This window comes from Dendrobium catenatum, unplaced genomic scaffold, assembly GCF_001605985.2.
Source record: "Dendrobium catenatum unplaced genomic scaffold, ASM160598v2 fragScaff_scaffold_133, whole genome shotgun sequence".
Taxonomy (NCBI): domain Eukaryota; kingdom Viridiplantae; phylum Streptophyta; class Magnoliopsida; order Asparagales; family Orchidaceae; genus Dendrobium; species Dendrobium catenatum.
In genome coordinates, this window is record NW_021318595.1 from 5,484,241 (window position 1) to 5,624,695 (window position 140,455).

At 34.4% G+C, this 140,455-nt stretch overlaps 4 protein-coding genes across 4 annotated transcripts; 2 read left to right on the forward strand and 2 right to left on the reverse strand.

Moving 5' to 3' along the window:
* The first annotated feature begins 54,970 nt into the window (after positions 1-54,970).
* Positions 54,971-56,820, forward strand: LOC110107165. Its single transcript, XM_020837348.2, has 2 exons — positions 54,971-55,786; positions 55,875-56,820. The coding sequence occupies exons 1-2, from the start codon at positions 55,158-55,160 to the stop codon at positions 56,605-56,607; spliced, it is 1,362 nt and encodes a 453-aa protein (XP_020693007.2). The 5' UTR covers positions 54,971-55,157; the 3' UTR covers positions 56,608-56,820.
* Positions 56,821-74,884: 18,064 nt separating this feature from the next.
* Positions 74,885-76,761, forward strand: LOC110107158 (cysteine desulfurase, mitochondrial). Its single transcript, XM_020837337.2, has one exon. It carries the CDS (start codon positions 74,995-74,997, stop codon positions 76,396-76,398), a length of 1,404 nt encoding a protein of 467 aa, XP_020692996.1. The 5' UTR covers positions 74,885-74,994; the 3' UTR covers positions 76,399-76,761.
* A 22,029-nt stretch (positions 76,762-98,790) lies between these two features.
* On the reverse strand, positions 98,791-99,202 carry LOC110107251 (EPIDERMAL PATTERNING FACTOR-like protein 2). Its single transcript, XM_028699109.1, has 2 exons — positions 99,134-99,202; positions 98,791-99,030 (listed from the first exon to the last, which is right to left on the reverse strand). The coding sequence occupies exons 1-2, from the start codon at positions 99,200-99,202 to the stop codon at positions 98,791-98,793; spliced, it is 309 nt and encodes a 102-aa protein (XP_028554942.1).
* Positions 99,203-103,947: 4,745 nt separating this feature from the next.
* Positions 103,948-119,117, reverse strand: LOC110107145 (homeobox protein knotted-1-like 2). Its single transcript, XM_028699021.1, has 6 exons — positions 118,839-119,117; positions 118,598-118,726; positions 118,102-118,240; positions 115,303-115,311; positions 104,482-104,738; positions 103,948-104,388 (listed from the first exon to the last, which is right to left on the reverse strand). Exons 1-6 carry the CDS (start codon positions 119,115-119,117, stop codon positions 104,182-104,184), a joined length of 1,020 nt encoding a protein of 339 aa, XP_028554854.1. The 3' UTR covers positions 103,948-104,181.
* Between the last annotated feature and the right edge of the window lie 21,338 nt (positions 119,118-140,455).

A 140,455-nucleotide genomic window follows, 5' to 3' on the forward strand; every position in this document is an offset into this window, starting at 1 on the left:
ATCTTACTATTGAGGAAGATTCAGATTGGAGAGTTCCCTTTATTGAGTATTTAAAGCATGGTAGGCTTCCAAATGATCAATTTCTTACTGCTCAAATAAAAAAGAGAGTATTATCATTTATTTATATAAATAGCACCTTATATAGATGATCTTTTAACCAAATATGGTTGCATTACCTCAACAACAAAGAGGCTCATAAGCTCATGGGTGAGATACACGAAGGGCTTTGTGGTGCCCATCAGTCTAGACTAAAGATGAAAGGCAAAATTAAATGCCTTTGTTACTATTGGCTGACCAAGAACCATGATTATATAGAACACACTAGAAAGTGCAACCAATGTCAGATTCATGGCACAGTGATTCACCAACCTCCTAATCTGCTGCACCCTACTATATCATCTTAGCCATTTGAATGTTGGGGCACAAATGTAGTGGGTCTTATTAACCCTTCTCCCTCTAAGGGTCTTAGGTTTATTTTAACTTCTACAGATTAGTTCTCTAAGTGGGTAGAAGCTATCCCACTTAAGGAAGTTAAATTAGATGATATGATGCGCTTCTTTTGTAATCACATTATTTATCACTTTGATGTTCCGCACCGTATAATTTTTGATAACGGCTCATTATTTAGAAGCACAAAGATTACTAAATTTTCCCACTGCCATAACATCAACTGATGAAAGTCTTTTATTTACTACCCTAAAGCTAATGGCTTGATAAAACTCTCGTGTAACAAATAAGAAAAAGTATTATGGCAAATAAGCGAGAATGGCATGATAAGTTACCTGAAGCATTATGGGCTTATAGGGACTACATATTATACTTCTACTCAATCTACCCTATATACTTTAGCCTTCATGTTTAAATCTATACTTCCTTTTGAGGTCGATATCTCCTCATTGTGTAAGGCAGGTAGCCACAATCTTTCACATGAGGATAATGCCCAACTACAATTAGAAGAGCTCAACAGTTTAGAAGAGCTTCACTTACAAACTCATCAGAACCTCAAGCTATACCAGGACCATATGACTTGGTCACATGATCGCCTTATTTAACCCCATGCTTTTCGGGTTGGTAACTTAGTTCTTGTCATGTATAGGTCTATCATTTCATGCCATCACTAAAGTGGTAAGTTTGAGCCTATTTGGGAAGGCCCCTGCACCATAGAACAAGTCTACGAAGGTGGCGCTTACCTATTTGTTGATGTAAATGATATTCACCCTATGCATGTCATTAACGGACAGTACTTAAAAAAATACTATGCTTGAATTTTGCATGTCATAAAGGAAGCTTCCCTACTACCTGTAAATATCTCTCTATACATGTACCACCTGAAGGGATTCCTCTTAGTTTTTGGCCGTCTGTTTGTCCGTGATGATTTGTCCTCTACCACACAATGTTTGTTAAGAAGAGTATAAGGCTATACTAGCTTGAAAGGTGATTCGCTAATACGCCATAGGGATTTTTGTGCTTGTGCCTGTTTACACCAATCATATTGGTGCTAACGTATATAACCATCAATTTATCTCCACCTTTGCTAGAATTTGTTCCTCCTAATTTCACATGTCACCCAAAGTGTGGTCTGGGTTATCAAGACTGATACGTATTATTTTCTTAGATTTCTGTAATTCCTATAGTGTAAACTATATGATTCATGTATATTTAAGCCTTACGGTTAGCCTAGCTCGATATAGACTTATGGAATTCATACGCCTTTGAATCTACCATAGGTTTTAGCTCCTTAGTTTCACTTGTTACCCCCAAGCGTGAATAGGGATATCAAAACACTAGTTCAAACCTTTTTGTGGAACGTGATACTGCGTCTATACCTAACCTATGTTAGTCAGGTGTGGTGAGGTTGACACACTATCTCTATGTTGATTTCTTACTCCTATCAATTTTATTATGATAATTATGCTCCCCAGTTCAGTCGTATGAGTTGAATATGGTCTTGGGTATCAAAACCATTAACTTAGATCCCTTAAGTGATGTGATACTAGGCCATACCAACATATGTTTATCAAGAATGGTAATGTTGATCTACTATCCTAATATAGATTTTACTCATACATTAACTTTATTATAATTGTGCTCCTTAGTTCATTTATATGAGTGGAAAGTGGCCTGGTTATCAAAGCCTATGCTTCACTTCTTTACAAGATCCTATATAATCTCTCTCTCCCTAGTTTTATTCATGTGGAAAATATAACATGGGTTATCAAAGCCAATCATATCTTCCTCTCTTTATATTCGAGTCATTAGAGGAATATTTTATATTAAGAGTAACTCATAAATATTGTAAACATTCCATTTAATATGTGTTATCTTTGACAGTATGGTATATACCCAATCTATGATTATAAATGTATATATATATATATATGATAATAAAGAAAGAGAAGCTCTCAATTGAGCAAAATCGGTTACCTTCATCACAGGAGGAACTCGACTTTACTCTTCAAGAGCTCAAGTCCCCCCCTCCCAGACTTCTCTCCATTTCCCCTTCCTTTGAAGCATCTCGATAATTGCTTCAGGGATGACCCTACACTTATTTTGTTATGATTCTTTGTGATCATCATTGTCTTCATTGGCGATGGGGTACAACATGTCTTAGATTTTACCGTCACTTCTTCATGGGCTTGAATTTTCTTAAGGAAAGGTTAGCCCCCTTTTCGTTCTCTCTTGGTAACCTACTTTCCCATTCATACCCTACTCTTAGCTACTAGAGTAGTTTTATGGATGCATTGGTGTTGCTTTCACTCCGCACAGGGTCTCACCATTTTGTGTGGGTGTTACTGCTATGAGCTCTTGATGATTATTAATCCTACTCATAGTTATTATCCTTGGTGGCAAGTGTATCCCCTCACTACTTCAAGTTGTTTCCCCAGTTATGATATAGTACATTATATCTCAGATGTTAGCATCACTTGTTTGAGAGCTTTGATTTTATAGCAGAAGATTAGCTCCCTAGCTTCTCTTGGCAAACTACTCTCCCATTCAAACTCTACCCTTAGCTGCCAAAGTAACTCTATAGATACGTTAGTGTTTCTTTCATCTCTCATAGGGTCCCACCAATTTGTGTGGGTGTTACCACTATAATCCTTTTAATGATATTGATATTATTTAAAGTTATTATCCTTAGTAGTGAAGATGTCCCCTCGCTACCTTAATTTTCTCTCCATTTGTGATGTAGTGCATCATGTCTTAAGTACCAGCATCACTTCTTTGTGAGCTTTGATTTTCTAGTGGAAGATCAATTCCTTTACTTCTTTACCAACATACTTCGCCATAGGGACCTAACTCTTGGCTACCAGAGAGGTTCCTCGGATGTGTTGATGTTTTTTCCACTTCTAACAGGGTCCCCATCAATTAGTATGGGTGCATCACTATAATTCCTTAATGATTATTTCTCCTCAATATAGTTTTGTTCTTTGTAGAGAGTGTGTCCCCTCTATACTTTAGTTGTTGCTCACTTAGAATAATATCATCCCTCTCACACTCTATTGATGGCGTATCTCTTTTTATTGCCCCACGAGGCATCAGTCTGATGCTTCTACTTCGTATGATCTTAGTGTTACCTAAGAAATTCTACCGGCATTTGGATACTAATGGCCACGACAATTTATCCTCTACCACATGGTTACTAGAATGCTAGCTCGAGAGTTTTTAGATAATTATTTCCCTGAAATTCTCCCATATACCTTTTCCTTTTCCTTTTCCCTCATATCCCTACATAGATGTGTGTTAGGTTATTGTTAAGGTGACTTTTCTCTTTTGTTCTGCTATTTTGATATGGTTAGACAGACATCAGATTTCATGACTTCTTTATTTACTATTTTGATATGGTCATGCAAGTATTGAGTCACCCCCATTCACTATTTTGATATGATTAATTGAATGTGGGATCCTTCCACCCTCTATTATGCTGTTTCGATATAGTCATGCAAATAGTCAGTTTACTTTATTATTTTGACTCCTTACTCACTATTTCAATATGGTCATGTGAGTATTGAGCCATTCATATTTGTTGTTTTGATATGGTCAGGAAAAAGTTGAACCTTTCCTAATTGAGTGCTCGATAAAGTCCCTGGGAGGCATACCTCATCACCCCTTCACTCCTTGTTTCACTATTTCGATATAGTCAGGTGAACGTCAAGCATCTACATTCACTATTTTGATATAGTCAAGTAAATGCCAAACTTTTTTCCTAATTTTCTTCCTGTTTTAATATGGTCAGGTGGACGTCAGATTTTGTGTCTTCTTTATTTGCTATTTGATATGGTAAGGCATGTTTTTAGTAACCCCTCATTCACTATTTCGATATGGTCAGGTGAATACATGATCCTTTCACCTTCTATGATGCTATTTCAATATGGTTAGGAAGGTAGTGGGTTTACTTTCTCCTTTTATGTTTTATTCACTCTTTTGATATGGTCAAGTGAATATTGAGTCACCCCATTCACTGTTTCGATATGGTCAGGTGAATGCGGGATCCTTCCACCTTTAATTATGTGATTTTGATATAGTTAGGCAAGCAGTTGGTTTACTTTACCCTTTTGCTCTTTGTTTCAGTATTTTGATATGGTCAGGTGAACATCAAGTTGTCCACATTCACTATTTCGATATGGTCTGGTGGATATGAGATACTTTACCTTTGCTTTCTTCTCTATTCCACCCTTACTACCAAGTAAGGCAGATAGATGATCTACCTTACTTCCTTTCTTTGATGATCCTTCTTGTGTTCCTTATCTTACTTCTCTTGCTACATTTGGTCAATGCCAACACGTACAGTTCACTAGTTGTTTGCCGCTCTATTGGGAGTCTATTTGTAGACCCAAATTTTCACCTAAACTCTAGGTCAAAGGGGGTTGACTTGGTCAAATTGACTAAGCCAGGCCCCTCCCCTCCCATTGCCTAGACCCATGTCTTGCCATGTCAACCTGATTGACCATGTCAACCTAGGCTAACCTAACTTGCCCAGATTGCCATTAGTTGAATTCCAATCAATTTCAAATCAACATTGGATCAATCCCTCACCCATTTGGGTTTGTCTAACCATGTTGATTAGGTCAACACATGGCTTGGTCAAACCTAGCTTTATTTGGTCAAATTTGACCTATTAAGGTCAAATTTCCCTCCATTCAAGTCATTTAAAACCTTCTTAACCTCCCCTTGGTCCAAACCATGGCCAAAGATCCTTAATTACCTCCTAATTAGCCCTAGGAGGAATCCTAACCATCCATCATAAACCTAGGGCTATAAATAAGAGTATTAGGGTTACTTTGAGGGGACTTTTGCAAGTTCTCTCTCACCAATCTCCCTAAACCCGAGCACTCTTATGTGTGAGCTCTTCCAACCTTCCTCCATCTTTCCCAAGCTAAACGCACCATCAAGACCCCATCGGCGATGAGATCTCTGGTGATTCAAGGCTTAAACTCTTCCAAGCCAATTTCCCATCGATCCTTTGCATTTCAAAATACAAATTTATCTACAAAATGAGTGTGGATAATGTTGCGAATATGAGATTATGGATTAGACTTTTGATGATAGTAAACATTCATATTTTTCTACGGTTGCCTTGCCTACTAAGTTTTCAGGTCCACATGATCAAATGCAACTCAAGCCAACTCAACATTGGGTAGATTTAGGTTAAGTCAAGTATGCAACTTTTTCTTTCTTGAGTCAATTATAAAAGTGGTTCATGATGCTAAGTAACCTTGCACACACACACTTGAGGGATTTATTGTGTTTTACTATTTTCAATACATCAGCCTGGACATTGTTCATATCGGTTAGGACGATCCGACTAAAAATAGAAACCCTAATTAGGGCATCCTGGTTAAGGCAGCCATCATTAAGTACATCATCCTGGATGATCCTTGTATCGGCCAGGACGATAGGCTCAAATCAGAAAGAATCAGCCACCAGATCAATTTAGGTAAGATTTATTTTTGGATATGCCGATCCATTACATCGACCTGGAAAATTTTACATAAGTATGCCTAAATTAATCTAGCAATTATGAAAAGCAATTAAGGCTGATTGATATGATCACATCGGCCTGGCCAATCGCAGGATCGGCCGATATGATGTCCTAGATGATTGACATCGGTCAGACTCTATTAAGGGCGATATTCAGGATGATTTTACTCGGATTTGAACTAATCGACCAGAACGATATTGCATTGGCCTGGACGATGTAACCAATTTTCTTCTGATCATCCCAAATCATCCCGGCTGATTGAGCTTAATTTGTACTGATCGAACAGGGCGATAGAAATATCATCCTGAATGATAATGTCGGTTCTTGAAATTCTATTTAAAGGACCCAAATTTTCTCATGCAAAAAGACTTTTAGCTACTGTCTTGACCTGAGAGAGCCAAGAGGAGAGGGAAAGAGAGGGAGAGAGAGGTAGGAACTTGTGAGGAGGAGTTTGTGAGAGGGATTCACAAAGGTTGCTCTAAGCAAGGTTCCAAGGCATCTTCTCCAGTCTTCGTCCGTCATCCTTGGGGGTTTAAGGGAGGTAAGCTTCAACAATTGGTCGAGGTTCTCTACCTGCTTCAGGAGGAAGCAAAAGGAGTTGGATTCTCTGCCTGCTTCAGAAGGAAGAAAAAGGAGTTGGGTTCTCTGCCTCGTCGAGGGTTGGCGGAAAGGAGTTTTTGTGAGGGCTTCTCCACCTTGCTGTGGGAGCAACAGGATAGTCACTTTTGTAGTGCAATACTCGGATGGCGCCTCCGGAGAGTGGACGTAGGTCGAGTTGACCGAACCACTATAAATTTCTATGTTCTTGTTTCTTGCTTCCGCACTTTAATTTCCGCACTTATTTTTCTCGTGGTGTATTTTTGGTTTATGTGATTTTACTTCTTTGTGAAAAGAATTTTTAAAATACCAATTCAGCCCCCCTCCTAATTAGCTTGGGCCAGTTCTATAGGGCTTAACATCCCCAACAAACTTTTAAGTGGTATCAGAGCTTCTTTCATAAAATAAGTTTTTAAAAGCTTTTGAATATGATCCATGGATAACTTTGGGAATCGAAATACTACTGAAGGTTATTCAATTACACGACCTCTATTGTTTGATAACTTACCTTTTGATTTCTAGAAAACCTGCATGTCAACATTTTTACAATCTACTGATTATTGCATGTGGATGCTTATCAAAGAAGGTCATTCTCCACCTTCTCGTGAAATTAATGGTGTTAAAACTGAAATTACTTTTACTGAATGGACTTTTGATGAAAGAGGTTTAGCCCAATTAAATACAAAATATTTGAACTATTTTTTCTGTGCTTTAAAATTTGAGGATTACTTGCATGTTTATACTTGTTCAACTGGTAAAGAGATTTGGGATAGGTTATGTATCACTTATGAAGGAACCAATGAAGTGAAATAATCTCGTTTGAATATTCTCTTGCATGACTACGAACGTTTTTGTATGAAACCATCTGAATCTGTTTCTGACATATATACTAGGTTTACTCATATAGTTACTTCACTACATGCATTAGGAAGAGAACTTTCAAACTTTGAAAAAGTAAACAAGATTTTACGATGCTTGCCTTCCTCTTTTGATGCAAAAATTACTGCTATAACTGAATCTAAGGATTTGAACACGTATTCAATTGACAACTTACTTGGCTCACTCATTGCTTACAAGCAAGGAGTGAATCAAAGAAATCTTAATACAGGTGAGAAAAAGAAAGAGAAAATGGTGGCACTAAAGGCACACAAATCTGACTCCGATTCTTCCGGATATGAGAGCGATTAAGTTGCCTTCATCTCAAGGCAATTCATAAACTTTCTAAGGAAGAAGAAAAAGTATCATTGGAGAAAAGGTAAGGATAACAAATATTCTAAAGGATCTTCTGATGTTGTTTGTTTTGAATGCAGGAAGACTGGACATGTGAAAGCCGATTGTCCTACACTTCAAGATCACTCGAGCAAAGAAAAGGAAAATGGTGAGGAGAAACCTAAGTTTCGGAAGGACAAGAAGAGAGTCCAAAAGGCGTTCTGGGTAGAATCTGGTACTGATTCCTCTGAGTCTGAACCATAGAAAGAGACAACAAACCTGTGCTTAATGGGGGAAGATCATCTTGAGCAAAGTGAGGAGGAAGAGGTATGTAAACCAACCTATGATGAATTGTTTGAGATTTGTGAGAAAATCCATTCATCATACAAAAAACATAAGAAGACTCATGCTAACTTAAAATTAGAACTTATAAATTTACAAAATGAGTTTGAAGTTATTCTTAAAGATCATTCAACGATTGATTCTAATCACATGGTTCTTCTTGATGAATTTGATAATTTGAAATAAAAGCACTCAGAATTAATTGATGAGAATGAAGCATTAAATGTTTCACACACCTCTCTTCAATCTGATTTCAAGAAATCTAAAGAGAAAGAGAAAAACGTGAGGGTTGAGAATGATGTTCTAAAAAATACAAACTTGAGGATTAAAACTGAATTAGATACACTTAAGAAAACTTGAATGATTCCTACTCTTGATCAAAAGCTAAGACCTAGGAAGAGGCATTATAACTCAAACCATTTAAGAAATCTTTTTCCTGGAATTAGATATTTTTCATGTGGCATGCTAGGACACATCTCACACACTTGCACTGTTCACCAAAGTACACATTGGGTGTGGAGACCTAAGGTACATAATTCACAGCATACCACACCTGCATTGTATTATACTTTTTCTAAGAAGGGATCCAAACCAGTTTGGGTTCCTAAATCTGACTGTTGTTGAGTTTTGCAGGTGTGCTCTCACCAAAGACCTCATGGGAGCATAGGATAATTGGACATATGGAGGCTCGTAGCTCATAATTGCTTAAAATTGCTGCTTCATAATTTCTTGAAATATTTTTTAATTTGTTTTGTGTTATTTTTTTTTTTTGCTGTAGTTTTTTGTTATTTTAGATTATTTTGTTTTCGTTTTACTTTTATGATTGGTGTTCTATATGATTATTTTTTTAAGCCTATAGATTTTAGAGATTTAAAGCCAGTGATTATCATATCTAAATCGGTCAAAGGGAGAAACACCGTTGATGCTTTCCCTCCCTCTAACCTCTTTTATGGATAAAATTTTCTTTTCTAGACAAAAGTATATCTCATATTGACAACTGGTTTTTGAAACTAAGATTATTTTTATCTTGCTATAATAATCTATCTTGTGCGTAATATCCAAAGTTCTTATATATCTTTCAAGTTAAATGAATTCTTGTCATTGCATTTATCACATGATTATGATTTTGTTTTGTGACTTGTTCTTCCCTATGTTAGAGAGAGAGCTCCTAGTATCATAAGCTTCCTGGACGATCTGATCGAACTCTGTCGCAATCATGTTGATAGTCTTGGATGTAACATATTTCATCCTGGCTGATGCATTTTATGGTCATCATCCTGGCCGATACACTAGATCGTCCTGGACGATCCACTTGTCAGCACATTTAAATCCTTAAAATCAGCCCTGGACTATCCATTATTGGACAATCATCCTGGCCGATCCACTGTTTGTCATGGATGATACACGTGGCACAGATTTAAAATATTTTAACTTCGGCCGGTACGATCAATTATTGAGCATCTTCCTGGACGATACACCTAATCGGCCTGGACGATATGCTTTTTCAACGGTCGTCCAGCTTGACTCCTCGGGACGATCGCCTGTGTCTAATCGTCCTGGCCTATATCTGATCAGCCCGACCGATCAGAACACCTTTTTGTCCAATCGTCCTGTAGACAATTATTGTACCATATCATCCTGGACGATTCTGCGATCGGCCTGGACGATATGGCTGTTTCTTTAAATTCAGGCCATTCTAGCCATGTTTTTCACCTCACACCTCTTCTTCTCTTGTGGTTTCTTGCTAATTCCTTACTATGGATGGTGGGAAATGAGTTCGACAGACTTCTGGAAGTTTCTCGAGGGCCACTTTAGACCCTCGATTTAGGGAGGCAGAGGATCAGGCAGCTTACCGGTGCTACAAAGAATGTGGCATTACCCTTTCCAGAACAATCAATCCTGCCCACCTTTCATATATGGTAATGGATCTCTTTGCTCACACTTCTCTTTATTTCATTCTCACTCTCGCTGTCCCTTTTTTTCAGAACTTCTGCTAAAATTTTATGCAAATATTCACTTAAATTATACTTTTACAGCCCTGGCCTTTTATATGAATGGGCGCGCGGTCGAGATCACATATCAGGACTGTGCTGAACATTTACAGCTATCCACCACCGGGGATAAGCTGCACATAATCGTTTCAGATCCTGATTTTGACTGGTCCACGGCAAACCATTTTCTTTGCCAAACCAACACACCCTTTCATGTTGGAGAGACTAGTTCTTTAGTCAAAGATGCTAGGACAATTCAGCATGTCCTTCGCACCTCCATTATTCCAAAAGCCAGGGACCGAATCCACATCACTCCTCTTCTTTCTTAGACTACCTTTTTCATCATGGCCCAAAGAGAATTTAATGCCACTGATCTACTCTTTCGATACATTGATCATTTAACAACTATTCGCGATCCAGGCCAAGAAGGAAACCCAATCTTGCTTTAGGACATCTCATAAACTATGTCCTAGAAACCAAATACAATCTTCAATATCCTGGTCATCAAGACCTTCAGGCACCTCACTACTCTAACAGTTCTTTCCAAATTCTTCATAGCAATCATCTCCACCCAGGAGATGGGGAAGGTCTGGGGGCCGAGGAGGAGGAGGCTCCCGCTCCCGCTCCCGTTCCTGATCCTGTTCCTCTTCCTTCACTCACTGGTTGATCAATTAATAGAGAGGTTTGATTGATGGGAAACCCGCTTTGATGCTTATATTGCTGCACAGGAGCAGCAACATTCTAAGGACATTTCCCTCTACGAGCAGCACCGCATAGAGGACTTAGCCCATTTTGACAACTATATTACTCACCAGCAGCAGCAATATGACCAGGACATCGCCTGGTTCAATGCTCAATTTACTATGCTAGCTAGCTACTTTCAGCAGCCACCTCCATCACCTCCATCTGATGATCAGGGTCCCTCATTTTTCAAGTTTTTATTTTCTATTTTCTATTTTATATAGTTTTATCTTGTAGTTTGTTTTTGTTATGTTTTTTCCATTTTATTTTTGTGTGTCTAGGACCCTATTTTTGTGATGACAAAAGGGGGAATAGGATGTGGTAGGAAAAGTTGATGCTTGTAACTTTGAAATTTTAATGAACTGTTATTTTTACTGAGATTTTCCTACTTGTGTTTGCCATCATCAAAAAGGGGGAGATTGTTGCAAATCTATTTTCATGACTTGTGTTTTGATAATTGACAAACACCATTGATTCTCTTTGACTTCCTGTTACTTCTAACTTTTCAAGAATCGAAGATCAGACGAACAAATGAAGCCAGTTCAAGATTGCATAGGTTAGGGTTAAGTCAGTCTGTACTTTGCTTTTTCTCTTCTTGAGTCAATTTGTAATGTTTAAAGAGACTGATGCTAAGTAACCCTACACACACACACACACTTGAGAGACTTAGAATTTTTGTTTTTACACAAATCGGCCAGGACGACATTTACATCGTCCAGGACGATCGGGCTTAAAACAGAAAATCTAATCAGGAGTTCTTAATTAAGGCAGCCGTCATTAGCCAATCAGCCTGGACAATACGTGTATCGGTCAGGATGATAGGATCAAAACAGAAAGAAATTGCCGTCATAAATAATTAAGGTATTTTGTATTTTTGGCCGATCTTGGATCGGCCTGGACGATATTCACAATTATGCCTTAATTAATCAGACAAATCAAGGAAGTAATTAAGGATGATTGATACGATCACAACGTCCTGGACAATCACAGGATCGGCCAGGACGATCTATTGAAAAAACCTTAGTTACTTCTGGATGATAAATATCGGCCAGCATAAATTCAGGGCGATGTGCTGGACGATCGGGATCAGACAGCTTAAATTCAGGGCGATGCTCTGGACAATTTTCCCCTGATTTGAACTGATCGGCCTGGACGATCTCGTGGACGATCAAGCCAATTTTTAATCGTCCAGTATGCATTCAGGGAGATGCTCTGGCCGATCTCATGGAAATTATACTGATCAGCCAGGATGATTTATATATCATCCTGGACGATATTGTTGGCAACTTGAAATTAATGAGCTCCTTTGAAGATCTTCTATTTAAGAGCTCTTGTTCAATATTTTTGAACATCTTTTGCTGCATCCTTGAGCTGAGAAGACCTTGAGGAGAGAAAGAGAGAGGGAGAGAGAGAGGATCTTGTGAAGGGGAGCTTGTGAGGGGATTCACAAGGGTGCCTCCGGGGAGTGGATGTAGGTCCAGTTGACCGAACCACTATAAATTTATGTGTTCTTGTTTCCTGCTTCTGCACTTTAATTTTCACACTTATTTTTCTCGTGGTGTGTTTTTGGTTTATGTGATTTTACTTCTTTGTGAAAAGAATTTTTAAAATACCAATTCACCCCCCCTCTTGGTTAGCTTGGGCCAGTTCTATAGGGCTTAACATTCCCAATGAACTTTCATAACCAAGAGGGGGGGGGGGGGAATTGGTATTTAAAAATTTCTTTAAGCAAAAAGAACAATTATCACAAACCAAATAACCACAAAAACAAGTGCGGAAGAAAATAAATGCGGAAGCAGTAAAAATAAGAACATAAGGGTTTATAGTGGTTCGGTCAACTCGACCTACGTCCACTCTATGGAGGCGCCCTCCGATTATTTCACTACCAACGTGACTCTCCTTTAGCCCCCACAACTAGGCGGAGAAACCCTCACAAAAACACATCCTTTTTGCCACACCCAACAAGGCAGAGAACCCAACTCCTTTTGCTTCCTCCTGAAGCAGGCAGAGAATCACGATCACTTACTAAAACTTACCTCTCCCAACCCTTCCAAGGACAAGAGACTCTAGGGAAGAAGAAGTGGAACAATGCTTGAAGCAAACCTTGTGAATCCCCTCATAAGATCCTCTCTCTCTCTCTCTCTCCCTCTCTCTCTCTCTCTCTCCTTTAGGTTTTCTCAGGTCAAGACAGCAGCCAAAGGATATTCAAAAATGTTGAACTAAAGCTCTTAAATAAAAGAGCTTCAAAGGAGCTCATTAATTGCAAGTTGCCGAATTTATCGTCTAGGACGATATGGACATCGTCCTGGCTGATCAGTATAAATATCGAAAGGTCAGCCAGAGTATCACCCTGAAGATGATCTAGACAATTGAAAAATGGCTTGATCATCTAGTACGATATCACGATCGTCCCGGCTGATCAGTTCAAATCAGAGGAGAATCGTCCTGAGCATCGCCCTGAAGTCAAGTTGGCCGATATTCATCGTCCAAGAGTAACTAAGGGTTTTTGAATATATCGGCCTGGTCGATCCGGAGATCATCCAGGATGATATGATCGTATCAATCATCCTTAATGACTTCCTTGATTCCTGGATTAATTTAGGCATAATTGTATGATATCGTCCAGGCCAATCTTACGATCGTCCTGGCCGATTTCCAAAAATACAGAATATCTAAATTGATTATGTCGGCAAATTCTTTATGTATTAAGCCTATCGTCCAGGCCGATTAGCTAATGACGGCTGCCTTAATTAAGAACCCTTTGTTAGATTTTCTGTTTTAAGCCAGATTGTCCAAGACGATGTAAATATCGTCCTGGCCGATATGAGAAAAAAATAGAAATTCTAAGTCTCTCAAGTGTGTGTATGTGTGTGTGTGTGTAGGGTTACTTTGTATCAGTCACGCCAAAGATTACAATTGACTCAAGAAGGGAAAAATAAAATTACAGACTAACTCAACCCTAATCTACCCACTCTTGAGCTGGCTCTGTTTTTCCGTATGTTCTTTGATTCCTGAAAAGTCAGTAGTAAAAGGCAGTCCAAGATAAGTAAGAGTGTTTGCCAATCATCAAAACATAGCTCATGGACCTGAATTTGCAATAGAACTGACATCATATAGAATGATCAATTAAAAATTGAATATATTTGTTTAATACGATTCAATACGAACCGATTTCGTACTCTGGATAATGTATTATATGAAACCAATAATATACAGTATGATATGTTTTAATCAAACCATATTTTGTTTAGTACAAAAATGGATGATTCCACTTTATACTCAAGAAGTCATCTATACAATCCAAGGATTATATAGTATGAATAGTTCAAAAAATTTACTTATTCGTATGGATGAAAAGAAACACAACCATTTTGTACTCTAGACATCATCTGTATGAACCTAAGATCGTTCAATACGAATGGTTTAGAAAAATTAGGAGTTCATCAGGATGAACATGCACGTATCTATTTTTGTACTTTGGATGTCATTTATATAAATATAACTTCGTACAGTACGAACAAGAATTAGAAAAATTTTCCTAGAATGGTTTGATTAAATGCTTTATGGAGGAATGCTCAGTTCAAATCGCCCTGTACGATCTAAAATCATACATTATGATTAGTTTTTAAAAAATTACAAATTTTTACACTTCCCCAGTGTATGTGTATGTACGGTTACCCAATTACAATCAAACTCTCTAAGACTCAAGAAAAGTATAAAAAGTATAGACTTCAAAAATAATGCACCCTAATCTATTCTGACTTGAAGTCTTCAGTAGCCTAAAGTATGATTTTCTTAAAATGTTAGTAGACACAAACAACAAAAATAATATTTCCAATATATGTTAGGAGAAATAATAGACAATACAATAATATTTTGGAATCATAAAAAACACACATGATATGAAAATATAGTTATGAAAACTAAGTTACAATAATCTCCCTCTTTTTTATGATAGAAAAATAATTATTGTTTGAGTTAACATTTAAAATAATTTTCTCCTTAGCTCTCCCTAAATGAATGACCAACTAAAAAATAAGGGGTTCCATGAAGTTAAAAAATAACAAACCTAAAAATAAAAAAGAAACAACAAACAATAACTACTCAAATCAAAAATAACTTGAACAAAAATGGGTACTCAAATCAAGAAACAACTCGAATAAAAATGCAAACTTGAACGAACATTCAAATATTCAAAACATACACACATTAACATGAAAAAAGATACACATTCATAATACACGCACAATACACATATACATACACACATAATACATGTATATATATATATATATACATTACACACATACATCAAACATCAAATAATATTCTGACTCCCCTTTTTAATAATAATAAAAAGGAAAATACATCTAGAAATGAAAGGTTTATGTAGATAAACCAAAAGAGTTGAAGTAGAAAAGGATTTTAAAATAATTGCAAATACAATATTAATTTCGTAATACTAAAAAGAAAAATTTCGAAAATTTTAAATCAAAGAGTAACTAAGATATGAAAAGTCGACTAGGTTCATTGTTCATTCTAAACAAATTGAATAAAAATGATTATTGCAAGAATAACAAAATAAAGATTAGTTAACTTCAAATGCAATATTGAATATGGTTGTTGATTATATGGATTTGGATTAGAGATTGAATGATAAAATAAAAAATATAATAAAAGCTTTCAATTAGTGACATTGCACATCTTTTCAAATATTTATAGCACATTTGGTGCATCCTTTCTATTTGGGCTAATTTTGTGCCTCTTTTCACTTTGTGAACCATTGCAAATCTTTTTTATTCTTGCATGCTTTATGCATTTCCCCCTTTTTTTTTACTTTTTTATTCTTTCTAATATGAGTAATCTAAATTCAAATTTCACTAATAACAAAAATAAACATATTGAAAATAAAATAAAAAATAATAAGACATCAATCTTGCAACAATTATAGCTTAAATATGTTTATCTGTAAGAACGTGAAATTGATCTCCCTATCTAAATCTAGTTATAATTTTAATTTAAATTTTTGAAACATTAAATTTTGTAAGGAAATTAATTTGTAAAGAAAAATAATTGATAACCCATTTCAACGATCAGCTACAAAAGGTTTTTTTATTAAATACTCAAACATTTCAAGAATTAAGAATAAATACATGTCAATAAGACATAACACATTTCATTGATTTTTCAAGCACATATAAAAGCAAGATCAACACAAGATAACACTAACATATGAAAATACATAAATCAAAAGAAATATAACACAACAACAAACATAACTACTTAGAAGCAAAATAACATAGAAGTATAACTAGAAATCTGAGGGGCCCTGATCTGGAGGAGATTGCTAGTTGAACATTGAAAAGTAACTATTTATCATAGCTACATTCGTGTTAACAGTGTCAAATTGACCATGGATCCAGTCTTCCTGATATCTTGCATCCTACTGATTTAAATGATTCTCAATTTGATTAAAATGAGTCTCTATTTCTATCAAAGTGCTGTACCATTTCCTGGTATAAATTCTAGTCAGGTGCTAGAGCAGGAGCACCCCTTCTTCCTCTAAATCATCACTCTTAGAACTCTGATCCTGCCCAAAAATTATCCGAAAGAAGGCATCAGTGAAGTAAATAGGAAGTTCTATGGGAGGATCAGGATGTATCATATTATACTTCTTTTCTAGGATGTAGGCAACTAGATGTCCTAAACCCATGTTTTTCTTTCTTTATGACATGGAAGTCCTGTTGCGAATCTAGTTTCAGGGAATATAATTTTGATGATAGCAAACACTTTTTTTTCTCTATAATTGTCTTGCCTACTAACATTTCAAGTCCACAAGATCAAATTGTAAATTAAATCAGCTCAAGATTATTATGACTGAGTCAGTTTGTAATATATCACATGTCTTTTACAATTTCTTGAGTGTTTTGTAACAATGTGGGTCCTGATGCTAAGTAATCTTGCACACACACACACTTGGGGGAAATTTTCTAACTGTTTTAAAGTTTTTTTATTTTTGTTCACATTATCCGGGATAATAAAAAAATCATCCTAGATGATCAGTTAAAAATAGAAACCCTAATTAGGGCATCCTGGTTAAGGCAGCCGCAATTAAGCATATGATCTTGGATGATATTAGTATCAGTTGGGATGATATGTTTAAATAAAAAAGAATATGTCGCAGATCTATTTAGGCATCTTTTATTTTTAACATAATCTAGGACACTGTCTTGGAAGATAAAGTATAATTATGCCTAAATTAATCTGGTAATTAAGAAAAGTAATTAAAGTTTGATTACTAGATTATATCATCATGGATGATTGAAGGATAGGCTGGGATGATCAGTTCACATACCTTAATTCTTCCTGGATGATCAAACATCAGCATGATTCCATTCAGGGCGATGCTCTGGACAATATGTGTTGCGAATCTGTTTTCAAGAAATCTAATTTTGATGAAAACAAACACTTCTATTTCTCTACGACTACCTTGCCTACTTATGTTTAAGGTCCATAAGATCAAACTTTAAATCGAACCAGCTCAAGATTGGATAGATTAGGACTAAGTTAGTTTGTAATATCCAACATGTCTTTTACTTTTTCTTGAGTCCTTTATAATAATGTGGGTCCTAATGCTAAGTAACCTTGCACACACACACTTGAGGGAAATTTTTTGATGTTTTTATTGTTTTCTATTTTTGATCACATCGTCCAAGACTATCCAAAAATTTGTCTAGATGATCAATTAAAAATAGAAATCCTAATTAGGGTATCCTGGTTAAGGAAGCCACAATTAAGTGCATCATACTGGGTGATATTAGTATCGGCCAGGATGATAGGCTCAAATAAGAAAGAATCTGCAGCTAGATCTATTTAGATATCTTTTATTTTTGGACATTGTATCGGACATCATCTTGGATGATGCAGTGCAATTATGTATAAATTAATTTGGTAATTAAGGAAATCAATTAAGGTTTGATTGCTCCATTATATCATCATGGATGATCATAGGATCTACTGAGATGATCAGTTCACAAACCTTAGTTCATCCTGGATGATTAAATATCAGCTAGTTACATTCAGAGCGATGCTCTAGATGATTTGTACTAAATTGAACTAATTGGATGGGACGATCGTGAGATCATCCTAGATGATCAAGTTATTTTTCCATCATCCAAACATCCTTTCAGGGTGATGTTCTGAATGATAATCGACATTTTGTACTAATCGGCCCGGACAATCATGAGATCATCTTGGACGATCTAGTTATTTTTCAGTCATCTAGACATCCATCCAGGGCAATGGCCTGGTCGATATTCATTGAGTTGAGCAAATCGTATATGATGATTTTTTATGATTACTTGCTAATTAGGGCTATTTTGGAGCCCTTATTTATAAGCTTTGTTATTCTTCTTAAGAGAGATATTTTGCTGCTGTCCTGACCTGAGAGGGCGAAGAGGAGAGGAATAGCAAGAGAGAGAGAGAGAGAGAGAGAGAGAGAGAGAGAGAGAGAGAGAGAGAGAATTTTGTGAGGGGGAGTTTGTGAGGGGTTTCACAAAGGTTACCCTAAGCAAGAATCCATCATCGTCTTCTTTGTTCATCATCCCTGGTTTCTTGGGGGTTCTAAAGAGGTCTACTTTAGCAGCTGATTGAAGTTTTTTGCCTACTTTAGGATGAAACAAAAGGAGTAGGGTTGCCTGCTTCTCGAGGAAGAAAAAGGAGTTGGGTTCTCTTCCTCACCGGGTTGGTGGAAAGGTGTTTTTGTACGGGCTTCTTCACCTTACTATGGGGTAAAAGGAGAGACACTGTATTTAGTGTAATACTCGGAGGAGAGAGAGAGGATCTTATGAGGGGGAGTTTGTAAGGGGTTTCATAAAGGTCGCTCCAAGCAAGGATCTATCATCGTCTTCTCCTATCATCATCCTTGGTTCCTTGGGGGTTCTAGAGAGGTCTACTTCAACAAATGATTGAGGTTCTCTGCCTGCTTCAGGAGGAAACAAAAGGAGTTAGGTTCTCTGCCTGCATCTGGTGGAAGCAAAAGGAGTTGGGTTCTCTGCATCACCCAGGTTGGTGGAAAGGTATTTTTGTACGGGCTTCTCTGCCTTACTGTAGGGGAAAAAGGAGAGACACTGTGATTAGTTCAATACTAGGAGGAGAGGCTCCAGGGAGTGGACGTAGGTCAGGTTGATCGAACCACTATAAAATCTGGTGTGTTCTTTTTTATTGTACTTCCATATTTAAGTCCTACACTTTAATTTCTGTGGTGAATCTTGGTTTTGTTGTGATTGTGCTTTTGTTTTAAAAAAAAAATTAAATACCAATTCACCCCCTCTTGGTTAACCTTAGGACTAGTTTATTAGGGCTTAACATCCCTGTCAAACCTTCAAGTGGTATCAGAGCGGGCTTCATAAAATTAATTTGTTAAAAATTTTAAATTTTGAACATTGCCTAACTTTGGTAATCATAATACTATGGAAGGTTATTCTATTATACGACCAACTTTGTTTGATAATATTCCTTTTAATTTTTGGAAAACTTGCATGTCTATATTTTTACAATCGATTGACTATCGCATGTGGATGCTTGTTAAGGATGATTATACACCTCAATCTCGTAAAACTAATGGCATTAATATTGTACTTCCTTTTACTGAATGGACTCTTGATGATATGAATTTAGCTTAATTGAACGCAAAATGCTTGAACTTTTTTTTTGTGCTTTGAAATCGGAAGATTATATACGAGTTTTAACTTGTGCTAATGGTAAAGAAATTTAGGATAAATTATGTATTACTTATGAAGGAACCAATGAAGTTAAAAAATCTAGGTTGAATATTTTGTTTCATAACTCCAAACTTTTTTTGTATGAAACCTACTGAATCAATTTCTGACATGTATACTAGGTTTACTCAAATTGTTACCTCATTGTATGCTTTAGGAAGAGAGCTAACTAATTATGAAAGAGTGAACAAAATTTTGAGATGTTTTCCTTCTTCCTTTGATGCTAAGATCACTACAATTACTGAATCTAAGGATTTGAATACTTTTTCTACTAATAACATGCTTGGATCACTCATTGCTTATGAGCAAGGAGTGAACCAAAGATAACTTGATGTAGGTGAGTTAAAGAAGGAGAAAACTATGGCGCTGAAGGCCAACAATATGAACACTGATTCTTCTGGGTCTGAAAGTGATGATGTTACCTTAATCACGAGGCAATTTAAAAGTTTTTAAAGGAAGAATAATAAGCATCATCAGAAATGGAACAAAGGTAAGAATAGCAAAAATTATAACAGTTCTTCTGATATTGTTTGTTTTGAATGCAGGAAGCTTAGACATGTCAAAGCTAATTGTCCTACACTTGAGGATCACCCAAGCAAGGAGAAGGGTGAGGAGAAACCCAAGTACAGGAAGGATAAGAAGCGATTCCAAAAGGTGTTCTGGATGGATTTTGCATCTGACTCATCTGAGACTGAAGCTGAAGGAAAGATAACAAACTTGAACTTGATGAGTGATCATCTTGGTCAGTCTGACCAAGAAGAGGTATGTGAACCAACCTATGATCAATTACTTGAAGTTTTTGAGAATATTCAAACATCATATAGGAAACTAAGAAAACTCATACTAGTCTGAAATTGGAATTTTCAAATTTACAAAAAGAGTATGAAATTTTAAGTAAAGATCACACTCAAATTGATACCAATCACATATTATTACTTGATGAGTTTGATGAATTGAATAAAAAGAATTCTGAGTTGATTATTGAGCATGATTCATTAAAAGCATCCTACACCTCGCTTGAAATTGATTTTAAAACTTATATTAAAGAATTTGAGCATAGGGAGCACTATTTGAATGTTGATAATGTTATTTTAGAAAGTGCTAACTTGATGTTTAAATCCAAATTAAATGCTCTTGAGAGAAATAGGAATACACACTTGATCTAAAACCAAAACCTTGGAAGAGGTATTATAACCCAAATAGATTAGTAATTCCTTTTTCTGGAGTTAGTTATTTTTCTTGTGGCATGCTAGGACATATTTCACACACTTGCACTATTCACTATAGTACACATTGGGTGCGTAGAACCAAATTGCATGATTCACAACATAACACACAAATATTTCATTCTTATTTTCATAAGAAGGGACCCAAGCCTATTTGGGTTCCGAAATCTGACAGTTGATGATTTTGTAGGTGTGCTATCTCCAAAGACCTTGTGAGAGCATGTGACACCTGGATAGAGGATACTCACGACACATGACTTGAGATGCTGATCAATTTGTTATGCTGGAGGCCAAGGCTGGAGGAAAGATTACTCTTGGAGACAACACCACCAAGAAAGTGGTGGGTGTAGGTATAATCATAAACTCTAAGAACCTTTTGATTGAAAATGTTTTTCTTATAGATGGACTGAAACATAGCTTACTAAGCATTAGTCAACTATGTGATAAGGGTTCATCATAAAGTTTTTGGCAAATACATGCATTATTAGCCTGAATAACAACACTATTTTGTAGGGAAAGCAGATTAACAATGTTTACATGCTTGATTTAAATAATATTGAATGTGCTGCTTCATTTTGCTTAAAAACTATTGCTGATAATTCTTAGTTGTGGCACATGAGGTTATGTCATGCCAGTATGAAAATCCTTTGGAGAGTAACCCAGAAAGACTTATTTAGAGGTGTCCCCAAGCTTAAGATTTCCAAAGACCACCTTTGTGATGCCTACCAACTAGGGAAGTAAGTCCTTTCCTCTTTTCATTCCATTAAGGACATTAGCACTTCTAGACCTTTAGAAATCATTCACATGGATTTTTTTGGACCCATTAGTACTATCATATTAGGGGGAAAAGTCTTTGGATTTGTGATTATCGATGACTACTCGAGGTTCACTTGTATTAAATTTTTGTCACATAAGAGTGAATCTTTTGATGAGTTTAGATCATACTCCACTTGAATTCAGAAAAAGTTAGGTTGTGAGATCTTGATCGTCCTTAGTGACCTTGGGGGAGAGTTTAAAAATGAGAGATTTGGAGACTTTTGGAAGGATAAAGGGATTAGTCACAACTTCTCAGCTCCTAGGACCCCTCAGTAGAACAGGGTAGCTGAAAAGAAGAACAAGACCTTAGTTGAGGCTGCTAGAGCCATGCTTGCTGAGTATTCACCCCCAAAATACTTTTGAGCTGAAGCCATAAACATAGCTTGTTATGTGTTGAATAGGATGAATGCTAGATCCAAACTTGATAAGACACCTTATGAGATCCTTAAGGGTAGGACACCCAACCTTTCCCACCATTATGTCTTTGGTTGTAAGGTTTTTATTCTTAATAATGGGAAGTCATACATAGGAAAATTTGACCCAAAATTTGATGAAAGAGTGTTCTTAGGATATTCAAGTGTGAGGAAATCCTTTAGGGTGTTTAATAAGAAGACTTTGGTGGTGGAGGAGACTAATCAGGTAGTGTTTGATAAATATGATCTTAAGGATTTTAGAGTTGAGGAGTTAGATGGTGTTAGATAGATTACCCAAGGAGTTAAAAATTTGGAGAAGAGTGTAGAGCCACAAAACATAGAAGGTGTAGGTGAGATTACCCAAGGAGTAGAAAATACAAATCTGGAGAAAAGGGTAGAACCTACACACACCTTGCCTAGAGATTGGAGATATTATTAAGTCATCCTAAAGAAGTGATCTTAGGAGACCCTTTTGAAGGAGTTAGGACTAGGCATGGACTTAGGAAGTAAACCACTCTGCCTTTATCTCAATGACTGAACCCACCAACATTAATCAAGCCTTGTATGATGAGTTTTGGATCTTAGCCATAAAAGAGGAATCAAACTAATTTATTAGGAATGATGTTTGGGAGCTTGTAGAAAGACCAAAGGGATAAAGTGTAGTTGGAACCAAATGGGTATTTAAGAATAAGATGAATGATTCTAATGTGGTGGTTAGGAATAAGGCGAGATTGATAGCTAAGGGGTACAACCAAATAGAAAGGATTGATTTTGAGGAGACCTTTGGCTCGGTAGCTAAATTGGAAGCCGTTAGAGTGCTACTAGCCTTTGCCAGTTATAAGGGATTTAAGCTTTACTAAAAGGACATAAATAGTACCCTTTTAAATAGGGAAATAAAAGAGGATGTGTTTGTAGAGAAACCCCCAGGTTTTGAAAGTTCCTAATTTCTAAATCATATTTTCAAATTAAAAAAGGATGTATATGGATTAAAACAGGCACCGAGAGCATGGTATGAGAGGCTTAGCACATTTTTACTAAAGAAGGGTTTTGTTAAGGGAAGTGTAAACACCACCCCTTTTCTGAGGAAAGTAAGAGATGAGTTACTCATTGTTCAGAATTATGTTGATGATATACTTTTTAGATCTTCTGATAAAAAGATATAAGATGATTTTTTTAAAATAATGAGTAAGGAGTTTGAGATGAGTATGATGAGAGAGTTGTCCTACTTTTTGGGGTTTAGCATAAGATAATTGGATGATAGAACCTTTATAAATCAGGTAAAGTACATTAAGGACATCTTGAAAAAATATGAAATGGATAAAGCAAAACCAATAAATACTTCCATAATTTCTGATATTAAGATTGATAATGACTCAAATGAAAAATTTGTTGATCAAAAGAAGTATAGAGGGATGATTGAATCTGTACTCTACCTGAATGTTAGTCGACCTGATATAATGTTTTGTGTTTATCTCTGTGTTAGATTTTAAGCTGATCCGAAAGAATCCCACCTGACTGCAGTTAAGAGAATTCTTAGATTTCTTTTGAGGACCAAAAACTTATGAAACTGGTATTCTAGGCACATCACTTCTTTTGAGATTATTGGATATTCTGATTCTAATTTTGTAGGATGTAGGGTGGATAAAAGGAGCACTTCTAGAACTTACCAATTCGTAGGAAAATCTTTAGTTTCCTGGTCTAGTAGAAAACAAAATTTTATTACACTTTTTACTACTGAAGCTAAGTACATTTCCTTAGGAAGTTGTGTGGCCCAACTCCTTTGGTTAAAGCAATACATTCTAGATTTAGGATTACCTATAGGCATAATTTTAATCCTTTGTGACAACACTAATGCCATCTGCATCTCTAAGAATCCTATCCAACATTCAAGGACCAAACACATTGACAAAATGCATTACTTTATTAGAGACTATGTGATTAAAGGAGGCATTGAGTTACACAATGTGAAAATTCAGAATCAATTGGCTGACATCTTTACTAAACCACTAGCTTTTGACACTTTCAGCATCTTAAGGACCAAATTGGGTTTGATTGACATAAATGCATGAACTTAATGTTTACTGAATTCTGAATTTTCTGTTTTGTTTCTTTTTTGTTTTGTTTCACTTTGTTTATTTTACTTTTTTACTAGTTTTTGTTTCTCTTCTTTATTTTATTTCTGTTATTTTAGTTTTTCATTTTTTATTATGTGATCACTACTGAAATGATATTTTATGTCATATTTTTATTTTTTGAAAATTTGTAGTCAATATTTTACATCTCTTAATCTATTAAAGGGAGAAAACACCGTTGATTGTTTCTCTTCCTCTAACCTCCTTTAGTGGTAAAATTTCCTTTTCTAAATAAATGTCTATCTCAAATTAACAACTAAACTTTGTGATTGATATCTTTTCTATCTTGCTACAGTAATCTATCTTATATTTATAATGTTCAAAGTCTTTATATTACTTTTAGTTTTTTCATAATTTGGTCGTTGCATTTATCATATGATTTTGATTATGTTTTGTGATTTATTCCTCCTTATATTAGAGAGTGAGTTTTTTTTCTCTAATATCTAGAAGATATACTCATAACTGATAGTTTTTAAGAGTTTTAAAAAGGGATATAGCTTACAAAAAAAAGGTCAATGACGCCAAATCAAAAGATACACAATAACGCCAAATTGAGAAATATACATAAAGTGTATTAAAAATTAAAAGATGCGTAAAGTGTGTCATTCAATTGACAAGAGGCAAAAAATGAGCCCACCAAAAGCAAGCTCTCTTCTCTTTCAAACTTTTAAAACTTAGAAGAATTCATATGCCACTTGATATTTTCAAAGGCTTGATTTTTTATTTCGTGATTGTGAAAAATTACTTTGGTATGTTATTCTATAAGATATTTTTCCTGAAACCAAGTTTTGAATGGATCTCTTTTTCTTATCCAATTGATTTTTCTGAGTTTGGTCTTTTATTTCAAAAAGATGATTTTGCCTTGAGAGAAGTCCGAGCTAGAGTTAAAATGATTAGATATTCTACTATTTTTATATTTTGATGATGTTAACTCATTGGTCTTACAAATCTTTAAAATCAATCACTTAGAGACTTTATCATATTTAGGCTTTGATTTAAAAAAAAAAACTTTGCATTTGTTCTTTCTGCTTTTTCTTTCCTGGTTTTTTCCTCGTCCTTTTTGAGATGTCAAAAGAGGGAGTAGTATTTGAGTTGTTTCATCCTAATATTTTCACTTATATTCATTTTTTATTTAGTTTTGATTATTTGCCATCATCAAAAAGGGGGAGATTATTGAGAATCTATTTTTAGGGAATATAATTTTGATGATAGTAAACACTTATGTTTCTCTACAACTGCCTTGCCTACTATGGTTTTAGGTTCATAAGATCAAACTACAAATCAAACCAGCTCAAGATTGGATAAATTAGAATTGAGTCAGTTTGTAATATACGACATGCGTCTTTTACCTTTTCTTGAGTCCTTTGTAACAATGTGGGTCTTGATGCTAAGTAACCTTGCACACACAAGCTTGAGGGAAATTTTCTGACTATTTTAGAGTTTTTTTATTTTTGATCACATCATCCAGGATGATCAATTAAAAACATAAACCATAATTAGGACATCATGGTTAAGACAGCCGTAATTAAGTGCATCATCCTAGACGATATTAATATCAACTAGGACGATAGGCTCAAATTAGAAAGAATCTGCCTCCAAATCTATTTAGGCATCTTTTATTTTTGGACATCATCTAAGACATCATCCAGGACATCGTCCTAGATGATGCAGTACAATTATGCCTAAATTAATCTGGTAATTAAGGAAAGAAATTAAGGTTTGATTGCTCGATCATATTTTCTTGGACAATCATAGGATTGGCTGGGACGATCAGCTCACAAACCTTAGTTCTTCCTTGACGATTAAACATCGGCCTGGTTTTATTTAGGGTGGTGCTCTAGATGAATTGTATTGAATTGAACTAATCGGCCGAGACGATCATGAGATCATCCTGGATGATCAAGTTTTTTTTTTTCATCATCTAGACATCCTTTCAGAGTGATGTTCTGGATGATAATCAACATTTTGTACTAATCGGCCCGGAAAATCATGAGATCATCCTGAACGATCTAATTATTTTTCAGTCGTCAAGACATACATCCAGAGAGATGGTCTTGCCAATATTCGTTGAGTTGAACTAATCATACAGGATGATCAGTCGATCTTCTTGGATGATCTTTGACGATTAGGTGATAATTAGGGCTATTTTGGAGCCCTTATTTATAAGCTCTCTTGTTCTTCTCAAGAGAGATCTTTTACTACTGTCCTGACTTGATAGAGCCAAGAGGAGAGAGAGATCAGGGGAGAGAAGAGAGGATCTTATGAGGGAGAGTTTGTAAGGGGTTTCACAAAGGTTTCTCCAAGCAAGCATCATCTTATTCTCTGGTCATCATCCCTAGTTCCTTGGGGGTTTTAGAGAGGTCTACTTTAGTAACTGATCGAGGTTCTCTACAAGCTTCAGGAGGAAGCAAAAGGAGTTGGATTCTCTATCTCATCGGAGTTAGTGGAAAGGAGTCTTTGTACGGGCTTCTCCACCTTGTTGTGGGGGCAAAAGGAGAGACACTGTGTTGAGTACAATACTAATAGGAGAGGCTCCGAGGAGTGGACGTAGGTCAGGTTGACCAAACAACTATAAAATCTATTGTGTTCTTTCTTATTGTACTTCCACATTTAATTTTTGCACTTTTATTTCTAATATGAATCTTTGTTTGGTTGTGATTATGTTTTTTTCTTAAAGAATTTTTTTAATACCAATTCACCCCCCCCCCCTCTTGGTTAGTCCAATTTCAGAAAGATTATAAATGTAGTCCATGATGAGTTGAGCTTCATTAAAGGGTTTTTCAGTCATAATCAGATAGGTGACTATGGACAAAAGTGGAGTCATATTTATGTGATCACCAGCTTTAGGAATAATTGACATTCTCAAAACATGTTGGATGACTTGTGTATTTTATTTAGAGTGTAGGCCCTAGAAAAATGACTCACTTGGGAGACACCTCTAAGATTTTGATTAATTTCAATCCAATCAAAAATGACTTTTGAGGTCAAAATGTGGGCTTGAATCCCTTAGGTTCTCAGACAAAGAAAGTTACCTAAATCTTCCTTGGTAATTTCTACTTTGTGTTTCTAAACATAGGAAGTAATCCTAGAGTGGTCCTCATTAAATATCATGTTGGCCAAGAAGAATTGGAAAGCCTCTTTGTGGTAAGAAAATATGATAGTAAGAATGAAAGAAAGTTGAGTCGAAGCAAATAAGGGCATGAATGAAATGTGAGGATCACCCAGAATGAGAAGTCAAGAAGGGGTGATTTTTGTAGTAGAATTCCTAAAGTAGGCATCGTCATTCTCCTTAGATAGGAAGAATCCTTAGAAAGATGTGGACTTTTGTTAGAACTTCCAATTCCTAATATGAGAGCTCTAGAGGGGTTGAAATGGATATGAAAGTGAATGAAAATGATTTTAAAGACCCTTCTATTTAAAGGAAAATGATCTATCATGCAACCCAAAACTTGAATCATACATATGATTTTAAAATCATACGGGACGAAACTATTTTGGTACGTACGAATGGAAACGACCAAAAATGAAATGACTTTTAGTAAAATGCCATTTTTGAGGCATCTTTTCATATAAGCTTTTAAACCAAACGATTGAATTGATGAATAGGTGTTCATCTGAGATGATCAGAATATTAAAGATCATTTTAAATAAGGTTAGGTTCATCCCCCATAAAAACTGACAGTTGGATCATACAGATGAAGTATAATTTTGTACGTACGATCATCAATTAATAACTAACCATAACTGGTAAACCGTTCTGACATATACAAATGAAACTGTACATATCCTATAGTATAATGACATCATAATACAATATAAACTCTATGAAAAACTATGTTTCACGTGCTCAACTCCAAAACCTATCATTTATAAGCTACAAAATTCGTACTGGATGAAAGAAATTTATACGGTATGAAAAGAACACTTAGAAAATAATACATGGAAATAAAAAAATCTTCTCAAAACCAATCATTTTTCATCAAGTGACATGCTTCACACTGTAAAAACAAAAACAAAGACTAAAAACACAAAACTAAATATAGAAAAATTAATAAAATAAATAAACAGAAATAAACTAAATAAACATATATTTACAACATATCAAGTTTGCAGAATTTTCAATTTAAGCATTAAGATCAATTACACCTAACCTAATTCTTAAGGTACTAAAAGTTTCAAAGGACAGTGGTTTTGTAAAAATATATGTAAGTTGATTTTTCGTAGTAACATGATATAATTCAATCTCTCCCTTAGCTACACGATCTCTAATTAAGTGATGCCTTATGTCTATATGTTTGGTTCTAGAATATTGAATAGGATTATTTGAAATGCATATGGTTTAGCTACACTAGTATTACTACGAAAAATTAGAATTATGCCAATAGAAAATCCTAAATCAATCACTTATTATTTCAACCAAAGAACTTATACTGTATAACTACCTAAGGCAATATATTATGCTTCAGTAGTAGATAAGACTAGTGAATTTTGTTTCCTATTGGACCAAGAAACTAAAGAATTTCCTATGAATTGGCAAGTTCCTGATGTACTTTTTTGATCAACCCTATATCATACAAAATCTGAATAAAAATATGCAATAATTTTAAAAGTAGAGTTGTGCTTAGGATACCAAATCCCTAAGTTTTGATTTCTCAAAAGATATCTCAAAATTCTTTTTTCTATTGTCAAATGTGATTCTCTTAGATCATATTAAAATCTAGCATACCAATAAACACTGAATATCATATCTGGTCTACTAGCAGTCAAGTAAACCAATGATCTAATTATACCTCTAAACTTCTTTTGCTCAATAAATTTTCCCTTTGGGTCCTTATCTAATTGAACTAAGAAACTCATTGGTGTAGTCACTGGTTTAGCATTATCCATTTTATATTTCTCAAGGATGTCCTTAATATACTTTGACTGATTAAGAAAATTTTATTCCATCAAACTCATTTCAAATTCACTACTTATTACTTTTGAAAAATCATCATAAAGATTTTTATTTATAAATCCAAATAAGATGTCATCAACATATATTTGAATAATGAGTATATTAGCTCTTGTTTTCTTCAAAAAGAGAGTGGTGTCAACACTTCTTTTCAAAAAAGATATCTTTAATAGGAAAGTGCTTAACCTCTCAAACCAAGCACTAGGTGTCTGTTTCACTCAATATATTGCCTTTTTTTAATTTGAATAAATGATTAGAAAATCTAGAATTTTTAAAACTTGTTAGTTGCTCAATATAAACATCCTCTTCTATTACCCTATTCAAAAAGGCACTCTTGACATCTATTTGATAAAATTTAAAACCTTTAAAATAGATAAAGGCTAATAAAACCTTAATTGCTTTAAGTCTATCTATAGGGGCAAAAGCCTCTTAAAAATCAAACCCTTCTATTTGATTATACCCCTTGCCACCAATCTTGCCTTATTTCTAATCATAACTTCTAAATCATTCATTTTATTTTTGAACACCAACTTAGTTCCAACAACACTTTGTTTTATAGGCCTTTCAGTTAATTCTTAAACATCATTTCTTACAAATTAATTCAACTCTTTTTGAATGGATAAAATCCAAAATTCATTCGAAAGTGCTTAATTTATATTTATTAGTTTAATTATCGATATAAAGGAAGAATGGTTCACCTCTTTTCTAAGTCCATGCAAAGTCCTAACACCCTCACTAGGTTCACCCAAAATCAATTCCTTAGGATGATTCTTAGATAATTTATATTTTCTAGTCAAAGGGTTTTCATTTTTTATATTTTCTTCTAAATTTATCTTTTCAATTTCTTGAGAAATATTTTCAACATAACCCTCTTCCAATTTTGGCTCTTCCAAAATGCCAGATTCATTAAACACAACATGTGTGCTCTCCTCAACTATCAAACTCCTCTTGTTAGAAACTTTATAAGATTTTCCAATACTAAAGTATCTATAAAATTTTTTTTTATCAAACTTTGGATTAAATTTTCCTAAAAGAGTTTTTTCATTATTATAAATGAATATATTACATCCAAAAACATGCAAATGTGACAAATTTAGTGTTCTCCCTTTAAGAAGTTCATAGGGTATCTTATTTATTTTAGATATAATGTTCATCCTATTAAGAATATAACAAGTTGTACTAACCACTTCAGCTCAAAAATATTTTAAAAGTGAATATTCTATCAATATGGCTCTAGCGGCTTTAATTAATATTTTGTTCTTTATTTCTACTATCCCATTCTACTGAGTGGTCCTAGGTGCAAAAAAATTATGATCAATTCCTTTATCTTTACAAAAATCTTCAAATTTCTCATTTTCAAATTCTCCTCCATAATCACTTTGAATTGATAAAATCTCACACCCTAGTTTTTTCTAAATCCAAGTAAAAATTTTTCTAAATTCCTCAAATGATTAACTCTTATAAAATAAAAATTTAACCCAAATAAATCTAAAAAACTTATCAACAATCACAAATCCAAACACTTTACCTCCTAGACTTACAGTGCTAATCGACCCAAAAAGATCCATGTGAATGATTTCCAACAATTTGTTAGTTCTAAGATCCTTAATGTAATGAAAAGAGGACTTCATCTATTTTCTTAATTGACATGTATCATATAGATTTTCCTTAGTAAAATCTAGTTTTAGTATTCCTCTAACAAATTCTTTTTGGGTAATTTTCCTAAGATTTTTTATCCTAGCATAATAAAGTCTCCTATGTCATAACCATAATTCATCACTAATTATTTGAGACAAAAAGTATTAAGAGATTTAATACAATTCAAATCAAGCATGTACACATTATTTACCCTAATTCCATTCAAAATATCATTTCCATTTTGGCTTATTATGCAGCTAGTGGAAAAACGATTTACACTATAACCATTATTACATAGTTGACTAATAGTCAATAGATTATGATTTAATTCTTCTGCAAGTAAAATATTCTCAATGAAAAAAAAATTCAAGTTTCCATTCATATCTGTGTCAACCACTTTTCTAGTGGTATTGTCTCTTAGTGTAACTTTGCCTCCATTCCTATCTTCCGACGATATGAATTGTGTAGTGTCTCCAGTCATATACTTCAAACATCTACTGTCCAGGTACCAAATACTCTCACGAGATCTTATATGAGAGCATTTCTAAAAAATAATCAAACATTAGTCTTGGAAAACCAAACAAGTTTAGGTTTTCCTCTTTGCAAAATTAATCTAGAGGCATATTTGATATGCTTTATTTTATACATCTTTGGTCTACACACTAGATATGATTTACTATGAATAGTGCAAGTGTGTGATATATGGCCAATCATTTCATAAAAAAATATATGACTCCAAGAAAAGGATTTATCAATCTCATGAATAAAACTGTCTTTTCCTAGGTTTTAAAATTTTTGGCCTCTTATCAGAATAAAAAATTATTTAGGTGTGGGTGGAATCCTGTTTTCCTCAAGTGCTTTTAATTCAGTTTTAAAATGAGTTTGCAGTTTCTAACACAGTATTATCAACTTTTAAATAATGCTCTCTACTATCAGATTTATCCATAAATATTTTAAAATCTTTTTTATATTCAGTATGGTATAATTTTAATAGCTCATGCTATTTGTTTAATTCATCAAACTCATCCAATAGTTGCATGTGATTACTATTAGTCAATACGTAATCTTTCCTAAGAATTTCATGCTCTTTTTGTAATTCTAAAAAATCTAAGCTCAACCTAGTATGCATCTTTTTGAGTTTTATATATGCAATATATATTTTCTTAGAAACATCAAATAGCTCTTTATAAGTTAAGTTATATACCTCTTCTTGATTTGACTGATCAAGCTTGTCAGCCATTAAACACAGGTTGGTGACTTCCTCCTCTACTTTTATTTCTAAGGAATTCGAAACTGAGCCTGCCTAAAATGCTCTCTGTAATCTTCTCTTGCCCTTCCTCACATTTGTTTTCTCCTCTACCTTCTCCTTATTAGAATTGGCTTTAAGATTCGGGCATTCAAATTTGATGTATCCAGGCTTCCTCTATTCATTGCAAATACTATCGTCAGAAGCCTTAGCATTTTTATGGAACTTATCTTTATTCCAATGCTGACATCTCCTTTGCTTTCTTATTAAAATACATTCTTCTCTTTTCACTTCTCACCTATATCAATCTTTCTTTGAGTCACTCCTTGCTCATAAGCAATTAGTGATCCAAGAAGATTATCAATAGAATAAACAATTAAATCTTTCAATTTTGTTATAGCAGTGATCTTTGCATCATAAATAGTAATCAAACAATGAAGTATCTTATTCACTTTCTTAGCATTCATTAGTTCTCTATCTAAAGCATGTAATGAGGTGACTATTTGTGTGAAATGTGTACATATGTCAATGATTGATTCATTTGGTTTCATGCAAAATAGTTCTTAATCATGTAGCAAAATGTTCAATCTATACTGTTTCACTTTATTAGTCCCTTCATATGTGATATATGTGATACAAAGTCTATCATAAATTTCTTTTCCACTTTTAAAGATAGAGACACACATATAGTCTTCAGATTTAAGTGCATAGAAAAAACTGTTCAAACATTTAGCATTTAACTGAGCTAAGTCTTTTTCTTCTACAGCTAGCCAACAAATAGTGTTTCAGTTCTAATACCATTTACAAGTCTAATTGGCCTACTGTATCCTTCTTATACTAAAATCCACATGCGATAGTCAAGCGATTGAAGCAAAATATACATACATAATTTCCAAAAATCAAAAGGGATGTTATCACACAATGGAAGTCTAGTGATCAAATACCCTTCAGGTGTGTTACGGTTAACAAAAGTAGCCATGATCATTTTGAAAAAGTTGCCTGAAGCTTAATTTTTAAAAGTAAGATTTGATACCACTTGAAAGTATGTATAGGCTGTTAGACCTAAACCAATTATCCCAATGCTAATCAAGAGGAGGGTGAATTGGTAATTTAAAAAACCTCTTGGAAATTTTATAGAAAACCATTTTATAATTTTTACACAATTAGAATTTTTATCAAAAAAACTTTTCAACTATAAAAATTTAAATGTGTAAATAAATAAAAATGCAAAAAAATAAGAACAAAAAAAATTATAGTAGTTCAGTCCAATTAGACCTACGATCAATCCCTGAAGACTCTCTCTTCAGGTATTGTACTATTATCAAAGTGACTCTCTTTATACTCCCACAGTAAGGCGGAAAAGTCTTTACAAATCACCTCTCTTCCACTAATCTCTGGTACAACAGAGTTTACTTTCAAACTCACTAAGTGTCGATAGAGAAATGTCATCCTTTCACACTCTTTAAGTGCCAGCAAAGAACAGTTATCCTTTAATACTCTCCAAGTGTTGATAGAGAACCGACGTCCTTTCACACTCTTCAAGTGTCTGTAGAGAACCATGATCCTTTTACACACTCCAAGTATCGACATAGAACCATCATCTTTTCACACCCTCTTGGTATCAGCAAAGAGATTCTTACCTTTGGGCAACCTTTTGAACCCTTCATAAATTCCATTTGCAAGATCTCTTTTCACACTCTCAAACACTCTCCCAAAGCTCTCTCACACTTTCTCTCAAAGAAAAAATGAAGAAGGACTAGTCCACAGTCAGTTTTTAGGACCTTATATATAAAAGACATGAAAAATCATGTAGGAAATTGAAAATTTCAATTTTAACTATCTATGATCGTACAATATGATCGAAGATAGTACGTACAAACAATTTAAAATTTACTCATAGGATCTAGTATGAATCATTTTCATACTTTGATTGACCTGTGTACCAACTGACATTATATATTATGATTAGTTCAAAATTGAACAGATTTGTTTGGTATGATTCAGTACGAATCGATTTCATTCTCTAGATAATGTACTATATGAAACCAATATTATACATTACGATATGTTATATTCAAACCATGTTTTGTTTGGTATAAAAATTTATCTATTCATATGGACGAAAATATATGCAATCATTATGTACTCATGATGTTGTCTGTAAAACTTAAGATCATAAAGTACTAACAGTTCAAAAAAAAAAAAACTAGGAGTTCATCAGGATGAACTTGTATTTATTTATTTCATACTCTGGATGTCGTCTATATGAATGTAACTTCGTACAGTATGAATAAGACTTAAAAAAAATTTCCTAATATGGTTCGATTAACTACTTTTTGGAGGAACGCTTAGTTCAAATCATCCTGTATGATCTAAAATTGTATAATATGATTAGTTTTAAAAAATTACAAATTTTTGCACTCCCTCTATTATGTGTGTGCATGGTTAGCTAAGTACAATCACACTCTCTCAGACATAAGAAAAGTATAAAAAGTATAGACTTTGAAAATAATACACCCTAATCTAATCTGAGTTGAAGTCTTCAATAGTCTGGAGTATGATTTTCTTGAAATGTTAGTACACACAAATAATAAAAACAATAATTCCAATATATGTTAGGAGAAATAATAGTCAATACAATAATATTTTGGAATCATAAAAAACACTCATGATGTGAAAACATAGTTATGAAAACTAAGTTGCAATAATATTAATATTTAAACTTTAATTAAAATTCCCTCTTTGACCTTGAACAAATTGGATCACAAATAACTTGAACTAATCACCCAACATAAGACATATCCGATACAACACAGCTTACTTCACATACGTAGAATTATTTGTTAGGACACGACCTCTAGCTCTAGGTTAGACTGGTGTTTTCCTTTTTTTATGTGATCTAATGCTCTAAATGTGGCACGTATGTGTGTTGTTATTATTTTCTATGATGATTATTTTGATAATGGGCTTTGTTAATATATTTTCTTTATAATGTGTTGTGTGGTAGATTACCCATAGGTTAGGGCCTATCGTAATACTAACGATGTTTTTTTAAGGTTGCCATGCTCATATAATATTAATAAATGGGGCTAAAATAATAAATAAATCATGCATGTATAATTGTTATAGGTGTTTCAACCACTTAGCCCCCAAATAAATAAGAGCATGGTCAAGCATAGCTGGCATAAGTACTTTTATTTTCATATATAACTACTTCGGATATTTTATTTTAACTGCTTAGGATAACCATGCAAGAGAGTCTAAATTTTTATTTTTTATGATATAATTATATTTGACGTATTGGGTTGTGAAAGTATTTAAAAATAAGACATTTCAAATATAAGGGATCCAAAGGGAAAAGAAAACCCTAACGGGGAATTTCGTTTTGTTTGCATATCCTTCTGAAGGATGAACCATAACAAGACCGAATGAAGATGATCCAGAATGGGAAAAAATGTTCAAAGAATTTGACAAGACTGGGAGATAATGATTTTATGTGTAGTAAGATTGTAACATTTATATCCTTTGCAACTGGGAGTATACCTAAAGAAAACACTTTGAGATGATTTTGGAGCAAACTTGTGCTTGGAAATAGTAGGTAACCATGGATAACATAAACAAACAAAAACTTTAAGATGAGAGTAAGTAGGAGGTTGGTCATGCAGCAATTGGTAAGGTGAATATTTAGTGATCGTTAATGATGGAAGACGGCTGATTAAATACACAGCCATTAATAAGGTATGTACCCAAACATGCAATATAAGTTGAGCATCAAACATTAAGGTCCATAGCATTTCAACAATGAGTCGATGTTTGCATTCAAAAATACCATGTTGTTCTAGGGTATAAGGACAACTGAGTTGATCAACAATATCAGAATTTGAATTGACATATTCCCGAGCACCATCATAAGAATTTTGATGGATTTATGAAACAGACATTCGACTAATGATTTAAAATGTAAAAACACTGAAGTAATTTCAGATTTATTGGGCAAAGGATAAACCCAACAATAATAAGAAAAGTCATCTACAAAAAGTAAATAATATTTATATCCTTGTAATGACAAAATTAGAGAAGCTTCTCATACATCAGTGAGAACCAAGTCAAATGGTTCTTTACTACAAGTAATAAAACTAGAGATATATAATTTGTGACTCTTCGCAAAAGCACAAGCATCACAATGAAAGGTTTTGAGAGAGGTAAAAGTAATGGCGGAATAGACAGTTTAAACTTAGAAGAGGTCAAAACTGACAGATGTCCCAAATGGCAATGCCATAACTTGGAATATGTGGAAGTGGCGAGGAAAGTTGATGGAGAAACTTAAGTAGGTTGAAGAGAGTTAATGTGGTATTGTCTTGATAGGATGGACCTTGAAGAAGTATGTGATTGGTCATCAATTCCTTTATAGAGAATCTGGAATGATAAAAAATAATATAACAAGAATTATTGGAAACTAATTTATTCATAGAGAGAAGATTCTTTGAAAGATAAGAAACATGAAAGAGTGGATTTAACATGACCTTACGATGTGGCATGGGGCACAAACTTTGTTTGGCATTAGCAATAGGAGGCATGTCTCCATTACCATCTTGAACTTGCTCATTTCCAAGATATGATTGAGAATTCTAAAGTTGAGTCATATTTAAAGTGAGTGAAAAGTTGCACCAGAATTATGGATCCGATCAGTAGTGGATGGAGAGTTACCAGCAAGCATGGCTTGTGGGCACTGTTTAAAATTGTGCAATCAGAGGTGCGCCTTAGCGCAATTCGTTCCTGCAGCACATCGATGCGGACGCACGAAACCGTTTTCGTGAGGTGTATGCCTCAAATCTGCGAGGTGTTTAAGCATCGAAATAACTAGAAATAAAGTTGTTTAAAACCTAAACCTAATGTCGAACGGCGTATATACTCATTTTCTTCCCGTTCAACTTCGCCTTTGTTCACCTCTTCTTTGCCTGCTTCGACGATATTATGTGATAGAGCGGAAGTCAGCCTTCTTCGACGACGTTCCATGCCGAGCGGAAAGCAGACTTCTTCGACGGCATTCTGTGCTCGAGCGGAAGTCAGCCTTCTTCGACAACATTCGCTGTTGGATTGTAATTCAGAAACATTCAATGATGTTCTTTCTGTTGGATCAGAAGTAACGATGCTACCTTTTCTTTTTGTTTACACTTTTATTTAAGATGAACATTATCTTATCTTTTTATGTTTAATTTATATTTATTCCTGTTTTACACTTAAAATGCCTTCAAAATGAGTTTATGCGTACATGCAACCCATTTGAAAGATAGGGAAGTACTAGTATAAACATGATTTAAGTCAGGATTTCAACAACAATTTTCTAAAGACTTGCCGTACCATCTGGAATTTCAGATTGTGTGAACTCTTTTATTTAGTTAATAATCATTAATTTGATTCTCATGAGTCACTGGTTTATTTGGTAAACTAGTTAAAAATATAATAAAAATTTATAAGTTATTTAGTTTGAAAGAGATCATCTTCTCTAAAATTATTTCAGGATTTATTTTGTGAAATAAAAATAGAAATTACATTATAGTAAATGTTGTTGAGCGCAGGAGCAAATGAAAAAGGGACAAATGGTTATTTTTAATCCCTTATTTTTTTAATATGCTAAACTTAAATGATTGTTTGCTCAAGAAAAATGGCATGTAGGCATGAATCCCACTTTGCAGATGTAGAATTCTGTTTTCCTTTAGGCAGATTGTAGTTAAATAGATTTTTTCTTAGGGTAGTATCAAAGTTTAATTAGATATGAATCCTTACTTCCTGTGAGCACAAGCCCTCATAGTTAATTACCCACTTACTGCGTAAGAGAGACATCACGATTAAGGATGAATAATTTTAGATGTCTTAGTCTCGTTTACTGGGAGATAAAGATAAACCCAATCAAGATCTCATGGCTACATCATCTTGAGAACACCATAGATTTCAGTCTATCAACACTAGCAATCGTTGATTGTAATGTCTAGAGAATTTAATTAGCAGTCATGAGTTGCCTCCTCTCAAGAATCCTGAGTAAACTAAGGTGGTTGGATGTGAATTATAGTTTTATAATGATTTGGGGTTTGCATCTATTTATATACCCAATAGTTAATTTAGTTTAGAAGTTACCCAGTTGTTTGAATTGATTCAGGACTTATGGCTTTCATTGGAAGTAGTCTTGTTGTCTAAAAAGTGGGTCTTATTGCTTCTGGTAGAAGTAGCCCAAGATTTAAAAAGCGGGTTACTGCTTTCATTTATATACTTTATGTCCTCCGTATTATTTTCCCACATGATTTACAAATGCAGCTTGGAAATTCCTTTGTAATTTCAATGAGAATTACATCCTTCAATTCATTCAAACTGAAGTGTTTTTCATTTTCAAAATGAAGCTTTGGATATAACTTCTATCATGGCATACTGATGGCACACAAAATCAAGTCCTCAAGAAAACCAGGTAATGAAGAACGCTACCTTTGTTGGCATAAGTGTATTACAATCACAACATTCTTTACATGCATTGTAGTGTGTTAGGCTATACCGTATTTGAAAACGATGCACTGGATAATTTCCTCACAGGATTCGGCTTCTACAACGCATTCTAACTCATCCATATCAAGAACATTTTCATTGCCATCCATTTGATCATTGCATATCAGGTAAATCCTACTTCCATTACATTGAATTCAAAAAATTTTACCTTAGTTAATCCTCAGGACGAAAGTAGAACTGAAAATTCTAAATTTGAACATGTGTTCTGCCAACCAATCTTTCAGTTTGTAGAGAACTTGAGCCAAAGCGAGTGCATAATTAACTTCCAATTCTTGGAAACAGACTAGGGGTGTAAGTAAGTCGAGCCGGCTCGCGAGCTGAGCTCTTCAAGTGATGCGGACATCCGATCATGAAGATTTTCAAAGGAGGAGACGACGATCGACGGCCGAGATCATTCCACCTTATCTTAATTTGTTATTTGTAATTTTTATTTTTATTATGAATTTTTTGTTTTTACCCTTACTTAAGAGGATCGTCCTATATAAGTCCTATGGGCATATGTGTCTTGTTTTAATTTCTTAGGCCTATATATAGAGACCCTTGCTTGTGTAATGTAATGTTGGATGATTACTAAAATTTTTTGTTTACGCTTGTGCTCTTTGGGAAGAACCTTGGTTGAGATTCCTATGGGAGGAATTCATAACTTCCACCAACCGCAGGATGTGTCCGGGCTCGTGGCCTGAAGTCCCTTGGTGAAGGGCAACGTAGTACCCATCAGCTGCAGGATGTGTCCGGGCTTGCGGTTGTATCTTTCTTTCCCTAAATCCTTTTCTCCTCGTCCCTTGACCACCGGCCAAAATCCCCCACTTTCTATCGGTCGATTTTTTTTATTTTTTATTACCTCTCCTTCATTCTACATCATCGAGCCACAAGCTCGAGCTCAAACTCAAGCTCGTTTATTAAACAAGCTCAAGTTTGAGCTAGATGAGGCTTGGCTTGCGAGCCAACTCTAATCATTATTAAAAATTTTTAAATAATTTTTTATTTTATTTATTAAATGCTTGGCAGCTCTTTTTTAAAAATCTCATATGTTGCTTTGCAAATCACGCCTGCTGTTTAAAATTCTCGCCTGCAATTTTGCAACTCAAGGCGAATCACGCTCATGAACTCAGAAGGTGGATGAATAGGATGACCGCGCTCTTGAGCTCAAAAGGTGGACGAAAAGAACAACCGCGGAGGCTCGCGAGTTCGTCGAAGGCGGACAGTACTACTGTGGCAGATCGCAGTGCGTGGAAGACGACAGATTGTCGGAAGCTCGCAAGTGATTTGAGCTCGTTTATAATGGGACGAGCCAAGTTCAAGATCGGGTTTCGGCTCACGAGTTGAGCTCGAGTTGGGCATGACTCGAGCTTGACTCAACTCATTTACACCCAACTATCTCATTAGCTTCTTCCATTGGATATGGAGAATCTTATGTATTTGTGAAAGCAATGATGGAGATGTTCTATCTCTTCTTCATTGACTTCCTTGAATGAGCAGTTGTTTAAAAGAAGAGAATAGGAACTAAATCTGATTACTTGGCTTAGTATCATTATAAAATAATTTTTTATTTTATTTATTAAATGCTTGGCAGCTCTTTTTTAAAAATCTTATATGTTGTTTTGCAAATCACATCTGCTTTATAAAATTCTTGCCTGCAATTTTGCAACTCGAGGTGAATCAAGCTCGTGAACTCAGAAGGTGGATGAACAAGATGACCGCGCTCTCGAGCTCAAAAGGTGGACGAAAAGAACGACCGCGGAGGCTCGCGAGTTCGCAGAAGGCGGACAGTACCGTGGCAGATCGCAGTGCGTGGAAGACGACCAGATTGTCGGAAGCTCGCAAGCGATTTGAGCTCGTTTATAATGGGATGAGCCAAGTTCAAGACCGGGTTTCGGCTCACGAGTTGGGCATGACTCGAGCTTGACTCAACTCATTTACACCCAACTATCTCATTAGCTTCTTCCATTGGATCTGGAGAATCTTATGTATTTGTGAAAGCAATGATGGAGATGTTCTATCTCTTCTTCATTGACTTCCTTGAATGAGCAGTTGTTTAAAAGAAGAGAATAGGAACTAAATCTGATTACTTGGCTTAGTATCATTATACAGACTATTTCACCAATTTATAGACACCAATGGCAATACAAAGCTATACAAGAACCTAAATAAAGTACTACCCAAAAAACTAACATAAATCTAGACCAATATTCTAACAAACTCCACCTTGATCTAGATTTTACAAAACATTTTAATCAATCTAACCATCTCCCAAATCCTCTGCCACTGCTAAGTTGGCATCTTCTTTGAGGCCAGTTCCTTGCAGTTTCAACAAATCCGAACAATTTCTCTTGATGTGCCCCTCTTTATGGCAATATAAGCACTTCTTGTTGAACTTGTTTCCTCTAAACTATGTTCTTCCTCTTGCAATCGGAATATTGCCAATATTTTCTTCTTTTCTATTAAGCTTTTCTCTAAACATCGTTTGACATCAAGATAGATTTTACCTCTTTTATTATCAATGTTTGCTTCCAATATAGCATAGTATCAACTATGTACTCATATGTCTTCGGGCAAAGAGCTAAAGAGTATAATTCATTGATCTTCTTCGTCTATTGTCGCATTCACATTCTTGAGATCAAAAATTAGCTTATTAAAATCAACCATATGTTACCTAAGATTTTTGGACTTCTCAATTTGAAGCATGTACAATTGTTCTTTCAAGAACAATTGATTTGCAAGGGATCTCTTTAGATATAGAGATTTTAATTTTTGCCATACCTTTAGAGCTGAACCTTCTTTAGGAACCTCTCTCAACACTTCGTCACCAAGAGAAAGTAGAATAGTGTTGTGCTCTTATTCGTCCGTGACTGTAGCAAGATTCATTTCAGAAATGTCATTGGCAAGGCCTTGATGAACCAGTAAAGCCTTTGTCTTAATCTGCCATAAGCTGAAATCATTCTCCCCATTAAACTTGTCGATTTTGAACCTTTGCATCGACATGATTAAAAAAACAAAACTCAATCTATGCCCCAATGGCAACAACCTGCTCCCGTGCACAAGATCTTATCGAAAATAGCCAAGAAAATCTCCTTGATTATTGTGTCCAACCCCGATACTACACGGGAATGGCACCAACTGCTCTGAGCTCCCTATCGAGGAACCAAAGCGCATTTGCTGCTCCCACACGCAGTTCTGACCCACTTCTCCGTCTCATGCAGCCTCCCGCTCATTGCAGCCCTTCCAACCTCATGCCGACTTGGTCGATCGAGTCTCCTACAAATACAACTATCAGCCCGTATGAATAGGTAACCCATGCGCGACCACACAACAAGCGCCAACAACAGCATGATCACCCTCGTTCGAGCCAAGTACACTCGTGTAAACACACTCGGCCAACCTCCACGTTCTGCTCATTTGCATGCATGGGACCCCCGCAGCCGACGACCTTGCCCGCGCACCTTGCACCAGTCCGTGGATCTGCGGCCGCACCTTCCGCGCAAACTCAGGCACGTGAACACGAATGCGAACATCCTGTCTGTACCCTACTGGCTTCCAAAATCCGCACACTACTCCCAATCCCACTCGGCCCGCCACCACGCGCATGCGCGGTCCAACTTGCTCTCCTAACTCCTGCCGGTCTCCACCTCTCATGCACCTATTCCTGCTTGCGCGTCTATGCCTGCTCGTGATCAGGTGTCTATCTTCACCCGCACTAACATATTGTTGATCGATCTACACAGTCCTCCAAGAAACCTCCTCCTAGGCCTCCACTAGGCTCTGATATAAATTTGTTATGATTTTCTTGGGAGGAAGAAGAAGCTTCTTGACTGTGGAGAGAGCAGCTGTTTGAAAGAAGAGAATAGGAACTAAATCTTATTGCTTGGCTTAGTGTTCTTATTATAGACTATTGCACCTATTTATAGCTACCAATGGCAATACAAAGCTATACAAAAACTGAAGGAAAGTAAGACCCAAAAAAATAACATAAATCTGGACCAATATCCTAACAGAGCCCTTGCATTCTGAACTTTTAAGGTCTTCTCTATTGAGATGCATGTAAAACAAGCAGATATCCAGTGGTTGACAAAGACAAGGATTTGGCTTTAGAGCTTGAGCATGGTTGGCCTCATGGTGTTGATCGCTGCAGCTTGTGGGTCAGTTCAGGGGCTCATCCATGCTCTTGTAGGTTACAAACCATTAAAGAGCTAGCTCTTAACTGATGAATTCATATATTCAATAATAGAGAAGAGAGACATTTGTAATTGTATTAACTACTATACTAAGTTTATATCCACCTATTAATCTAATTAAATTAAGGTGTATGTTATGATAACAACATCAAATCACCTGTCCCAAGTGTCTGTCCACTACAGCCACCACCCCGGTCATTTATAACTACACCTTGCGATCAAGCAATAAAAAGGTAGCATGTCCTTTTTATCAATGTACAAAAGCTGCTAGTACTTTATATATATTACTAGGACGCTGCTATAGTGAGGTAATGGTTCATCCAATCATTCATCAGTATTTTCTAATGGAATGAGATACATCTCTGTTATTCTATTTGCTTCAAGCTGGAGCCAGTTCTGAAATTTTGGTTTCAAACTATAAAGGTAGACAAGAAGTACCTTCTAATCTGATTTCAATTTCAAAAGCATGCAACATATAAAATGTTGATATCAATAATTTCATGAACTCAGATGAGACGTTGCTAAGATATGTTTCCTAATGGCCATATTTATGATCTGATAGCTCTCATTTTCCCTTGTGAATTTTGTGCTAAAAGTAATATTATCAAATTTTCAATGAGCACAAAACAAAATTCTAAAAGAAATTAGTGCAAATAAGGACGCAATATTTTAAATTTTAGTAAAGAAAATAAAAATTCTATAATAATCCTAAAGCAAATATATTATATCCAAATTACTTTAAATTCTTTTCATTTAAAATCACACGAAAAGAATTTTTTTTGCTGATGGAAAACGCCTCCATAATTTTATAAATAAAACAAATATCAAATTAATCCAACCTTAATAGAATTTAAGTGAAATGAAAGAACTATATGAGCAATTTATCTTATGATTATGGAAATGCTAAAGTTAATAACCAAAAAGAGAAAGCATGCTGAAAAAAAAAAGACCAAAAGAAATTGAATTGGATGAACTACTTTAACAAACATCAAAATGAAAATTATATAACAATGTTGAAATACTTTTGCATACCTCAAAGATCTTCAGAAATAATAAATGAGAAGAAACATATAGTTTTGTTGTGGCTATCTAGGTATTTTCATAACCTACAAAAAATTTGATAGACATCAACATCATAGCAATAATGCAATCAAATAAAATAGACAAAAATATTTGCAAAATTACATATCTAAGGTGGAGTGACAACCACAAACATAAGGAAATTTCATTACTCATGAGCTCATCCAAACATTACCATAGGAAGACAAAATGATGTTCTATATGTCAGGTCAGTCAGGAGCTTGGGGAAATCAAAAGTTCTTTATGCATGACAACCATGAATTGGAGATAAATGGCATCATCTATCAGCTACTACTATACTCATGGCAGTTATCAATCATTGCAATGTAAATTACAACAGTAAATTGAAGTTATTTTCAGGAAATAGTTATCAACTTGTCATTAAGAAATAATTGGTCCTAAGCTAAAAGAAAATTCAGGGTTTTTTTGGATTCCCTATCCAAATAACTGCATCACAGTGCAATGCAAAATTACAAGGCACTAAATGGATTTCTTTTGATGAAGTTTTCATGTCTATACAATAGAAAAAGAGAAAATATAAGTTCCTAGGGAGAATAGCACGCTAAAAGCACAAAGTTGAGAGCTAATAGTGCATAACACAAGAATACCAACATAATTCATTTCCAAAATTACCAACGTAATACATTTTCAAGTTTCAACCATACTAAAAAATTTAAGGTGTGAATAGCCTAATAGAATAGCACTGTGTCAATTTTTCATCTATATGAGATAATTAAAATTTTTAAAAGAGTCAATAGTTGTTAAACCATATTAACAGAGCAATGTTTTATCTACTTCTACTCATATATGTCGTAATAAATCATAAATTTTATCTCTCTGTATCATCGAAATTAATCTATTACTTCCACATTCATATACATATTACATGTTGAGAAAGCTAAGCTACTTCTCCTTTGTAAACTCATTCAATTCCATGTGACAGATTTAAATCAAAGCTTTAATAAACAACAAGAGTAAGGAGCTTCTTACAAAATGAAACAAGCTGGTTCCCCCGCCTTGACGACCGTTGTAGCCTAATAGCCGTCACCTAAATTTATACCGGCGGTAGAAATATGCTCATTCACCAGAAGTTCATAAACCATATCTTTGCGTAGCTTTCAGGAACAACCATATCCCCGCAGGCGCATTCAGCTCTTCGACAGGTTCCCTGGTTTGTCCTCAGTTTACTCAGTTTGAAATTTTCGCCTCTCGGCCAATATCCATACTTTTGTATCAATGTTCCTCTTACTTTCAGAAAAGGAGAATCCAGTCCTGAACTGACAGAAGTTTCTAATGGAAGAATGGCCGATCGAGAAGATGCTGGGACGGAAGATGGGGAATTCGGCGTTGAGGGTTTTGATTTGAAAGGTTAGATGTTAAAAATATGAATGAGATACGGCAGAAATTAAAATTATTAATACAGATTAAAAATTAATATTAAGATAATTATAAGTTATTAAATAGTGGCTCATCAAAAAGGATTTTATCAAAACGTGAAGCAATCAGAGATTTGACAATCCAACAACTCACAAGCTTTCCAGCATCGATCACTAGGGGAGGTTGTGTGTTTGCCAGAGAAGAGGCAATGGACTATAGTGCTCCCTTCATATCCTGTTAAGAATAGCTAAAATTTTTTAAATTTAATTTTATTTGAGATAATTTTCTTGCTACTTTCTAATCAATTTTTAGTACAAATATTTTGAATGAAAAATTTTTGTACTAAAAAAAAATTTTTTAGAAAGTAGTAAAACAATTGTTCCAAACTAATCCTAAAATTGAATAAAATTAGAAGGAATTTGATATTAAAAAAAACTATTCATAAAACTTCATCTTATATTATAGTTTAAGATTTTATTTGGAATAGGTTTTTGACAATTTTTATGATAAAAAAAATAGTTAGTAAAAAATAATATATATTTAAAAGATATCTTTTTCACCTTTATTTTAGACTTTCTCTTTTAAAATTTTATTTTTGAAACTGTGGGGAAAGGAGATTTTAAAAGCTGAAACATAAAAGCTTAAAATGCCCTAAATATAGCCAAAAATCCAATTAAAATTGCATATCAACAACCAAAGCATAGTTTAGTTGAGCTATGTGTGATTGCAAAGCTTTCAAACAAAAACTTATGATTTGTTTAGGACAGTAGCAGCTTTTTATAAAGCCGATTATAAAATTGTTTTTCTATCTGTTTTTAGGTTTCTTTTCCAGTTTTTTATAGAAAAAAGGTGTAATTTTTTGCTTTTACAATTTTGCTGTTTGCTCTGTTTTATCTGGCAAGCAATTTTGTAATCTTTTTTCTTTTTAATAGAATGGGCCAAGCCCTCAATTTACCCCAAAAAAAAAAATTGTTAGGGAGAAATCAGCTTTTTTAAAAGTTAATGCATAAAGTAGCTTTCCAGTAGTAAAAAATAGCCGCCAAACAAAATTTTTATTGCAATCTTCAAAGTAAAACAGTAAAAAATATGTCCCAAATGTAACCTTACTGCAATGAATCCAAGCTATTAATCCTCTAATCAACGTTTATAAAGCATGAAATCACAGCCATTAATTTAAAATCCGACGACTTAAAATATAAATTGATCAAAAAGGGGGGCTGAAACTGTAAAATCAAAATCACTATACCAAAGCTTCAATTCTTATTAATTATAATCACATATATTTAATTGCTTCAAACTGCTACTTCTGTCGCATACAGTCAGTAATGACAAATAAAGTCTAAATAAAAATAATTTATGATAAATTAAATATTTGGTCCAATGGCATTAATTTTGAGCATTCAGTGACTTCCAAATGCATGAGTTCTTTCATTCCATTCGTGAAGAAAGCATTTAAGGAATAAGTTGACCATAGAGAAACTAATTACAGTAATGTGAAGCTGACCACAAAATTATTGGTAAAAAAACTGATTGGACATTACTAATTAATGAGTTTATCGTAAATAATTATAATAATTTATTGTGGTACAATTGCCTGGGGTATAAATGAGTTCGTGGGTCAAGTTCGAGTCAATTTGAAATGGACCCTTTTGAACTCATTTGACCCAAACTTTTTAATAAACAGGGCAAAATTCTGTCAATTTGTTTATATTAAAAAAAAGATTTTAATGTAATTTTTTAGAATGCAGAAATATACATATATGAGTTATTTTGAATTGTAATATGTACATTACCTGTGATGTGTAGTTAGATTTCATATTGACGGAGCAAATGCGGGTTGATTTAAGGTTGGCGGGTCAACTTGAATCCACTCCAATATTAAAAATGGCAAAAAAAAAAGAGGTCGAACCTGGTCTATTAATTAAATGGGTCGACCCAAATTAGAATGCTCGAATCAAGTCCATATTGGATTTTTTAATCATGTGATTATTGATACCCCAACTTACACCGAAATTGACCCGAAACGAAATTTTGGTTCGAGTTAGATCAATTGAGGGCGGGTCAATTTTGGGTTGGACCCAAATCGACCAGAATACCCATTTTGAGATCCCTAAGCTCATTTATCCATATCAGTGGCGGAACTTTAGTTGCTTTATATAATTAAATATGAATTTAAATACAATCACACATATCTTAACAATATCAAGAACACCTAAATTGTTACACAAATGGTCAAACACTCAATAGCATATTTAATTCAATGAAGTGTCTCTATGAGGCAAATGTGAACCCAAATAAATTATTGTGATGTTTGCAAAAATAAAAAATGATCAAAGAGAGTATTGTTTACTGTTTGGTTGAGTAATAATGATTGTTCTTAATAATAATGAAATCTTCTTCTCCATAGATCCATAAATATATCTTACATTTGCCCATTTGATTCAAATGATGACTGTTTTTGCCTGGCATTAACTAATTGAGGATTAGTTACGTACAATGCCAGTGTGTACGGCATTGAGTCACCAATGCATAGAGTTGGAGGGTTGGCTTGAGGTAGCCCAAGGAAACAGAGAAGCTTTAGAAGAGCGGCTAACGATGACGGCTCCCATCCGAGATTTGGATGAGATGGGGATGGAGGAGCTTCTTGTGCTTAAGGGGTCACTGGATCGAGCAATTATTAGGTCCTTTCACTGGATGTAGAGGAAGGTTCGGTTTTAGTCAAAAATAGGTAAAAAGTGCAAATACCGAGTTTTTTGAAAAACTCGGTATTTTTTCAAAAAATTTGGTATTTGCACTTTTTTAGACAAAACCGAACCTTCCTCTAGGTCCTTGCACCGGACCAAATAAAAACTCCACTGGATCAGATGAAGGAGATGACTGATAAGGAGATGCTTGCGAGAATAAAGGATGGAGCCGCCTTCAATAATCTCTGATCAATGGGCCCACCTCAAGCTGACTAATCTTCTATTAGGATAGGTAGCTTTGTTGGTGAGTAAGGGATTGATTAATATTAGCTGAAAGTAAACATTTTGCTTACGACTTCTTTGACAAAATAAAATTTAGAACATTTACAATGGTCCTAAATGAATATGTAATAAATAAATAAAAAAATAAATATAATGTATGAGCTTATTTCCTTATAGATCTCCTAATCTCTGTTTAAATGATGATGTTAGCAATTTATTATATATAGTTAGTCGTATTTTTAAAATATTTAGCGCCTATTTTATATCTTTTTGTGCACCATTCTTAACTAGATAATTGGGAAAGTCGGTTGAAGCTGTGTTAGGTGACAGCTATTATGATATTAGCTATATAGATATTTGGATTTAGGCTTCATTTGAGGAGTAATTATTGTGTCCGGATACAGAACGCGTCCAGAGACCAATAACAAAGTGTCACGTCACTTGGGGGCTCGGTACCGTGCTCGGTACAACACTCGGTATCGCTCGGTATTTGTCCAGATTTTCGATAATTTATCCGTACATAATAATTTTTCTGGTTTGAGACTGCTTTTTTATTGTTTTCTAAAACTGCTTTTTAGTACAAAAATATCTTGAACGGATAATTTTTGTACTAGAAATCTACTTTAAGAAATAGTAAGTAAATCGCCTCAAATGAAGTCATAGGCTTCGTTTGGGAAGGTTTTTTTATTGCTTTTTTAAAACAGCTTTTTAATATTTTTTTTAAAATTTTTGTACTAAAACGTCGTTTTAAAAAGCACTAAGAAAGCCGTCCGAAACAAAAACTTAATTATGTAGACTTTCAATTGAATATATTTAAATGATATTGAGCTTTATCTTCATCTCTTGTTGAGTGAAGGGAGATTATTAGTTCGCTTTCATGAAGATTATATATGTTTATATTTTTAATGTAAATATAGTTGGTGACTTAGCCCATGTTATTTTAAAGAAGTTAAAATATTAATCTGACTATGTGATTGTTGACTATGAGATAAGGCGAGTTGTATGAGGTTTGTACTTGTTTTACTTTAGGTGTAGTATACTGAAATGTTATGTGGGTTGATGAGATTTATCATATTTATGCAGATTATATAATTCACATCAATATATAAAAATATCAAAAATAAAAATACATGGTTAAAAAGAAAAAAAACTTGACCTAACATTTTTTGTGATAGTTATTATATTGATTGTATGTAAATGTCATAATATTTGATTATTTTATTACATATTTTACTATAAATATCTTCATTATTTTTAAATTAATCTATAAATTGAATTTGATTATGATAAAAAATATCATATATCAATTATTTCTTATCAAATTTGCCTGAGAACACATTAAATCAACTTGAGTAGTAGTAGTAGTATATATATATATTACATGCTTGAAAACTTAAATTAGTAGAATATGTATTTTATGTTTCAGCATTGTACAAAAATTCAGCATGACAAGTAAAAGTGGCAAAATAAAAAATATATATACTTGGGAAACCCAAAAATTGAATAAAACACGGGTCTTTGCCCAGTTGAAAATCAATTATCATGTTAAAAAAATACAAGTCATTTCTTCTTCATATTTAAAAAAAGAGATGATTATTTAAAAATAAAATATCTAATTTTTCTTATAAGGGTTAACATAATTCAAGTGTTCACAGATTAACAATTAACACCCAACATTAAAACTTGATTTTTCCTATGGAGATTATAAGAAAGAGATACCCACAGACAGACAGTTATATATACCGAACAATATTGCTAAATTTTGTCAAAATTTTCAGAGATGGTAGGGATAATTGGTGGTGATAGCAGTCTTCAATGGTGGTGGTCATCTGTAGCAATAGTTAGTGGTGGTCTTTGACATCGATAAATGGAAAATGCAAGAAAACTATTTTATTTCTCTCATTTCTCTCTCTCTCTCTCTCATGTGAATTCTTCCAACTTCCACCATGTAATATGCTCTATACAATGTATATTTACTATATCAAGCTAAGGCCTCCCCCGGTGGAAGGATCTTATTTGTAATAAAAAATAAACATTAATTTAAACAATTCAACTAAGTTATGCCCCGTGATTTTTTTTCTCTTTTTAAAATTTTCTACATAAAAGTATTGGTGTCATTTATAACTATCGTCTTTTATTTCTTTATTTATATGTGTGTTTGATTTTAGTTCAAAACTAAGATGTTAAGTTTCTTATCTCTCTACCACTATAAATATTTTGGTCTTCAACAACCCTTAAATCAAAACAAATTTGAATTAAAATGGTCAAATTAATTCAAAAATCTTTTATAACAAAATATTGTTAAAAAAACAAATGTTAATAAATTCAATCTTGATTTATAATTTAGATGGCGTGTTAAACAAGTTGGTTTTTTTTTTTTTTTTTTTTTTGGAACTATTAGTTGGATTTATGATTTGTATTCAATTTTAACGGTGCCACAGAAAAGCTAAGAGATCGGGAGGCGGGACAATAAATTGGCCCACGTGTGGTGCACTGCGCACGAGCGAGAAGGTGGAATAATGAAACGCCGTCTACTTTGGATTCCCGTCCGACGCAGCCATGGACAGGCTGTACCCAGGTGGATTCAACCCGCCATCCCAATTCATTTAATAAATGAAGTCTTCCGCTGGAATTCCAAATCGTATCCAACAAGTGATCCATGGACACTAATATGATTCTCCATTCACCTTCTTGTTTGCTTTGAGATTCGTTTTTCATCTTTTCTAATATTTCTAGTCGTCTTTAGAAGATCCATCATCATAATCATCACAATTAGCCTCATTTTAGTTATGAAGATGAGTATAATATATATATATATATATATATATATATATATATAAAATAAAATCAATAATAAATTTACTTCAAAACAAATCAAATTAATAAGAGACACAAAATGAATAATATTTGGTCAAGAGATATGAGCTTTTTTTTTTTCCAATTTTTATTAGTTATGTTGAATGTGTAAAGCTTGATTTTCATGAATTATTTTGAACAGTTTCAATCCATGTAATCTTAGGCGTATAATATTTCCTTTGTAATCTCTTGGCACTTACTTTATCAGCTCATCAAACATACTAATTTTCTATCATTTGTTGCACATGTATGAATCATATAAGTCTTATTAAGTACTACAAAATTTATGGTAGCATAGAAATTATGTTAATAAATAATTTTGTACTAAAATGTAACATTCAAAAATAAAAGTTGTAATATACACTATTTTAACGTGAAAATTTTAAAAATGGAAGAATCATGTTGGATGGCCCAGTTATAATATTTTGTTATATAAATCAAGATACAAAAAATTCTCTTTTTCCCAAAACTAAAGAATATATATGAGATTATGTAATTGATAATAATTATCTAATTTATGTTATAAGGATTATATAAGTTGATTGTTCATTGGCGAATAGTTGAAGTCCAACAATGAGCTTGGATATTAGTAATCAAAGATGAAGTGCATAAACTTAAAAAGCTGAGAAGAATACAAGGCATGCATGGCTTGCTGAAAATAGTAAGTATTTTATTACTTGTTTGCTTCTAGCATACATAGGTATATATAGATGATAAATACAAGTATGATGTGATCATGTGTGTGGTGAGAATTGTTTTTTGTTTATTAGGCAATTTTGGAGAGGATAGAAGGACGTGATGTGAGCACGGTTCCTCATGTGAGCAAGCTCTTATGTTAGTCCCCTTCAAACTGTAAATTCAAGTTGTTAGGGTTACAATTTGTCTCGTATTTATTGGAATCTGGAGGCTAAAAGACTCTTCGTAAGTATATCATCTTGCTAATCGGTGGTGGTTATCTGGTGAATAGTTAGGGATTTGGATATAATGTGGCGAGCACTTTCTATTCGTCCTTAATGAATGATCGGGAGATCGTTTTCTGCTCTCCACTTTCTAGAGGATAGGGGTAGCTGCCAAGGAAGAAGTAGTAAACTGAGATTGAGCATCGATCTATCGGGTTGTTGTTCCAATTTATGTTGGTAAATGCTTTTGAGGTTCAGGTTGTGTCAAGAGATGGTGATACCCAAGTTGCTTGTCCCCTTAAGATAGCGCAGAACCCTTTTAATCATTTGAAAATTCATTTCAAAGGGGGATTACACTGAGGGGATTACACTGATTGGCAGATTTGATTCACTGTGAATGTTGTCTGGTTGAGTAAATGTTAAGTATTATATAGTGAGCAGGCAAGCTTGTGATATTTGGTGTGTTCCGAAAATGGGGTTGAGTTGTCAGGTATGTTTGGTTTATGAGAAATGGGAGAGAGGTTCGTTGTTGAGCATTATGGAGTTATTTATAAGATTGAGGATGTAGGATTGCTAGTTTAGGAGATATTTGATTGTTGATTTTGTGAATTTTGATGTCGCGGAAGGTAGATATGGGTCTTAGTTATTTGAGATTAAAATTGGTGTGAAGTTGTGAGATGAGATTTTTTATGAATTGTGGGTTGTCATTGGTAAGTAATATCGTCGACGTATATCAGAAGATATGTGTGGGTGTAATTGATTTTATGTAGTAGTAAAGAAGGGTCGGTGGAGCTGGCCTTGAATATAAGGGTTGTAAGGTGTTGGGCGAAGTTGGAGTACCATTGGCGAGGAGATTGTTTGAGATATAAAACTTTTTTGGAGTTAACGCACATGATCGTGGTGTTCTGTAATCTTGAAGTTGGGCGGTTATGTCAAGTAGCCCGTGTCGTTGCAATTGCGTGGAGGAATGAGTTAGAGATATCATGTTGATGAATTGTCTAATCGGGGTGAGTAACAAGAGCTGTGAGAGCACAAATCGTGGGTATCTTAGCTACAGAACTGAATATTTCTTCGTGGTTTATGCCATATTCTTGAGTGTGGCCTTGAGCTACTAGTCTAGCTTTGTATTGAGTGATAGATGCGTCAGGGTTCATTTTGTTTTGTAGATCCACTGACATCTAATGATTGGATAATTAGTAGGAGGAAGAACTAGGATCCAAATATCTTATTGTTGAAAAGCCATGAATTTCTCTGACATAGCTATTCTCCAATGGACGACTTTGTGGGATTATGAAAGTGAGGTGGGATTGATTGGATATATATGATGATGGAGGTTAAGGAACAATTTGAAACTTAATGATCATGGACTATTTGATGAAATTAGGTGGGGGAGAGGAGTCAATGGATGACGTTAATTGGATGTGAGGTGGTTTTGAGGGGTATGAATTTGATTGCGTGGGGGAGGGGGGGTGTTGGGAGGTATATATGGGGTGGTAAGTGGGTGTGAGATGGGAGAGATTATTCTGTGTGGATATTGGACATAGCTTACTGTCCATAGGCGAATCAGGTGCAACCACGTCAACCAGTACCAAGCCGCGGTACCGAGTAGGGGGTGATGTGGCATATGTGGCTTATTTTCATTGGGCTCTTGACGGTGTTCAGCATCCGCACAAAATAATTAATCATGAAATAGGGAGCTGGGCTAGGCTCTGTGGTTTTTTCCCTTTCTGGGTCTTCCACGTAAAAAAATATTGTGTTCTTTGTGTGTGAGCTGGATATCCGTGCATGCTAAGACATAGAATTATAACTCTATCGCCGCGTATATTCTAGCCCGCAACAATTATATTTCATTATTATGTTAATTTTATTAATTTTGAATAATAATAATATTATTTATTACGTCATCCAGTTCGACCCCGATTCGAACGGTCGAACCGATCGAACCTTAAATCTCTCATTCTTTCGGTTCGTTGTCCGGTCCAGTTTTCATAACCTTGGTTTCAATCATGAAATTATATTAACGAATTTATTTTCATGATCAAACTATATAAGAAATATTCAATTCATCCCTAAGGATGAAAAGAATATTCACTTAGTATTTAATTATGAAACTATATAAGTAAAACTCTTTTTAAGTTTTAAAGCATGAAAAAATGTTTTTCAACATTGCATGACAATGCGTCCCTTATCGCTTGATTACGATCCTCCTACTTATGTCGGTCAAGTATGATTCTTCGATCTCTATCATCGAATTACAGTTCTGTAATTGCTATTGTCATGATTAGGGTTAAAGGATCGTAGTCGACGAAAATAGTTAGAGGACTATAGTCTAATTTCGATGGCAACAGTCGAACGATGTTTTGATTGCAAAACTCATAAGGATTTTAAATGGTAGCAATCGAGCATCAATGATCTAATAGTGACAGACAAGCAAATATCTAATTAATAATGATAGTTGAATGGTGACCCAACAATATTGGTCCAACATTGTTCTGATAATGTTGATCTGAGTGATGGTTTCATAATGACGATCACATGGTCATCGGATGATGGCAATCAGGCGGTGTTCTGATTGTAGAGATCAAGTGGTGGTTCAACGGCGATGATCACACTTGTTAGAAGTTGATCTAATGGTGATTCATTTATGGTGCTTGGGTGGTGCTCTAAGATTCATAAAGCCTCTATGCTTGCTTGAATTTAAAATTAATATCATATTTTTTCATGTAATTAGTGAGAATTTATTTATAAATTTAATTATAAAATTTCTTATTCGAATATACGTTAATATTCATGTAGTCATGTTCGATCAATTCCCTAACAAATAAACATGTAATAGACTATATTTTTCGCTAAACATTCTTCTTGCTAATTTATCATTAGAGTGAGACTAAAAGAAAGAGTAGCGAAGCGGTAGAGGCCTGGAGCGGAGTTGGAAACCTGGAACCGTTGGCTCCAACTTTTCTCTACTATAAAAAATCTTATCTGGCGTACGTGGGGATCCCCTGGTGGGCCAGTAAAGCCAGCACGTTTCACCATCAATTCCTCCTCTTCCAGCCTGTTCAACCTCCCTCTGCTCCTCTCTTAAATTCCCAAAATCCCTTCTCATCTCCAGACCTCGTCTTCCTCTTTACCTCAAACCCTAACCCTAATTCGACAAGTTCAACACTACCGCGTTGGTCTCCTCATCGAGATGGACCCGTGCTCCTTCGTCCGGGTCCTCGTTGGTAACCTCGCTCTCAAGATACCTGTCGCCTCCCGACCCGACCGCTCCGGCGTCCACCCTTCATCCACTCCCTGCTACTGCAAGATAACCCTCCACAATCTGCCTTGCCAAACCGCTCCCCTCCCTATCCTTCCTTCGGAGGAAACCAGCGCCGGCGTCGTCGCCGAGTCCGGCCTCGCCTCCGTCTTCCACCTTAGCCGCGTTGAACTAGAGCGGCTCGCGGCTAAGTCGATTTTTGCTGGTAAGGCGAAGCTGAAGGTCGCTATTTACACAGGGCGGCGCGGCACCTCCTGCGGGATAAACTCTGGTCGTCTACTTGGGAAAGTGAAGGTGCCGCTGGATCTGAAGGCGGCGGATGGGAAGGCCGTGGTGTTCCATTCTGGCTGGGTTGCAATTGGTAAGTCGAGCAAAGGATCATCAGCACAGGTCCACATTACTGTGAAATCGGAGCCAGATCCCAGATTTGTCTTTGAATTCGGCGGCGAACCGGAGTGCAGTCCCCATGTTTTCCAGATACAGGGTAATCTGCGTCAGCCAGTCTTCACTTGCAAATTCTCTTGCCGTAATCCCGCCGCCGATCGCAGTGTCCGATCCAGGTACTATTCGATCCGTATATGCTAGTGTTTCAATATGCTTAAAGGTGCATGCACTGATGCGGATCTAATCGAATCTCTTTGGCTACAGGTCTATGCCAACAGATATGGGAAGCGGGAGGAGCTGGCTAAAGGCATTCGGATCGGAGAGGGAGAAACTTACTAAGGAGAGGAAGGGGTGGTCGGTTACTGTCCACGATCTCTCCGGCTCTCCGGCAGCGATGGCGTCGATGGTGACACCCTTCGTCGCCTCCCCAGGAACCGACCGGGTGAGCCGTAGCAACCCGGGCGCCTGGCTCATCCTCCGCCCCGGTGACGGCACCTGGAAGCCATGGGGCCGCCTCGAGGCATGGCGTGAGCGTGGCGGCGGAAACGGTAGCGACGCTCTTGGTTACCGCTTCGAACTCCTTCCCGACGTGACCACAATGACTCCCTCTGCCGTCGGCGTCTCTTTAGCTGAGTCCGCCATTAGCCTTTCCAAGGGTGGTCACTTCCTCATTGACCTTACCTCCACCGCCGGCAGCCGCGGATGCTCCCCCGGTGGCAGCCCGAGAAGCAGCGGAGACTTCGGATACGGTCTTTGGCCATTCGCCGCCTATCGAGGGTTCGTGATGTCGTCGACGGTCGCCGGTGAGGGACGGCCTGCTAGCCGGCCAGTTGTGGAGATCGGCGTACAGCACGTAGGTTGCACGGAAGACGCGGCGGCGTTTGTTGCGCTCTCGGCAGCTATCGACCTTAGCGTCGACGCCTGTCGCTTGTTTTCAGGTAAGCTTCGGAAGGAGTTGCAACCGCAAGCAGGCGCCGGTGATGGCGGGTTCATGTGACGTGGGTGCAGTTCTGGGTGGTTTTTATTTTATCGGATTTTAATGTATATTAACAGTAGAGAGGTTAGCTTTGATTATTGTGCGGTTGGTTATTCTGGTGGTGGGAACTGGGAAGTGTACAGTGAACGTTGGTAATTTTGGGTGTGTTATTTTGCTGGAGAGAGTTAGGATTAGTACCATGATTTGTGCAATAAGATGTTTCTTTTGTATTAATTATTGTGTTAATTTAGAACTAATCATAATCAATATTTTATGAGGATGGTGGGGCCCAAGCACGTGGTCTTCGGCCTGCTCGTATTGTAACAACGGGGCTGAGGCTGTTTTAGGGGAATCCAAAGGGTATCAAATTGTCGCGGTGTGGGTTCAGTGGCCCCCACTGAAAGCTGGGGCATCGGTGATTGGATGGATCAGGGTGGCGGTGGGTGAAGACAGGAGGATGAGTTTTATTTATTAGTTTGTTTGGGTGTGGTTAGTAGTCTAATGATGATAATTATGGTGGGGACTTGTTGGGGTTTGCCAGCTAAAAGTGTCTCCCTGACAGTGCTTTGTATGATATGATTGGTTAAGGATCGTTGAGTGAGGGTTGCGAGTGGGCCCGGTCTAATATCTGGCTTAGCTGTATCCTTACTAGCACTGAGCTGGTTCAGCTTATAGCTGTCGTAGGGTTGTGTGGGTGTGTGTGGGTGTGCGTGTGGAGGTTGGCATCATTTCATATCATATTACAAAAACAATTGCAGTTTGCGTTTAATAAAATTTATTAGAAGGATAATTTTATCTTAAAAAATAATTTGGGGAAAGTTATTATAGAGCTTATAGTCAAAACTGTATAAAATATTATTGAGCAACTTTGACAATTTTTCGGTGATGAATATTTTAACATAATTATTTTTTGATATTTTGAAATTTCTTAAGTAAAAGCTATCATTATATAAATTGAAACATTGAGATTCCTTATATGCTCTCTATTTTCACATTTCTACTTTTCCTTTCTCTACTTCTTTCTCAATACTGCTCCCTAGGTATCCGAGCATACTACCTAACCTAACCGTCTTCACTCATACCTTCTTCTCAAGCGGAGAAATTATTCTGTGCGGACACCGGATCGTTCGGAGGAGAATTATAATGCGTCACATCTCCCAGTACACAATTGCAGTACACAACAAACGGGTGACATGACGTGTTCCGATTCGCCTCCGGATGACGTCTGTATTCGCATAGAATAATTTCACCCTCTAGCGACTATGAATGCACCTCAAGAGTAATCAATGAATGATGGCGGGAGCCCACAACTCTTATAACTCTGTCATGGAGTTACTATATCTGGTCCCTTGAAGCTTCTCATGAAAAATCTCTAACACATTGTAAGCAACCAACTCACCTCCAAAAACTATCCCATTTGATCCTCAACATTTTCGAAGCTAATGACTTCGAAGGTTTCCTTGATGGCATAACCCTATGAAACTTAAATAAAATGATGTCGACCTCCTACTATCAAACTCAAAATACTATTGCAAGTCATTGAATAGAATCTTACCTCATCTTTATATATGCTTAATCATCACTTCACCCATCCTCCCTTGTGTCCTAAATTTGAATACAAACTCAATAATTTGGACAAGTTTTGAGGATTGTCTACAGTCAATCAATTGCTCGAGTTATTCAACTTAAAAATATGTTTCATCATAATAGATTAGTCCACGAACACCTACCTCTCTTAAATAAAAACTATCATTAACAACCTTATAGCCATTGACTCTCATATAGACCATGAATATATTATTTTTTATATCCTCAATGGGTTGCCTCTTACCTACCAATGATTAAAAAAAAAAACACCCATTAGCATTGATGACTTATATTCCTTTGTAATGAAGAAACAAATATAGTAGATACTCAATTCAAACTTCAATAATCTCTAAACCCAACTTGCACTAGCCTCAAAAAGCAACTGCAACCCCTCCTTACCTTCTCATAGGCGTGGCCATTTCACTCTAAATAATGGTAGCTCCTCTCCAAATCAGCATCCTCATGAATTACATGTCAAATTGTTGAAAAATTTGATCAATTTTCGTTCGTGTGTTGCATTGTGCTAACCTCAATTATCGGCATCCTTCAACTCCACCAACAACATGCTCTATTAGCGCCGACAACAATACATTTGATTGGATCATCGATCAAGGTGCAACAATCCATCTAACCTTTCACATTAATAGACCGTAACATTTAACCCCATGCTTTGGCGCAAAACAAATTCAAGTGGGCAAAGGCAACTCCCTCTCAATCTCCACCATCAAAGAAGGCATGTTACCAACATCCAACTATAAACTCTTTCTTCAAAACCTCCTTCATGTTCCCAAACTATCTTACAACCTCATTTCTATCCTTAAGTTTCTTACTAACAAAAATTGTTCAATTCCTTTTCAACCATCCATATATTAAATTAAGAACCTAATATCCAACAATATACCACTCCAAAGATCTAGTAGTAATGGTCTTAACTCTATTCCCCCCCTAGTGGAGCACATAACATAACTATGAGTCACCTAATTCAACTATTTTGCATAAGCATTTTGATCGTCCGAGCTCCTAAATATTGTTAGTCATCTCTAGAAAATAAAAGAATTTATGTATTTCTTTTCAATCTCCTTTATTTAAACATTATATCTAACAATATACCCTTCCTAGTCCCTTCTATCCTAGAGTTTCATTATTGTTTCTTATTAACGACTTGTCTCAATTTTTGTTGAGTTTTTCTTATGAACAAAATCTAGCACAACTACCAAATTCATTTAATTCAAAATTAGAACTGAACAACACCACCCATATAAAAATTCTATCCTCGATAATGGCAAAAAATACATTAAATTCGCCTTACAAAGTTTTATCTCATCATTCATAATATACTCCATCAACTAGCTGCCCATACACAAACATTTAGAATAATATTATTGAACGAAAACACCATCATCTAATCGAAATAACCAGTATCCTCCTACTCGACGCTCTGTTATCCAATAATATCTTAGCTATTACACTTCAAATTGCCACCAACTTAACTAACTGCCTACCACCATCAACCACTAAGCACAAATCTACATTTCAACTTCTATACAATAAATATCTAACATACACACACCTCAAAGTATTTGGTTAATCTCGCTACCAATTGCTTCACTTCCAATCCTCCTATTCATGGGTTACTCCTCCCATAAAGAATGCAAATCCTATATTCCACACAATAGTAAACTATCATCTCAAGGCAAGTCCTATTTATGAAAGCACCTACCAATGCCATTTAAGAATTCTCTACTTCAACAACTCAATCATTCACCAACTGCACACTTACCCCAAAACCTATTTCCCAATTCTCCCCATACTTGAAACAATCTACATCTCCAATATCAACTCCAGCCTCCAGCCCTTCCACATCTATTTCAACTAAATATCCTCCACTCCCAGAATTCACAAGCTCACCTATCCACTCCACGCCACAAGCTCCCACAAGCCAACTACTCAAATCTAACAAATGCATTTATTAATTTGAGTTGGTTTTCACACATCTTGATTTTATTAGAATCACTATAGTTGGTTAGTTTTGAAAAATTTATATCTAAGAAAAAAATTCAATGAAATTGATTTAGAAGAAAAAACATGTACATCTTTATTCTAGTTTCAGATAGTATGAATCAACTAGCTGTCTTTACTCTTTAGTGTGGCTATTGTGAGTTTTCATCTCTTGAATTTAAATTTAAAATTTGGCATATAAGTGATTTATACTTAGTCACTCAACATGTTAAAAAATAGTTCAAATTACAGTCATGATCATTTTTCGAATTCTATTTTCAATTGATGAGAAGAACTCAATAAATTAAGAACATATTAATTCATGTCCTTGATCAAAATCAAAGTCATGAGTAAATAGTTGAAATAGTTAAAAGCTTTACGAAACTATTTGAGGAGGAAAAGGTCGCCCGAAACATGTATGCTTGTGGTTGAAATAAGCATCTTGATGAGCCAAAGTTAATGAAATTAAGAATGCATTGTTTATAACACTCAACCATATAATCAAATATTTAAAAGTATAGTTGAAATTTTTACAAGACTTTAAGAGGCCAAACATCCTCCAAATCTTGAATGCATGCAGTCAAAACAAGCGCATTAATAAGATGAATCCAACGACCTTTAAATTATTTAATTATAATATCATTAAGTTGTTACAAGAATGTGCAACATTTGTAATGTACGGCGCACAGTAATAAAACATTTAAACATATTCATCTTCCATGATTTTTCTTTTTTTTAGATTTTTTCACAAAAAAATATCCCTAATCTTCTATATGTTGCTTGCATGTATATATATAAAATTTTCATGAAATACTAAACGATAAATTATTTTTATTATCAAAACTATTTTAACAAATAAGTATATATACATTAGTCGCAAGTCACAAATTAGGGCAACTATCATGAAATACTGTGGGTATTGATTTTGTCTTGGTGCCAATTGCCAAGTAGGAAGTTGATATGAAGGCCATGTTCTCAAACAAAAAAAATACATATTAAAAAAATGATTTAAATGGGACAATCATCAAAATTCAACTATGACAGATTGGCATAGTGGCATTCCGGTTTATTATAATGTATATGTATAAATGATAATATTAAATTTCCCAAAAAAAAAAATATTCGGCTGGCTTTGATTATTAATTGGGAACATGCAGGACAGTTCAATCTTGCTTGTTTTAAAATAAAAAAAAAAAAATAAAATAAAATAAACTTGGCATGGACTCGCATTTATTTAAAAAAAAAATTCTAATTTGATTCGAAAAATTTACTTGCATGAAACTATAGCATATTAAAATTTAAAATTTTTGGAGTTAAATAAGGACTATTTGAGTTCTGATTTTAGCAAATTTATAGTTAAATTTAATGTCCCGATAAGATGTACTCAATAATATCAAAAGTGATTTGATCAAAGCCTAAATGAGCCCAAATTAAATACCGGAATAATAGTTAGAACTTTGGACATTGATTGAGGATAAATGATCTCCAAATATTACATGCTTACAGTCAAATTGAGTATCTCAACAAGACAAATTCAACAAAGCTCAAGATCGATTTGTTTCGACATCATTAATGCACTTAAATGATCAAAGAATGTTTTATGATCAAGGGGATTAATATGGGTTGTCCAATCAAGTGTTCTAGATTTTGGATGTATTCAAATATAACTATTATTTTCTAAAAATTATAGATAGACCGTCGTTACCTACAAAAAGTGAACGTAGACTAGAGAAGGTGGAGTGGCCTTGGAGTTTTCTAAAGCTCTACCTGAGCATTGCTGTCAAACCACCACCATCTAACCACTACTATTTATCGTAATACTATCCGACCACCACTATTAGACTAAAACTCGACCGCCATTGTCAAATTATTGGTATCAAAACCAAAACTTGAAAACCATCAAATTACCGCACTTTCTGGCCACTCTCATCAAACCTTTGTCACCCAATTACCGCCAGCAGATTATTGTCCGACCGCATAGTTGGATAATCGCCCCACTGCCATTAACCGGTCTCCATCGAACTCTTGTCTCAAACCAACTTTAAATTTAAGCTTTTCAATAACATTTGAAAACATGCCACATGAACTCAACAACATAGTGGTTGTGCGGATTTTACTAGTTCTTGAACCTTGGTCGTTGCTAGACAATCGAAACTCATAAAAGTCACAAAGAACATGAGCCACTCAATCTCAATCAAATCATTGTCCGAAAAATAATTAGCCAGCATATGACTAAGTATTAATCATTTGATATCCTTACATCAATATACATTTCATCTATTTTATATAATGCTAAAAAAAATTTTTGTGACTTAATAGCTTTTTGCTAAGTACTAAAATCCAAAGTTATAAAGAGAAAATTTTGGAGAATAGCCTTTACAAATCTATATACATCCCATAAGGCAGAAAAAATATTATGTGCAGATGCCGAGCGATGTTCAGAGACCAACCAGAATGCACCACGTCACCCCTTCGCTCGGTACCGCGGCTCAATACTGCTCGGTACATGCTGACGTAGATGCACCTGATTCACCTACGGACGTAGAGCTGCGTCTGACATCCGCTCAGAATAATTTCTCCACAAGACAAGGTTATAATGAAAGTATCAATGAATTACAACCTACAAATGAGGGTATTAGTAAAAAGTGACAAATCCCAAAGCCTAGAGGTATTATTAAGTATTAACAAAGACAAAAACATTAAACAAAGATTTTAGTTCTTAAATCTTAATAACTGTAGTGGATCTTTAGTTCCCAATATTCCTGTAGAACTTTCAATTCAAGAAAGTGCTTATATAAAATGGAAAAAATTGTAGCATAAAAAATTTAGGTTTCATTTGGGATGATTTTCTTACTGGTTCTTAAAGAATATTTTTAGTAAAAAAATAAATTTTTTTTACTAAAAAGCTGCTTTAATAAGCAATAAGAAAGTAGTCTCAAGAAAAGCCTTAATTAGAGTCTGATTTAAGATGACATTTGCTTGTATTACTTTGTAACTCTATTCTTATCATCAGCTACCAAATAACAAAAGAACAAAAATCAAACAGAAATTGTGCAAATCCATTCTTATGAAAAAAAAAAAAAAAAACAAATAACTTGATAGCAGCATTACTGCACTTAATAATCTATTCTTATCAGTTACCAATTACTTGCTTAAAAAACAACAAATAGAGCAAAGCTAAACATATTTGCAGAGTTCTTCTAATCACAAATCCTTTAAGAAAATAAAAATGAATAGTAGAACTTCTGCAGCAATAAAAGAAACCAAGAGCTATGAAGAACATCTGTAGCTATGGTCTTATCATTTACAAATTACCATAAAGGGAATATAATTCATTGAGTGACTCCTCATAAAAATTTTAATTTTTATATTAGAAAGTTGCTTGAAGAAGCAACAAAAAAGCTGTCACAAACGAAGCCTAAGTCTCATAAATCAAAGTCTCCTCGAAGGTTAAGTCACCATTAAATCAAAGTCGCCTCAAAGCTTAAGTCGCCATTAAACTCAGCTGCTGAAGTCGCCAAGTCTGCTAAGGCTATTTTCCCACTTAGAATGAATTTGCTAAGCAACTCGCTATTAATCTATCAAGTATTATTCAGCATGTATAACTGGTTCAATTTCTAAACCAGTTCAACATATTTTCTTGTATGAAATGGCTTCTATCGCTACATTTGAGTACCCGATCTCTTGCCTATACTGTAGGAGCTTCTACACCTTTATTTAATGTATCAATTGCATGCAGGGAGAAGACATGAAAATAGCTCCTAAGAGCAAAAACACCAAAGAACAGTAACAACTACTGTATTTTTCAAAAATGATATCATTCATATATCTTCTTCTTACAATCATTCTATTTATAATAATCCAGTAGAAATCCCTATAACTTTCTAGAAACAGGTAACAAACTAAATCGGTTATTCCCAAGGAACATTTTAGCTAAGATGTTATGCATCATAAATAGGAGTTATTTTGTCCTATACAATGTTATGTAAATAATGAAGCAACACTTTTTTTTTTTTTTTGGTTCAATTCAGCTTTATCTTTGATATGGTATCGGAGCAGAAATTTTCACAGCTTCCTTGATTTGAGATCATCTCCCTCTCTACCATGGGATCATCACACTCCACCTCCACCGTCGATGGGTTGAGCATCGAAGACCCTCTCAAACTATACTACTTCCACCATTCTAATAGGTCTGGTATCATTGTTGGTTTGAAGCTTTGGCTACCAACCAAGACGTCTTGAGTTTGAAGCATATATATACAATGTGTGAGTTTGTCTTAATTGCCCTAAAAGTAAAAAATAAAAGGTAAAAACATGCCTAGAATAAACATGCCTAGAATCACGCTAGTTTCTCAGGCTTGATGGGAGACAACTATGCTTTCTTGAGCCGTGAGATTTCGATAACACTTTCAGTCAATAAAAAGTTGGATTCATTGATGGTTCTATCAAAATGTCCTGAAGGTAATGATCCAAACCTCATAAATTCCTGGATCATGAACAATAACATAGTGATTTACTGGATATTGAATCCAGTATCTAAAGAAATATTCACCAGCCTTCTGTGCTTGGATGCAGTACAAGAGATCTGGATTGATCTCAGGGATCAATTTTAACGGAATAATGCTCCCAAGATATTTCAAATGCCCCAGAAGTGGCTTTGTATTACACCAAATTGAACACAATGAGAAAAATCATGGGCAGAACCAAGTTTTTTTTTTAGAGCTGACAAAATAGGATTTTGAAATGCATAATCTTTTATATATATATGAAATAGAAAAAAAATTTCTTAGAATTTGAGCAACTGCATTTATTAAAGGTGGGCAAAATAATAAAAATATTTATTTTTCTAAAAAAAAAAATTCATGGTGGACAATTGCCACCCAGGGGAACAATCCCCCTTCTAAGAGCTCAATATTGAGCTCTTACATGTGATGCCCCAGGCATCCATAGTGAAAGGATTCGTCGACAGTCTTGATCAACCATCACTTCTTGCTCCCTTGCTCTGACCTGAAATTGTTAACCACATATAATGAGCTTCAAAAAGCCCAGCAGGTCACCAAAGCCTACAACTGAAATCAAAGCACGGTACTGAAATAATATGCATGTCAGTCCATCAAATCCATAACAATCAGTTGCACATGATCAGTGAATCTATGCAGCAGATACGAAAATCGGTAATCAATGCATGATCGATACAATCCACAATCAACGGTAAAAGAATCGATAAACGGTAGGAAGAAGTCCATAAAGCTCCATGAATCAGTACATACGATAAATCTCGTAAGAATCCAATCAAATCAATAAAGGAAAATCATCGTCTTGAAAATAACCGTTAAATCAATATCGTATCAATATAATCAATCAAATCAATTATCTCTGGTCAATAACATCAATCAGTATGAAATCATATAAAACAATCAAACCAATACATCGCAAGAACGGTTGAAATCAAATCAATACAGTAAAACCTATTCCATATTGATCAATGAATCACATGCAGCAGTTCAATACGGTATATCAATGAAGCGATAGTATCAATGAATCATTAGTATCCATGTCTATAGTAACAATAAGTCAATACAATATCGATATCCATATCAGTATCATTATTAATGAGAAAAACCCCTTAAAATATCGTATAGTAGACAGACGTCATTTCAAAATGCACAGTTCTCGAAAATTACCAAATTACCAGAAATCGAACAAAATAACTTTACAAAGCTTTACTTGTACTGAAGCAACATTTTCCAACATCCTGATAATTTTCTATTCGATAAAAATCATAGAGAACTCAAAATAACCGGTAGAAACTTTACAGAAAATACTCAAATCGTGCAGAAATATCATATCAGAAACATATCAAAAGTTGTGCGGTAAAACTTTCGTCAATACAAAATTATGCGCGTTTTTCGGTAACGGAAACACAAAACTGAGCACAGAAATATCAAAACTCGAAATCTTCGAAATCAGAAATAGGATTCGGAATCCTTACTGCGAGACAAACAAACCTTCCAACTGCGTCGTTGGACGAGAAGCACTCTGCGGCCTCCGAAATCAAGCTTTTCCTTCTCTTTCCTTCTATTTCTCTCTCATGCTTTTTCTCTCACATGCTTTTTCTCTCTCCTCAACATAATTCCAAAATATCTCAAATCCGATACTTATCAAGCAGGATCGTCCAGGACGATGCCCAGATCGTCCCGGGACGAACTCCTCTGGACACGGATCGTACAGACGAAAATTAATTCCAATTTGTTTCGTCCCTGGACGATGTTCTCTGTTCGGTTCGTCCCGACCCTTACAGGATCGTCCAGACGAAATTAACAGATTCTTCACAATTTTCTTCAGTTCGTCCGGGACTAAAGTCAGTTCGTCCGGACTAACAGCACTAAAAAAAAATCAGCTTCGGAGGGGTTTTACATTACAGTTATTTTATAATGTATAATTATGTTTATATAAATGTGGCCCAAGTGGGAGATTGTTGGAAAATTTTTATTTGTGGGCCAATTTATTTTTACATATAAATAAAAAATTATACATTAGACGCTATCTAAAATTAAGCCAATTTGATTAGTGGTCTATTTAAGTATTAAAATATTATTTGGCTTATGTGGCATCTCAATTAAATTTTGTATGGAATTAATTTGTGTAGAGACCGAGTATTTATTTTATTTTAATGATGAACTGAAATAAAATATTTACACTTAAAGTATAAAAAGGTCGTGGTCCCCAGTTTAAGCGGTTAAGTTCTCATTTCCCTCATTTTCCATCTTGAGTGAAAAGAAGGAGTCTCTCACTCTCTTGGAGAACACCGCTCTAAACGTGGAAAACCGAAAACCTCAATTATGCATTTCAATGAATTCAGGTATGCTCACGAAAATTCTTCTCGATGATTTGGCATGTCTTTCGGAGACGATCGATTTATTTTCATTCTCTCCTATGAATCCTTGCAGATAATATATTGATGATTAAGAATTTGGGTCGTTATAAATGATATCAAAGCAATACACCAGCCAAAAGATAAGAACTCTACCCGTAGAATCTTATTTGTATGGTAGATGATTCTAAGTTAAGGAAATTAATGAGGATATCAGTTATCTAAGTGCTGGAGAGATTATGAAACCTTAAAAAAAAAATAACTCTTAAATATTAAAGCGCCTTTTGATATATGGTTAAGCATACTTTTAGAATAGACTCCTAGAATGAGTGATCGGCTAGGAAGTTACATCAATGAAACAAAACTATGAGGTCATTAGGAAAAAGCGGATAATATCTCAATGATTAAGAATTTAGACTGTTACATTTTGTAAGTATTTGCTATAGATACACTTTCATTCCATCTAAGAATACTCACACTTTTGCATGTATATACCTAGCAATCATGGAGCAATTATTACGTTAGGTCACCGGATGCGTCCAGAGACCAATAATCACGCGCCTCGTCACCTGGAGCTCAGTATTTGCTCGGTATACGTCCGAATTTCCGGTTTTTTTTTCCAGACGTAATAATTACTCGCAATCATGTGGATATCTATAGCCAAACATTGGTTAATTCACTATGGAGCATCACGACATATTTATTCCTATGCTGGAATGTTTTCCCAATTAGTTCCCATCGCTAATGAAACCATAACTATGCCTATTCAAATGCAGATTCCAGTTTAAGTGTTGCATGAACCTTAAATTGAATCATCGCCTGACTTTACACAGTACATTATTCATTCCAGATTTTCGCTTTAATCTACTTTCCGTAAGCTTTAGTTTGGCATATGAACAATTTACAATAAAATTCTTCCCTCACCGATTTGTGATTCAAGAAGCCAACAACAGTAAGACAATTGGCAACAATAGAAGACTTTGGCTTCATTTGGGGGCTTTCTTGCTGTTTTTTAAAACAATTTTTTAGTACTAAAAAGTTATTTTAAGAAGCAATAAGAAAGCCGTCCCAAATGAGGCCTTTGTGATTCAAGAGTTTTTGATTGCCTGTTTTTTATTTCCTCATTGTTGACACACCAAACTAAATTTCACCTGCGAGCTCATATATTCATCTTCTTGGGCTACACCCCCCCTGTTAATATCAAAAACAATAAATTATTAATCATTAGAAATATAATTCTAAAATCGTGGATGAGAGTAAGAAGCACTTCCTCTTGAGGTCCTTGAGAGAGAGGAGAGACTGAAGAGGAGAGGGATAGATCATAAAATCTGAAATGAATTTCTATATTTTGCTTTTGGCTTCAATATCTTATTACATTACCTTATAACAAGCTTATTGTGTTTATTTATAGACACTAAATAGCGGCTCAAAAGGCTACACAAGATCCTAACCAAAATAACATAAATGCTACAAAGAAAACTAACTAAAGAAATTACAGAGGTAAATCTTGGACCAATCATACAATAATCTTACATGAAAATTGCTTGTAGTTCTATTCCATCAGCAAAAAGGACAATTTAATATACCCATTTCTAAATCATTAGACAATTTCAGGAAACTAACCAAGTCACAGGGATTATCCATAGAAGATATTCCTTTTAGCATTGTTATTCCCATAGATCTTTCACGTCAAGTGGACAACTTGATCATTCTCCTATCAATCCACACCATGAAAACTACTTATCACAACGAATACCATTGCAACTTACTTTCTACTAGCATATTTGATGCCCATGTGTAGGATCAGCATTACTGCACTTAATAATCTATTCTTATCAGTTACCAATTACTTGCTTAAAAAACAACAAATAGAGCAAAGCTAAACATATTTGCAGAGTTCTTCTAATCACAAATCCTTTAAGAAAATAAAAATGAATAGTAGAACTTCTGCAGCAATAAAAGAAACCAAGAGCTATGAAGAACATCTGTAGCTATGGTCTTATCATTTACAAATTACCATAAAGGGAATATAATTCATTGAGTGACTCCTCATAAAAATTTTAATTTTTATATTAGAAAGCTGCTTGAAGAAGCAACAAAAAAGCTGTCACAAACGAAGCCTAAGTCTCATAAATCAAAGTCTCCTCGAAGGTTAAGTCACCATTAAATCAAAGTCGCCTCAAAGCTTAAGTCGCCATTAAACTCAGCTGCTGAAGTCGCCAAGTCTGCTAAGGCTATTTTCCCACTTAGAATGAATTTGCTAAGCAACTCGCTATTAATCTATCAAGTATTATTCAGCATGTATAACTGGTTCGATTTCTAAACCAGTTCAACATATTTTCTTGTATGAAATGGCTGCTATCGCTACATTTGAGTACCCGATCTCTTGCCTACACTGTAGGAGCTTCTACACCTTTATTTAATGTATCAATTGCATGCAGAGAAAATAGCTCCTAAGAGCAAAAACACCAAAGAACAGTAACAACTACTGTATTTTTCAAAAATGATATCATTCATATATCTTCTTCCTACAATCATTCTATTTATAATAATCCAGTAGAAATCCCTAGAACTTTCTAGAAATAGGTAACAAACTAAATCAGCTATTCCTAAGAAACATTTTAGCTGAGATGTTCTGCATCATAAATATGAGTTATTTTGTCCTATACAATGTTATGTAAATAATGAAGAAACACTTTTTTTTTTGTTCGATTCAGCTTTATCTTTGATATGGCATCAGAGCAAAAACTTTGATCATAGCTTCCTTTATTTGAGATCATCTATCTCTCTACCATGGGATCGTCACACTCCACCTCCACCGTTGATGGGATGAGCATCGAAGTCCCTCTCAACCTATACTACTTCCACCATTCCAATAGGTCTGGTATCATTGTTGTTTCGGAGCTTTGGATATCAAGCAAGACGTCTTGAGTTTGAAGCATATATGATGCCGGAGTTCTGCCCGAAGCCCAAGTGACGCCAGAATTCTGCCCGAAGCCCAAATGACGCAGAAATTCTACCTGACGCCGGAATTCTACCAAAGTGACGCCGGAATCCTGCCAGTCGTTGGACTTTTGTCGGACATCTATCTGATGTTGGATTTCTATCCACTGCTGGATTTCTACCTGACGTCATCCTTCGACCTTCGTCGCACGCCGACTATAGTCCTTCTGACATCCATGGTCCGTCGATTACGGTCCTTCTGACTTGCGTTGCCCACCGACTACAGTCCTTTTGACCTCCGTCGTCCGCCGACTACGGTCCTTCTAACCTCTGTCGCCCACCGACTACGATCCTTTTTACTTACGTCGCATGCACATCGACTACAGTCCTTCTGACCTCAGTTGTCTGCCGACTATAGTCTTTCTGACTTACGTCGCACACCGACTATAGTCATTCTGACCTCAGTCGCCCGCCGACTACGGTCCTTCTGACTTACGTCGCACACCAACTACAATCCTTCCGGTCTCCGTCACCCGCCGACTACGATCGTTCCGACTTACGTCGCCCACCAGCTACAGTCCTTCAGACCAAACAAACACATCGGTAGTGATTCTTTGTATTCTCATCATGTAATGTACTCTATAAGATGTACATCAAGTTAAGGCCTTCCCCCAACGAAGGGCCTCATTTGTAATCAAATGCAATACTAGTGGATTCATTCAAACTGGCTAGGCCCCGTGGTTTTTCCCCCTTTTCAGGAGTTTTCCCCGTAAAAATCTTGGTGTCTCATATGAATGTTACACCCTCTCTCCTATTTGATTGCGTGTCCGATTTTCGTACAAAGTTAAGACGTTAAACTTTTATTTCTCTACCGCCGTGAATACTCCAGGACGCAACAATATGTAATTTGTGAGTTTGTCTTAATTGACTTAAAATAAAAATAAAAGATAAAAATAGGCCTAGCATCACTATCGTTTCTTGGGCTTGATGGGAGACAACTATACTTTCTTGAGCCGTGAGATTTCGATAACACTTTCAGTCAAGACACAAAGTTGGATTCATTGATGGTTCTATCAAATGTTCTGAAGGTAATGTTCCAAACCTCATCAAATTTTGGACCATAATATAGTGATTTACTGGATATTGAATCCAGTATCTAAATAAATATTCACCTGCCTTCAATGTTTGGATGCAGTACAAGAGATCTGGATTGATCTCAGGGATCAATTTTAACGGAATAATGCTCCCAAGATATTTCAATTGCCCCATCAGTGGCTTTGTATTACACCAAATTGAACACAATGGGAATAATCAGGGGCAGAATCAAGTTTGTTTTTTAGAGCAGTCAAAATAGGATTATGAAATGCATAATTTTATATAAGAAATAGAAAAAAATTTATTAGAATTTGGACAATTACATTTATTGAAGGTGGACAAAATAATAAAAATGTTTATTTCTCTTAAAAAAAATTCATGATGGACAATTGCTACCCCATGAAAAATTTAAATAACTATTGCCACTGCCAAATCTTCCAACCCTTGACCAGACATAATGATTAAGAAAGATCAACCATACTGCATGCGTTCTAAGTATCATGGACATACCAAAGACTTATGCTATAAACTACATGGATGCCCTCCCGATTATAAACAGTTGAAGAATATATGAAATAAGAACCTGCAGAAACTAATAATTTGGTTCCTAAGGCCACAGTTGATGAGTCTTCCAAAAAAAATGCACAAACCTTTCCAACATATAGACAAGGATCAATTTTAGTAATTGTTTACAATGTTTTCTCCATATCTACACTTAGACATAAACTTAAATGAGGCTTCTACAAATTGTGTAAGTACATGCTATAGATACACTTTCATTCCATCTAAGAACACTCACACTTTTGCAGGTATATGCCTAACAATCATGTGGATATCTATAGCCAAACATTGGTTAATTGACTACGGAGCATCACAACATATTTATTCCTATGCTGGAATGTTTTCCCAATTAGTTCCCATCGCTAATGAAACCATAACTATGCCTATTCAAATGCAGATTCCAGTTTAAGTGTTGCATGAACCTTAAATTGAATCATCGCCTGACTTTACACAATACATTATTCATTCCAGATTTTCGCTTAAATCTGCTTTCCGTAAGCTTTCGTTTGGCAGATGAAGAATTTACAATAAAATTCTTCTCTCACCGATTTCTTAAAACAATTTTTTTGTACGAAAGTTAAAATTTTGGTATTAAAAAGTGGTTTTAAGAACAGTAAGAAAGATGTCCCAAACGAGGCCTTTGTGATTCAAGAGTTTTTGGTTGCCTGTTTTTTATTTCCTCATTGTTCGCACACCAAACTAAATTTCACCTGCGAGCTCATATATTCATCTTCTTGGGCTACACCCCCCCCTGTTAATATCAAAAACAATAAATTTTTAATCATTAGAAATATAATTCTAAAATCGTGGCTGAGAGGAAGAAGCACTTCCTCTAGAGGTTCTTGAGAGAGAGGAGAGGGAGAGATCAGAAATCTGAAATGAATTTCTATATTTTGCTTTTGGCTTCAATATCTTATTACATTACCTTATAACAAGCTTATTGTGTTTATTTATAGACACTAAATAGCGGCTCAAAAGGCTACACAAGATCCTAACCAAAATAACATAAATGCTACAAAGAAAACTAACTAAAGAAATTACAGAGGTAAATCTTGGACCAATCATACAATAATCTTACATGAAAATTGCTTGTAGTTCTATTCCATCAGCAAAAAGAACAATTTAATATACCCTTTTCTAAATCATTAGACAAATTCAGGAAACTAACCAAGTCACAGGGATTATCCATAGAAGATATTCCTTTTAGCATTGTTATTCCCATAGATCTTTCACGTCAAGTGGACAACTTGATCATTCTCCTATCAATCCACACCATGAAAACTACTTATCACAACGAATACCATTGCAACTTACTTTCTACTAGCATATTTGATGCCCATGTGTAGGATACACCATTATAACTCCATATCAAGTTCTTATAGGAATTTTATCTTACAAAGCTACTCTCATGTCGAATCATAAAACTACTATCAAGCAGTGAAAATTCCATAATGGCGAGATGCCATGCCAGCTAAAATCTGTGCTCTTGAAACAAATCACACATGGTTTATTGTTTTTTTTTCCATGAGAAAAGCATGTAGTCGAATGTAGATTGACTTCCAAAATCAAGTGTTATTCTTCCGGCTCAATTAATAAGTATAAAGCTCATCTCTTCGCTAAAAGATACACTCAATAAGAGAATTGATTTCTTGTTAAAAAAATGGTCGCATTAAAAAATGCTCCTCGCTCTTACTGCTGGACATCAACCTATTAGATGCCAACAATGCTTTTTTCCATAGAGATTTAAGGTTAGTTTGGTACGGCTGTTTTACTGCTTTTTATAGCAGCTTTCAAGTAAAAAATTTCAAGTTTTGTACTAAAATATTGTTTTAAGAAGCCGTATGAAAGCCGTCTCAAACGAAGTCTTATTTAAAGAGGCATATATGAAAGTATCACTTAGTAATAATGGAAAGGGGAGACACCCCAAATGAATAAAATTTAGTTTACAAGCTGGTCTCAAGCAAACCTCCTAATAGAGGCACTAACAAAATTTCAGCTCCATAATTTATTTTAATTTCACCCGATCCAAAGCTGGCTATTTTTTATTCAGAAAAGGTGTATCACTGTTTTGAAAACCGGACCGGACCGGCCGGTTCAACCGGTTCAACCGTGAACCGGTCCGGTGGCCGGTCCGATCCAACTTCAAAACCGGCTCTGCATAGAACCGGATCAAACCGGATGAACCGGTCGAACCGTGAACCTCTCCCTCTTCCGGTTCGTTGTCCGGTCCGGTTTTCACAACCTTGAGTGTATGATCTAAATTTGATCTACATAAACGATATTATTATTACAGGACCTTCAATGCCTGCACTTCATTCCTTGACAAAACCATTTTAAATCCCAAGCTTAATTTTCTTGTAAAGTATTTTCTTTTTTGACCTCTTCGTATAGTAATACAGGTGCAATTCTTTTCATATCTCAAAATCTCAAACACCTAATTGTCATCTTGTCGCTAACACATGGTTACAACTTTAATAATGAAGATCAATGTCCTTTATGAAGTCAGAAATGGATCAACTATTCTCTTGCATCACATGAGCCATTACAACAACTAATCTATAATATTCCAAGCCATCATGCTTCATTGAAAGTTCTCTCACTTATTTAAGATATAATTAAGTATTGAGACTTGTCAATGAGAAACTTAAGCAAAAAAAATAAAATAAAATGAAGTCTTCACAAGGAGAAATTATTCCGTGCGGAGTTCGGACGGTAAAGAATTGTCCGGATATGAGTGTACATAGTATTTGTGCACTGTGTAAAAAAAATCAAACTATGTATAAAATTATATTCAGTTTACACTTACATCCGAACGGTTTTTTATCATCCGGATTTCGTACGGAATAATTTCTTCTTTACAAAAGGGAACAAACTAGTATAATGTTTTCAAATTACTTGTCTCTTAAAAAATTGTTCCTCCCAAAATTTTGTAGGGCAACAATTTTAAAAGTGCCGAGCAATAATAATAATAATAATAATATATCTTAAAATTACCATTAGTGATTAAAGTTTTTGAAAACAAAGGCTATGGAGCAGGGCCACCTGCTTGTTTAAGATGAAGAGATGGACTGAAAAAATCAAGTGAATACAAACACATTTTATTATTAAGCTTAGAGATTGCTGAAATTACATTGGCCGATTTTTTTTTTTTTGTATTTTGGCTAGGAAGGAAAAACCATAAATTGGGAGATATTTTTGGGTATTTTGGCTAGAAAGGAAAAACCATAAATTAATTTTGCACCGTAGTTTAATTGTTAGGGTACAAGCAAACCAACGCGTCCAAATCCCGCACCAGCTTCCCCTCTTGAATCATCACCACTACTACATCCTCGTTCACTTTCCTCCGATCAATGACTCCAAAGGCCATGTTCCCGAAGCTCCTCCCTTCCGCCGCTGGCCTCGTCCGCCGCATCTTTCTCTCGTCGCGTCCCCTCTCATCCTCCTCTGCTGCTTCTCTCGCCACCGCCGAACTTTCCTCGCCTCACACCAATTCTGTAGACGCCGACGAGGAAGGCATCATCACGATGAAGGGAGTTCGCATCTCCGGCCGCCCCATCTACCTCGACATGCAAGCCACCACCCCCGTAGATCCCCGCGTCGTCGACGCTATGCTCCCCTTTTACCTCGCACGCTTCGGAAACCCTCATTCCCGCACCCACCTCTACGGTTGGGAATCCGAAGAGGCCGTCGAATCCGCCCGCACGCAGGTTGCAGCTCTCGTCGGCGCAAACCCTAAGGAGATTTTCTTCACTTCGGGAGCCACCGAGTCGAACAATATTTCCGTCAAGGGCGTCATGCGTTTCTATCGCGACAAGAAGAGGCACGTCGTGACCACCCAGACGGAACACAAGTGCGTCCTCGACTCTTGTCGCCACCTACAGCAGGAGGGCTTCGATGTCACCTACCTCCCCGTTCGTTCTGACGGCCTTGTCGACCTCGAACGCCTTGCCTCAGCCATCCGACCCGACACCGGGCTCGTCTCTGTCATGGCAGTCAATAACGAGATCGGCGTCGTGCAACCTCTCGAGGAGATCGGAAAAATCTGCAAGGAGAAGGGCGTCCCCTTCCACACTGATGCTGCTCAGGCTCTAGGAAAGATCCCCATCGACGTTGAAAGGATGGGGATAGGCCTGATGTCGCTCAGCGGGCACAAGATTTATGGTCCAAAGGGTGTTGGCGCACTTTACCTACGCCGTCGCCCGAGGATCCGGGTTGAACCTCAGATGAGCGGAGGCGGTCAGGAGCGTGGCATCCGCAGCGGCACTGTGCCTACGCCGCTTGTTGTCGGTTTTGGCAAGGCCTGCGAGATTGCCATGAAGGAGATGGAGTATGATGGCCGTCGGATTGCGGCTTTGCACGAGAGGCTTCTTAAAGGAATTAGGGAGAAGCTGGATCGAGTGGTGGTGAATGGGAGCATCGAACATCGTTATGCTGGAAATTTGAACCTGTCATTTGCTTTTGTTGAAGGTGAGAGCTTGCTTATGGGACTACAAGCGGTGGCTGTTTCTAGCGGGAGCGCATGCACTAGCGCCAGTCTCGAGCCTTCTTATGTGCTAAGAGCGCTTGGAGTAGACGAGGACATGGCTCACACTTCGATAAGATTTGGGATTGGTAGGTTTACCACTGAAGCAGAGATCGATCATACCATAAAGTTTATAGTTCATACAGTTAAAAAACTGAGAGATATGAGCCCTCTTTATGAGTTGGATAAGGAAGGGGTTGATATCCAAAAAATAAAGTGGTCACAACATTGAGATTTACTTGATCGGTGTGGGTACTGTGATATAAGAGAACACATGGCTTTAGGAGAATTGGAATAATGAGTAAAGAGGATGATGAAGAGCAGACAGACTGGTCTATATGGAAAGGAGGGCTTTGCTCTCTGTAAGCTTTTTTGTGATGCACATCTTTTAATAACTCTCTTATGCTGAATTTTGTGAATAGGACAATGCACAATATGTATTGATTTCTTAGATTTTTCTGTTGGAATGTGCATACAAAATATGTATTGGTCTTGTTCAATTAGTTTTTGTTTTGCTGTATGTGACTATAACCACTGGCGACTTTAGTTCTTATCGGCACTATAAATAAAGGGATCACGGCTTTATATTTTCTAATTTGGCAATTTCTGCCTAGTTTTTTTGGGAATCGCTGGCAGGTTGGTTGTCAATTTGGTTTAATTTTGCTGTATACTTTGGGAATTCTCTACTAAATTTAATGTTTTTGATGCATTACATATTTACGTAGCAGAAATATTAGTCAAAAGATATCCTGATTATAGCTCTTTCTTAGTTCCTTTGCTTTATTGTATTATTTCTTTTAATTGAACTTGTGCTGTTGTATTAAACCTCATTGGAAACTAGGGTTCATCTTCATTTTCTCTGGAAGGATGGCTATGACATATTGTCATGCATTTCTTTTCTTTACAAAGAAAGGATCTTCTCAGTTCATGCTATTCACCTTTAAAAGAGGAAAAGTTTAACCAGTATGCTTTTTAGAGGTAGCTGTCTGCATGGATAAAGCTTTTTAGTTGGTTATGGCAGTGGGTTCTAGGTTCATGAAAAGGTTTGCCAAATCGCATGGGATTGGCTTATTGCCTGATTTTGTACCCCCTACATGAAATCTTGTTTGATGTGTTATTGAGTCAAAATTATGGTTTAGAGATGGTTATTTGATTTTTGTGTGGTTAGATTGATAATGGTAACACACAATGTACAAAACTTCTGCCATAAAGATAAAGGGAAGGTTCATGTATGCATACTTATCTTTGTATTGTAGAAAGCATTCAAACTTGTGACCTCTATGATCCAAATGGAGGGGGAACCACACGATTGCTCCAAGGCCCCTTTCTTTTGATTGGGAGCAAGATTAGGCAGGCGTATGAGTCAATTGTTGTGAAAATTAAGTGTGATACATTAAATGCTGATCCCATTGACAGCAAATTTTATGTCCTGATCAGGAATTTGTGAGTATCTCATAGAAATAACGTATTTAATTGTGTTGGTGCTGCGCTGGGGATGGCCAACAGAGGCGGATCCAGTTTCTTTTTTTAAGGGTGGACAAAATTTTCTTTCTGTCGGATGGACAAGGACGTTTAGGATTGATAAAATTAGGACAAACAAGATTTTTAGGGGGCAAAATACCCAAAATATTCCAAAATATCCCCTCTAAATATTATTTTTTTATAGGGTGGGCAAATGCCTACCCTGAGTACACGGGGGATCCGCCCATGATGACCAATGAGAGACACCTAGTTTATTAGGTCTTTTAATAATCATCTACTAAAGAGGATGGAGATCCTTTTTTTATGGAAAATGGATGGAGATCTTATTTATCGTACAAATATCTCACACAGTCAGATAAGAATTATATGTATAATTTCTTTCCTGATCTAGTCATTCAAAAAGTGTGACTGTAGAGTTCTTCCAATTCTTTCTCAGCAAATTAAAGATTTTCAACTACATAGATTCTGATAATCATTTTATTCTTTGTATTTAAAGCAATTTTCTAACACTCCTAGTTGGCAGTTGCTATTCCTCTTGAATGCTAATTGAATTATATCAATATTTATACCACCATCTTTATTCTAATTAATTTTTTCAGATGTTCCTTAGACGATACAAGTATTGTTTATCCCTTCCATGTTGCTTTACGTTGGCTCAAATTATTTCTGTTGTTCTCTACAAAAATGCCGTACTTTCTGAAGCCTATATTAGACTTGAGATCAGATTTATTTCCGTTAAATGCATGCTTCAGAAGGTAATGTTATCCAATATAACACGTGCATGAGCCTGGTTAGTTGCAAAAACTGAGATTATTTTTCCTATTGTAAGTATTTAGCTCTCATATTATGACAACTAAAACCTTGGACTTTTGGATGGAACATTGAAGATCTAGTGATTGAGACTTCCTCGATGGATTGAAGAGAGGTATGATGTCTAATCCTTCCATCAAGCTCTGCATTGTAGCAGGAGCCGAAGCTTTGCTATTGCATGGAGTTTTACATTCGTAACTATTTCCTTGTTGTGTTAATTATATAATTATATTCCATTGGCAGATTCCCACCTATAGCTATCCCACTGTAGCTGGACTTGGTAATTGCTGCTGTTTAAAATCGTCTGTTGCCGATTATCTGGGATCCTCTGTTCCATGTGCTTCAGTGTTCAGTTGTGCTAGTTTCCTTTTCTGTGATTTGTTTAAAATCAAGGAAAATTTATTTGTCTTTGCTGGTGCTGAAATTCGAAATTGTCGTTTTAGCTGAAATTTAAGATTGTTGCATTGAAAATTGCTTTTTTTAATCAGAATTTTGAGGATTATTAAAAACTACTAATTGTGGGTCATTTTAGGTAAAAATTGAACCTCAAGGCATGTATTTTTTTAAGAATTATTTAATAAAAAATGTTGTTTTCTCTGTTTTCTCTCAAACTTGAGTTTGTTGTTGGTTGTAAATTTTTTTAGCAGTGCAAGTCTCGATGATAACTTTCCGTGGATGTTTCTCCTTAAACCAGCGTGGGGTTTTGATCTTCTAATTGGTGATTTCTATCCTTGTTCTTTTCAACTAAATACTTTGATTGATTCTATGTGCAAGATTGAGATTCTTTCAAGTATATTATATATCTGCTTTTCTTTTTCTTGTGTAACTTTAAATCTCTAAATGGTTTTATTCAGTCTTAAATTTCTTATAAAATTTTAAAATTTGATGGGTGTTTCATTATTGTTTGGTGTGAATTGTACGCATTTTCTACACTCCTACATTCGATTAGAGATATAATCTTAGGAAATTTCCATAGAGGATTGATAATTTCGAAGATTTAGAAAATAAATATATATTATTTCGTGAATATGCGGATCAACTACATGAACAATTTATGTATTATAAGAAAGTGAACATTGTGTATGAATATTAAGATTGGTTTATGAGTATTGTAGTTATAAATCATTAAACTTGATGTTATTTTGTTGCCATTATCTATTTCATTTGAATCCCCACACAAGATTTATGAGTGAATTATGTTACAATTCACAAAAAAGTACTATTCGAGGCTTATCTAGATCTTTTAATATTGAAGCATATTATGATCATTGTTTTAGGGCAATTCGCTCATGTAATTAAGGTTTATCAAGGAAGATATTACCATCTCCTTCAAAGTCCGTTAAACATATATTACAATAACAAATCTTTATCCCACTATGTGTGGTCGTCATGTTAAACATATATTGATAGAATAGATTTGAAGAAATTTTTTTTCATGATTATCCTTTTGAAGTTGAATTAGATAAATATTTACATTTACAAATGGATTCTTTTGATATTGTTGAAACTCATTATGCACCTACATTCACGCATGTTCATGTGCATGAATTCATTATTGAGTAATAGTTAAAGCCCCCAAAATTGAGTATAAGAGGAAATTTTAATTTAAGTCTCAAATAGAAATTGAAAGTGAGCTTGCGATCATATCATAATCTAAATTGCAATTATAATATTAATCTAATCTTGATTGTGAGTAAAAGCTTCTATCCGTAATTTAATCTACTTTTAAATTTAAAGCTGAACAAATAATGTCTACCATGGTTGATGAGTCAATTGATCGACTAATAAAGTGATTTCTGAATGTAAAAGAGAACAAATTATGTCTGCATAGTTCATAAATCAATTTAGCTAATTGTTAGAAAGTTCTTGGGATATTATTTATTTCTATTATTCTATGATGAATGTTCAAATTAATATTTATTTTGTTATAGTTTTTTGGTTCCTAGATGTGCAAACTCATGAAGAGAATCTTATGGAGAAATATGAAGTTCAGTCAAACCTAGCACTGCAGAATTAATCCCAATTAATATTGAAGTGATTTGGATTATTTTTCCTTAAAGAGGTTGTCTTTATATATATATAGGCATATCATATTTATGGTTTGTTTTTTTTTTGTTTAATTTCTGTCATATCATCATCTAATAATGAGTTATAAATCATTATTAGTATAAATCAGGATGCGGCATAAAGATATTTGCTGGAAATTAATTATTATTTATTTTAATTATAAGTTTGTTGATGTGAAAGGGAAACATACAAAATTTGAATTAGGTGATAAAGTATTGGTATATCTAAATCCTGAAAGGCCCCTTATATGAACTTTTAAGAAGGCAGGACCTTATGAAATCATACGCTAGTGAGGGCTATTCCTCCACTGATATGCTCACAAAAGTGGTACTCGTTAAATTATCTTGAAATGATGATATGGAGGCACGATATAGAGAATTGTTTAGGCGCTGGATATTAAGTTAGATACTTTAGAAATTCTATCTGCAAATGGGTTATTGCTAAGATGTGGAGATAAATTTCTATACCCAACCTGTATAAGTTTCTTACTTACCTCTCTTTATACACCACCCTTGATGTAACATGTACAATCATATTTACATACCAGCATCTAACTAATCTTTACCGGTTTGTTAACTCACCACCTCTAATTATTATAAGAGGTAGTTGCTTGGTGTTGAAGATCAGCCCACAATCACAATCATATAAAGAAAAGGAGAGAGAGCACATGTGGTGTTAATCGATAGAAGAGTTTTTATGATGCTTGTTGAGGGGATATTTTCTACTTCTTCGAGGAGGTGATGGTAGTTTTAGTTCCATAAATAAGATGAGCTTTTGATTGAACTTAATGCAATAGAGTATGGGACTAGTAACTATAACAGTTATATCTCCTTCTCCATGTCCAGCCATTGTCTTTGCAATAGATGGTTGCATTTTCTCTTTGTTGGTGACATAAATTAAGTGTTATCTTTGTTTTTATTTATATGAAGTGTAATATTTTCATATATATATATAATGGACATAGGTTGAAGTTTAGTAACTATCTAGTCTTTTTGTAATGGACGTAGGTTGATCTCATCAAAGCATGTAAATATCTTTTTGTTTGTGTTTGTGCATTTGGTTTCCCATTTTTGTGTAATTTTTTGTGGCTATTAACCTAGCATTTCCTTGGGTGCATTCTCATCATGTAAGCTTAAGCTTATCATAAACAACTAAATTGGTTATGCCAATGCATATAAGAGAGAGAAAATCATGTACCAGTACTTTTATTGCACTCAGCTATGAGTCATGCTTCTGAGCTAATTTTGATATGAATTGATCAAGCTTATTGTGCCTCACCTTCCATTCTCACATCCTTAATCCTCTAAATCATGGTCTTTCGTGTAAATTTTGAGCATTATTTTGAAGGACTACACCCTTTAGCATACTGCCACTTAGGATATTTGATTAGAGGTAACTTATGACTCTTATCATATTTCCTATATGACATTATTTCTTGATCCCTTCCATCATTGATAGATTGGATCGACCAGGTTAACCAAGAGCAATGAAATCATGAATATTAATTGGTTGATCATCTATCCGCATCTAATCCTTGGATACAAGCTAATCTTATACTAATCAAGAGTGTAATGATATCTCTAATCGAGAATCGGATGTGCCCATGGGAAACCAAAATCCATCAACATTTAAGTAAAATGTAGTTAGAAATCTATAAGATCTCATCTTAGTATACCTTTGGAACTCCATGCTACACTACATTCCTTTCCTAAAATTCTAAAAGCATTTTGTAGGAAATGGATCACACAATGAGCTCATTAGCCTATTACGATCCCACAACTCAAATGCACTTCTCTTTATCAAACAAGGTGTGAAGAAATCACTCAAAAATTACATATCTTGATTTACCAGAATAGCCCTTGAAGTTACGAATGCGAATCCATTAGTTGTATATGCTTTGCTCGTTCTTCAGCTAAAGAAGTGCTTAATCTAGTTTTTTTGTAGCCAATATTCCTCAATTAAATTGGATCTTCATCAAAAGGTTGATAAATATATGAACATCAATAAGATACTAATAATGTTAAACTCATCTAATGCTTTTTTGTAAATATTGTCGGCCTCTCTCAGGAGAAGAAAGGGGATTGTTGAGCGATAATGCTGGGGTTCTCATGAGATAGAGTGAGATTCATCAGTTGGGAAGGCTCACTTAGAAATAAGTTCTTTGAACACTTTCTGTGCTTATGTGACTGAGTGTAAAGATCTGTTGTCAAGGTTGAAGTGCTTGATATTTACATGTCCACGATTTAGGGAATGAAGTTTTTTTTAATGATAAAATCTAATGAAGAAAGCTCCAAGTGAAAGTACGAGTAAATTCTGTTTCAATCTTAACATAAACAATCATGATATTGATGATTGTCGGCATCTCAACACATTGATTGCTCTGCTCAAAGAGGAACATATAAAAGAGTTCGTGGCTGATAGACGTCAAGAGAAGGTGGTAGTGCTAAAAAATACTAGCCCAAGCAAAATTAGGATTGCTGAGATGATTGACGCAATCATTGGGGGAGCTAGACTTAAGGCCCATATAATAAAGTAAACCTCACTCTATCGCTTTCACCCATCATTTTTTAAGATCTTCTGATCAGTTAGATTTTTTTTTTTCTTGTGGTGAAATCAACAATAAGCATTTTTTAAGTTTTCCACAAAAAAAAAAGAGATTTATATGAGAAGTTTCATGAATATACGATTCTATAATTTGATTTACAAGCTAAACTTGTTGACTAGAATCATAAACCTCCAAAAGTGTCTATATTTATCTCTCAAGAGTTAAATGAATATCAGAAAGAATAATTACTCTTCCATTCCTTGGAGGAGACTATAGGTCTCTTCAATCAAGGTAGATTGATTTCATTGTATTGAGAGCCTCATTTGCTACGTTATTACCGTCAAACTACCTTCAATTGATTTCAAGCTGTCATGTCGACAAGAACTTGGCCATGAAGTTCCTAACATAAGGTGTGATTTGATTAGGGGAAATTTGATTCATTCTCAAAAGTGTTACTTGAAGACTCTTTGAAAACAACATTTAAGCATTCTCAGCACAGGAATGAAAAATCGAGGGACCATAGCAGTTGAAGAAGTTATCGAAGTGCTTATGGTAGAGGGAGATTTTGATTAGATCTTACACTTCAGCTCATTACCTTGAAGTTGTTAAAATAATAATTACTTTTTTACGAGGTAACTTGGATATCATAGCTTGAGCATCTTTTAAGATGCTGTAAGTGGATTTGGATGTTACTTGTTATGGGTTTAATCCATGCATTGTACGTAGAGTTATCAAGGAAAATAAGAAAAGATTTATAGAAGAGCTGAAGGAAGCAATGTGAATGGAAGTCCGCAAATTGTTGGATGGAGTTTCAGTTGAGAAGTCTTTCACCATACTTCTTTTTTTCAGGTGAAACTGTTTCCCCCAAGTCTTTCACCATACTTGGTTTTAAACATTGTCATGGTAAAGAAGGTGAATGGAAATAGAAGATGTGTGCCAACTTCATCAAATTGGATGATATTGGCCCAAAGATTCATATCATTTGTTGAGCATTTATACTCGTTTTATATCCTATATTTATTTATTTTTTGTCACTTTGCCAAATTATCATCAAATAAAGATGCACTTGTTCAATGAAGAGAAAACACTCTTCACTGTTAATACAAGCATATTTTGCTACAAAGTGATGTTATTCAAACTAAAGAATGTTATCACAGATTCGCAGTGCACTAGAGATTGATGAACAAAATCTTTAGATCTCGCGACGAGCTTGTTAAAACTTAGAATCTGATTGATCATCTTCAATTTTTCTAAGACTTCTGAAACTTTCGGGAGGTGTAAAATTAGGTTGAATTCCATCATGTCTTTGGCACGAGCTTGTGAAATTTTCAAGAGAATATTATTTCTTTGGATGAAGGAATGCCAACTTGATTAAAGTTCGAGTGATTTTATAGATGAACTCACCTTGGTTGGTGAATGCATTACATAAGCTGACTGGGAAATTATCTAAGTCAATTTATGTCATGATCGGGTAAGAGAAGTGCTTCATATTCATAGCTCTGGATAAATCCTACTACTCTACTAGTTTAATTAGATAAAAGATTGTGAGAGGTCATTCCTGGAACTTAAAAATATTTGTCATCATTTCCACATCTTAATAGCCCAAAATTGGGTGAACAGATATTGATAGAAATATGAGCCATTGAATCTATATTTAGTAAAGTGTTGGTTTACATAGGTGGGAATAACATCAAAATTTCATTCTGTGCGGAACCCTGAATGTAGCCAAGTTGAATTATACAATGATGGAAAGATTTGCTTAGGCCCTTATCATGTTAGCAAGAGGAAAAGGATCAAAATGGTCCCCAACTTTATTAAAGGACTATTTTGTTCCCACAAGCCTTTAAAAAAAATCAAAATAGTCCCATGATTGGACTATTTTGGTTCCTCTTTAAGGAATTGAGGGATCAAAATGGTCCTTTAATAAAATTAGGGATCATTTTCAATAAACCATTTTGATTCTTTTATCGGTTAGCTAGTTGACTTGATCATACTTGTAAGGGCATTTGGTGAAGTTAGTAGTTGACACATTGAAGAAAATTCTCCAATAAAAAAAAAAAACTTTTTTCATTTAGGGAGGTTAATAAAGTGGTTGATCAAACTCGATGCGTAGAAGATCAAGCATGCGTCGAGGATTGCAATTAGCTCTCAGATTTGACCATACATGTAGAAGAAAGGAGCAAGATTTCAAAGAAAGTTGTTGGATCATGCATGCAAATAATGCAGTCTGAAATAAACAAGTTTAAAATTTGAGTAGTTTTGAAGTATTCATAAGTAATCATCGTAAACTATACAACAATAATAATAACAACATCAATCCTTTATCCCACTATGTGGGGTCGGTTACATAAATTTTTTTATCTTTTGTGTTCTATTAAGAGATAAATTCTCATTTATATCTAATAAAGAAAAGTTATTTCTAATATTTTCTAATCAAATCTTTTGAGGTCTACCTCCACCTTTCTTAACATAGGACATATTTAATACATCTACTCTCCTGACCTGGTCATCGGAAGGTTGACATTTTATGTGACCGAACCATCTAAGGTGGCTCTCTCTAATCTGATAGGAAACACTTGTAAATCTCAAGTATTTCCTATCAATCTCCGTAAAACAACGAGCAATGCTTCCAAAATCCAAGGAAAACATTAGATTTTATTGTAAAAAATCAACTAACGGAAGAAAAAACAAACAAGATACAATTGATCCTCAATTCGAGAGGAGGATCGATCTCTCCCAAATCTCTAAACGCAGCTAGAGCCCAAAGAAAACCTAAATCTAAGAGATCTCAAATTTCAGCCAAATTCAAGATACCTAAACCCTAGGAAAACAAACTATTTAATGCATACAAATCAAAAGGAAATCCCTAAACAATCCCTACATTCAAATTTCCCTCTCAAAACTCTAAAAAAACTTATTAAAAAGCTCTACTTGTGCGGTCGGGCCGCCCGATCTCCGCAGGAGGCAGAGATCCCGCATCAGTTGCGAAGTGCTGGTCCCGTGTGGACCGATTGAATCAGTCTAGTGGACCAGTCTAACAATACCCCCTCCCAAAGATCCACCTTGTTCTCAAGGTGGAAATATGCTTGTGTTCCCGCAGAGGTGACCATCCTTGAGGTGACTGAAAAACCTTACTGTATTGTTGAATCAATGGCTGCACGGAAAGAGAAACATCCCCCCCCTCCTCCAATCTGATGGCATCCAACCTGTGTAGTCCCATCAGATAATCTTCCCCCACCTCTTGTATGTCTCTAACCATGATCTTAAGTGATGTCATGGCTTTGGATAGCTCTGCATCTCCCCTTATAACCACCTTTCTCCCATCCACCATTAATTTAATTGTGAGTACTCCCCAAGTGTCCTTGGTTTCCCCAAGGTTTGCAACCACTTCATTCCCTAACTCTAGTGGGAGAAAGTCCTTTCTTACTTAAATCCCCTGGATGATCAACACCACTCATTTACAGATTCTCTGGCCTTTCTCCACCTTCCCTGTACCCATCATCACCCCATAACAATCAATGTCCACCAATTTCACTCCCAGTTGGTTGACAACCTGAGTGGAAATGAAATTATGGGTAGCCCCATTGTCAATCAAAACAACCACCACGATGCCTGCTATCTCCCCCTTCACCTTTATCGTATGATTCGAGGTGAACCCTACTACTGAATTCAGGGAAACCTTGGCTAGATCAAATGCAACTTCTCTGATTTTCCACCAGCTGTGCCAACTTCATGGCCTCCCCTAAGTCACGAGGCATCAAAATCTTCACTGTTGCTCGGATCTCTGCCTTCAACTCCTTCATGAAGTTCCCTTTTAATACCGTATCTGATAATCGCTCCACCCTACTGGCTAGGTGCTCAAATTGTCCCCGGTAGTCTGCTACTGATTCCTCCTGTGCCAGAGCAAAGAACTACTCATAGAAATCTCCTCCTCGGTCAGTTTGGAAATGTTCAATTATGCAGTCCTTGAATTCCCTCCAGTCCCTGATAGGTCTCCTTTGGTCTCGCCACTGGTACCATGATAGTGCCTTCCCTTCCAAACATAGGTCTGATGCTGTCAGTTTCTCCTCCTCTGTTAGTCCATTAACGACAAAGTACCTCTCCACCTTATAGATCCACCCATACGCATCCGCCCCCCCTAAGATATGCATATTCAACTTCCTCACCTTCTGATCTCCACCATTCCCCCTTATTCCTCCATAGCTTTCCCTCTCCCAAGTGTTCGGCCCACCCCACGTCTCCCGGTTTTCCCTTGCCCTGCAATAGTCCAAACCCCCTTCGAATTCCCCTCTTCTTCTTTCAAAATTTGCACCTCGACGACCATAATATCCCTCCCGGTGTTCCCAATCAGCACTCCTTTGCTCCATCCCTCCATACCCATGCCTTTCCCCATACCTACCTCCTCTATCCTCCCTCTGGAAAGGCTCCAGATAGGGTTTCCTTCTTTCTCCCTCCCCGATTTCCACCTCATCTTCCTCCCTACGAATTTTAGAATTCGTGTTTTTTCTTTTCTCCTCTTTTGCCACGGAAGCCGCCGTTTGGTTGTGAATTTCCAACATTTTCTTCATCATGTCCCGGAGATCGGTTACTTGTCATTCCATGGAGGAAATCCTTTCCTCCACCGTTGTCTTGATTTGGTTCATCTCCCCTTCAAGCATTTCTTCTAGCGCATCAACTTTCTTGGCCGCCATCTCGAACCGAACTTTCGTAAATCCAAAAAATTCGGATTTTGATTACAAAAACAGCAACTCCGTCCCTTCCCGACCAAAAATCAGCTGTCACACTTCACCAAAATCAGCCCACGAACGGTCCCAAGACTTGCTCTGATACCAATTTGATAGGAAACACTTGTATATCTCAAGTATTTCCTATCAATCTCTGTAAAACAACGAGAAATTCTTCTAAAATCAAAGAAAAACAATAGATTTTATTGCAAGAAATCAACTAACGGAAGAAAAACAAACAAGATACAATTGATCCTCAATTCGAGAGGAGGATCGATCTCTCCCAAATCTCTAGACGCCGCTAGAGCCCAAAGAAAACCTAAATCTAAGAGATCTCAAATTCAGCCAAATTCAAGATACCCAAACCCTAGGAAAACAAACTATTTAATGCATACAAACCAAAAGGAAATCCCTAAACAATCCCTACATTCAAATTTCCCTCTCAAAACCCTAAAAAAAACTTCCTAAAAAGCTCTACATGTGCGGTTAGGCCGCCCGATCTCCGCAGGAGGCGGAGATCCTGCGTCAGTTGCGAAGTGCCGGCCCCGTGCGGACCGTCTGGACCGGTCCAGTGGATCTGTCTAACATAATCTTATCTGGCACTAGAGCTACTCTAACTTTTTCATGGATATACATATACTTGTTTCACATTTTGCTTCTAAGTGTAAATCCACTCATTCACCTGAGCATCCTTGTCTCTGTAACACTTAACGTGCTTTTTAGCTTCTCTTTTAATTGTTGTAAACTTTGCTTTTTGACTAAAAATTGAAGGTGCCAACAATTAAGCTAAGTTTGAGGGAATTCTAGTTGAACTTGAACTACCGCTTGGAGTTGAACTCTTAGGCCATTGTGAATAAATAATTTCAAATACATTAGTAGACTCTAAGTAAAAAAATCTCCAAGCTAGAGAACTTTGAAGTGAAACGTGTGTCACGAGAAGAGAATCAACTTGTTGATCTCTTGGCCCATATATGTTAGTCTACATGCAACCACTTTCCTAGAGTTGATTGTCCCATTAATTAATGAATCCGAGGTGACGCAAATTGATGAGTTTGACTGCTAGCACGAACCATTTTTTACCTATAGATAAAATGAAGCAGAAGTACATAGAAATTTAATTTACTTGATATTTTATCTTGGATAGAGTTCCTTCAACAATTCTTCTTTGAATTTAATTTAAATTGGCTTTATCCTGATGGAGTAGAAGTTTTTGAGGAAATTCATGTTAGAGTTTAACATGACAAATTCTAGCCCAAATGGTCCTCAAGGAAGGTCACAATTGGCCAAGTTTTGAGTATGGTGTTAAAGATTTTGCTAAAAAATGCTGAAGCTGCGTGGTGTAAGGTAAGGTTCTTCATCAATTGAGCCAGTAGCTATAACCAATTGCAAGTTCAGAACCTTTCCTTCTATGGTTGATGGATTTCATGGGTCCTTTGCAAATAGGGAGAAGATTCCTACTAGTCTTTGTAGGCTATTTCTCTATTTGGATTAAAGTAGCCTCGCTTGCTCAAGCAATCACCTATTCAGTAATCAAACATACACTGATGAACATATTTAGTTGATTTATCTTTTATTCAGAGATAATAATTGACAATGGTCTGTAATTTACTAACAAGATGTTGATTTTTTGGTTTAAAAATGGTGTTTACTTGAAGTTTGCTTTAGTCGGATCCTTAGAGTAGACATTTGGAGAAGTTAAATGTCACACAGGTTTCTGGGAAGATGAGTTACCATCCTTACTATGGGTGCAGACCTTATAAAGAGATGAAATGGTATCAATAGCTTTTAGAAAGAGTGAGGGTGCCGAGCCTATGGAGAGAGAGTTTGTGGATATATTAATTTTCCATTAAAATGTTATGAAAAATCAAGTGGAATGATTGGTCCATTTATAGTCTTTGAGAAAATTCAAAGGAATTTCAAAATTTTAATTTATTATATTTAAATTCATGCATGATTATAGGTATCCACTGATTACATGCATGATAAGTGGCTAATGCTATTGATATTAGTATGGAAAGAGGGAATCTCCTAAATATTAGATAATCAATTGTTATTCTATTTAATTTTAATTTTTTATTCACCATAATAATTCATTAATGAAAATGCTAATTAAATAGAATGATTTGAAAGGGTTTGCCAAATGTTTGGAATATTTATTTTTAATTTTTTTTAATGGGGTTGTTCTAAAGAAGAGGTAGAGAGGGGATGGTGGTATTGGCCCTTGTGTGGCCTCATGTGTAACATGGTATGCTCATATAATTTCATGCATTATTCAATGCAATTTTCCTATAAGTTGATCTAGCCACAACCAGGTAAGCTTGGTTATCTAATTTTTCTTTATCTCTTTAATTGGGTTGGTCTACCCTTGTGGTCCTCCCGATCAAGCATTTAGTAGCAACCTAATTTAGGGAGGTTTGTCCCTCGTATGTTTTTCTCTGTTGATTTCACGCATGATTATTTGATAATTGATTAACGAAGCTCATCTGTTGGGAGAGCCTCCTAGAGCATGCCCCCATTCCCTCATTTGTTCCTACAAATCAGTTGAAGATCTGGTAAAATGTCTCTTTAATCTAATTTTGGCTGTGGGATAGTTGAACCTTTGGCTTTCATACTTTTTTGAATTTGCCAGCAAGAGTTAGAATGAACGTATTGGGGCTTCTTATCTTTTGTCTTTAGATAACAACCAATTTTTACCTCTACAGGTTCCAACTTAGTAGATAGTGCTTGCTTTGCTTGGCTGACTTATCAAGGTAGTTGTTTCTTTTGACGAAGTTTCTTGGGTTGGCAAAGCTGCTTTTTCTAGACAGGCCTTGATTGGCAAAGTGGCGCTCCTTAACTTGCTTCTGATGTGAAGGATGATTTCTGTGCTGCAGATTGCGTCTTTTGGCACCTTCTTTTCTTGTTCTTAGAAGATGAAAGGGAAACTGTTGTTGTGGCAACCTCTTGAAGGAAGAGGGATTTGAAGTTGTGCAATTGTTCATGAATTTCTTGGCTACTACATTCAGATCCCTTAGTGTCTGAATAGACATGCATTCTTTTTTCCTTTATAAATAGACATTTCTTATAAAAATACATGTTCTCTCTCCCCAATTAGTATGGGATACCTTGGATTATATGATGCACATCAAACCATATTATGTTATCGATAAATTTTACAATGATTGTCTTTTCCTTTAATTTTCACCTTTCCTAAACCAGGTTGGAGCATAAGGGTTTGGGTTTGTGGTAGTTTTGGTTTGGTGTCTGATGATACTCACACGAGTAAATTTCAAAAATCTTGTTCATTCATCTCCCAGAATCTATGGTTGCACTCGCAACATATTGTTTTTTCGTTTCTGATCATGTTCTTTGTCTTTGTGGTAAAATGTGATCATTTTCACAACTTGCAGATCCATCAATTCATTATAATTTATTACGAGAGCCTTCTTATTTTTGGTCCCCTCTTTGTTAAGCATGTTTGGTTTCTTCTCTAGATGCAATCTCTAGCAGTCACGCCTATGTGACCTGTAAGATTGTAGTGGAAATGTTGGTCTTTTCATTTGCCTCTTTTCTTCAACAGGTTTGGCATCAGTAACTTGCCATCTATGCCCTTTGTGTTTATTGTTGGTTTGATTTTTCTCTTCATTGGCTATAGCTTCTAGCCTACTTTGATGATGCTTCCAACTCAAAATAGCTAAAGAATTTGCTTAGGTTTTTATGAATTCCGGCAATATGTTTCTTAAAAGCTGATTTCTCTTCCAATAAAAATTTCAACGCAATAGCTTGCTTATGAAATGCTATTTTGCTTTTGCACACTTTGCATGCCGTTATCTCAGTCGTTACTTTCAGACTCATTTTTCAGCTTCATATCTGAGAGGATAACATTGAACCTTCAATAATCATTGGAATCTTGTCCAGTCATTCAAGACATGATTCTGAGTTCTACATATCAATGCATACCGGGATAATTTAATTTGTACAAATGCATTGGTGCACTTGTAGATGTAAAATCAAGCTTGCCAATTGTATACCATATTAGTATTTACTCATCCATCCTATGTTAATAGCTCAAGTTTTGGATCCATTTTGAATGGAAACATATTAAGTTGGGCCTCACGGTAGATTTTTCTCCTCGTTCAATCATTTGAAAGATATTTTTTGAGCAAGCACAGGCTCACCTTAGTTCATGGAGCAAAATTGCTTGTCACGAGGTAGTTAGAGGAGACATTTTTTCTTGTCTCGCGTATGCCCCACAAGTTAAGGCATTGCCTTGGGTGGGGGGCACACCTTTTGCGTTTGGTTAGCTTTTGTATACCCCATGCTAGAGGTTGATTTATTTGATTTTATTTCTTATATTTTAAAAAATTTTAATTCGTGAAATAGGAAAGAATTTATAAATTCTTTTTCTTACACTCCACTTCATGATAGATATAATGCTTCACCTTAGGCCTTCATCATTATCTGATATTCTGATGCAATGTAAAAAGTACTTTCTCTTTCTTAGTTACTACATAGCTCCCTTGTGATCTACATGGCTAGTAGTAGCAATTGTCTAAGTGTGAGATGATGTTTTTACTATCATATACTCATATGTTTGATGATATATCTAGTTAAATTTTATAGTTTTATTAATTTAATTTCTCCTCGTCAGTTATTCTTGGGGCTTGGATATGGGATTTTGGGTTTAAAGGGATTTTAATTTTCACTTCTTGATTTCATTGTTATCTTTTTTCTCTTCACACAACCTACCAGCTTGGATTTGCATTTTGATACCAAATGATTCTTGATTATGATGAGGTTAATGAGAAACTTTCCAAACTCCGAATGCTAGTGGGGAATAGCTAGTAATATAGTTTGAGATATTTTGAAAAATAATTATATTGATATGTATGCCTTTAGGCTGTGGACTTGAGTTGATCACTTCAACCAAGATAACTGTTGTTTTTGTAGGGCTACTCCATGTATGGTTAATTAGATGTTTAAGGTGCTTTGGTGAGGGATAAAAGGACATTTAGAGAGAGAAATAAATTAAATTTAGATTGATTATAAATTTGAATGATGTCTTTCTTTTCTTCTCCTTTTCTTTGTGTCCTATCATTCTTCTCTCTCAGGTTTTTCTTGTTCTTTTTTCTTCCTTTACAAGAAATTAATTCCTTTCTCCAGTTTGATTTTCAGGTGAAGGAATTAATTCTTTTCACTGTTTGATTTTGCCAAATAGAATATTATGAGTGTGTGTGTGTGTGTGTGTGTGTGTGTGTGTGAGAGAGAGAGAGAGAGAGAGAGAGAGAGAGAGAGAGAGAGAGAGAGACTATAACTCTTCTTTTCTTCATGTTGTGTTGATGGCATTAATTTGGCAATACGCTTTTTACAAGTGACCATCATGGTAGTTTCTGATAAGCTGTTTGTTTGGACATATGATTTGTGAAATTGAAGAAAGACTTCCATTCCTTAAACTATTTCTTAATTCTATCTTCTCCAATTTGATGAGTTGTTTTCTACATAGGACCTTTTAGGTTTTCTATGAACATCATCATGATGCGCCTTGGATATAAAAACAACAAATCACAGCAGGAAATTTATAGAAAACAAGTAAAAAATAGTAGATTTAGGTGGAATAGTGGCTGATTTTTATTAATAACACGACATATAAATAAAAAAAATACAATCGATAATCAATTTGAGAGGTAGATCGTCTCTCCCGCTAACCCTAGATGCCGCTTGGAAGCTGGAAGGAAACACTTGAAGATTTCAGGTAAATCCTATCAAGAGAGCAAAAACAGCAATAAATCTTCAGAATTCCAATGGAAAACCAGTGAAAAACAGTAATTTAAACAAACTACGGAAGAATATAACAAGATATAAGTGATCCTCTATTCAAAAGGAGGATCGATCTCTCCCAAATCTCTAGATGCCGCTAGAGACTAAAGAAAACCTATGAGATCTCAAATTTCAACCAAATTCAAGCTACCATAACTCTAGGAAAACAAACTATTTAATGCATACAAATCAAAAGGAAATCTCTAAACAGTCCCTACATTCAAATTTCCCTCCTAACTCCCTAACAAAACCTCACGCACGCCTGGGCGTGCGTTCGGCGGGTATAGGAGGCGAAAATATCTGCCTCTGTTCGCGTAAGCTAGTCCCGTTGGACCGGTCCAACCGTCCAATGGACTGATCTTACAGAAGCCGTTACAAAAGAAAAATACAACACAACTCAAATTCTGCATAAAACAAAATAACCCTAAACTTCCCCTTAAAAAAGCTCTCCCACCTCCTTATACCCCTTTCCTAATATATTTTCCTTCAAATTCTCACCTCCTTAGCCCCTTTTCCCCTTTTCTTACTCTACACGACTTATAATTTTGTGAAAGCTCTTAAGATGATATGATACATTTTCAATAACAGAAGCTTGCTATAGGTGGGAGGTCATGTTGGGGAACTCCTCACATAGAAGGATAAAAGGTGTGAAACACCTTAAGTAAAAAGAAGTTAAACTCTTAAACATAGAGGCACATTTTAGTGTAATGGTTGAAATTTCATTAAGAAACTCAATAGTTAAGCGTGCATGTCTTGGAGAAATCTTGGGATGAGTGACCTCCTGGGAAATTACACAAACAAGACAAAACTGTGAGGCCCTTGGGCGAAAGCTGACAATATCTCGATAGTTAAGAGTTTGAGATGTTACAAATGGAATCAGAGCAATACATCAGTCGGAAGATAGGAATTAAGTGTCATACAAGACAAAGTGCTACGCCATGTGAGCAATCTTTTGAATCCTGTATAGGACAAAGTGCTACATGGTCGGAGTCACCAATTGAACTTGTAGGGATCACCTCTATGTTTCTATCTGTATGGTGGATGGTTTCAAGATAAAGATACTGACGGGGACGTCAGATACTTAAGTGGGTGAGATTTTGAAACCTCTTAAGTAAAAAGAAACTAAACACTTCAACATCGAAGCACCTTTTGATGTGATGGTTGAAATTTCATTAAGAAACTCCATAGTTGAACGTACTCATCCTGGAGAAATCCTGGGATGGGCGACCTCTTGGAAAGTTACTCTAACAAGACAAAACCATGAGGCCCTTGGGCCAAAGTGGAGAATATCTCGATAGTTAAGAATTTTGATATGTTATAAAAGAGATGGTCCACATATGAGCTCGCATGGACTGTAAGAAGCTGGTAGTGTGGGCTTGTATGTGCACAACGTTGTGTAGTAATGGTCCTTGACCTAGCCCTAACGAAGGCGAGCTTGAGCAAGGATGACCGAACTCAAAAAAAAAAAAAAAAAAAGGAAAAAGATGATGACCCAACTCACCATTTTGGTGATCTCACAAGCACACATGCTCTAGTGGTCGGAGCTAAAGCCTTCTTATATATAGAGGTATTTTCATCTCGTTTAGAAGTGTGTTGAAATCGGAATATCGGGTTTTCATTGTGAAGGTTTAAGTCACAGAGCTAGCGAGGACTATTTGCTAGTTAGACCATTGCTGATTGCTTCTCCAGTAGTTGATTAAGTTATGAAGTACCTCAATATGTATTTTTATTTCTTCTTAATTTCAAAGCATGAGAGAATGGTGATTTGATTGTCCTACAATCCAAAACCCTGGTTTTATTATCATTCCAGAATAAATTGGTCGTAGGACTTCTAATATATATATATATATATAGTCAAACTATTTCAATAGAAAATGCTAAGGCTTCTAAGAAAATCAACCGTTAAAAATATGGACCTATGAGAAATGCCTCCTTGACTTCTAGGATTAAATGTAATTATATTATTTACTTGCTTAGCAGATTGTAGATTTCTCATTTTATTGGCGTGTTCATTGCTTGGTTCCAGTTTTGTTGTGACTGTGGAAGTAAATGATTTAGGACTGTAATTCTTCAACTTCTTTTTAAGTTAACTCTTAAAATTCATTACAGAATTATAGCATAAATCCAAAGATTAGCTGTATCAGTTGATAGTGTTAGCATGTATAGACATATTTCTGTAATTTATGCTTTTTCTGGGAGAGAAATTGGGTCAGGATAAACCTAGTCCTTGTGAAATCAATGATGGAACCCTTACTTTAACAGCAAGCCCAGCCTGGCTTGTTGGCCCTACCTGTAAGTCAGGCATCATTGATTGCTTTTGGCTAAATATAATAGAGTAGCTATCGTGTCCATATGTTAGTTATTTTTCATGATTCCTTCAATATTTGTCCGAACTTTGGAGTACTCGATAACAAGTTTATTAGTTTGCTACATTTTAAGTTTATTTCGAACTTCTTGCATGCATGCATGATAGGTTATTGAGATGTTATTTTAACATTGCGAAGCTAAAAAAAAAAAGGCAATAACAAATGTGCCAAATTATGCTATGGCAGATGTTCTTGTGGAGACTTTTTACTAATTCGTTGGCTCCTTTTGAATCCTGTATTGTCTGTAGGAGATAAAAGAGAGAAAAAAAAAAATGAAAGAAATAGAAAGAGAGGATTTAAGGATTTTATTATGAAGCTCATCTTGATTTGTTGTTTGGGAGTTTTGGCTATCAAATAAAAGGTCATAGTTTGAAGCTTGCTTATATGATGTGTTTGTGAGTTTGTCTTAGTTAGCCTAAATGTCTTAAAAAAGTGCTTCTAGATGACTTCCTTTGAAATTGTGTTGTGATCCTTTATATATATATATATATATATAATTAACATGTGGAGTAGGCCTTCAGAGTGAAGAGTGGTGAGTAGGCCTGTTGAGTGGGCTCGCCGAGTGACAATTAAATAGTGGACATGTTGAATGACCAATGACTAATTAATTTACAAAATTTTGGGCTAATATATATGAATAATTAACGATGGACAATCACTAGTCGAATGGGCCGATCAAGTGACGAGTGGTGAGTGGGCCTTCAAAGTGAAGAGTGGTGAGTGGGCCTTCAGAGTGAAGAGTGGCAAGTGGGCTTGTTTAGTGATGAGTGGGCTCGCCGAGTGACAATTAAATAGTGGACATGCTGAATGACCAATGACTAATTAGCCTATTGAGTGAAGAATGGCAAGTAAACCTTTTGAGTGAAGAGTGACGAATGGGCCAGCCAAGCAACGAGTTGCGAGTGGGCCCGTCAAGTAAAAAGTATGAAATGATGAGTGGGCCTGCCGAGGAATGCATGAGTGATGAGCGGCAAGTGGGTGCGTCGAGTGGTTAGTGTAGATTGGGCCGGCCGAGTGATGAGTTCTGAATTTGCTCGTTGTGTGACAAGCAGCATTTGGGTTCATGAGTATGACAAGTTCACTATGAACCTAACAAGGTCGTAACAAATTAGGAAAGTTTCCGAAGAGTTGCTAGAGTCTCCCTAGAATTCATGGACAGTGCAACTTGGAACTAGACAAAATGACCCTCAATTCTTGAGGGGTGCACCTTGATCTTCAACAAACACACTTGTAATCTTTCTTCTACCGAGATAGATTGAGCTAAACCTTTGGCATATTCAGATATATACCCTTCATTTTTTCCACAATATTATCTCTAAAAAAATATATTGATTTACCATGAAAGGCTTGTAGTAAATGACTAACAATATCTAAAGAGAAATTAAAAAACTCTGTTAAATTTTACAGGATTTTCACTCTAAGAAAAAATACGTCACTCTTTTACTGTACCGTAATTCGATACCACGGCTCGATATAGCTCGATTCTGAGACTTGATACCGTTCGATACATCCGAAGAGCTATGTCCCATTTCTCCGCTCTAAGAGTGCCATAGGATATCTCTTTGATGAATCTTGCTTGTTGCATGGACTATACTTCCCGTACAGCAGAGATGCTGTAATTCATCCAGAAATGTCCTTGCTGCAATAAAAGCACTAGGAAACAAGCTCTAGTCTAGGCTCAGGACAGGTTGTTATGATTGATATCTTTTCCTTTGACATCTAATGAGAGAATTTATAATTGCCGATACTTCGAAATATTACTGGTTTTGACTTCTTGAATGTAAGAAAAATTGTGTATTTGTAACTTTGAAAGCAAGAGAGATTTGTAAATGTGGAAATTTTGGATTAAATGCGGATTTTCCAAATTTTGAAAAGTATATTATTGCAAAAAAAATAAAAATTTATGAAATTTTCAACGTTTATTTTAGTAATTTCTTATATGATTTTTGTCACTCAATGCTGTTCATCTTATTTAAAAGACCAAACAATTGGAGGACAAAATGTTGAAAAATATAATGAAGGTTTCAACATGACATTTTTTTTTACTCTTAGAGCATCTCCAGCCGAAAAACTCAATTTTCATTCTAAAATGCTATTAAACTTTAAAATGTTATAATTCATCTCTAATATAATTGCATTTCTTTATGCTTTCGCGTGCTTCCTACGAAGGTAACAATCTCTCTCATCTTTTGCGCTCGTCTTCAGCAAATTCATCAACCTAATATTTCGACGTAGGTGAACAATCCGACGCCAATATTAGCGTCATAATGTTCACATATCGAATTTTAATATGAGATTTGAAGTTCAAATGTAGCGAATGATGGACAAAATACGATGGTATGCAATTCGACTGAAGATATTTTATATGCCTTGATTTAGCTGTTTTTTTTTTTTAAATCTATTGCCTTTTAAGCCCATAACTTTTTTATGATAATGTGATGCCTTCTAATTTTTTTCCAAAGAAAAGCAGCATATCATCTTGAAAAACTTAAAAAGAAAACTGATATTTAAAAACGAGCATAATCAAATGACCAAAAAAAATGGTAACTGAAAAAATGACCAGGAGTGAAATGACATGTTTGTCCTCCCTTCCATTGTACCTGCATTTTCACAGAATCGAAGTCTTTGAATAAATTAGGCTCAATATCAACGCCAGTTTTCAATATTCTGTCATTTCTCAAATCAAAGATACCTCTCTTACAAAACCTAGACAAAGAATTAACCAAAAAAGGCCTATAAATTGATGAGAATTGCTCGCATTAATACATTCCTTAGTATCTTCTGCTCACATCTGATGATCATTAAGTGCCAAAGTCATACCTCTCACTTAAAACTCAAGGATTGAAGATGAATTTTCCACACTTACACTTCCAGTTCATGGGTTTGTAATTGGAGCTTTCATCTCCTCTTCCATTAATGTTCACGTTAGAATGCCCTACAGATTTTCTCTCCTGCGGAGTTGCAGGAACTTGAACTGCCTCACAGGGGCCGCAGTTAAGACAAATCCCTTTGCACCTCGGCGGTCTCGAACCAATCATGAAACTCTCCTTCACCATCCCATTGCCTTCATCCTCCTGCAATTCAACCGTTTACCTTCAAAAAGCTCGAACAAACTCTAAAAAAAATGGCTATCCCAAAAAGAAGATGATATTAAGTATATCTATCAATAAACTTCACCTTGCTAAGTTCCTTTTGCATGAACATAGATCTACCTGCATTGCAACCATTCTTATTAGTTATTACCATGTGTAATAGATTATTAACTTATTCAAATAAGGCTCTTACCTTGAGCAAAAAATCTCTCTTGATTCGCTGTGGCTAATAGGAGAAACAACACAGAGAGCTGAACATTTATTACCCTACTTCTCCTTATGGTGTAGTAGAAACAGATCATCATTTGCTGAAGTGAAAGTAAAAACAGAAAGTGATTGCTTTCAAAACCAAAGGATGAAGAAGAAGGAAGTAAGAGAAGAGGGATTAAAGAGAAGAATAGAGGGAGGGAGGGAGGGTTTTGTGGCCAGGTGTGAGGATTTCTCAGAATCAGACATTAGAGAACAGCTGTAAGCTTTCAATATCTACTCTTTCCTTCCATTCTTGGCTGTCACCATTTATTACTGGTGATTCTTACTTTGTTTCCTTACTCGAAGCTTTGCTTTGCTTTTCTTTTTTGGTGGTTACTGATCTGATACTGACACAGATCTCTTGCTTGTGAGGTGGTCACCATTCTATGATCAAAATGTTAGGCTGAGGCTGTCACATGAGATTGTCGAGACTTGTGTTGGTAGTTTTAAGGTGGTTTCTATTCTCATGAAATGACTTGTATTGCAGTGCTTCCTCTTGAAAGACGCAGAAGCATTCATTTGTTTGAAAAACATTTCTCAGGAAAGAGGAAGTTAAACTCCAGTGCTTTGTTACAAGGAAAATTAATGACCATGTGACTACAAATATTTTTATGCGATCAAACGCTTCTTCTTCTCTAGCCAATTGGTGGAAATAAATTTTAAATTTTTGGTAAGACAGATTTGAGCACAACAACAACAATAACATCAAACTTTTGTCGCACTACGTGGGGTCGGCTACATGAATCATTTTTCTTCATTGTGTCATGATAAAAGTTAAATAAAAACTTAACCGATTTCATCATGAAGAGTACACCGGCATAATTTTTTTATATTAATAAAGAAATAATTATTATATTAAAGTAAATAATGATAAATATATATTTACTTTTTAATACAATATTTAATAATATGTTGAGAATATTAATTTTCAAGAAAATATTTATATACAAATATTCTAATATATTTTATATTCAGATGGAATTATATCTCCCCACATCTAAACTCATTGATAATAATACAAAATTATCAGAAAAAATAATTAAATTATTAGATAATAAAATAAATTTATTAGATTTAAACGATAATTTGATTTTTAATAGGACACAATGGAGAAAAAGGATTCATGTAGCCGACCCCACGTAGTGGGATAAAGGCTTGATGTGTCGTTTGTTGTTGTATAATAAAATAAATTATCAGATATTTATTGCATATTTTTCTATAGTAATTACCTTAGTTGTTAATACTAATAATGCAAATTTATTTATTTAATAATTTAATTATATTGAAAAAAAATAATGTGATAAAATAATATCACTGGACATTTAACTCTTCAAAATTGGAAAAAGTGATTAAGAAATAAAGCTTCCACGTGAAATGACAGAAACAGAAGCAATATGTCGGATAGATAATTGCTATCTGCTTATCTTCAAGAACTTATTCATTTATTGTTATCTTCTAAAGCTTACACAAATTATTATAAAAGTAATTTTCTCTTGACCTGCCAGAATTCAAAACAAGATGATGTTGGAGGGTTGCTATGCTAAAAATATAATATCTTTTTGTAAATTAAATTTTGCATGTAAATTTAGATCTTTTATGTCCTTCCTTTGTAATATTAGCTCGAATTTATTTTGCATGTATGGCCATTTTATTTGAATACTAGATCATGTTCACTTGCTATTAAGCTTCATAACAAACATCTTAAATTACAAAAGCTAAATAATTAATTAAAGTTTATTTGATACAAATTTAAATTAATTTTCACCAACTTAAAATTGATATAAATCAAAATTAAAAGGCATTTCTTTTTTTTTTTTTAAATTAAAAGCGAAAGGCTGTCTTTCCATGAATTACTTATTTAGCATTTTCCGGGCCCCAAATTAGGCTTGTAGTTGGACAAGAGAGGGCACACCAAATTGATGGCCCATTAGGAAAGAAAAGTGCATAATGGGGCGCATCAAATACGTATCAAAGGAATGGTAGTGAAAAGAGCTTTTATAAAGAACTTTTATTCTATCCAGAGAACGTACGCAGAGGAAGGTTCAGTTTTAGGCAAAAAAAGTGCATGTACCGAGTTTTTCGTGATTGTACCGAGTTTTTTTCTCGGTACAGGCGCTTTTTTGCCTAAAACCGAACCTTCCTCTGCGTACGTTTACTGGATAAAATAAAAGTTCCATTGATATAAATCAAAATTAAAAGGCATTTCTATATTTTTTTTAAAAAAATTAAAAGCGAAAGGCTCTCTTTCCATGAATTACTTATTTAACATTTTTCGGGCCGCAAATTGGGCTTGCAGTTGGACAAGAGAGGGCACGCCAAATTGATGGCCCATTAAGAAAGAAAAGTGCATAATGGGGCGCATCAAATACGTATCAAAGGAATGGTAGTGAAAAGAGCTTTTATAAGATGGTTCATTGTCTCAGGCAAAGAATTCTCATTATCATCAATATTACCACTTTGAATATGGATTATTTGCCCATAATATATCATCATGATGATCCTTTATTTAAAGGTTATAAGAAGTATGTCCTATTTAATGATATAATAATTAAAATTTAACATAAAATTATGACATTCTTTTAGTGATTTTAGTTGTCCTTCTTATTGGTTTTGTATTGTCATAATAATGATTTTATAGACTGATCATCTTATCGATATTGTGGTTGTTTTTCATATGGATTGTGATTGGTCTTTGATTCTCCATGTTACTATTAATTCTATAATATATATTATTTATCTAGGGCTATATTTTCATGATAATTTGCATCAAAAGTAGTTATTGAACTTCTAAAAATGAATTTTTTTTGGGCAAGAACTTATTGCACGGGCTTCATACTTCCATGGTTTATAGACTATTTAATATACTATATTTAGAGTGCTTTTCATATAAATTATTTATGGTCTACACATCTCCATTTCTTTAATTCTAAGATCTATATTATTTTTCTAGGATTGGTGTTTTTGACTCTTGATAAGTGGTATATCAACTTGTTTCTTAATTTCAGGAGAATATTTTTTTTGGGGAGCATACTGAGGTCTATGATACACGGGCTTCAAATTTTCATGATAGTGGACACACATGATATTCTTTTGAAATTTTACAAAACTAGTTATTTGAATTAAAGATCATACACTATCTCTTTTACTCATACGTTGAAGGGTTGTCTTCAATTTTCTTATTGATCAGCATTACTCTAGCAGACTAATAATACGTAACATGCATATATATATTCATATATGCCTTCTCGGTGCTTCACATGTATTTAAAGGAGATATCCACCACCGACAAATTTGAATTCATCAATACACACAAATTTTTGACAGTGTATTTATTATATCTCAATGAATCGACTATAATATAATTTTTATTTCCCCTCTTTTGTAATTTTGGTTTACATTTTACTTATGATAATTTTATTTATAGACTTTCCTAATTTACAATTTTGCATGATTGATAGATGAGCTACATCATCATTCGTTGGAAATTTGATCTGAAATATTGCCTGGCACGTGTTGGATTAAAGGCTTTTTAAATATTCTTTTTGGCCATAACTTGTACAAAAAAACATATTCCTCATTCTTTATAAGAACTTTGTGTAGTTCGGTTATTAATGATTAGAATACAAAGGCAGCTGAAAAAAATATTCCTTATTCTTTATAAGAATACATAGCCTCTCCTGTTTTCCTCTCATCTTCCTCATGTACCACAGTACCAGTTTGTTCAAGTTCTTCAAGAAAGTGAGCGAGTTTAAGAATCTGATTAAAAAAAAATGATGATTTAGGCTTCATTTGGGACGGCTTTTTTACTGTTTCTTAAAGCAATTTTCTAGTACAAAACTTTTAACTTTTATACTAAAAAGTTGTTTTAAGAAGCATTAAGAAAGTCGTCCAAAAAAAACCTTAGGCTTTATTTAGGATGACTTTCTTATTGTTTCTTAAAACAACTTTTTAGTAAAAAAGTAAAATTTTTATTAAAAAATTACTTTAAAAAACAGAAAAAAAGCTATCTCAAATAAAATCTTAGCTAATAGATATGAAATGAAAGCAATTCTAACCAACTTCTTGTTACTCTATCCTCAATACTTTTAATATAAAACTTGAAATATTTCATCCACTTATCAAAGAGAAAACAATCAGTGTTTCTTTTCAAAATATTAGGCTCTATTTGGACATTTTTTAATTACTTTTTAAAACAATTTTATAGTACAAAAATTTTAAATTAAAAAAAATTATATTAAAAACTATTTAGAAAACAATGAAAAAAAATATCCCAAACAAAATCTTAGAAAACCAAAAGAAAGCATACAGTAAAACTTCTCGGTTGTCTCAGAGAATTGGGCAAATTATTGCATCAGGTGACCTGACAGAGAGATGCGTTCGGGCTCTCTCTGTCTACAGTAACCTGTGCTTTACTGTAGCACTGCTACAGTAAAGCGCAGGTTACTGTAGCCAGAGAGAGACCGAACGCATCTCTGCGTTCGGTCACCTGACGCAATAATTTGCCCAGAGAATTGACTATCAGAATGGGTTGTAAGCATTAAAAATGTAGAGCAAAATCTGCCATTTTACAAAATTTCAATAGAGAATAATCTAAAATCATAGATACAACTTTAAACACAATGTCAAACTTTAGAAACAATAATTCTCCCACATATGCTTTGCTCATGAAGATGCATTACATCACAATAAACAAAAAGTAACATAGTGGAGACTTATATTAAACAAATAGCACCCAACCTTCTTCCAGAAAAGAGAGAAAAAAAAAGCATAATCAGCTTTCAAGAACTGAGAATTTAAGCTGCTGCACTTCATTCAGAAATTCACTTTCCAAGCATCCATATAACTAAGCAAAGGAACACTAATTCTTTGACCTCCTTTAACAGGTTATGGTCCAAACCGATAATTTCCATCAGCTAAGAACTGGCCTCCCATATAAAGAGCAGCAGCGTTCTGTGGATGAAAAGAATCCATAACCACAAACTGCATATCTTCTGATGGCTTCCAATGCCTTTTCCTCTGGTTGATAAACCAGTTGTTGATCTGCTTCTGATCGAGACCCGTGGATTCTGACAGAGCTACTTTCTCAGTCTCCTGATCGTTCAAAACCACAAAGAATTGAAGATGAAAACAATGTAACGAAATATGATAATATTTCTTGTTTGTGTAAGAACATTAATACTATACCGATGGATATGGCCATTTGTAGTGTAATTCCCACCAGTTGAGAAGCTTTTGCCTGGCATCCTTTGGTAGCTTTCCTTTCTTCTTTTTCTTAGACAATTCTTGCCTCAGGCTGCTGAGATATCCACTGTACTTCTTGAGGAGATGAAGCTTTAGTTCTTTGTCTTCAGCTCGAGGGTCAATCTCAGGAACTTCTGCTTCTGCTCCACTGCCATCTTGATCTTCTTCTGACGAAACGACTCCTTCGCATTTCTCATCTGCTACATTTAGATATAAAGAGAATGAATGCAAGATAAAATAGTTGAGGGTGAAATCAAACAAATTAACAGACCTTAGGAGTTTATTTTTGTAACGATACTTACTGAAAGTAACTAACATAGGAACCTTATGGTTGCTTTGTTTATTTTTGTTGAATAAGAAATTATTAACATGTCGATTTGGATCCTATCATTGGTGCTTTTGTTGCATCTCATCCTTCCTTCATACTCCGCAATGATCTAACATGATCTCCACCATAGTAATCCTCTCCATCCACTCATCCAAGAATCCGCTAAGCTAATGTTCGTCATCATTTGTCCATGGCCATCCTCCATCGACTTCTCAAGATTGCGCAAAAGATTCTACTACCTTCGTCCATTTACACTCCCATTCTGGCAACCTTCATTTTTGGATCAGTATTTAAAGCTAGTGATTTAGATTTGTAAATTCATATATACCTCTTTCCAGAGAGAAAGAATGTGCTTTTCATCTTGTTATGTGTTAGAAAATTTATAGCGCTAGAGAGGGAGTTTGATGTCTTAATGTTTTACAAAAATATAACATGCAAAGAAAAAGTTTTAGGAGACAATTTTTTGCATGAAAAACCAAGAAAGAAGAAAAAACATGGGGCCCAAATCTTGCAATAATCCACTATAAGAATTGAAGAAGGGGTTATATTATTCTTGTTGTAGAGATTACAAAATTCAAATGTCAAATAATAGGGTTAGATCTTGATCGGAGATCGGATATGGTGGCAGCAATTAGTGGTGATGATAATCGACGGTGTAGAAAATAGAGTAGAAGGAGTGCAAATGTTCATCTCATTTCATATTTTTCACCTGCCTATAGTGTGAGTGTGTGCGCCTTTACACGTGAACACATATGATTACCAGTTTGTTACAGAGGTGAGAGAAGAATCAATTTTGTTGTGATTGTGTCCTTGTTGAGGTCGTGTGTGTTGATGCTTTATGCCCCCGGAATGTAATGGTCCTGGTTGGACTGTCAGATTGTTGCGAAGAAGATTGAAGCGAGCTATAGGGAGAGATTTGGTGAGAATGTCAGCTATTTGATTCTTTGTGCTAATCGAAACTATGCGAATCGTATTGGAATGGATATGATGGCGAATGAAGTGATGATTGATCATGATGTGCTTCATCCTGGCATGAAAGACCGGGTTTTTGGCTAAAGCTATCGCATATGTATTATCACAATGGAGATCTGGTGGAATACTGAAGAGGTATGTGAAAATATTGAAGGAGCTGACAAAGCCAGATTATTTCGTTAATGGCTGTTGCAAGAGCTATGTATTCCGCTTATGTGGAGGATTTAACAATCATCTGTTGCTTCTTAACGCTCCAGGATAGAAGTGTGTTGCCCAGAAAAGTACAGTAGCCTGAAGTTGATTTCCTAGTGGATGGATCGCCTGCCCAATCCGCGTCTGAGTAGGATTTGAGAAACCACAGGAAATTGGAAGACCAAAATGCAAAGTTCCTTTGAGATAGCGTAGCATCTGTTTGAGTAGGTAGGCAAGAGTGGGATGTGGTTGATGCATATGTTGACATAGAAGATTAACAGGGTATGCCAAGGCGGATCTAGTTATGACTAGGTACTATAAAGAACTTGTTAGCTGACGGTAAGTATGAGGATAAATCTGTGGGAATAATTGTAGGTAATTTGGTACACGAGGGATTGGCTATAGGTTTACAGGAGAGCATTCCTGCGGTGTTGAGGATAGATGTCTTCAATGCTTGATAGGAAGGTGGAAGCCCATTAAGTGTGTAAAGTATGATGACCTCTCATCAATGGTAGATCCAACTACAACAGTCTTGTCAACTATGGTTTTAATTTTGGTGAGATACTAAGTCATGTTGAGTTGTTTTATGGTAACATTGTGTAATTCATCCTTGGTTTGGATAACTCTAGATCTATTGGAAGATTGTAATCTTTTTCTATGGTAAGCAAAATGGTTGAACAGGACTCAAGATTCAAGATGTATGGAAGGATGGATGGAGTTAAAGTAGAGCAGATAGCTGTTGTTAGATTCTGATCTATCATAATCCATTTTATATATTTGGGATTAATGAGAGTTATACTATCAGAGAACTAGGTCAGTCGGGGTGGTGGAGCGGCTGTGGATTCAAGAAACCCAGCAAACCCATTCGCGTGAAGTAGCTTCAGAAACTTGCTATCGCCACATGGGATAATTATCATTGGATAACTGGACTAGAACTATTGTTTTGATGTTTGCAATGACAAACTTGAGTGATGCTGGAATTTAAACATTGTTGATGAAGATTTCGGTAGAAGGATCCCCGACATGGAATGGAGAAGATTGGCCATATTCAATGTAGCTAGCTCTTACGTCTGCTCTGATACCATGTAGAAAATATAGTAGAAGGCCCGCAACTGTTCGTCTCATTTCATATTTGTCACCTACCTGTAGTGGTACATGCTATTGTATTTATACTAGTGTGAGTGTGTGTGCCTTTACACATGAACATATATGATTGTAGCAGTTTTTTTATAGAGGTGAGAGAAGGATCAATTAGGTTGCGATTGTGTCCTTGCTGAGGTCATGTTTGTTGATGCTTTTAGACGGTGACAACAAAAAATATATTAAAGAGCTCTTTAATTCTCTCAACTCTAAAATCCATTTTTTTGTAGAGGATGGGGCTCTATTTATAGCCCTATGAGATGGGGCATCTTAATAATTTGGCTAGAATCCAAAGCACTTCATCATATGGTCTATATTGATCTCGTTGATCATAGATTGATTATTAAGCATTTGAATGATTTAATGATCTTTGAATCGAGTGATCTTGAGCTTGTTCTATTCATCTTGTCAAGCCCCTCAATTTTATTATAAGCATGCTATAATTGGAAGTCAATTAGTGAGTCAATTTATATTTAGGAGTTCTTAAACATAATTTAAGAGTTTGATTTGAGCTCATTTGGATTCTGATCGAATCATTAAAAGCATCCATAAGTTCATCTCGTCGAGTAGTCAATTCGACTATAAATTTGTTGAAATCACAGTTCTAATGATCCCAAATTTAATTCCTAAGGTTTTCAATTCAAATATTGCCCATAAATTCGTGTTGATCAACTTGAAATGCTCATTTAAAATATGGGATCCTCTCATTGAGATGGTGCAATGACAGCACTAATGACAATATTAGCACCGACTAAAAGAATGATTAAATTCTGAACTTACAATGTTACTAATTAATTTAAACTTTAGCTATATTTTACTTCAAACTTCCTTATAAATCATTTCACCAACAAAATAATCGCACAATAAACATACTAATTTGGTTGCATATTCTTAGCAAGGACTTCGGCAGCTCGTAGTTTTGCTCAAATTGAAAAAAAAAACAAGAAAAAAAATATGACTGTACACTTAAAAATATAGAAATTATAAATATCACAGCTAAATTACTAAGAGTAAACTAAACAAGTAAAACATTGCAATATGCTGAATGTGAGACCAGTGATGTTAGAAAAGCTTAAGCTGTGCATGAAATTTTCATTTAAAAGATGAAAACAACTCAAACAAAAATATTTTGATTGATAATGACAAAAATAACATCATAACACCAAAAGGTTTTAGAAAGAAATTTGCACGAAGGAGAAGCAATTAGTAAACAAGTAAAACATTGAAACAAACTGATATGACATCAATGATTTTAGATCAAGATAGAACATCTAAACAGTCTTGCATCATGAAGAACAATGACTTGGTTTGAAAAACATAAAATTCTATGGAAATGAAGGTCTTCAGATGCATACAACATAGAAAAAAATCTTGTAATATGTACATAATAGCATTATTCAATGCAATAATCTTTCGAAAACTGAATTCTACACATTGGAATCACCTAAACCATTGAAAGTTGATTCTCCTTATATAAAATTTGGACTGTTGTCGACTTCTTTGATGGCTATGTCTAACATAAGTTCAGCGCTATCCTTCCAAGTTTGGCAGTGAGCCTCTCTCCCTTCCGCATCCATTCATGACTTTGTTATATATTGATGAAGTTTTTAGCCTATAAAGTCATATACATTAATTTTTTAGATGTTTTTACATACCTACCACTTAAAACTACTTTATTAATTTACGTAACTAACACCCAAATTCATTATTTACTATTCTACCATCTAAAAACCCTTGCCCTAATCAAAACTAGCACTCTGTTACCTCCTGTCAAACCAAAACCCCGACCCTCTCTTTCCGAAATGTCTGCTTTGCCTTCATCACGTCTTCCTCGCTCGGCCGGCTCATCGATTTGCTCGGCTAGGTATGTTCTTCTCCATTTCAGGTGGCAGAATAGTAAATAGTGAAGTTTGGGCATTAGATAAGTAAATAGAGTAGTTTTAAGTATTAGGTATGTAAAAACCCCTTCAATTTATATGTTAAATTGTCCTCCAGTGAACAGTTATCTTCGAAATTTGATTAAATTTTAGTTCATTATTATGATATGTTTTGTTATATTAAAATACTAGTAAAAAAACTTAAAACAATCAATATCAGTTCCAAGTCCAAATAAAAAAGATCGAGTCTTTTTAAATTCATCAATTTATATCCCTACTAAGACTCGTTTATGATAGCTTTCGTACTGTTTTTTAAAACGATTTTTTAGTACAAAAATTTTAAATTCACAAAGAACAACCTTCTAGCATGCCATGTATCACATATAAGAAGGTGAAAAAATATCACAGCTACAAGTTTATGTTGCTGCATGATGATCTATACGAACCACTGCAAAATATAGGAACATCAAGGGGACATTACATTTTTTACCTCCCGAAGTTATCCATATGAGCATATAAATATCCTATATTTTGAAGAGTATATTTCACCACCATTTACTTTTCACCAAAGTGTTAGGAGCCTACTAGCAATGCTCTGTGACCTCATGGCGAGGGCGTTGAAAGAGGTTTGTAACTACTCTAAATAACGTTGATGAGACAGATGAAGGAAAATGGCATAGAGGAAGAAGTTAGAGCCATGTGACTGTGAATATAAGTCTTAGATGAGTTTTGATGAAAGGAAATTGCTTTCTGCTCATCGCATAACTTAAAAAAACAATCTTTGTGCCCATAGTATTCAAGACATGTGAGAAGGTGGCAACCAGAGAAGGTAAAAGGGAACAGTTAGTGAAAATAATGCACATCAAAAGAATGAAAAAAATATTTGGCAAGGAAAAGATCACAAGAGAAATTACCTATTTTGATTTGATGAGCACCTATTTTCATAGCCACAAAAAGAGATACAAAATATTTAATAGTCTAGAAAAAAAATATCATATAAATATGTTTTCTCATAATTAACTCAATAATATATCTCTCTTATTCACTCTCTAAATATAAGTTTAGTACGTTGCTTATGCTTATCATAGATAAGGAAAGCTTGTCATCTCGTATGTTGGGCTATTTGCTAGCAATTAACCCTTATATGTAGCTCATCTTAGGTGCGTTGGTTGGAAACTTTGGCTATTAACTAAGAGGTTTTGGATTCGAAACCTACATATGTAATATGTGATTTTAGAAGTTGTTATCAAGGCTTTTGATTTAAATTTTGCATTTAGATCATTAAATTCTAATACTTTAATGATTATTTTGTATTAATATAATTTTAAAGAGAGGCTTATGAATTAATGAGTTGAATCACAGTGAGTTGAATCACAGCTAGCTAAGGCTTCGTTTGGGATGGATTTCTTACTGCTTCCTAAAGTAGCTTTTTAGTACAAAAATTTAAAATTTTATATTAGAAAACTGCATTAAAAAACAATAAGAAAATCATCCCAAACAAAGCCTAAATTTGGGCTGAATAATAATAAATGATATTTTATGGAAATATTTTAAATTTAACTATAAAAAATTTAAAAACATATAAGTTTGCAATGGGTTGTCATTGAATTTCCTAAAGGTAGCCCAATTTATTTTTCCTACCAGATTTTAATTACAAGGTTATGTCCTATTGAAAACAAATCTTAAGGCACTATTATGTGTAAAATAAGCCAACCTTTTATTTACAAAAAGAACGCATCCAATAAAGGAAGTACACTGAAAACACAAAAACTATAATTAGCAATCGTAAATCAGTTTAATATTCTATATCCTTACGATAATTATCTACCAGTTTAATAAGCTATATTTTTTGCTTAATTATTAAGTATATTTTTTAAAAATTCTTGACAAACGTTAATGTAGATAAAAATTCAGAAATAAAATAAAAAACTTTTACTTTTTGTTAAAAATATAATTAAATTGCTTAGCCACTCAAATAAATTAATTCAAAATTCTTTAAAAAATATGACTTTCTGGTTATTATTTTTGACCATTTTGAGTTATTAAAGGCGATTAAATCATTGACATTAATAATTTTCAAAGAAAATGGGAAATAAAAAAAAATATTTACCACATCTATCAAATAATGTGCACATATAGCTTAAAGTTTAATAGTGCACGATTGTACCTCCCCACATAAGGGGGTATTGCTAGGTGATTACAAATAAAACTACGACAACAACAACATCAAGCTTTTATCCCACTATATAGGGTCGGCTACATGAATCCTTTTTTCTCCACTGAGCCCTATTAAGAGTCAAATTATTATTTAAATTTAATAAGAAAAGTCATTTAAAATACTTTATAACCATGTCTTTTTAGGCCTACCTCTAGCTTTCTTAACATATGTATGATCTAATGCATCTACTCTCCTAATTAATCGGGTCATCGAAAGGCCGATGTTTTATCTAACCAAACCATCTAAGGCGACTCCTCCTAATCTTATTTGCCACCAGAGCTACTATAACCTTTTCACATATATACTCGCTTGCATTCTATCTCTAAGTGTAAAACCACTCATTCACCTGAGCATCCTCATCTCCACAACACTTAACGTAGGGGCTGTTCGGTTGGAAGTAAAATTGGTGTAAGTATTCCAATTCCAAGCTTTAGCTACTCACTACCACACGCCATCGGCCACCACTGCTGACCACTATCTTGGGACTTTAAACTACATTCATTTACTTCAATCCCCCCCTTAAAAAAACATTCACATGCATTTACTTCAAACTCATTCAAACAATTCCAATGTATTCTTTTTATATTGCATTCCCTTTTAGCCAACCAAACAAGTACTTAATTTTTTGCTTTATTTTAATGGCCAACATTTTCCATAAAGCATTGCAGGTTTCACTACCACCTTATAGAAATTTTCCTTAAGTTTGAGGGGTACTTTTCTATCACACAACAAGCTCGATGCATTCCTCCACTTCAACCATCCAACTTGAATTGTACTAATAATATCCCCATCTATTTCACCAACACTTTGAACAATTTTCGAAATATCTAAAACGTGTACTCTTTTTAATGACTTAATTGCCCAAAATCATAATCCCCCAACTAGATCTATTACTCTACTAAAATTACATTCCAAATATTCAATTTTAGATCTACTCAAATGAAAATCTTTAGAGTCTAAGGTTGACCTTCAACAACAACAACAACAACAACATCAAGCCTTTATCCCACTACGTGGGGTTGGCTACATGAATCTTTTTTCTCCATTGTGTCCTATTAAAGGTCAAATTCTCGTTTAAATCTAATAAAGAAAGGTCATTCATAATATTTTCTAACCAAGTCTTTTTAGGTCTGCCTCTACCTTTCTTAACATAAGTCAAACATAAGGTTGACCTTCATTATTCAAAATTTCCTTCAATTCTCTCTCTAATCTTTTCAACAAAAAACATATCATCAGCAAAAATATACACTGGGGTACATCCTTTTGCAAATGTCTATTAAGAACATTCAGGTGTAAAGAAAAAAGATATGGGCTTAAACTTGATCTTTGAGGTAATCCAACTGAAATAAAAAATACTTGACAAACCATCTTGTATTTGAATACAAGTAACAACTCTTATAAACATATCCTTGATGACTTGAATGTAAGCATTATTAACTCTTTTCTTTTCTAAAACTATCCAGAACACTTCTCTTCAAACATTATAATATGCTTACTCTAAGTCAATAATATCATATGTAGATCCTCTTTACTCTTTCCCTACTTCTCCATCAAACCTCTCAACAAATGTATAACTTCCATAATAAACCTACTCAGCATGAATCTAACCAAATTCTAAGAAACATTTGCATCATGTCATAACCAATACTCAAAAACTCTCTCCCATAGTTTAAGTGTATAACACATTAACTTAATTCCTCTATAATTTGCAAACTCAAGTGCAACACATAGGAACCAGCACACTCCACTTATTTGACATCTTTTTAGTCTTCAACATAATTTTGACAATTTTAATAAGCCTAGATATTTATTGATCTCCAAAGTATTTCCACACCTCTATTGAAATATCATCATGTTTTACTATGTTTTTATACTTTACTATCTTCAAATCCACTCCAACTTTGATTTTACTATTATGATGATAAAATTAAAAATCTATATTTTCATTTAGGGTGCTATTATCACTAAGGTGATTACAAAATCAAACTCTTATGTATAAAAATTAATATAAGTAAAAATTAGATTGATTTATTCTTTTTTTTTTTACCAATTTTGCGTTATTAAAAGGGACAAAAATTTTGAATTTAATAATTTTAAAAACTTTTTTCATTAGAAAAAAATATACCTAACACTACAGGAAGGTTACGAATTTGTGGCGTACTTTATGAAGGATTATTTTTTGTCGAAAATGACGAGGAAAATTATTGACAATTATTTTGTGACGGATTTGCGGCGGAATTTGCTATTGTAAATTCGTCACAAGCTGAGTTGTAATATAAATAAATAAATAAAAGCTTTATGTTGTATTTTGTCTCTGTAGCCAAGTAAAGGGGGTTAGTTTGCAAGAGTAGGTACACATCCCGGGTATGTCATGTGGCGCAAGCAGTCCAATCAAGTAGCTGGTCAAGCGGGAATTGGTTGCCAATCACGCATGGGCAGCAGTCATGCGGGAGTGGGCAGGCATGGTCGGGCAGCCGGGTGGTCAAGCTTGGGAAGTAGGCAGTCGAACAGGCTAGGTTAGCGAGCAGTTGGTCAGGTTTTGTAAACTTCGCTGCAAATCAAATTTTGAGGCGAACTTTTCCGCCAAAAAAGGTGCTTTTCCTTTAGCGTAAGAAATTAGAATTTCTCAAAATATTTTCAAACAGCCATTCAAGAGGATCAAACCAATCATGATAAGTTGATAACAATTCTAGCATATACAATTATATAAAAACCCTATTCATTATAAAAATAAACCTTAAAAAGTTATAGCATATAAAAATTATATAAAAACCCTATTTTACAAACAATCATAAAAAATATTGATTGCACAAAAAAAAAGTAATTAAAATTTTACAATATTTTTAAAACTCAATAGCTCAAGTTTATAAATCAAGAAATTTATATTTCTTTGGGAAGAAATCTTACATCCCTAGAAAGATCCCTAGAAAGAGCAGAGCAACATCGGACACAATGAGGGCTTGTAGTGGTGAGAAGCCTTTGTCGGAGACGGTAAAGCTTGCAATCGAGCTTCGAGTTCATGAAAGAGAACCAAGATGGAAAGGGGAGGGAAACAACGAAATAGGTTTTAGTTTTTGGTTTTAAGTTTTAATTTAGAGTTTTAGATTATTTGATGTAAAATCAACGACTACGACTTCATCTCATTTGAACTGCACGATTTTTGAAAACCAACACAGGTTTAACGGCTCAATGGTCGATCGTTGGTTCAAGTTAGTTATACTTAGTTTCGTGCGAAACCTATACTATGAGAGAACTAAACCGGTTGGCCGGTCGATCGATTCCTAGTTAAACCGGTTGAATCGGCCGTTCCGATAAATATGGTGTATAGATAAAAATGTTCAAGGTTCTAAAAAGGTGGTTTCTGAATTTTAAAAGTAGGTGAAAACTCCATGATAAAATGAATAAATACATAGGAGACTAAAATAAGAAACTAAGAAAGTCAAGCATTTATTCCTTTACATGCCCGCCTTTATAATGGAGCTCTAGTTGTAGGGCTCAATGATGATGCCCAATGAAGAGAAACGAGTATACAAAAGTGATTTAGTGAGAGCATTTGTTAGTTCATTCTTAAATGTTATGTATGCCACAACGAGCACCATTTTGTACTTGTTCTATATAAAATGCAAATCAATAGCAATGCATTTCATTTGTAATTGAAAGAATGATTCACATGAGATGAGTCGCACCGCATTATTACAATAGTTCATTAGGGGTTGCGGAAGATGGACATTTATTCCTTTACATGCCGCCTTTATAATGGAGCTCTAGTTGTAGGGCTCAATGATGATGCTCAATATAGAGAAACGAGTATGCAAAAAGTGATTTAGTGAGAGCATTTGTTAGTTGATTCTTAAACATTATGCAGGCCACACGACGTGCACCATTTTGTACTTGTTCCTAAATAAAATGCAAATCAATAGCAATGAATTTCATTTGTAAATGAAAGAACGATTCACACGAGATGAGTCGCACTACATTATTACAATAGTTAATTAGGGGTTGAGGAAGATGGATGTATAATTCAGTAAGGAGTAGACCCAATGAAGCTAAGCAACTATGGCTGTTACAAAGCAATAATTAGCTAGTCTCAATAAAGAAGTGGGCTATGGTACTTTATTTCTTGGCACTCTAAGAGAAGAGCGTTCAATCAAGATACATAATCTGAGCACTTGTCGAGACAAGATCATCATTGATACATGCTTAGTTGATATTAGAGAAAGAATGAAGTTGAAGTAGAGAGATACAATGAGGGATAATGCTATTATTAATAATGCACATTGAAATCAGAATAGTCATTTTTTTAAGTCTTGCGATCAAAGGAGAGGTTATGCACAAACTAAGATTATTTATTAACTACTAAATCCACAATTGGGCATGAAAGAGCTAATTATATTGTAGATTACTCACAATAACACTATAATTTTTCAGACTGCTGAGCACGAAATTAGAGTGAAGAGTAAGTATCAATGAGGTAGCAAGAGATATAATCATATTAGTGTCATCTGTTATCTCGATGTTAGGAAGGAGATCAAGGATGTATCAATACTGATGTAAGCAAAGTCCATATGGATATAGAAAAACTTCCAATGTCAAAGAAAAAAGTGCAATCATTGAAGATTCTTACGTTTTATAATTGTGCTTCAACGTAATAATTAGAAGAAAGATAAGTGTATCACCAGTGTTGCAAATAAATAGAAATATATCATTCAGAGATTTTATGAAGCTAGTAACAACTAGAAACTTTGAAGATTTGAGTAATGTCTTAGGCTTTGTTTGGATATATTTCATTCTGCTTTCTAAAATAGCTTTATAGTACTAAAATTTTAGTTCAAAACCTTAATTTGGCTCTGAATAATGCTACACATTGCCTCCAGCAATAACGAAGATTAAATGGTTTCCATGATAAATCTCTATAGAGGTGGAGGATGGAGCAAAAGGGGGCTAGATCAAAGCTCAAAATTTAGAAAACTTTAACAAGGCCTCAATCCTTATCCTTTCATTGAAATATTGTCAATACATAAAAGCGTACAAGGCATTTATTCCTAGTAGCATATTAAAAATACATAATAGACTAATAATAGAAAACTAACTAATTATCATAATGATAACGCATTTATTCCTTTAGGATTAATTCTAATCCATTCTAATTTAAATTTCAAATTAATTATAGGTATTTTTATTTTCTTATTAATATGGATTATTTGATTATTTCTTAAACCCTAACTTCAACAAGTAAAATGAATTATTTGATTATTTCTTAAACCCTAACCTCAAAAAATAAAATTAATTATTTCCTAAATACATTTATTTATTATTTCCTTAAGCTATGATTATTATCATATAGCTCAAAATAAATACATTTAAAATTAATAAGGCTACAATGGGATCTAATAATTAATTAACTCCTGCACATAATTTTTTATTTCTTTGTTTAATTGGTAATTATTTGTAATCAATTCATATTTAAATTTCAAATTTAATAAATTAAATTAAAAAAAAAACATTTTTTAATTAATTTGTATTATTTGATTATTTCTTAGGCCCTAACCAACATTAATTACAAAAAAATGATTAATTCCAAAATACATTTATTTATTACTTCCTTACACATATGGTCAATATTAATAATTATATTATGTTAAATAAGAATATGAGAAAAGTTCCATATAATAAATGATCAATAAATCTTATAATATTGCTCATTTCAAATAAATTTAAGAATACAAAATTTATTCAAACAAATTTTAGTCATAATATTCTCACCGACACCCGAAATTTTTGTATATTTTTCCTGGAGAAAACAATGAAGAAAAAAATATTCTACTAAGCATATTTGAAAAGAAATATAAAATTAAAATAATAACAATAAAATCTAAATTTTAGATGATTTCCTATTTCCCTTGAATTCTTTTCAATAAAACAAAGCCTTTAATCCATCCCTACTAACCCTACGGGTTCAACATTGAATAAAAAAAAATTGAAAACCTAAGACTCCGAAATGTTAAACATGAAACGTTCAATCCAAATGAACAGAAGCCTTTGACTGTTCCTACAGAACAGAAGGACTCAACTGCTATGCTTCTCGTACGTACTATGTAAGTTCGAGTTTATATATAGAAACCTAGTCAAATCCCAATTTTCTTTTAAACCAGCTTCTGAGTTCTATCTTCTTCATCTGCTTCAATGAGAAATAGAGCCACATTTAAGTATATAACTATATCAAATCTGCGACAATTAATATCCTCGCTACTAACTGTAGCGTTGTCCCCATTCACATCCTTAACAGTAGAAGCAACATCAGTAACTACATGCATTAAAGAAACAATTTTAAACATAATTTATTATTATTTTTTTCATGTTGACATGACAGTACTTTATTAGTAATAGAACCTGTTTCAAATTGCTGGTAGGTGAACGCTCGAAATGAATGAAATGACCCAAAGTTTTGATAAGAAGGTAGAGTGAAAGAAGAGACAACAGATTGAGAGAGAGAGAGAGCAATGATGGTGCCAGTATTTTCGAGGAGTTATTCGTTCCTTGGAACCCTAAAAAACTACTGTAGAACGCTTTAAAAGCAAACTTAGTAGCCACTACGTGCTGGATTACTTTACCCCCTTCTCCACATACTTTTAATGAACCAAATCTGATTTCAAAATTTGAACTTATCTCTTGATTCATTAAAAAAATCGTTACTTGCCACTACCTTAGTATTCATACGATTATCTCATAAAATCTTTAGATTGGACTCATTATTATAAAATATATAGCTGTGATTCCGTTTTTTATTATTTGCATAAAGTGATCTAATGTTTCTGCTGTAACAGTTAATTGATTACCAGAGGTGAAGAAGGGAACAGTGGCTCCATTGGTGAGCGAGTTGAGCTGAGATTCGACCTTCCTTAGGAAGTCCATAGCCTCCTGCACTGGCCTCGTCAGCTCTTCCTTGTACTTCACGAGCATGTTGCAGTATGCTTCCTAAGAGAGAGATAGAGTTAGAGAGAGAAGATAGGCAGAATCAGGATTGAAAAAGAAAGATGAATAAAATGATATATTCTGAAACTAAGCGTGAAATTTCTATACTATATATAAATAAAAATAAGCGAAACTTATGATTTTGGATCTTCGGTGATATCTGAAGCATATCTCGGCGGCGCAACCACTTTGGATTATTGGGATTACCTCCAAAATCTCTGTACAAAACAGCTCAGATTTTATAAGATGAATCCCAACGGTCTAAAGTGGATTGTACGGCCGGGATGTGCATAACTGTATAGGCACAGTTACCGCTTCAATGGAAGAGGATCTGAACCCGAAGCTATGAGATATACAAACCATGAACTGATCAAGTTCTGGATCAGCCTGCGTGCCGCGCCGGCAGCCACTGGGAGAAGCCAGCTGCCTCGCTTCGAGCTCGCGTGCCACCGTCGATAGCCGCGCAACCACCTCGGGCGGCGCTCCAACCTGAAAAACTACTCTTATCAGTTATCACTACAAATAAACAAGCTAAATATAAATAAAAATCATTTTCTAATAGATTTAAAAGATAAAATATACATATATACATAAATATTGCCTTTTGGCAGTCCATGTAAGCGTTGAGAAGGGCAGGGTATTGCGGGTGTGAGATTATTTTGGCTTTGATGGATTCCACATCTGTGGAGAAGTACGTAGAAGAACCAGGCTCGAGCTTGGGAGTGCTAGTGCTAGGGTTAGGGTTTTGGCTCCTGGCCCCGTAGAAGAAGGAGCTGCCGGAGGCAGCTGAAGCCTGCTGTGGGCCGCCGACTGCCGGTAAGGAGGAGAAAGTGAAGGGTGTCCTTGTGCTGGAACCGCCTAAATGAAGGAACTCCTCCATATTAAATAAAGCCCCTTAATTTGAATGGTCTAGAGAAAGAATTACGAGGAAGGAATTTCTTTGGAATTCTCTCAGCTTAGCAGAAGAAGAAAGTCCTGAAGAAATAGAGTTTCGGGGTTAGATATGACCGAGTGCTGCTCACACCAGAAAGAGAGAGAGAAGAGAGAGAGAGGAAGGCATGCCTGGTGGCTTTCTTTTCTGCTGTCAAATCAAGAGCGAGGAGTTTTTTACTGTAGAAGTCGACGTGTTACTAAGACGATGCCTACTAACCCAAACAACTCGTATTATTCTTCTTCGTATTCTCAATTAAATTTAATTCAGACAACTTATTTGAATTATTTGCTTTTTTTTATTGTATGATTTATTTTTGTTATGATTTTGAAAAATAATTATTTTTAATTTTTCTGATTATTTATCATATTTTAAAGTTGAATTATAATCATATATTATTTTAAATTCGTTTGAAAATAAAATTTAACCATATTTTTAAATGATTTAATACAATTTAATTTTTTTTTCTCATACATAATTATATTTTCGAAAATTAAGCTCATTGGTTATAAGATAGAAAATACAATTCAACACATGATTAATGATTAACTATGCATTTACATCCAAAAAAATATCATTAACAACAACAACAACAAGCTTTTAAGTTACTTAAAAAAAAAAAGCTTTTAAGTTACTATGTGGGGTTGACTATATGAATCTTTTTTTCTCGATTGTGTCCTATTAAGAGTCAAATTCATCTAAATCTAAAAAAGAAGGTCATTTCTAATATTTTATAATCAAGTTCTTTTAAGTATGCATCTACCATTCTTAATATAAGTCAAATATAATATATCTTTTTTCCTAATCGGATCATCGAAAGGCCGCCATTTTATGTGACCAAACAATCTAATGGGACTCTCTAATCTTCTCATCCACTAGAGCTACTCCAATAACAAAAAAATATCAATAACTGTATGACTAAAATACTAATATCAATTTCTTTGAAAATTTAACTAAATAATTATATTTAATCATGCAACAAATTTTATATGAATTGTCCATTTTACCAAGCATACCTAAAATGCAATTTTATTCAATTAAAAAAATTTGAAAGGCCTTATTGATTAATGTTACATTTTTAATTTAATATTTCTTCCAGCAGAGTAATCTTTGAAAAAAAAAAAAAATTTGCCTAAAAATTTTTGCCACATAAACATTTAATGCATAGATGAACCAATAAAAACTTTAATTAAAAGTGGATGTTACCAAAGCTTGATTTGTTCATCTACAAAGCTTAGATTCAAATAATTTATTATTATTATTATTATTATTATTATTCTAGATATTGAAGTCTAGCATTATTCCAATTGATATTATACCCATATATTCCATGTGATAAAATGTGGACAAGGAATTCAAGTCTCACTTTAATTGGTCAAAATAAAAGAGCAAGCTTCGGGCTTGTGCACATAGCTCACTGGTAGACTTGAAATTCTTTCTCCCGCAAGCCCGTATTCGAGGCGCCTCAACGTCCCAAAAACAAAAAAAAAGAGCAAGCTTCACTCTTAACCTCTTTTTCTTAAAAATAAAATTAAGCTTTATTTTATTGAAGTGGATAAATTGAGATTCTCTCCAAATATTTTTTTTTTTTCATTTTAAGTGATTAACATAAGAACGGTGAAAGCTAGTTTTTAATGCAAATTTATTTGTGTAATATTATTAAAAAAATGGTAGATTTTTCTTAGGGAAGACAGCTAGTGCATGTGAGAGGTGGGGCCAAGGGTTAGCCACACACGAACGGTGATGCACCACACGTGCTTCTCTCAATGATCATGTGATCTGTTCCATCGCACTCTTTCGATCCGGTCTCATGAAGAGCTGGGCTGGTCGGGCAATAAACCGGCAACCCATAACGTCGCCTCGGTGGCTGACAAGACCCCTCTCTATCTCTCTCTAAATCCAAAGCCTTATCTCTATATTTTGCAGAAATCATCAAAGGTGGAATTTGCGAGTGTGGCAGGTAAGCTCAAGGAATGCAAATACTACTTTGACGGTCAAAGATGAGGGGGGAGAGAGAGAGAGTAGAAGTGTAAATTTATGTAATTTTATACAGTACACGTTCTGATGTACGTGTGATAATTATAAGCGAAGGCAGTTAGTGAAGCTTCAGATTTCCTGTGCATAGCTGGCTTTGTTTCAGTCTTTCCTTAACACACTTTCCAATGTAACTCAGTACACTGTCTTCTAAGCCAACACCTAGATGTTGGATGTGAGGATACGAATGTTGTTTGGAGACTAATCAGAATGCCTCGCAGTATTCTTCGTTGTATATCGCAATTGTGTACTCGTTGTATATCAGATGACGAAATGATTCGGTATCCGCACAAGATAATTTCTCTGGATGTTGGATGTTGGATGTTAGAACAAGAAGATGCACAATAGGAGAAATTATTAGATGAGTGCACTCATTTATTTTGATATACATATTCACTCATTTATTTTGATATACATATTCAATATTTAAAAATCTAATAATTTTATATTACTCTTATAATATAAATAAATCAATTATATAATATATAGTTGAATTTAATCACTTTTATTGTATTCATTTCTATGAATTATTTTAATTTAATAGTTATCGTCCCATTATAATTTCGTTCACCGTGCATGATCAGCTAAGTGTTAAAATTGTATTGGGTTGGATTGTTGGAACTTTATGATAGGATGTAAATAGTATAATTCTAAGAAAGAATACTAAAATGTTGAGGAGTTATAATTAGTATTGGATAAATTTAAATTATCAGCTCAAAATTAATTGTCACTCTAACTGCTTGATATTTTAAAATATCAAAAGATATGACAGAAAATGCTATTTGATGATATTGACCTCTGTCAATGCAAAGGAATCAATCATGTATGCGATAGTTATAATTAAATAAATTTTAAAAGGTTAGGTGAGAAGGTTAGTAGAATCATGCCTAATCTTGGCATGGAGCATTCACATTCTCTCGATTATATTATGAGATATGAGGCCGGCGTGGCCACGAACAAAAATCCACCTGGAGCAAGAACGACGGAAGGAGGTGTCACCTACTCTCCGTCAGCAATTGGCCGTGGAATTCTCGGCTCGTCTTGGCTAGAATGCCTAGTTCTTCACCACCTGCACAATATCGACAGGATACAGAAAGAACAGAGAAACTAAAACCAAAGGCAGAGCTCTTATTAACGAAGGAGAATTTTCCTTCAAGAATCAAAAATCAACAAATCATGCCCCTCTCCTCTAAGAAGAAACTATTTATACAAAAAAAAAGTAAAGAGCAGACAGAACAATAAAAGACAGGCTATACTGTCGACATACAAAGCAGAGCTACACAGTGTTTCCAATGTTGCCAGTAGACGCTCCGGCGTCAAGATACATAAATGATACTAACAATAAGAAAAAGGAAAAAAAAAATTCATGGTGGAGTGAAAGGGTTAAGATTGTGCATATATTATGCAATCAAATTGTGTATTGTTTTGTATTCTTATTTTCTATTGTTCTTGTCGGGGGGAAGATATGTAAGAGTTGAATCCAAGATTTCTTTATTGGTAGTCAAAGCTCCCCAACCAACATACCAAAATGAGCTGTGTTATTAGGTGTTGTTAGTATGGAATTTTACAAATCGTTGGGTGATAATAGGAGTGCAAGTCATTAGTTGAATTAGAAATGGATTCGTAAGTATGAAGGAAATTGCCATAGATGTAAGAGCTTTTGATTTCCCTAAGAATTTTACCATTTAATGATATTCATCATAGGAGTATTTTTTTGAGAGATTATCAAATGTGGATGAAGGATGTAATTTATGTTGTTTGGATATAATACTTTTGGTATTATTGAGAATGCCCAAGAAGTCTCATAACCTTAGTTTTGATATTGAGACTGAAAATGTTCTTTGATGGCTTTACCTCCAAAATTTTTATGGATATAATTGATATTTTATTGGTGATGAATTTGTTGCAGTTGTGAACCATTTCTTCTTCAGTGCCAAACTATCTAATAGAGTCGAACATTTTGCTATTATATATACACCAAATTATTTTTATAATTAGAGTTTTAGGCTGTTTGGATTGCTGAAAAATAGCATGCAAAATAAAAGAAATGTGGTGTAACATAAATATGGTGTATTTGAAATATTTTATAATTGTTTGGTTGAGTGTAAAATAATTATAAGAGATTATTTTTTTTGTATTTGGTTTGAATTAAAATGAGTCCAATTTAAATATTGGCCATGGCAGTGCTTGCAAACAGCAAATAAAGGCAGTTTGTAACAATGTTGGGAACCAAAGATAATTGGTAGTTGTTGGTGGTGGTTGTCGATAAGAACAATGACGCAAGTGATGATGGCAGGAAGTGGCAAGTGACGAACGACAACTAAAACGATTAAGTAGAGGTGAAATGCCTCATTTTGGGGCTTTGCCTTTGTGCAATATCTTGTGTTGTTGACATGTTCAACTCTTAGTTATTCTTCTATTCCCTCAAATCTGCCCTCATTTCCACCAACTTTGGCCTTGCTTCAACCTCTACCTCTTCCTTCTTCAGCATATTTTCAACCATTAAGCATAGAACTCCTCCAAGTGACATTCTCTATGACATCCCAAGTGATGACATCAAAATTCTTAACATCTCTAAATATCTTTTGATGATTTTTTCAAACTACTTCTAGTTGCTTCTCATGCTAGGTTGAGTTAGCAATGCCTAGTTAAGGTCCATGGAACTTGATTAGGATATATGGTACCCTTCATGTGATCCTCATAGTCAGCTAACAGATGATTCAATTCATCGTTCCTTTTTAAACTTAATTCATCCTCTTCATAAGCATCTTCCAAGACTATCAAAATATTAACTAAAATTCTAATCCTCTCTTTCAACTTCTTTGTCAAACCAAGAAGAGCTTAGAACAAGCTTTATTCCTCACACCTCACAACTCCCTTAAACTACACCAAATCTTACTTTCTTCTTCAAACTACAAGTTAACGTTTCAAGTTATGTAATTCACTTCAATTTATGTGTGTGTGATTAGTATATAATACATGTTCATGATTTGTATGCAATTTAATAGTTAAATCTCACTTTTAGCCATTGTGAATTTTTTAGCATGTAATAATTTTCAATTTTTATTGGAAACAATACTATCTTTAAGGCATAATTTCTTAATTTTTTTAATCGTACTTTGTACTATACTACTATCCCAAGTCAATTTTTATCAATTAAAAACAAATTAAAACATATTTGACAAAATATTATGAACAATGTAAATTTTAATTTGCACAATTTTTCTTGGTGCATGTGAAACGGGATAAATTATTTGAACGTTGTCCAGAGACCAATTAGAATGCGTCAAGTTACCCTTTGCTCAGTTCTCGGCTCGGTACTGCTCGGTACCGCTCGGTAATTCGCTCGGTACTGCTGACGTGTCGCATTATGATTGGTCGCCGAATGATAAACTGTATTCGACATCCGCACAGAAAAAAATTTCGTGAAACGGTGACCAAAAAAATAATTTTAAACATAATTAATTAAAATTTCTTTCAGCATAAAATCTTTTTTTTTTTTTTTCATATATAGCCAGTTTTGTTAAATTGAAAGAATTGTTTCTACATGCCCTGCCATATATACAGAAGCCGATTGATTAAAAACAAGTGGCAAAGTTATTCATAAGAAACCATGACAAGTTTCGTATGGGCTTAATTATACTTTTTGGCATCTTCTAATATATGTTAAGATTTTTAGTATATTTAATATTTTCAAAAGATTTGGGCTACCAAAGAAAAAGATAGTTCGAAATAAATTAGTCAGGCAGCAAAAGGTGTCTCTCTCTCTCTAATTTTTTAATTTCATAATTAATTTCAATATTTTTTAAAAATCGCAATACAGATAAAAATAAGATCATTAATATTTAAATAATCTTTTTTATTTATAAGAAGCTAAATTAGCCATTTATGTTCAAAATCCTTAATTAATTAGTTAAGGAAATCTTAATTAAAAAGCTACGCTTGCATTTTTAGGTAAAATATCTATATCAAAGTGATAGAAACTGAATTTTTTAAATAAGAAAATTATATTAAGAGCTCCAGAATCCAGATATAATAATTTTTTATTATCTATTTATTTATTTATTTTTTATATGTCAAGCTTGGTGTTAAAAGTGTCCGACCCTACTCATTCTAACCTGACCGGTTTGACAACTTGCCCATATTCTTTGATGGTAAGGCCATCTCTTGGGACTTTAAAAAGGATTTCTTTCGGAAGACCGTCAACGAGGATTCATACTGCTGAGTTAATAAAAAAAATCAAAATTAGACAATAATCTAAGTATTTTAGTCTTCATTTGATAAAAAAAACTATATAATATGGGATGATCTAAATTTTTTTATTTTTGTGAAGGCATATGTGATGGTGGTGGAAAGCTTTATGAAGAGAGTGATGACTGGAAATAATTAAGAATGATTTTTTTAGAATATAGAGAAAAGCTATGGGGCATATGAAATAATGTGAAAGGGTTTTGAAATTAGGTATGACCGAGGAAAGTGCAACACTAGGATTGTTAGGGTTAGAGCTGATTTAGGCTTTGTTTAATAAAAAAATTACTTTAAGAAGCAGTAAGAAAGTCGTCCTAAATGAAGCCTTAGTTTAACTTTTTAGAGAATGGATTTAATGAAAGTTAAAATAGAGGAAAATAGATGTGAATAGTTAGTTCACTACGGGAAAAACGTCATTTTCCGGCGGACATTTTCGTCGGAAAATGGCCAAAAATCCGTCAGAAAATGACATTTCCGGCGGATTTCCGACGGAATTTTTTTCGCCGGTTACACGCGAGTCGGAAAAGGACTTCCGGCGCAAAATAATTCGCCAGAAACATTTCCGGCGTATTTCCGACGGATTTTCCGTTGGAAAATATTTCCGTCGAATTTTTAATGCGTCGGAACGTCAAGAAAAAAAAAATCAATTACAGCCTACCGCTACTCCAGGACCCCATCGGCCCGCGGTGGACACAGCGCTGAGCGCTGAAGCCACGGTTGCTGGCCCGCGTGAACCGCCCCGCCCGAGCCGCCCCACAGCCTGCCTTGCCCGCCACCGTGAACCCACCGTGGGCCAGGCTTTCCGCGTGAAGCATGGACACACACATGCCTTCGGCGGGGTTCGAACCCCGCCCCTTCCTCTCCACGCACGGAAGTCCCGCGTCATCTGCCAACTTGTCAAGAAACCAAATCCTGTTAAATGCGTTACTTTTTTTTTATTTAAACTATTACGTATTATTTAAGAAACCAAAATCTGTTATTTTAACTTATATTAGACGTAATATTTATTTCTTTAATTAAATAAATTTATTTTAACAAAGACTTATTAATGTAATTTAACAATTTATTATTAATTTAATTAATTTAAGTTAATAATATTTAAAATTATTTAATTTAAGAAATAATTATTAATTATTATTTAATAAATATAATTTAATAAATTATTAAAATTAATAAATAATTAAAATAAGTTATTAATTTTATAATAAATTAATTATTAATTTAGTAACTTTTTATATTATTTTAAAACACTTTAAAATAAATTATTGAAGTTATTAGTAAATTATTTATTATATTAAAATTAATTATAATAATTTTTCAAATTATTTATTTTCATAAAATTTTAATTTCGCCGGAAATTCCGCCGGAAACTCTGCTTGAAAAAATCCGCCGGAAAATCCGTCGGAAATTCTGTCGAAAAAATCAGTCGAAAAAATTTGACCTCTATCCGTCGGAAATGCGCCGGAAAAACCGCCGGAAACAATTCCGCCGGAACTCCGCCGGAAAATTCCGCCGGTAATAGACAATTTTCCTGTAGTGGTTTATGAATGAGTGTATTAGTAAACAAATCAGGGTGATAAATATTATTTTAATCTTTTTAAGAAGTTTAAAAGGAATGCAAAACTTCAAATGTAAATTCTTATATTTGGTGGTTTGATATTGCTCATGGAAAATGTGAAGTAAATTAAATAAAATCACATTCTTTATATTATTATGTTGAATGATCATAGTTTGATAGTGCCTATAGTATGTTTTTTTTATTATTTATAGTGATTGGCTTTCTTATGTCTTCATAAATCTTTGAAAGTGCTTAACAGAGGATAATGCTATATTTTAAAAATAGATGAGATGGTAGCTTATCTACATCATGGAAATTGTCTCAAAAGATCATTTATTTGTAGTTCTTGAGGCAATACAATTGTAAGTAACTTTTTATGTAAGCAACCGTAATTCTTAATTTTGAAAAAAATTCCCGACCAAATATCTAAGCAAACTTTCTAAAGTTTAGTTAAGGATGTCAAAAGAGGGTTTCAGATCAGGTAATTCGGGTCCAAACTAAATCTAACCCCACACTATTTGACCCGGCCTGAACCCGACCCATTTTTAAAACCAGTCAATTTATCAGACACTACCATCTTGTACAGGTCAGTCATTCTCCATCCAATATCAATGAAACCAGCTTTTACTTAACCTCGTACATATTATTATGATAGTAATATAATAATAATAATGACTAATTATTTTTCAACCACATATTTAAATTCTTTTTCAATGCTTGTATTAATATTATACTTATAACAAAAAATATAATTTATTCAAATTCTTTTATTCATAAATGTTATAGCTAAAATATCTAAGATAATAAGTACGATAACATACAAAAAAGTTGCACTGTATAAGTTTAATAAAACCAAAGAAAATGAGTCAAACAGTTAAAATCAAAATATTTGAAAATAAAGATAGGATTAGAATCACTTACAGTGATATGAGAAATTTTTATGAAAGCAGTAAAACGATCAGGCCATTAAAAATTGACTTTCTTACTTTCTCTCTGCTGCAATAAAATTCAAATAGGAATTTAGATTTTTTTTCATTTTTATTATTTTTAAAAATTCAATTTTTTACTCATGATGTATATTCCGTGGAGAGGTGGTTTAATGTCCTATGATCTAAGTGAAATAACATATTTTTTATTATCTTTTTTTTTTCAACCAGATTAATACAGACATCCAGAGTTGATTAATTACATTAAAGAAAACAAATAAAATACTGACACTCATACTAGTTTACAACTTTACTCGCTTTCGTATCATAATATTTTACTGTTTATAGATTCCGCTACTATTACATATGAATTTTACTATTTCTGCACTGATTCAATGATCATATGGAGGCAACTGATATGATTTGATTGTTGACATGAATATTGGTTCTTTATTGTGCTTTGAATTCAGCTATACATTTTGATGACCTACTGGGCTTTTTAAGCTTATTTTATGTGGTTAAATGATTTCAGATTAGAGCAGGAGAATAGGAGTGTCAGGCTGATCAGGTTCAAGTTCTTTTTATTTTAGTTATTTGTTTGTACTCAGGATAGAGTAATTGTGATATAATTGTGTAGATCATGAGTAGTGTATATAATTTTGAGGAATGAATATAGATTTGCACATTGATGTTTTAAATTATATAATTTATTTTATTGTTTATTACTGATAGATGATATTAGATAGCTCTGCTACTATTTATTAATGGATAAATGAATAATTCTTCCTATTTATAATGTGGGGCTTTATAGCTGACGTTATTCTCCTCCGTACATGATGTATTCTTTATTACATAGAGTTCATGTGATGCCATAAAATCTAGTTCGAAAGAATTATTTTTTTTATCTTTTAATTTACATAACTAGAGCTATCTAAATTTTTTATCAATCTAAATAACAGTATAAATAAAATTATCGATTAAAATATCAATATATATATATACATATATGTATTAATTTCTTAAAAATTATACACATCACTCAGGATCTATACAATTATACCACAACTATATATTCTATTATGAATATAAAAGAATAACTAATATAAAAAAAAAAAAGAAACAACATCTAAGGAATCCTAATCAATCTCATACTAGTGATTCTATACATTAACATAAAAATATAAAACCATATATAATGAGCTCATAAGCAAAACAGATAACATAATTATATAACTAAACTCAACACAAGGAAAAACATAATATACATGTCAACAATCAAATTGTAATGGTAGTATTCACATGATTATAGGGTAATATAATAGAGAAATCAGTAAATCAGTACATGTGTTGAATCACTAAGTAAATTATTATTTTAATACTAAAAGCAGTAGAGAAATCATATAAATATCATGTTGAAATATCGATACAGACTATCGAAATCATGTTAATGCAATAAAATCATATAAAAATAATTGTATCCGTGTATCACATGCTTTGAAATATCATATCAGTGTCAACTTAGTATCGGTGTTCAATGCACATGCTTAATATATATCATATAATCAACATATTAATAATAATAGAATAATAGTAACACCAACATCGTAGGTGGAAGTAATGGTAAAGCCATATAATAATGATTAAGTAACATACATTTTAATGAGTATATTAAACAAGCAAGTCTTGGCTGAAGCGGTGTTTTTTAAATATTAGTGTGAGTATCAATAACCTATTGACTTAGTAAATAAAGTCATTATTCAATGCTTGTCGGCACAGTAATTATCTCTTTATAACTCAAACTATAATATTTAAAGCAAAGCTCATTGTCTCATCATCATGTACATGTCAACAAGTATCCACCCAATTAGTAAATAACTAGTCTTAACTTATTTTCCCTCATACATATATTATTATCATAGTATAAAAATAGTAATAACAACCACCTATAATTCAATCACATATTAATTTTTATTTTTAATATATTATAGTAAATAAAATATAATTAGGCTTAATTTAGAAATTACCAAAATGTCCTAATAGTAGACAACATAAAACTCTGCTGAGAAAAAAAATTATATTTTCAGAAATTAACCAAATCATCAGAAATTCTATATAATAGCATTATGAAGCTTTTATTAAACTAAACTAATATTTTTATATGTTAAAATAAATTTCAAAGTAGGCAAAAATCACAGCATTTTCAAAATAATCATGTATAATTTTTTTTTTAAATATACTCAAAATATTCATAATCTTTATCTTTATAATATATGAAAAGTTAAGTTGTGAAAGTTTTACTAATATAAAATTATGCTTAAATAAATTGATCTTAAAAATATCAAAAACACTACATTATTGAAATCAAAAATAAAAATAGATTATTTACTGCGAGACGAGCAAGTTTTCTAATAGTGTCAATGGACGAAAATAACTCTATGGCCTCCAAATCCTAGGATTTTCTTTCTCTCTCTTCTCATTTTCTCTCTAATTCCCTCTAATTAAGCCTTCTCTAGTAGCCGAATAAAAAAAGAAGAAACAAGATTAATAAAAGTTATCACTACAGGAAATTCAGACATTACCGACGATTTTTTCTGGTGGATATTATAAGCTTTCTAGTAGTTTTGTAATAAATCGGTGACTTTTCGGCGGTTCAAAAATCGTCGATAAAAACAGCGTAGGAAATAGTAACACCGACAACGCGCCAAAAAAACTGTCGGTAACACGCCGGCAACTATCAAAACCGACGGTTTGAGCCGCTAGTAATGCGCCGGTAAGAAATAATACTGGCAGGCTAACCGACGGTTATTTGACCGCCGCTAATTCAGGTGGCGATTAATTAAATAACCGGTTTAACCGCTGGTCCATGCTGCCAAATATTCATGAATTTCCTGTAGTGTATATAATATTTTAAGATATTTAGAATAAAATATTAATATAACTATTAAATTTAATATCATATTTAATATAAAAATTCATATGTATAAATTCTTTTGGGGATTTAAAATTATAGAAAAAATATTCATGAAATAAATTATTTTATTTATAAAATATTTATGAAATTAGTTTACAAAATAGACACGTGACGATCTTAAAATTCTCACTTGTACAAATAAGTGTCATTTTCTTAAGAATTTCACCAGTGTCAAAAAATTATGAAAAAACTCATGTAACTAAAACATAATAATATCTATCTTATGATAATGATGATTTTTGTTGACTTATAATGAGTCCTGAAAGTTTTTATTTGTCTAAGCTATTATAGTTCAGGTGGTTCGTGTAACAACCTAAACTCTTAACCCTCGATATATTACCTATTTTGGCATAAGGGCCTCACGATTTCATCAGGTTGGTTTAACTTCATAGGATATCACAATTCCAAGATTTCTCCAAGATGAGCACGCTTAACCTTTACCCCAAAAGGCATTTCAATGTTTAAGAGTTTAGCTTTTTTACTTAAGGGGTTTCATTATCTCCCACATTTAAGTAACTGACATCACATCAGTATCTTTATCCAAACTCATTCACCTGACGGATATGATTCTAGAGGTGGCTCCTATAAGTTCAAGTGGTGCATGTAGCAATTTATCTTATATGTCACTTAGTTCCCATCTTTCGAATGATGTATTACCTTGATATCATTTGTAACAACTTAAACTCTTAACTAACGAGATATTGTCCACTTTAGCTAAGGGCCTCTCGGTTTTATCCTCTTGGAAACTTTCTAGGAGGTCACCCATCTCATGATTTCTCCGAGATAAACACACTTAACAGCGGAGTTTCTTAAATGAAATTTCATCTATTACATTAAATGCATTTCGATGTTTAAGATTTTAGCTTCTTTTATATAAGGAGTTTCACGGCTCGTCACAGGCATCGGGATGATTGTTTTTTCTTCAAGAAAATATTCTCGGGTTGATCATCCTAAGCAGTAGGCCGATCTTGGTAGGAAGACCAAGATCATCATAGTTATCTTCGAGTTAGGCATTTAAAGTGACACTAATTTCTATAGTCAACTAGTCTTTGGAAGTGGTTACAACCACTTTTTTTTTTGCTATAATAATAAGTCGCAGTATATACTTGCGACAAAATTTTAATCACAGAAATATTTGCAGCAAATAAAACAAAAACCACTAAAACAAACAAATATGTCATAAATCAATATTTGTTATCACATTTGCAATGGCTATGCGTGATCATCACAAATTGCATGTATTACTATAGTTAATTAAGATGAATTCTCAATTTATCAAAATAGACTTTTTGTATTACTCCAAATCTTATATATATATATATATATATATTCAAATGAAATATAAAAAGCATTTAATTTAGTTTATATTTGGGATATTTACAGTTAAATGACTCTTGATTGAGACAAATTAAATTAATTTGGAACTCATTATCTTTTTTCAACTATGGATTGCTAATCTAATAACCAGAGAGAGAGAGAGAGCTTGCTTGCGGGGTCCACCACCCCAGACGCGGCTGGAATGGATACAGTGCCGGACGAATGGATGTAAAGCACCGGTCGGAGGTTTCGACCGCGCGATTCGCGGGGGGTTCTGTTCAGCAAAAAGTGGGTCCTACCACACAGGCAGTCAGCCCATCAATCCCATCCGCCCCCACTGTGTCCCCCAGCTGGTTTTCAGCCCTTAAAGTGAACCTGCAATTGAACACCAGAGATGCTGTCTCCGCCACACCAAGCGCCACAGCGAGAGCTACAGCCTTTGCTCTTATATACATGATGCTACAATTCTAAAATCAGTTCCCTTAAAAGAATTCATGCGGCAAATTGTATAAGAAATGAAAATTTAAATCAGAGTTTGCTATATGTTCATATATATTTCATAATTAATCGTTCTATATAACAATAAATAAAGTCATATAAAAAAATATGTCACAATATGTATGAGAAAATAAAAAAAATAGAATATCCGACTCTTTATCACTATGCTCAAAACTTTCATAATCTTTTATTGAGAAATATTTTTTATTCAAATAAAATATTTATTTACAATATATCCTAATGATAAATTCTTAAAGCAATAAAATTATATGAGAATAAAAATTTTATTAAGGTGGATTTAATTATCATTAAATTTATTTTAATATTAGGGCAATATATATTTGTATATGCAATATTAATTTCAAAATAAATTCATTAATTGTAAGCCCATCTTTGTATAAATTATATAAAAATATATTTACATTATATATATATATATATATATATAATTATATATATATATATATATATATATATAAAAGAATTTATGTTTAAACAAGTGCATTTTGGCATTATGCTTTATAGCACAACGGTGCTAGAAATCGCAGCAGTGGCATTTAAGTATCTATTATACAGTAATTTTATATTCAACATGCAGCGTTGCGGCACTAAGCCACTGAAAGTATATATATTATATCATATAACCCTAAGCACTGCCACCTCACCCTCACACTGTCATGACTTACTCGGAAAGGAAGGATGTGAGAGGAAATGAAGGAAGAGAGATGGAGGAGAGAGAAGGCTTTCAGAGAATTTTCATTTGTGGATTATGTTCGGATTTTTCTTCCGATCATTGTAAGAAACTCAAATCTCATTTTAATTTTGAATGATTTTGTGTTTGACAAATTTATTATATCCCAAATTGATAAAAAAATATATTTTCTCTTGATTTATCGAATTTTCATCGTGTAACTTTTTTATACAATATATACAATTTTTATAAATATTTTGACTATAATATTATTAAATTTCACGAGAAAAAAATGAAATTTGTGATTTTTTTAAACTTTATGTTTGTTTATAGATTTTTTTGGTATTTTACAAATTTGAGTATTTCATATTACATTTATATATTAAAGTGCAATTGATATATATATTAAAGATAGATTGATTTATATAAGATAAATGTGGTATTTGTATAAGTAAAAAAAGGCTGGCTATTAACATAATAATTAATTGAAATTGGCTGTTAAAATATAATAACCTGAGTTAGAGGGTGTGCCGATGAGCTTTCATTTACATATGATTTGTGGTGTTATCCTAGTTGTAGCATGTAATTGATGATCGATTATACCGATTGGCAGAGAATAACGACTCTTTATTGATTTAATGAAATTAAAGTCACTTGTAATGATAATTGAGTTATTGATAAATAATAATTATGATAGTTTTGACTAATAACCAATTAGGAAGCAATTGAGGTTAAAAAATGATAAAAATATCACATTAAAGTTAAATGGCTTACATTGCTAAATCATATAATGAAGCATATATGTATTGATAATATTGATAGATAGAACATAATAGATGCAATTATATGTATTTACTGTATATGATTGATAATAGAGAAAATAAATAAGGCTGGTGTTTTTGACACCTGCATGCTGTGATTTTTTAAAATGATTTATGAATGCTTTTGGTACAATTCCTTTATGAATTTACTAATTCCTGTATCGATTATTAATTCATTGACATGATTCTTGCTTTTATTATTGATCATTTTGAGTCTCATGGATGAAACTGACCATTGATGAGATTATATGCTATTGACTATATTTACTGAGTTGAGTATGCTATTCTTCATGGATGAAACTGACCATATTGAAATTATAGCTATTGCCTTGCATTAGAAGCTTCAGTGAGTTTGGATATCTGGTGGGTTTTTTAGCTCATTATGTGAGTTTTAATTATTTGAACTCAAGGGATCATGACCACCTAAAACGAGGTTGTCAGTGATCGTCAAGTTTTCTTTTTAATTTTTTTTTTCTTTTATTCTTTTGTAGTTAGGATCTTAGGATATAGTATGAATTGTATGCGATATCGTAACTATTATTAATTTAATTTTGGAGAATGAATAGTAAAACATTTTGATGTATATGATTGTAGTTATTTTTGTCATATTTATTTATATTGATTAATTCATAGAAGTTCTAGTTGATTATTTAGGTGATTAAAATAGATAGTTCTTTCAAATTTGATCTTGGGGTTTGATAATAAGTGTTTTTATTTCTTTGGATTTTTAAAAGATGAGTAATTTTAGAAGTATCTAAGTAAATAACCATATGGAATTTTTTATTGCCTCTAAAGTAAATATAGTTAAATTAATTTTTTGTTTGATTGGATATAATGTCAATTATAGACACAACTTATTCACTAATAGGTTACCTTCCGTTGAAGTACGTGCACTTAATGGACACAAGAAGCTTGTGCAACATAAACATTTGTTGCACCAAATGCCAATGTTAAGAGCCTTTCACCATACCTCCTATTTTTTGGACAATGACGTGTTTGTTTGTTACTCACATCACATCCTTCAGGCCCTCTCTCATTAGTTTTTCTTCCCGAGGGAGGGTCAATGGGTTATTATACTTAATTCATAATGTTATCAATGACTCCATCTTCCTACTCATCATCTTATGTACCCTATCAGGAGTATCTAGCAATACACTTGTTAATTACAAAGGCTAATTTTCTCGTTAGCACCCATGAGTTGTGCTTTAGTAGCGTACGTATGACATATGCTTCTTGAACAATGCTTACATGAAAATGTTATTATCCCTCTTCACCGTTTTTTTTTTTTTTAATAAATTGATGGCTAAGGCATATGGTTGAAGCTAGGTCCCTAAAAGAGGGGTTTCTCAATCTTGTTTTACTATTTAGTTAGAACATTTATAATTTTTATATAGTTCAAAATAAGGTGGAAGTATAATACTTAGCTAGCTTTTTGCATCAAAATAGGCATGTATTTTATTTTTTTAAATAGGCATGTACGTATGTTCACTAGATGTCAATCTTAAGAGATGCTAAAGTTGTTTTATTTATAACAATAAAATCATCTTCTCAGAATAGCTAGCCAATATACGACTAATAACAAAGGCCTAAATGTCTATCCTCCATAAATGTATTAAAAGTATCCTATTTATTAGACTTGACAAAAACTCCACTTGGTTACAAAATTAATAACCTATGATGCCTTTCACTAAAAGTGAATATCTATCATAGAATTCTTCATAAGAGAGAGATAGAGGGAGTTTCTCGGCTCTTTTCACTAGACTAATCAATCATGTTGGCTCAACCACCCTATCTGGATCGTGTTGATGGTGAAAATTATGCTTGACTTGGATGAAAAGAAAAGAGTTATGACTAGGATTGAGAAAGATGATAAGAATTCATTGTGGAAAAAGGTAGTTAATCAAGATTGAGAGGGAAGATAAAATAATAAATAACAAAATAGTAAAAGATAAAAAATGGAGAAACATTTATGAAGTGGTTATGTCTTTTATTATAGGGGAGTGTAATCTCTTTTCTCCCACCGCTAGTTATAAAGTTATCAAAATGAGAATAACTTCTTTGTATTCCAAATAGTCTATTTTTCGTAGTATAATTATTCTCCCATGTAGGCTACAACGCTTATGCATTTAAATTTTTAATGTTGTTAATGATCTATTGTTGTCAACTTATAAGCTGACAAAACTTTTTTTTTTTTCAGGGCCCAACTGATAAGGATCTCTTATTATCACGTTCTTCTCTTAAACTAGTAAACATCTCGAGCTAAAGACTCGAACTCTTTATCCCTTCTTGTGCCATCTCACAATCAATGTGACATCATAATTAATTATGGCCATTTCTTGATCTTTATAGTAACTTTTTTCAAAAAATATATTAAATTTTTTTGTAATCATATTTTTTAAAAATTAAGTGACTAAAACTTGATGTTTAATTGCAGTTAAAAATAGAAATAAATTATGTCAATATATTAAAATACAAATCATATCAGGATATAATTATAAAATTCACGGGATTTACCTTAAGATTAATGTAATATAATAAATTAAATTGCTTTAAAGGAATCACATTTTTTATTTTATTTTTAGTTAACAACATTTTATTTGTTTGAGCACAATTTCGAAAGAAAATAAATATTTGTAGATTCTACTCGTTTTATGCTAATTATTATATTTGTGTAATCATAGCATAACTACTCAAAATATCTAAAAATAAAAAATAATTAGCTTATAGTATTGTGAGTTCCTTTCATACATTTTGTAGCATCTTAGACTAGCTGATGAGGGCTAGCGAACTTTGGTCATTCGGTCCCTCCAATTAATTTCACGAATTAAAAAATTAGTTTTAATAAATTAAAATAAGTTATTTGGTCAAGATAATAATAATAATAATAATAATAATAATATGGCTTCTAGCCACATATGAACTTGCCGAGGTGATAATGCCATGGGACGATAAAGGGCATAGTTCCTGTTTCTCCGAAGCCTTTCACTGTGGGAGGGGTGGTTGAGTTAGATTTTCAGCAATAGAAATATTGAAAGAGAAAAAGCCTCTTGAGATTTTTTTTTATATTTTTCAATAAATATCAATGCAAATATTTGAATTTTTGGTTTTTATAAGATATGACTCATTGGTTGATGTAGGGGTGTCAATTCGGATTCAGCGGGTTGGTTCGTGTAGAATCCGGAACTGATCCGACACTATTCGGGTCAACCCGAACCCGACCCGTTTTTAAAAACGGGTCAGGTTTCCGGATCTAAACCCAACCCGGTTCGGGTCTGGGTCAACCCGACCTGATATGAATGACCTAAAGTTGACCTAAAATTACTAATTTTCTGGTAAAAAATCGGGTAAATATTCGATTTTCGGGTCAAAATTGAGTAAAAAACGGGTCAATTTTGGATTTTTGGGTCAAATAAGAGTTTTCGGGTCATTTTCGGGTTGCTGGTTCAACCCTAACCCGACCCGATTTTTAAAACGGGTTGATTTGTTGAACCTGAACCAGACCCGTTTCTGACCCGGGTTGACCCTAACCCGGATTTTTCTTGTTCGGATCGTGTGTCGGGTAGTGTCAAAAATTGACACCCCTAGGTTGACGGAGAGAACTTCCTATTCATCAACCAATAAGTCATACCGCTCGATTCTGATGACATCAATATTGGTGATATCTTATGGCTAACGTCGACAATAACGATCTATAGCTTATACTGATAGTGGCTGGAATGGCAGGCGGCGGCGATGAGATTCAATGGAGGTGAAGTCAGGGGAAGTAGGTGGAGGGCTATGAGTGACGATGGCTAGTGACATCAATGAGAAGAGATTTCATAGTATATTTAAAAACTAATCAAATATAATAATTTATAAATCATTAAAAGTTATATAGAGGTTAAATTTTAATCAACATTTTTTTTTATAAATAGTCCCATAAAAAAAGCCGTTTATTCTTTATTTTATAAGTGGTCAAATTTTTGAAGAATTTCATTTCACTTTTTGATTTTATCAATTCATTTAATTATCTTAAATAGTAAATAATAATGCTAGTTGCTTTGAACGGTGGTATGATCACCGGCCGTCTCTTCACGGTCTCATCACCTGCTTTGCAGAGATCAAAGACTCAGAAAAAGAAAAAGCTCTTGGTGGCGGTCATGTCACGCGCCACGTTTCGATCGGCCCGTGGTCGCGCGATAAGATTACCTTCGGCTCCCAACACCACTCTGTGGGCCCTATCGTTTTAAATTTATTTTATTTTACGTGATTATAAGAAATATTTTTCCATCGTAAAAAAATAAAAATATTATTTATTCTTTCAGTTTCATCCGTCCTTTTTCTTTTTTTTTTACTGTCTCAATCATCGGGGAATGATCCACCGATTAAGATTTTTTTTTAAGATAATATATAGGTAAGCTATATAATATTAGATTCCCAAATTAATAAAGAATGAGAATGCTTTATTTAGACAGATTTTTTTTGGAGTCTTTTATAAAAAAAAATATTTTGATGTGAACGGGAAAGCGACCGAGCTTGTAATAATAATAAAAAGGGATTTTTACATACATACCACTTTATAACTTGTGTATTACATATTTAACATCTAATTCTTAAATATTACACTCCTACCACCTATTCTCTATTTTCACAACAAAATTACCTCTCCGTTGAAAAAAAACCTCTCTGTCTCTTTTTCTCGCGAGCTGCGCGGCTCTTCTCTTGCGGGCTGCAGATCATCGCCGATCTTCCTCTTGCGCGCAGCAAATCTTCGCTGATCTTCCTCTCGCGGGTTGCAGTTTTTTCTCTAGCGAGCTGCATGTAATCTTTTAACTGCATTTAACTCCTTCATCGTTGTTCACATCCAAAATATTAATGATTTCTTTGACTTAGAACACAATATACTTGAGATAAACATAGTAATTTTTTACTCTACCTGTAATGCTATAAGATCGGGAATATTTTACTAATGCCACAAAGTGAATTTGATCGCATGGTAATGATTCAGCAAAAACATGATAAATGATTCAAAAACACATGGTCGCATTACATGTAGAGTAAAATATTACCATTTTTTGCGGGAATAAAGAAGCAGAGAAATCTCACCTGGGTAAAGCAGATCGGGAAGGAAAGCTAGCTCGTGTGGAAGAGCAGCTACAGTGGAAGAGCAAATACAGAGGGATTCTAAAAAAAAATCACGATGATACACTCTCAGACAGAGCAGCTACCGCGGGAAAAAACCTGATCTCCCGCGGAAAGCCCAGGCGGGAAGGAAGAGAAAACGGAGTAAGCATCGCTGTTAACGGAGTGGTAATTTTGTTATGAAAATAGATAATAGGTGGTATGAGTGTAATATTTAAGAATTAGGTGTTAAATATGTAATACACAAGTTATAAAGTGGTATGTATGTAAAAATCCCTAATAAAAATTAAGGTTTAATACTTTACCTAACTTTAATAATTTTCTTATTTAAATGTAAGCATTTATAAATTTATATGCTTGTATATGCTAGTTCCTTAATAAAAATAAATAGTGACATTTTTTAGGACGGGTTTTCTACTCGCTATCATTCTAATTTCAAAGGGAATATTTGTCATCGTAACTAATCTCTTAGCGGAACATAGCGGGTCCATCCACCAGCATTGGGCATCGGTCACACATTTGCTTAGCCCCACTAAAAAGGCGAGACCGTATAGAGGGGATTCGAATCCGGGATGGAGGTTCTCAACCGTGCTAGCCCACCCACCCTAAGCCTCGGTGGGTAATAGTGACATTTTCATGGTAGGGGTGTAAGGAGTGGAGTCCTTGCTTAATCGAGTAAGCTTGACTTTGGCTTCGTTTGGAACGACTTTATTACTGTTTTTAAAAGTAACTTTTTAGTACAATTTTTTTTTACTAAAAAACTACTTTAAAAAGCACTAAGAAAGTCATTTCAAATGAAGTCTTATTTTAAACTGAGCTTGAACTCAAATTCGGGCTTGACTTGAGCTCATATTTTGAGTTTGAGCTCGACTCAACGAAAAAATATGGCTTGATGCGGACTTAAATGGTCAAACTTGTTAAGAAAGCTTGAAAATGACTAATATTGAAGCTTGCTTTCTTATTTTAAAATGGACAAAACAAATAAATTAGGTGAATATAAATGTAAAAGCATTAATTTACATTAATCGAGACATTTCAATAAGGCGACGAGCTGAGCTGGGTCCAGCTCGAACTCAAGCTCGTATAACATATATATATATAT

Coding starts and splice junctions, on each gene's coding strand:
- LOC110107165 (XM_020837348.2), top strand. CDS start 55,158: ATGGACCCGTGCTCCTTCGTCCGGGTCCTCGTTGGTAACCTCGCTCTC. Junction 55,787..55,874: donor GATCGCAGTGTCCGATCCAG/GTACTATTCGAT, acceptor CTTTGGCTACAG/GTCTATGCCAACAGATATGG.
- LOC110107158 (XM_020837337.2), top strand. CDS start 74,995: ATGACTCCAAAGGCCATGTTCCCGAAGCTCCTCCCTTCCGCCGCTGGC.
- LOC110107251 (XM_028699109.1), bottom strand. CDS start 99,202: ATGGTAATAACTAATAAGAATGGTTGCAATGCAGGTAGATCTATGTTC. Junction 99,031..99,133: donor TGCAAAAGGAACTTAGCAAG/GTGAAGTTTATT, acceptor GTTGAATTGCAG/GAGGATGAAGGCAATGGGAT.
- LOC110107145 (XM_028699021.1), bottom strand. CDS start 119,117: ATGGAGGAGTTCCTTCATTTAGGCGGTTCCAGCACAAGGACACCCTTC. Junction 118,727..118,838: donor CTTACATGGACTGCCAAAAG/GCAATATTTATG, acceptor GTAGTTTTTCAG/GTTGGAGCGCCGCCCGAGGT. Junction 104,389..104,481: donor ACAAATGGCCATATCCATCG/GTATAGTATTAA, acceptor TTGAACGATCAG/GAGACTGAGAAAGTAGCTCT.